Source organism: Oncorhynchus keta, chromosome 34 (assembly GCF_023373465.1).
Source record: "Oncorhynchus keta strain PuntledgeMale-10-30-2019 chromosome 34, Oket_V2, whole genome shotgun sequence".
Classification (NCBI taxonomy): Eukaryota; Metazoa; Chordata; class Actinopteri; order Salmoniformes; family Salmonidae; genus Oncorhynchus; species Oncorhynchus keta.
In genome coordinates, this window is record NC_068454.1 from 56,310,055 (window position 1) to 56,436,230 (window position 126,176).

Genomic DNA, 126,176 nt, shown 5'->3' on the forward strand with positions numbered 1-126,176 from the left:
AGGAATGGAAAACATATACCCAAACGCTGTGCAACATATCTGACCCATATACTGTACTTTTCACCAAATAAATCAAACTTGCTTTACAATTCTATGACAGTTATTACACACATGGACACATCTAATTGTTCAATAGAATACAGGATAGATTCAAGATTAGGGCAGTGACTTTTAAATATCTGAGTTTAAATTTTTTTTTTTCATTTGTCAGGAATAAAATGTCATCTTCCATCTTGAAATTGTTTAGGGTGTGGACCTGTAGACTGCATGTTGGCTTGCCGCCCATTGTCTAGTGTAACCAACCCAGGATCAGGTGAGTAGTTGGGCAATGTCGTGGCCATTACGGAATGTCTGCACGCACCAGTTATGAGATAGGTAGGCCAACACTACCAACCCACAGTCATTGCTACATACACATACACACACCTGTGAATTACTTCACATTTAATTGATTTGTTCTGTAAAAGGGGTTGTCAACGTTCTACATCATTGTACCCACGATTAAAGGTTTTTGGCAGAAGCTTTTGTTCTGAGGACAATTCTAGATGGTGGATCGAATAGCATTGTTTACTTGAGGGACCGACAGCACACACATTAAAAAAAACTATGCGCGCTCACATATTCCTTGAGTGATATAAGTGGCCACAAAGATCCCAACCCACAAAAACATCTATTTAAAGCACAAACTGAGATTGTCTACCAAATCCCCACCCAGCACACCTACTACAGTAAGTACATTTAAAGTTGCACAGTCATGTCTACAAAATGCAGTCACAGTTGTGAAATTGTACATGTCAAATGTAGCACATGCGTGAGTTGGAAGGATGTGTGTCACAGTATAATAAATATTGCACATCCAGTTAAACACAGTTATAATATTATATTGCTAATACAGAGGAAAACCTCTGAACATAAAATCATTTTATTCATATTAATTTAAATAACTAAGCTAACATAAGGAATTGTTTTAAGATGGTCACACCAAGGATCATTTAGCCATTTGAGTTAGAAATGTAAGGCCCATTTAGATATAAAAAAATAACAAATAATTACATTTGATTAAACATTGAATTTGGCCTTACTGCTTGTTAACCCATAGAACCGCATTGAATAACAGATTCATACATGGATAAACAGATAAATAATAGAAATATAATAAATCAAAAGCAAGTTTGTTTTGAAGTGTCTGTCCTATATCTGAGATATATAAAATCAAGAAATGATTATTATTGAACCCCCTTTCTTCAGACTAGTCTTGTGGGCATCCTAGAGCAAAACAACCAACGTGTTCGTGAGAGTCTCACCTTCCCATAGATGGGTCATAATAGTTAGTAGGCCAAACCATTCGGACGCTACAGAGGTTTTCGTGAGAAGACCGATTTTCAGGATGTCTCCTGGTCTGACAAATACCGCTGTAGCTCCGCCACCTTTCACCGCAGATGATGAAGGCCGGCATCAACGGATGTTGTTGATTGAGACGCAGCCCGTGCAAAAAAAAAAAAAAAGACAGATACTGTATCTCTACCTTAACAGAAAGATTTTATGGGGATTTTTGTTTTACTATGCTAGTTAAGATTTTTGCAGGGTGTGGACATCCACTCTTCACAGAAACTGAAAAGTTACCATTTCCAAGCTACGGAGTTTTGGCCAGCATTGCATAACATGTCTCACAACAAGAACACCTACTCAGACAAAGAACAAACTAATCAGAGGTGATGAGAGACAGTGCGCCCAATCCAGAGGCTTGAAAGAGGACCACACCTAAGGAGGGAGAAGAGGGAAGGCCAGGAAGAGGTGGAGAGACAGAGGGAGGCCCTGTCACTGTCAGGAGACGTAGCCAGGCAGGCTGCTTTACACTGGTCCCCATTCCGAGGCAGGAGGGCTGGTTGCAGGCATTCTCTGGGGCTGACCTTAGAAAAGCCTGTTCACCACAACAAACCATTTCTTTCACTGACACACCGAAGAAGCACTCAGTGGAATTTCATTCACTTACAAAAAATATAAATAAATAAAAGGGTTCCCTCCCACTTCCCCACAGCTAAGACCCACCCATCATTCCTCCTCCCACCTCCAGTAACCTCACAACTTTACATAAGTGAGCCATGTACCCCTGTCGCTCTGGTGGTACTGGGGTGAGTGGAAGACTGGAAGTTGGAGGAGCCACAAGGAGGCCCTGGGGAGACCAATGTCCGTCCTAGGAAAACGCCTCCCTCCTCTTCAGTCACAGTTCGCCTCCCTCACCAATCATATGGGCTCCCAATGACACAGGAAGGAGAGAGGCTCCTTTGCAAGTATCAAGAATGTTCCTGAGTAGGCAAGTCTGGATTTCACCCCCTACATGGCACCGGCCCAACTTAGGCTGACTTAAATACTTCCTGCCCTGGGCAAGGAGTCAGGCTTATTGTGGCACAGATCTTGGCACGGGCCCTACCTGGTATGAACATAATGCTCAGAGGCACAGAGATGAGTGGAGCCAAGAGGCTATAATTAAGACGGAATGCAGCAGAATGGAAAGGAGAGGGGGAAAAAAGTGGAGCGCAGGTAACAGCTTCTCTCTGTTTTGAGGGCTCCGACAGTGAGAGGTTTAACTAATGCGATACTGGCCCGCTTAATCCTATTTACAAGTTAAACACTGTCTGGATGATACAACTCTCTTTGAGGATTCTCCCATACTAGGCTGTTTCTTTGGGTGGCAGAAGATGGTATGGTGGCATAGATGTGTGTTCTGGTTGTCAAATACATGAACATGGCATTGGGGAATACGCATTGATTTCACATTTATTAGAGTCATGCAGAGGAAGTCATGCAGAGGAAGATGAGGAGAGGAAAGGTTATGCTAATGTCCATGCTCCTCTACAATGGGCATATAAGTACATTATCTGCAAGAACATCCTGACAATCCTCGATTAATACGATTCATATTTCTTAAAAAGGGTAGTCTATGAGATGCCCATAACCTTCTGCTGAGCCACAGATTGCGATACGCTTTACTACTGACTACACATGATGAGCATTACTATTGACTGTGTGCAACCCAAGAGGTCATGCTACTACATTTATCTCCTTGTCTAATCTGTTTTTTTAGGAGGGACTCTTTATTCTATTTTCTAAGAAACTGAGGCTCCCTCGCTTGGCCTCTGCATCCAACAGTGAGTTAAATCACTCACTAGCACAAGAAGAAGCCATTGCTTGGCAGGATCCACAATGGCTGAGAGGGCCCGATGCCAAGCAGCTGATTAGACTGTCTGGGCTCTCCAGGCAGTGCGGAGGAGAGGTACCCAGGGCAGGGTGGGGTGGGGGGGATCATGACCAGAGATCAGGCTACTAAACACAAGTTTAAGTGGAAAAAAGCCAGCAGAATGTGTATGATGGGCTGGACATAAACAGCCCTGGGCAAGAGGCATCTGCTTCTTTAATATATAATTCACTTTATAGGCAACAAGAAACACCAGACTCCTTAGGGCCATGACTCTGGTTTTGGTTGTTGGTCAAAGTGGCAAGAAGGGCTGTGTCTCTATCTTGTACTTTAATTGATAAATCAGCCACTATGGAATACTGTGCACAGAAAAGGGCTGTATTTGAATAATTACGAACAGACTAAATGGAAGTGGAGACAGACATGTTGTAAAGGCATGCCCTAACCTTAATGCCTAACCCTAACCTTAAATTACGGCGGAAAAGGCCATTTTTATTTTCATTCATTTTTACCAGACAATTTAGACTTTGCAGCTGGCCCATCTAGCCGAAATCTCTGTTCTGATTCATGACAATAAAACGTCAAACTGCTCACCAACCCTGACATGCCAATAACTCAAGGAGTAGACAGCCACCTGCTTCCCAAACCCTCCGTTCAGTCACCACTTCACACACAGGGTCACTTGACATTGAACTGCCTGCTCAGTTGAAGCAGGGACATGGAATACTGTGCCCTGTGAGATTTCACAATTTAGGTCATTATTCTACTTACCTACTTTTGCATTATCGGTCTCAATGGCACTGCCTGTGCGCTCACAGACACCAGAATGGGATAGATACAACTTTGCAATCTCTATACTACAACGGAGAATGAATAAGGAGGTGGATAGAATCTTATTTCTTTCGATGAGTAGAAGTAACACATTTCTAAAATATCGATGATGACAGTATGTTTAGCTTTGTAAGATTATACATGACCAACCACCCAGCTTCTGAGTAGTTAGAATGTCTATTTCCCCACAGCTGGCTACTATACCGGGAGAATTCCAGCAAATGTGCCAAAAATGGCAACCATGAGTTTGTCTGACTATGAGTAAGTAAAAAACGAAATCAAGACATCAACACTACGAAATAACACTTATGGAATTATATAGTAACCAAAAAAGTGTTCAAAATATCAAAATATATTTTAGATTCTTCAAAGTAGCCACCCGTTGCCTTGATGACAGGTTTACACACTCATGGCAATCTCTCAACCAACTTCATTAGGTCGTCACCTGGAATGCATTTAGCAGGTTTGGCTTGTTAAAAGTGGAATATCTTTCATTCTTAATGCATTTGAGCCAATCAGTCATGTTGTGACAATGTAGGGGTGGTATACAGAAGACAGCCCTATTTGGTAAAAGACCAAGTCCATATTATGGCAAGAACAGCTCAAATAAGTAAAGAGAAACGACAGTCCATCATTACCTTAAGACATGAAGGTCAGTCAATGCGAAAAATGTCAACAACTTCGATAGTTTCTTCAAGTGCAGTCGCAAAAAACATCAAGTGCTATGACGAAACTGGACCGCAACAGGAATGGAAGACCCAGAGTTACCTCTGCTGCAGAGGATACGTTTATTAGAGTAACCAGCTTCAGAAATTGCAGCCCAAATAAATGCTTCACAGAGTTCAAGTAACAGACACATCAACTGTTCAGAGGAGACTGCATGAATCAGGCCTTCATGGTCTAATTGCTGCAAAGAAACCATTACTAAAGGACACCAACAAGAAGAAGAGACTTGCTTGGCCCAAGAAACACGAGCAATGGACATTAGACACGTGGAAATCTTTCCTTTGATCTGATGAATCCAAATTTGAGATTTTTGGTTCCAACTGCAGTGAATGGATGATCTTCGCATGTGTGGTTCCCACCGTGAAACATGGAGGTGGTGTGATGGTGCTTTGCTGGTGACACGGAGTGTACAAACTTTTGACTGGTACTGTAGTATTCAGACCCTTTATTCTGTACTTTGTTTAAGCACCTTTGGCAGCGATTACAGCCTCAAGCATTTTGGGGTATGACGCTACAAGCTTGGGACACCTGTATTTGGGGAGTTTCTCCCATTCTTCTCTGCTTCTCTGCTTCTCAAGCTCTGTCAGGTTGGATGGGGAGTGTCGCTGCACAGCTATTTTCAGGTCTCTCCAGAGATGTTCAATCGGGTTCAAGTCCGGGCCACTCAAGGACATTACGGAGACTTATCCCAAAGCCACTCCTGCATTGTCTTGGCTGTGTGCTTAGGGTCGTTGTCCTGTTGGAAGGTGAACCGTTGCCCCAGATTGAGGTCCTGAGTGCTCTGGAGCAGGTTTTCATCAAGGATCTCTTTGTACATTGCTCTGTTCATCTTTCCCTTAATCCTGACTAGTCTCCCAATACCTGCCGCTGAAAATCATCCCCACAGGATGATTCTGCCACCCCCATGCACCATTGCTTCAGTGAAGCCAGGTTTCCTCCAGACGTTACGCTTAGCAATCAGGCCAAAGAGTTCAATCTTGGCTTCATAAGACCAGAGAATCTGGTTTCTCATGGTCTGAGAGTCCTTTAGGTGCCTTTTGGAAAACTCCAAGCGGGCTGTCATGTGCCTTTTACTGAGGAGTGGTTTCCGCCTGGCCACTCTACCATAAAGGTCTGAATGGTGGAGCTGCAGAGATGGTTGAGGAACTCTGAAGCTCTGTCAGAGTAACCATTAGGTTCTTGGTCACCATCTGACCAAGGCCCTTCTCCCCGATTGCTCAGTTTGGCCGGACAGCCAGCTCTAGGAAGAGTCTTGGTGGTTCTAAACTTCTTCCATTTAATAATGGAGGAGGCAACTGTGTTCTTGGGGACCTTCAATACTGAAAACATTTTTTGTACCCCTTCCCCAGATCTGTGCCTCAACACAATCCGGTCTTGGAGCTCTACGAACAATTCCTTCGTCCTCATGGCTTGGTTTTTGCTCTAACTGTGGGACCTTATATAGACAGGTGTGCCATTCCAAATCATGTCCAATCAATTGAATTTACCACAGGTGCTCAAATCAAATTGTAGAATCATCTCAAAGATGGACCTGAGCTCACTTTCAAGTCTCATAGCAAAGGGTCTGGAAACAGTGTTTTAATAAATGTACAAACATTTCTAAAAACCTGTTTTCGCTTTGTCATGCTGAGGTAGTGTGTACACTGAGGAAAAAAATAATGTAATCAGTTTTAGAATAAGGCTGTAACGTAACAAAATGTGGAAATAGTGAAGGGGTCTGAATACTTTCCGAATGCACTGTATATAGGAGGGCATCAGCGGAAAACTGATCTCTAGCCAAGAATGGAGATGATACAATGGAGACAAGACCATTTTGAAATAACTGTAGATTATACAACTGGAGGCCTCAAGTCTTGTACATACAAGAGCCTCCCTCCGCTTAGGTTGCCATTGAGGTACTAATGGGTTAAGAGAAATGAGGGGAAGGGAAATCAATGCTTTTGTGAGAAGAAGAAAGGGAAAGCTTTCACAGGTATATGTATAATTAAGCAATTGAAAAAGCTAATTAGAGTTGTGGGATGAGATGTGCAGAACTCGTGGCTAATTATTACCATGGCAACCACGGCTCCTGTGTAGATGATCGGAGGTGCAGATATAACTGGCTCTAACCAGAAAGGCCGGGTTTTTACATATAGAGTAGGAGAGCTCCCTAGTGGTAAACGATGGAAATGGCACCTGTCAACAGGGTCACATGTAGAAGACAAACTTTGGGGAGTGTTGCAGACATAATTAATAGAGCTGGAATGATGGTGCGGCAGGTATGAGAGCTGGAATGATGCGGCGGCAGGTATGGGCGTTGGGCCAGTAACCGAAAGGTAGCTGGTTTGATTTCCCGAGCCAGTTGAAAATCTGTCGATGTGTCCTTAGGCAAGGCATACCCAATTGCTTCTGTCAGTGGCTATTTTTTTTAACTACACAAGTCAGTTACAAATTCTTATTTAAAATGACGGCTTACACTGGCCAAACCCGGACAACGCTGGGCCAATTGCTGGGCCATTCATTCCAGTGTTGTGAACTGCTGCACCCGCATCTGTTGAGTGCTGCAAACCAAGAGGACACAGTTGAGTTGAGAAAAATCATGTTTAATAAACACTATAGCTGTGCATTTCTGGAAACATACCCAACACAGAACAAAGCACTATCAGCATCACACAAAACCAATGTTCAGCACTAAATAGATATTGTTATTTATTGACTCATTCAAAGCCTCATTTGTCACATCGTCCATGTTGGCTGTGTCAATCCTCTTGTGAAGTCCTTTTCAAACACTACTAACATCCTAATGGCAGATGGTGAGATATAGAGTTCCTTCACAGAGACAAAGGACTGTGGGAAAGCACTTTCTTATAGGAATCATACAAAATTAAGTCCCAAAAAATACATTTTAATAAAAACTCCACTTTGTCCATGACTGCCAATAGCCACTTATAAAATCTTAACACACCCCTTCTTACATGTGTCTCTTGGGGTCAATCTTCTCCAGGTGAACTAGGGGCTTGAGCTGCTCAGCGAAGCTGCGCATGTCCTCCGACATGGTATCCTGGCCCGCGGGAGCCAACACACTGAGCTCCACCAGGTAGGAGAGTGACAGCGGCTCAGTGTTCTCTGTATTCCCAGGGACCAGGATGCGTGACAGTTTACTCACCACCACTTTGAGCACGCCTCTACGGAAAATGTGGCCCTTGGCTACGAACTCGTGGTCCATGCGGAAGCCCATTTCGTTGAGGAAGTCGGGCAGGCTGTGCGAGGTGGCCACATCCACACAGTTGCGAACCAGCGCGTGGCGGGACTTGTCACCCACCTCCGGCTGGCCCAGGTAGCGCAGGTGCCAGGGAACTGTTGGGTGGGAGAGGGAGCGGCGGGCACGTAGCAGGAATGGGTTGCCCTGCTGGCCCTTCAGGAGGTAGACCAGCTCATGGTCGGCGAATGTCTCAGGTTCCATGTTGTCACAAAGGCCCCGGAGGCGGTGCAATAGGCTTTCGAGGGCCTGGTCCAAGACACTGCCTTGAGTGGCGACATGACAGAACAGTGTCAGCAATGTTTACATTTACAAGCGTAACTTGAAAGCAGGGTAAATTGTCATTTTGACTTTTTAGAGTGAATTGAAATGCCAATTCAAAAACATAAAAGGCCTCAATGGAAACAGACTGTACTTTTCAATTAGTGAATTGCAACTGAGTTGACCAAGTTGACCAAGCCACAGCACAGGAGCTGGTATGGGGTCTTCACCTTAACATATTGTAACGACCCTGGGTTTATAAGCGTGGATATCTACTCTGCCACTCGAGCATGCTTTTGCGACACAGTCGATAGCTCGCTGGACTTCGGACTAGAAGGTTGAAGGTTCGAGACCTGCTCCCTGCCTGTGTCATTACATTGGTGTCAGAAATGGGATCGGACCTTGCATGCATGACAGCGCGTGTGCTTGGCCAGTGAGTGCGTTCCTATAAGGCGTAGAGTCGCAAGCTAGCGTGAGGACGCACTCTTTGAAAGGAGGGTTTATAAGCGCGGATATCTACTCTGCCACTCAAGCATGCTTTTGCGACGCAGTCGATAGCTCGCTGGACTTTGGACTAGAAGGTTCGAGACCTGCTCCCTGCGTCATTACATTGGTGTCAGAAGTGCGATCGGACCTTGCATGCACGACAGTGTGTGTGCTTGGCCAGTGAGTGCGTTCCTATAAGACGTAGAGTCGCAAGCTAGCGTGAGGCCGCGTTCTTTGAAAGGAGGGAGTAGTGTAACGACCCTGGGTTTATAAGCGCGGATATTGACTCTGCCACATGAGCATGCTTTTGGGGCACAATCGATAGCGCGCTGGACTTCGGGTTAGAAGGTTGAGGGTTCGAGACCTGCTCCCTGCCTGTTTCATTGCAATATTTACACTTCAGACACCTAAATACAGAATACCAAATAGGTATGCCAGCCCTAATGGTGACGCTAGAATTTCGACCTAGGCAGACTCACCTTGCAGCAGGTACTCCATCATGTTGATTGTGCCACCCGTGATGGGCAGCACTGAGACTGGTGGGGCCTCCATCACACGTCAGTGTCAGACAGGTAACGTTAACTAGATCAATGGAAAAAATGAAAACACATCGTGTTACAGACTACCAGTGACTATAAACATGTATTTTTCGTGAATGCATCTCTAACCTATCCAACTTTCCTGACTGGCTAAGTTAGCAGGCTAGTTTAGACAGACAGTAGCTAATTTTATTCAAACAAAGTTAGCTAGCCAGTTAGCTAGCCAGCCAAATAAACTACAGCCAGAAAGTATTACAACTCACCGATAAGATAGTTACTGCGAAATAACGCTAAATGCACTAAACTTGCCTTATATATTTGTCCTTAAACTGTCGCGTATCTGCTTCTTCCTTCCCAAACTGCACTGCACCAACTCAAGCTAACTTGCAACCTAGCTAACGTTAGCTCATAGCTAAATAAGGTTAAATTGAAACTAGCTAGCTAGGAAACTCCAAACAAACGTTCAAAAGCAACCGCTACACATATGCCACTATCAGCAGTGACAGAACAGAGTTGATTGAGCCCGTGTGATAGAGGAATAGCTAGTTATTATCTAGCTCGTCACCCAGATCCGCGCATTTCGCAGCGGGTTGGAGCATGGAGCATTCAAGAACGGCAATGTTGTAGAGTGTTCTGAAAGCAACTCAGTGGCTCGATGATGAGTTCAAAATGTCACATTTCAGCAACTTGTTTAAAATTATGTCACAAATGACTTGTATAGATATCTAAATACACAGGCTTTATGCTTTTTGAGATATAGAGCAGACTTTCTTCGTTTTCTTTTTTTCTTTTTACAGTGGTTTAAAGGTTAAAAGTACAGAAGTGCTTGACACAGTGCAATACACATTTGAAGTACAAACAAAAGGTCATGCAATAATGTGATTATATAAAACCAACCATTCAAAAGCCTGCAAATAATTCCCAATAACAATAGTAGGCCTTTTTGGAATGTTGTGTGCCTGAGCACAATGGAAAAAAAACTTGATTTAGGCTATTTATTACTCCTCTCATCAAAGTAGTATCATTCTTAGTTCCTAGACCCTGATATGACTGTGCACACACTCATTGTCATTTATGATGTCATCTCTCGGTTGGAGTCTCCTGATAACCAAGGATGAATAAACAAGTGTAGGTTCTTTCTCCTGTTGAAAGGAGATGCATAGATGAATGCGCATAATACCATACTGCTGTGCAACTAATTATCATCATCATCGTTTTAACAAGAATAATAATAGTAATGTCGGCTAGATAAGATAACTTATCAAAAGTTGGTCCACTGGCCACCAAAGAGAAGCTGATTGGCAGAAGCTTAAACATTTGAACAAACAGACACACATTTATTTTTATTTTAAGTAATCCCATTAAAACAGATAGGGCCTCAAACTGCACACATCTCCAAAAAATGTTATTAATCTTCAAAGATAACAATATGGAATATTTATCCTGCCTGTAATTATTCTCCATTTGAAATGGCATCATATAAACAGTGCCAGTACAACAAAGAAAAGGCACACAGCTGCAGAGATTCCAGCGACTGTTGATGCCAGCCACTGAGTTTCTCGGTTACCTGAAGGAGTAGGCCCATTGTCTGTAAAAGAGGCAACAGTGTTGTGTAGTGTTACTACAGAAAATGCTGGTAGTGAAGTATCTGTCAATCCTGTTGAAGTTATTGAACTTGTGGAACGTCAATGAGATTGGGGTTTAAGAACTACTCAAAACTTTTGGTTCTCACCTATTCTTTTGTTGGTGGTGTTGTTCAGAGCGGAGTCAAGTGAGTAATACGTGCTGGTAATCACATTCTTTGTTACTTCATGCATAAAGCCACTGCCTGGCACAGCGGTTATTACTGGCATGTGAGATTCTAAATAAAGAGATAGATGGTTAGGGTGAGCTGTAAACAAATTTAGTGTAGACGATCAATCTGCTTGCAAATTATCTCCAATTATAATAAGCTGACTAACCTTTTTCAAGAACAACTGAAGTGGACAATCCATATGTCATCTTGTCATTTTTATACAATTCACATGAGTATATTCCTTGATCCTTCTCTGTAAAAGGGCTGATTACCAGTGAACGATTCCTTGAAACACTCTTTCTATGCCATAAATCTTTGGAAAGGCGATGTCGGCCACTTTTATCCTCATGAAAAAGCTAGGTGCGGCGCTGACCAGCATTGTTTGTACTGTAAAACCAGCTAAAAGATTCTGGATGACTTTCATTACTTATGCAGGGTATCAACAATTTTCTACCAAGCGGTGTGCGAAGAGGACTTGAAGAACCTACATCAGATTGATAAAAACAATAAGAAAGCACAATAGCATTACATGAAAGAACTGTTTATAAAGTGTGGATTGATGATTGAAATAGTTGTACATGTCTCGTATGCCTATAGAAAACAATAACAACATGTTAATACAGCTTCATAAATTGTCTAAACAAATCACTCAATGCATGTCCTATTTGAATAAACTGATTTGCATGTCCAAATATTGAAATTGAATTGAGTGAGTATTCGAAAAAAGTGAGTACTCAGTGAGTATTCGAAAAAAGTATATTTTTAAGTTTCTGTGGTACATCTGTATACTAATTGTTTGGCTGTATAACAGTGTACAATAAGGTTAAACACTGTATATATATAGCCTTGTGAATTTTCAATAAAGTCCCATACATATGTGAGAATTCTAGTATTGAGCAATATTAATGTTTTTGTAAATTTCAGACACTTACCTGATGTTGGAAATGAGGCCCAAACCATAAATACAATAATTATGGCAGAGGTAGCGATCATGATTACAATCACTGATGAGGCAGATTACTTTAGCATTGTATTTTTTTTTTAAACACAGGTAATCTGCTCTAAAATGTGTAGGCTACAGGCCTAAGCCAAAACTGCCACTTAATGTTTGTAATTTAAAGCTATAGGAAATTAAGCTGAAGTTACAAATCTAACAGTTGACTCAGTATGAAACAGAAATAAGAAATAATGCTTTACATAAACATTTACGAACACCTCCCACACAGATGTTTCCTCAGAACCAATGGCATAGGCTGTGGTGTAGGTGTCAGTGACACAAAATGGTGCCCTTGACTAAATTTGTTTGTATCTCCATTTTCCATCAGCGGGTTTGCATGCAGCTTCTTGCAAGGCGTTATCACCATGTGAGAACATGTCATTAGTCACTAGGCTTGTCAGCCTTCATTGGAAATGTTGGTTCCATTGCATTGCAATTGCTATTAGAAACTGAATGTTTCGGCCTAGATCTTGACCTTTATGTTGTTTTTCAGAGAGGGATAGCCAATCAAATCGAATCAAATCAAATCAAAATGTATTTGTCACATACACATGGTTAGCAGATGTTAGTGCGAGTGTAGCGAAATGCTTGTGCTTCTAGTTCCGACAATGCAGTAATAACCAACGAGTAATCTAGCTAACAATTCCAAAACTACTACCTTATAGACACAAGTGTAAGGGGATAAAGAATATGTACATAAAGATATATGAATGAGTGATGGTACAGAGCGGCATAGGCAAGATACAGTAGATGGTATTGAGTGCAGTATATACATATGAGATGAGTGGCATAGTTAAAGTGGCTAGTGATACATGTATTACATAAGGATGCAGTAGATGATATAGAGTACAGTATATACGTATACATATGAGATGAATAATGTAGAGTATGTAAACATTATATTAGGTAGCATTGTTTAAAGTGGCTAGTGATATATTTTACATCATGTCCCATCAATTCCCATTATTAAAGTGGCTGGAGTTGAATCAGTGTGTTGGCAGCAGCCACTCAATGTTAGTGGTGGCTGTTTAACAGTCTGATGGCCTTGGGATAGAAGCTGTTTTTCAGTCTCTCGGTCCCAGCTTTGATGCACCTGTACTGACCTCGCCTTCTGGATGATAGCGAGGTGAACAGGCAGTGGCTCGGGTGGTTGCTGTCCTTGATGATCTTTATGGCCTTCCTGTGACATCGGGTGGTGTAGGTGTCCTGGAGGGCAGGTAGTTTGCCCCCGGTGATGCGTTGTGCAGACCTCACTACCCTCTGGAGAGCCTTACGGTTGTGGGCGGAGCAGTTGCTGTACCAGGCGGTGATACAGCCCGACAGGATGCTCTCGATTGTGCATCTGTAGAAGTTTGTGAGTGCTTTTGGTGACAAGCCAAATTTTTTCAGCCTCCTGAGGTTGAAGAGGCGCTGCTGCGCCTTCTTCACGATGCTGTCTGTGTGGGTGGACCAATTGAGTTTGTCTGTGATGTGTACGCCGAGGAAATTAAAACTTACTACCCTCTCCACCACTGTTCCATCGATGTGGATAGGGGGGTGTTCCCTCTGCTGTTTCCTCAAGTCCACAATCATCTCCTTAGTTTTGTTGACGTTGAGTGTGAGGTTATTTTCCTGACACCACACTCCGAGGGCCCTCACCTCCTCCCTGTAGGCCGTCTCATCGTTGTTGGTAATCAAGCCTACCACTGTTGTGTCGTCCGCAAACTTGATGATTGAGTTGGAGGCGTGCGTCGTGGGTGAACAGGGAGTACAGGAGAGGGCTCAGAACGCACCCTTGTGGGGCCCCAGTGTTGAGGATCAGCGGGGTGGAGATGTTGTTGCCTACCCTCACCACCTGGGGGCGGCCCGTCAGGAAGTCCAGTACCCAGTGGCACAGGGCGGGGTCGGGACCCAGGGTCTCGAGCTTGATGACGAGCTTGGAGGGCACTATGGTGTTAAATGCCGAGCTGTAGTAGATGAACAGCATTCTCACATAGGTATTCCTCTTGTCCAGATGGGTTAGGTCAGTGTGCAGTGTGGTTGAGATTGCATCGTCTGTGGACCTATTTGGGCAGTAAGCAAATTGGAGTGGGTCTAGGGTGTCAGGTAGGGTGGAGGTGATATGGTCCTTGACTAGTCTCTCAAAGCACTTCATGATGACGGAAGTGAGTGCTACGGGGCAGTAGTCGTTTAGCTCAGTTACCTTAGCTTTCTTGGGAACAGGAACAATGGTGGCCCTCTTGAAGCATGTGGGAACAACAGACTGGGATAGGGATTGATTGAATATGTCCGTAAACACACCAGCCAGCTGGTCTGCGCATGTTCTGAGGGCGCGGCTGGGGATGCCGTCTGGGCCTGCAGCCTTGCGAGGGTTGACACGTTTAAATGTTTTCCTCATGTCGGCTGCAGTGAAGGAGAGTCCGCATGTTTTAGTTGCGGGCAGTGTCAGTGGCACTGTATTGTCCTAAAAGCGGGCAAAAAATTGATTTAGTCTGCCTGGGAGCAAGACATCCTGGTCCGTTACGGTGCTGGTTTTCTTTTTGTAATCCGTGATTGACTGTAGACCCTGCCACATACCTCTTGTGTCTGAGCCGTTGAATTGAGATTCTACTTTGTCTCTATACTGACGCTTAGCTTGTTTGATTGCACTGGGAATAGTTACACTGTTTGTATTCGGTCATGTTTCCAGTCACCTTGCCCTGATTAAAAGCAGTGGTTCGCGCTTTCAGTTTCACGCGAATGCTGCCATCAATCCACGGTTTCTGGTTTGGGAATGTTTTAATCGTTGCTGTGGGCACGACATCTTCAACGCACGTTCTAATGAACTCGCACGCACACCGAATCAGCGTATTCGTCAATGTTGTCGTCTGACGCAATACGGAACATATCCCAGTCCACGTGATGGAAACAGTCTTGGAGTGTGGAATCAGATTGGTCGGACCAGCGTTGAACAGACCTCAGGGCAGGAGCTTCTTGTTTTAGTTTCTGTCTGTTGGCAGGGATCAACAAAATGGAGTCAATCAAAGGGTTAACAGGAAGTCAACATGTGCTACCTGACTACAGTATATCATCTATAGTTATATTATAGTAGAGGTTGATGGCCAATGTCCAACATTTGGTTGTATTTTGTCCAGCATTGTCCTCTTCTTGGGGTTCCCCAGGGTTGTGTGTTCTGATAATATAGCGCTATAATCAGTCATAATAACTGTCAGGGGAAAAAACATGATTCTGATATATGCAGAGTTGGATATTTGAAGATATCATGTATTTAAAAATAAACAACAATTCGATACATCAAGGTAAAGAATTGGTAGACAGTGCTCCGCCCGTAAATGCGGGACTCCGCCCGTAATTGTGTCACTCACCAGACCGTCACCTTGTGTTGTAAGAGTTGTCAATGGTAGCCTCGGCAGGTAGACGTCCATTGCAATGGAGTTATTTGAAACGTTGAAAAAAGTGACGCTGGATTCCTATCGCATTCATCACTTGGTTGCAATATTTAGCTTGGTCTATGTAATTCTTAAAATCTCTAAACTTATTGTCAAAAGGAATGAATGGATTCGGGCGCTCGAGACATTCCCAGGACCACCAAAACACTGGCTTTTCGGTCATGTCCGAGAGGTAATGTTTGGTTCAAATGAGAATTTCTTTAACGTGCACATTGAGTGACTGCAAAATTGTTTCCTCCGTGTGGAACATTGTACCGTCAGCTTCAGATGCAAGTTTCGGTGTGTCATGCTCGTGCATTTGTTGCTTTATTTTATAAGTGCATGTTTTCTCTGTTTTTTTTTGCAGTTTAAAGAAGATGGGACCGATATGTATAAGGTTGTCAAATGGGGAGAGTCGTACCCCCTTGCATTTCAAATGTGGTTTGGTCCATTTGTGTCCTTCCTCAATATTCACCACCCAGATTATGTCAAAACCATCCTGGCATCAACAGGTTGGTCTCTTTGGAACGACAAGACACATTATTTAAACTAGTTGCATCTATCTATGGAATCTCACTACATGTGATAGAATACCCTGTTTCACTCTCTTTCTTAATAGAGCCCAAAGATGACCTTTTATATAGATTTCTAATTCCATGGATAGGTAAGGTTGCATTGTCTTTGCCAAAGTCACATATGCTACAAATATTGAACCAACAAAGTTAGATTCTATGTATTTAACTGCATATATTTTAAGAATAGGCATGTTCTAATATTCATCCCTTTGGGTGCAGTTCTGGTTTTCAATAACATTCTGACCCATGCCACTTAGGCAATTATACAGCTATGGTTAAAATGAATATTCTTTAGTTCTATTATTTTGCATGAACGTGCAACATATGTGTTTCTCAGGATATGCTCTCTGTCTCTCTAGGGGATGGTTTACTGGTGTCTGAAGGTCAGAAATGGTTCCGCCACAGAAGACTCTTGACCCCTGGCTTCCATTACGATGTTTTAAAGCCCTATGTCAAACTGATGGCTGATTCTGCCAAAACTATGCTGGTGCGTTTTGTTAGCTCTACCTAATTACTGTATAGATTGACAACCATAGCTTATTTGGGGGAGGGGGGGCGGGGGGGAATTTCTGGATACAAAAAAACAAATTGCATAAGAGTTAAAGTTACATATTCTGCCAACTGTATTAGAATGCTGTATAGTTTGACAACTGTATTTGGAGGTAAATTCTGCATGAACAAGCTAAAGAGGTAATTTAATAAGGGAGTGATGTACTATATGTCACTGTTCATCTTTTGCAAGTTGACTATGTCTGTCCTCTTTCTGTTCCAGGACAAATGGGAGACTCACTCAAAATCCGACGAGTCATTTGAGTTATTTGAGCATGTGAGCCTCATGACACTGGACAGCATTATGAAGTGTGCCTTCAGCTCCAACACTAACTGCCAGACAGTGCAAGGGGGAGAGAGGTCAGTCAGTTAAATGTTTTTAACCACTGCATCATCTGCCATTTACATCGGCCCATGTTGAATATCTTGTCTTGTCAGCGTAAATGTTCTATAAATTGTAAGCCCCAACCCAATACTAACGCTTTTCTTTCTTGTCCTTTAACTAGGGCCCAGGGCCCGTATTCGCTAAAGTTTCAGAGTACGACTGCCGATATAGGATCAGATTTCCCTTTTTAGATCATAATTAATACGAATATAAAGACAGGGGGGACCTGATCCTAGATCAGAACTCCTACTCAGAGACTTGTTGTGAATACGGGCCCAGAGGTTTTCGGGCCAGATCACATGACCAGGAAAAACCCAAGGCCCTGCCTATCAGCAATGATTGAGTGGAAGTAACTTATACTTTTCTGTTGATTTTCTCTCGTTTCAGTGGAACCAACGCGTACATCAAGGCTGTGTACGAGCTCAGTGATCTGGTGAATGTCCGCTTCCGGATCTTTCCCTACCACAGCGAGTGGATCTTCCAACTTAGCCCACATGGGTACAAATACAGGAAAGCATGCAATGTTGCACACAGTCATACAGGTGCGTTCTGTGAATGAAGGTTGAAATGATTATCTTAATCCCCTGCACCAGCAGGTCTCAGCCCTGAAAACATTTACATGTATGAATTTGACAAAGCAGCATGTATGCATTCACCTTGTGGAGTATGCCTGTATGCATTTTCCAAAGATTAAAAAATAATAATAATAAAATAATATGCCATTTAGCAGACGCTTTTATCCAAAGCGACTTACAGTCATGTGTGCATACATTCTACGTATGGGTGGTCCCGGGAATCGAACCCACTACCCTGGCGTTACAAGCGCCATGCTCTACCAACTGAGCTACAGAAGGACCACATTATACATATTGTATTCATGTACAGCTATAGGCTCAACCATGTTATAACCATGTCATAAGAATGCGCTATGCTGCCGCTGCTATGTCTGATGCTCTCCCATGATGTGTTTCTCGAGAGCTTTTCCCTAGCCACCATGCTTCTACATCTGCATTGCTTGCTGTTTCGGGTTTTATGCTGGGTTTCTGTATCGAACTTTGTGACATCTGTGATGTAAAAAAAAAAAAGGGGCTTTATAAAATACATTTGATGTCAAATTTGATTGATGCCCTCTGCTTGTAGAGGAAATCATACGAAAGCGAAAAGAAGCCTTGAAGGACGTAAAGGAACTGGGCAGGATACAGGCTAAGAGAAACCTGGACTTTCTGGATATCCTGCTCTGCGCACGAGTACGTCACACCTCCTCTATTACGCTACGAAACTATTATCCACCATTATGCCATTTATGCAGTCATCTAATCAGGTCATTTGGTAAAAACGGCTCCATTGGCGATGGTATAGTGTGTCATTGAATGAAGCCAATTTGAAAAGAAACTCATCGAAGCCTCAAAATCGCCAGTGTGCTGGAGTTGATTTTCTATTCATTATAATCTTTCCATGCCACTGGTAACACTATAGCCTGGGTGCCAGTTTGTTTGTGCTATCCAACTCCTTGTCAGTCATTGTCATGCCAAACACATGGCTTGGCTTGAAAATGAGCAAAAGAGCACAAACAGATCTGGAACCAGGCTCGTAACACTATAGGTGTGTGAGTTATACCTTTTCCATAAAATGAAGCCAAACAAGGAACAACAATGCAAGGTAGAGGTCGACCGATTAATCGGAATGGCCGATTAATTGGGGCCGATTTCAAGTTTTCCTAACAATCGGGAATCTGTATTTTTGGACAGCGATTTTGCCAATTTTTTTTTTTTATAAAAAAAATATATAATTACACCTTTATGTAATCTTTATTTAACTAGGCAAGTCAGTTAAGAACACATTCTTATTTTCAATGACGGCCTTGGAACGGTGGGTTAACTGCCTCGTTCAGGGGCAGAACGACAGATTTTCACCTTGTCAGCTTGGGGGACCCAATCTTGCAACCTTACAGTTAACTAGTCCAACGCAATAACGACCTGCCTCTCTCTCGTTGCACTCCACAAGGAGCCTGCCTGTTACGCGAATGCAGTAAGCCAAGGTAAGTTGCTAGCTAGTTAAACTTATCTTATAAAAAAATATCAACCAATCAATCATCATTTAACATTTAAGTCATTTAGCAGACGCTCTTATCCAGAGCGACTTACAAATTGGTGCATTCACCTTATGACATCCAGTGGAACAGCCACTTTACAATAGTGCATCTAAATCTTTTAGGGGGGGGGGGGTGAGAAGGATTACTTATCCTATCCTAGGTATTCCTTAAAGAGGTGGGGTTTCAGGTGTCTCCGGAAGGTGGTGATTGACTCCGCTGTCCTGGCGTCGTGAGGGAGTTTGTTCCACCATTAGGGGGCCAGAGCAGCGAACAGTTTTGACTGGGCTGAGCGGGAACTGTACTTCCTCAGTGGTAGGGAGGCGAGCAGGCCAGAGGTGGATGAACGCAGTGCCCTTGTTTGGGTGTAGGGCCTGATCAGAGCCTGGAGGTACTGAGGTGCCGTTCCCCTCACAGCTCATAATCACTAGTTAACTACACATGGTTGATGATATTACTAGATATTATCTAGCGTGTCCTGCGTTGCATATAGTCTGACTGAGCATACAAGTATCTAAGTATCTGACTGAGCGGTGGTAGGCAGAAGCAGGCGCGTAAACATTCATTCAAACAGCACTTTTGTGCGTTTTCCCAGCAGCTCTTTGTTGTGCGCCAAGCATAACGCTGTTTATGACTTCAAGCCTATCAACTCCCGAGATGAGGCTGTTGTCGTTCTCAACTAACATCAAGGCGGTGGCCCGTTCCTGTAGGTTCATGCTCTACAACATCCGCAGAGTACGACCCTGCCTCACACAGGAAGCGGCGCAGGTCCTAATCCAGGCACTTGTCATCTCCCGTCTGGATTACTGCAACTCGCTGTTGGCTGGGCTCCCTGCCTGTGCCATTAAACCCCTACAACTCATCCAGAACGCCGCAGCCCGTCTGGTGTTCAACCTTCCCAAGTTCTCTCACGTCACCCCGCTCCTCCGCTCTCTCCACTGGCTTCCAGTTGAAGCTCGCATCCGCTACAAGACCATGGTGCTTGCCTACGGAGCTGTGAGGGGAACGGCACCTCAGTACCTCCAGGCTTTGATCAGGCCCTACACCCAAACAATGGCACTGCGTTCATCCACCTCTGGCCTGCTCGCCTCCCTACCACTGAGGAAGTACAGTTCCCGCTCAGCCCAGTCAAAACTGTTCGCTGCTCTGGCTCCCCAATGGTGGAACAAACTCCCTCACGACGCCAGGACAGCGGAGTCAATCACCACCTTCCGGAGACACCTGAAACCCCACCTCTTTAAGGAATACCTAGGATAGGATAAAGTAATCCTTCTCACCCCCCTTAAAAGATTTAGATGCACTATTGTAAAGTGGCTGTTCCACTGGATGTCATAAGGTGAATGCACCAATTTGTAAGTCGCTCTGGATAAGAGCGTCTGCTAAATGACTTAAATGTAATGTAATGTAAATGTGTAACCAAAGTGAAATGGCTAGCAAGTTAGCGCGCGCTAATAGCGTTTCAAACGACACTCGCTCTGAGCCTTGGAGTGGTTGTTCCCCTTGCTCTGCATGGGTAACGCAGCTTCGATGGTGGCTGTTGTCGTTGTGTTGCTGGTTCGAGCCCAGGGAGGAGCGAGGAGAGGGACGGAAGCTATACTGTTACACTGGCAATACTAAAGTGCCTATAAGAACATCCAATAGTCAAAGGTTAATGAAATACATATGGTATTCCTATAATAACTACAACCTAAAACTTCTTACGTGGGAATATTGAAGACTCATGTTAAAAGGAACCACCAGCTTTCATATGTTCTCATGTTCTGAGCAAGGAACTTAATTGTTAGCTTTCTTACATAGCACATATTGCACTTTTACTTTCTTCTCCAACACTTTGTTTTTGCATTATTTAAACCAAATTGAACACGTTTCATTATTTATTTGAGGCTAAATTGATTTTATTGATGTATTATATGAAGTTAAAATAAGTGTTCATTCAGTATTGTTGTAATTGTCATTATTACAAATAAATACAATTTAAAAATCCTCTGATTAATCGGTATCGGCTTTTTTGTTCCTCCAATAATCGGTATCGGCGTTGAAAAATCATAATCAGTCGACCTCTAATGCAAGGATCTGATTGTTCCTTATGGTTTTCAATCCAGGACGAGGACCAGCAGGGCCTGTCGGATGAGGCTATTCGAGCGGAGGTGGACACCTTCATGTTCGAAGGCCACGACACCACAGCCAGTGGGATCTCCTGGACCCTGTACAGCCTGGCCTGCAACCCGGAGCACCAGCAAATCTGCAGGGATGAGGTCATCAGCGCCCTGGAGGGGAGGGACACCATGGAATGGTAGGTTCTACTGTCCAGGGCCCGTATTCATAAAGCGCCTCAGAGTAGGAATGCTGATCTAGGAATGCTGAGTAGGAATGCTGATCCCCCCCGCCCTTCTTATTCATGATGATTTAAAAGACAAAACTGATCCTAGATCAGCACTCCTACTCTGAAATTCTTTATGAATACGGGGCCTGATTTACTGTCCTAGTCATGTTGTATGTTAGATATGCATTCATTTGGCTGCAGGAGAGTGACATGGAGTGGAAGGCTGTTTTGTCCAGATTTATTGTTCAGAGATCATGCTGTGCGGTGTATGTTAGATATGCATTTAAGTTTCAAGGTTTTATTTGGTTATTTTACAGTCCGCAGCTGCCATATATATAAATGACTCTTTTGTTACTTTGGGGATCATTTACTGCCCTGGTCTAAATCATGGTCACACAGAGTGTTTCTTGGTGGTCTTAAACAAATCTACTTTGAAACAAAAGTATACACCTCACACGCATGATTATGGGCTTAAAGAAATTAAGACACCTGTACTATGTCAGATATAGAGTTGAAATGTATTACATTTTAAGTTTGCATCCCAATAACACTTTATATACGTCACAGAAGACTGAAATATAACAAACTGGTTAGACATAGAAACACCAGATTTTCTTCCTAAAGAAAATGTAATATTTATTAATTATGAAATGATGAAAAATATTAATAACATTCCACCATGAGGCCAAATAGGGTGCTTTTGGTCATTGATTGCAGCTAAGGGCTACACAACAACCAATAGGCTCCATGTTTGGAACTAGTGACCAAAGCCATTCCTTTATTTAAGATATAGATAAGAGTAAAGGAAGGAAAATCAAGTCTGTATTTCCTCTTAGATTGGAGCCACACATGTTTACTAAAAGAGAATTGATATAAAGAAAATGTTCTGTATTCTTCAGGGAAGATCTCAGTAAAATACCGTACACAACCATGTGCATAAAGGAATCCCTCCGCCTCTACCCTCCTGTACCTGGGATGTCCAGGAAGATAACCAAACCCATTACGTTCTTCGATGGGAGGACTGTGCCTGAAGGTAAATGTGTACATTTAAAAAATGTCGCATTGTGATGTACCGAAGGGGACTTTTTTTTTGTACGTTTTATTGGACTGAGGCGAGATAGTGGTAGGAGAGTGGGTCACACAGGCAGTGAGGTCGGAACCAAACCCACGCCGACACTACACCCACCACCCCAGGCCATACGGGGGACTTTTTTAATTATAGTTTTAAATGCACAATGGCTCTGTGCCTTAAAATGAGGCTGTAAGTGGTTGCAATGGAGTCCTCCGTAACCTTTGCCTCAGTCACCGGCTATAACAAATTAAATATTAACTCACGTTTGTTTGTCTCCAGAGCCAGTTCTCCGTATAGCATTGTGATTATGGCACCAACTAGTTAGTATGTAGAGACTAACTGCAACTTGTTTAATTCATCTTTTTCATAAAAAATTATATATTTCTAGTGGCAGTTTCTTTGACACACATTAAGGCTAGTCCTGGACTAAGTAAAATGTTCGTTGCAGGTCCTCCATTTAAAGTGTTTTTTAGTCCAGGACTAGGCTTAATCTCTGTCCTGGAAACAGGCCCTTAGTATTTTTCATATCAAATCAATTGGTGCTGTTGGAGCATTCTCACCATGTTCTTCTCATCGTGTTTATTACTGACAAAAACAAAAAGTCTGTCCAGATAGCAGAGGTGCGACCAAGTCATTGTCATTGCTCTTTTGGGGCGGCAGGGTAGCCTAGTGGTTCGAGTGTTGGACTAGTAACTGAAAGATCGAATCCCCGAGCTGACAAGGAAAAAATCTGTCATTCCATCCCTGAACAAGGCAGTTAACCCATTGTTCCTAGGCTGTCATTGAAAATAAGAATTTGTTCTTAACTGACCTGCCTAGTTAAATAAAGATAAAAAAAATGTTTTAATGGTTTCACAAGTCATAGGTCTCAAGTCAAGACCATCAAGTCAAGTCGCAAGTCCTAAACTTTGAGTCATAATATGCTCTTCACCAAATGTAATACCATTTCATATTTTTAACAAGAGTAATAGTTAGTATATTACATTTACGCAAATCATGAATGCTTTTAAAAATATCTATATATGTATTACTTTCCATGGAAATACATGGATAGCCCCCCCCCCCCAATAGTGATCGACTATCGAGGATCGCTATGGGGCGCAATCGGACGATGTAGGCTTGTACAGAATCGCCCAACCTTAACACACACACTCTCTCTGTGTGGTTACAGTAGGCTAACGTATGTCAAGGGTTTTAGGAACAGCAGTAACATCAGGCAGAATTTAGGTTACCAACTGCCTATCCAATTGTAGCTCAATCTTGGGTGCAATGATCACGTTCCCGCACTGACTGTGTGGAGGCTCACTGATTTAACATTACGTTAGCCTACATGACACACTAGTAAAGTAATAAAATATATAGCTGTCGGCTATATTAGCCACGACTTACCGTTCTTTGTGCAGCTTCAAATGTCGAACAAAGTTGGAAGTTGTTGTTCCTCCGTCTGTAACTTTCTTCCCGCATGTTTTGCAAGTTGCAATCCGTTTTTTGTTGATACAACATTGTCTTTATATCCGAAAATAATAATTTTGGGTATCATCTTTCCAAGGGCTCCATCTGAATTCACCCGCTGACATTTCTCTGCACTGCCAGGCACAACTTTTTCTCTGCTGGCACAATTTGATTGGCTGCGGTCCGATTCAAACTGTAATCCGTTAAATGAAGAGTTAATGCGCTTCACACTTTTTTTAATAGGATCATTTTTAATATTTGGGCTTGGGGAGGGTATCAAGTCAGGTCGAGTCATAGGGCTCACGTCCAAGTCAAGTCACGAGTCATTGGTGTTAAAGTCAAAGTCGAGTTGCAAGTCATCATATTTGTGACTCGAGTCTGACTCGAGTCCAAGTCATGACTCGAGTCCACACCTCTGCCAGATAGTGTCTCTTTCTGCCTCAGTGGATGGATCCTTTTGCAGCATGGACAATATTATCACACTTTCCATAGGAAACAAAACAGATGTCAAGCCCTAACACTGTGGAAATATAATTTCTCTCTCTTTACTCCTTCTAGGTTGTCTTGTTGGAACCAGCATTTTTGGCATTCATAGGAACGCGACCGTTTGGGAGGATCCTAACGTATGCACACCATCTTTATAAACACCATTTTCTCATGAACATTTAACTGGGTTAATATAATTAATGATTAGCAGTAGAGGAAATGCTAGCTTGAGCAGCTGAACATGCGTCATAAAATCCTGTGTTTCTGGTCACAGAGGACAAGGTCTGCAGTATTGACAGGAAACAACATGAGGCTGTTGCTGAGTTAGTTTGTAATGAAATCCTTGTGATCTAGCAGTAAGCCCATGGGTCTGATTTTGACTAATCTATCGCTATAAGATTCAGGGTATACACAATAGGGAACTGAAACCTGTTTCAAGGCCCCTTTATAAAAGCCTGGTGGCTTTTACCTGGTTTGTCTCACCAAGCCTGATTTGTTTGTGCTGTCTTGTTGACTCAAAAGGTCATGTTTGCAGTGACTATGAACAAGACAACATATTTGGGACAAGTTGTCTATGCACAGTTTTTCCCACTGTTTCAATTTACTATTCTATTTTATATTCTCGTAGGCATTCGACCCACTCCGATTTCTGCCCGAGAACTCTGCAAAAAGATCACCCCATGCCTTTGTCCCCTTCTCTGCCGGCCCGAGGTTCGTTACCACACCAGTGCCATTATTTAAGAGAGCAGCATTGGCAGCAGGGTTTGGTTCCCACATTAGTAGTCTGGGACTATGATGGAAGCATAGAGCTACTCATTTACCTGACTGGATTTTGAGCCCTTCCGTCCCTTGATGCCTGTGACCTAGATCCAACCGAACTATGTTAACCCCAATTGTTGTGTCAGAGGGGGACAAATACGTTGTCTAGCATGGTCCCAGGTCTGTTTGTACTGTCTTGTTTGGCATGACAATAAAAGTAGGAGTTAGCAAAATAGCACAAACGGATCTGGGATCAGGCTAGATCCCATCCCCCTCTGATACAACAGTAGTTATTATAGGTCTGTGGAGTAGGCACAGGCTGAACTCACTTCAAAGAGCTGTAGGTTCTGTCTGATGATATGGTAATGTTTTATTATGTAAAATAGCTATAAACCTTTGATAGTCTTACTGCATAACTTATTTATTACACAGGGTGAATGTATAGTAGTTCTACAACTAAATGCTTTCAAATGTATAGCCCACTGTGCAGGACTGGCATTGGTGAAATGTACAAATAACACTTCACTGACTCAATATGTTGTCCATGTTCGTTTCTCCCGCTATAGAAACTGCATTGGGCAGAACTTTGCCATGAATGAGATGAAAGTGGTGGTGGCACAGACACTCAAGCGATATCAGCTGACCGAGGACCCAATGAAGAAACCAAAAATGATTCCAAGGCTGGTGCTCCGCTCACTCAATGGGATCCATCTGAAAATCAAACCTGTCAATCTTGAACCATAAGGAATGTATAGTTGCACTTGTTTTATCCGGCATAGGCTACTGTTTTCTGGAATGTTCATATGAACTTTTTTTGAACACGTCAATTCGCCAGGAAATGGGAAATAAAACAAACGTTAGATTTAAGGAATATTTTTCAAATATTAACTTCTCAAAGCTGTATTCAGAATTTAAATGTAAATATCCATGTAAAGAGAATTTTATAGAATGTCTTCTACAAAGATGAAAAACACATTTATGTTACTAATATTTTGCCAGCAACTGCCTAAATGTTGTTCGTTTTTTCCTTTTGACATATAGCCTATCCCTTTGAAAAGGAATAGGCAAAGGATTGAGATTAATGTTACTCTCAGTATTTCAAATAAACGTGTGGCACAATCCATTCATTTGCATTCTCTCAGAGTGTACCTCTGTCCCTTTAAGTACAATAAGAGGTTCTTATAACATGGTTTCTCTGTTGTTGTTGCCTATATGGCTTACCTCGCAAGTTTGTATGGTGTTTCCAGCACGCTACCTCAAGTAACTTAAAACACTTCTTCCCTCGCTGTCACTTGAATCTACATAGCATAATATTTGTTTCCTTACCCTGTAAGCAGGTGTGACAACAATCCATGCTCTGGTTTAGTTTCCCTGGCACAGTTTCCACACGCGGTCCCATTCAAGTCATGGGACTGATATCAGCATTTTTCACACGTTCAAATAATCGAGAAGTGAGCTTCACGATCAATTTGAGATACTCTGACTTGGACATGAAGCATGAAAAATTTGAATATCAGTTCCATGAATGGGATTTGTGCCACAAATGCTAAAATGGTGCCAGAGAAACTCAACTGAAGCAGAAATTGCTGTCATACCTTAGACTCCATAGACTGCTTACAGGGTAATGAAACCAATGTCATTTAGCAATTGAGTAAACTATCCCTTTTACAATACTTATCATTTTGTATGGTAAATCCTACCATGTGGTGAAATTAATGTGTTCCTTCCTTGTCGTGGTGATTGGGGAACAAAACTGAAAAACAGATGGTCGGAAATGCATGGTGCCACATCGGGGGCCTGTGCAGGAGGATGTAACGTTGCAGAACGTTCAGATAGAAATGTGTTGTGTAGAACAGAAATGGTCTGAATAGGGAATCGTGCCAGCTCTTTCTGTCTGCAATAATGTGTTTTCCAATCCCTAAACACAAGATGCTATGGTACAGGGTTGGGGTCAATTCCAGTCAATTCAGGATGTACACTGAAATTCCAATTCCCTTCAATTAGGAATTTGTTTTACTTTCTGAATTGACCCCAACCCTGCTACGGTGTCACATGAGTATGTAAAGAAGTCCTAACCACCACCCAACAGTTAGCATCCATGCCACTGGGTGAAGGGTCACACTATGGGCATTTGCCAGCTGATGGATTGAGAAACACTAGGTGCAGTTTCGGCAGGCCTTCAACACATAACCGACAGACTGGCATGCTCTGGCCAACACTGATGACTGTGTTCAAAGTCCTCACAAATTAGTCTGCCTGGTCTATGTCTATGGAATATTCTGGAATAGGTTTAACACTTGGCATTCATTCATGCAACGTGCTGGTAGATACTGGTATTTAATACTAAGATGGCTACTATCCTTGGAATTAAAAATTAACTGACAAAATCCCAATTGAATCATGGTGTTTGAAGATATAAGCCTACTACCATGTAAAAACACTTCTGTAAACCGCACAAAAAAAAAATGTTTGACAAAATTCAGTTTTTATTTACAGTGTATTATGTGAATAAAAAAATCCAACATCATCCGAAAGTGGGACAAAAGGTACACGTGTCTGTCCATCTATACAAAGTTAATGCAAATAGCATGGCTTTTGCAAGTTCTCAAATACCACATAAATGTTTCATTAATCAGTGAAGGGGTCATCGTATTCTGCTGGTGTGAAAACTAACAATTGTTTGAACATCAAGACGCTATATTGACAGTTATTTTATGGGTGCTTTGATGCAGGACCATGTGTACCACATTTGAAATTTAATCATTTCAAAAGGCCTGTGAAACAATACTCAACATCAAATTGCACCAACTGAGAACCTTACAGTCTTAACTCATGTGACCAATCCATTTTATTGGTGGCTCAGATCAGGCTAATTTACATTGCGATATGTAAAATCTAGAGGACTTCAGGACTCACTAACATTCAGGCAGAGTTGCAACTTACAGGTTATACTGCAATCTTTTTTTATAATGGAAGATAGTATTTAAATATACTCTGCGCAGTCTATTAACTGTTTATTACTGAGATTGTGAATGTAAACTGAGTAAACAAATTCTCTCCTCGCTGCACTCATCTTGATAGCACTGTAAAAATATAAACCTATAGTCCTATTCAGTCTTTAGGAAAATGGACATATCTTTTTTCAGAAACTCTGATCTACTTTTGTCAATTCCTATAATAATAATATAATATATAATATAATAATATATGCCATTTAGCAGACGCTTTTATCCAAAGCGACTTACAGTCATGTGTGCATACATTCTACGTATGGGTGGTCCCGGGGATCGAACCCACTACCCTGGCGTTACAAGCGCCATGCTCTACCAACTGAGCTACAGAAGGACCACTATAATAATCCATCTTGTATAAAACAGTTCACATTACAAGTTTAACAGATTTAAAAAATAACTATACAGTCCATTCAGAAAGTTCAGACCCCTTGACTTTTTCTGCGAAAACAAGTGATTTTTGCAAATCTATATATTTAAAAAATATATAGGAATAACTTGTTTACTTAAGTATACAGACCCTTTGCAATGAGACTCAAAGTTGAGCTCAGGTACATGTTTGCATTGATCATCCTTGAGATGTTTCTACAACATGGAGTCCACCTGTGGTAAATTCAATTGATTCGACATGATTCGGACAGTGACACACCTGTCTATACAAGGTCCCACTGTTGACAGTGCAGGTCAGAGCTAAAACCAAGCCATGAGGATGAAGGAATTATCCGCAGAGCTCCGAGACAGGATTGTGCCGAAGCACAGATCTGGGGAAGAGTACCAAAAAGATTCTGCAGCATTGAAGGTCCCCAAGAACACAGTGGCCTCCATCCAGTTTGGAACCACCAAAGACTCTTCCTAGAGCTGGCCGCCTGGCCAAACTGAGCAATCGGGGGAGAAGGGCCTTGGTCAGGGAAGTGGCCAAGAACCCAATGGTCACTGAAGGAGCTCCAGAGATCCTCTGTGGAGATGGGAGAATCTTCCAAAAGGACAATCATCTCTGCAGCACTTCACCAAATCAGGCCTTTATGGTACAGTGGACAGACAGAAGCCACTAATTCACAAAAGGCACGACAGCCCGCTTAGAGTTTGCCAAAAGGCCTAAAGACTAAGACCATGAGAAACAAGATTATCTGGTCTGATGAAAACAAGATTGAACTCTTTGGCCTGAATGCCAAGCGTCACATCTGGAGGAAACCTGGCACCATCCCTACGGTGAAGCATGGCGGTGTCAGCATCATGCTGTGGGGATACCTTTTAGCAGCAGGGACTGGGAGACTAGTCAGGACCGAGGGAAAGATGAACGGAGCAAAGTACAGAGAGATCCTTAATGAAAACCTGCTCCAGAGCGCCCAGGACATGCTCCAGAGCGCCCAGGACCTCAGTCTGGGGTGAAGGTTCACCTTCCAAAAGAACAACGACCCTAAGCACACAGCCAAGACAACGCAGGAGTGGCTTCGGGACAAGTCTCTGAATGTCCTTGAGTGGCCCCGCCAGAGCCCGGACTTGAACATCTCTGGAGAGAACTGAAAATAGCCGTGTAGCAACAGTCCCCATCCAACCTGACAGAGCTTGAGAAGATCTGCAGAGAATGGGAGAAACTCCCTAAATAAAGGTCTGCCAAGCTTGTAGCGCCATACCCAAGAAGACTCGAGGCTGTAATCGCTGCCAAAGGTGCGATTATGTAAATGTGATATTTCAGCATTCTATTTTTAATAACGTGCTAAAATGTCTAAAACACTGTTTTTGCTTCGACGTGGAGTATTGTGTGCAGATGGATAAAAAAATATATATAAAAAAATTCTGCATCTATTTTAGAATAAGGCTGTTAAGTAACAAAATGTGGGGGGAAAAAAATCAAGGGGTCTGAATACTTTCCAAATGCACTGTATATGCATGTTTACAGTGGGCAAAAATACTATGTCCAAAGATAGACTTCAAACAAATATCAAGACCTTAAAGAAGGAACTGGAGATCATAATATGGAACTCACAGTGACCAACCATATAACGATTAGGCTGTGATACCAGTATCGCAATGTTTTTCCCATAGCAAAAATGGCAACACGGAGCAGGTCCTTTAAAAACCTGCTATAATATTGGGTGCTGTAGCATGGAAAATAAATCCATGTGAATCTGGATGAGAACATAATGATGTTTGTTTCCAACTTAAGGGCTGTTTTCCTAAGTTACATTCGCTTCGTGTTTGTTTCCCTGCACGATGCCTGACTATCAATTAGAGGTAAAACTCTTATCTGACCAACTGACTTGGTCTGCCAAGTACTGCCTTTTTTACATGACTTCATTTGTAAAACACATCAAACATTCATCTCCTGAAGGAGTGGGGTGCCTGTCTTCATGGAATGTACTACTGAAGACTTTCGGATAATCTTTAGGAGAACGAGGAAGTAACGTAGAAAACATTGACAAAACAGTCTTAAGAAAAATCGATCCGCCTCCAACGGGTCATGGTCCCTGATGTCTCCGCCCATACCCTGAGAGTCAGCCCTGCCTCCACCACATAGGCTCTTTCCCAATTCGGCTTTCCTGGATTTCTCATGCCTCTCTCCTCGCCTCAAAATACATTGGAGAAGGTCCAAGAGGAGAGACCTTGGATCTTCTACAATGCATGAGAGAGGAGGTAAAGAACAGAGGAAAGACGAATCCAGAAAGAGCCGTAGTGTAAGGAGAGGGTTAGATTAGTAGGGAGGGGGTGGGCTTCTTGCCTGGCCATGCCTCTTTAGCATACTTTTTCTTGCGGGGCTCGTTGAGAACCTCGGAGAGATAGGGGCCTGTAACGGGGACAGGGTTGAGCGTGACAGGTGGCTGGGGGGCGTCCGGGGCCAGGTTCACCTCTGGGGCCGGGTTGGGGAAGGGCAGAGGGAGACCCCCCAGGATAGTGGCTCCGCTCGGGGCCCCGGCGTGGTGGCCCTCGTGGCTGGTGGGTGGCAGGTCCCCGTAAAGGCCGCCGCCGAAGGTGTAGTTGTGGATGCGCCTCGTCACAACGTCGTCCATACTAAGTGAGCCGTGCCTCTCCATTTTCTGTTTCTAGAGTGGAAACGACCAAAGACTGAGTAGTAACTCCTCTATAGGCTATGTATAGTGTTTGTTTCTGGGATATCATTGCAATTATCTTAATTATAGGCTTCCTTAAACTGAAATGTGACCGTATAATAGGATCTTGACACCTCATGCAATAGATGCATTTTAGTGGCTTACCTTTATAGGGACGACAGCAGTCTGCACCATGTTTCTGAAGCGCCCCACTGAGGGATCAATGTCCTCTGTAAGATTTCAAGAAGCACTGAGTTACTGCATGCATTACATGAGTGAAGCAACAGGTTTTAGATTGGCACAAAGTTCCTTATTTTCACCCAACCTCAGTTTATATAATTACTTACAGCACCAGTCAAAAGTTTGGACACCTACTCATTTCCATGGTTTTTCTTTATTTTTTACATTGTAGAATAATAGTGAAGAAATAAAAACTACGAAATAACACAGGGAACTTTGTAGTAACCAAAAAAGAAGTGTAAAACAAATCAAAATATATACTTTAAAATTGAGACTCTTCAAATAGACCCCCTTTGCCTAAATTACAGCTTTTGGCATTCTCTCAACCAGCTTCAATAGGTAGTCACTTGGAATGCATTTCAATTAAAAGGTGTGGCTTGTTAAAAGTACATTTGTAGAATTTCTTTCCTTCTTAATGCATTTAAGTCAAACAGTTGTGTTGTTGACAAGGTAGGGGTGTATATTTTTTACCCTATTTGGTAAAAGACCAAGTCAATATTATGGCAAGAACAGCTCAAATAAGCAAAATTAAATGACAGTTTCTCATTACTTTAAGACATGAAGGTCAGTCAATGCGGAAAATATCAAGAACTTTGAAAGTTTCTTCAAGTGCAGTCGCAAAAACCATCAAGTGCTATGATGAAACTGGCTCTCATGAGGACCGCCACAGGAAAGGAAGACCCAAAGTTACCTCTGCTGCAGAGGATAAGTTCATTAGAGTTACCAGCCTCATAAATTGCAGCCCAAATAAATGCTTCAAAGTTCAAGTAACAGACATCTCAACAGCAACTGTTCAGAGGAGACTGCATGAACCATTCCTTCATGGTCGAATTGCTGTAAAGAAACTGCTACTAAAAGGACACCAATAAGAAGACTTGCTTGGGCCAAGAAACACAAGCAATGGACATTAGACAGGAGGACATATGTAATTTTGTCTGATGTGAGTCCAAATGAGAGATTTTGGGTTCCAACCACCATGTCTTTGTGAGAAGCAGAGAATGTGAACGGATTATCTCCGTATGTGTGGTTCCCACCGTGAAGCACAGAGGAGAAGGTGTGATGGCGTGGGAGTGCTTTCCTGGTGACACTGTCAGTGGTTTATTTAGAATTCTGCAGCGATACGCCATCCTATCTGTTTTGCGCTTATTTGGACTATTTGTTTTTCAACAGGACAATGACAACACACCCCCAGGCTGTGTAAGGGATATTTGACTAAGAAAGAGAGTGATAGAGTACTGCATCAGATGACCTGGCCTCCACAATCATCCAACCTCAACCCAATTGAGATGGTTTAGGATAAGTTAAACCGCAGAGTGAAGGAAAAGCAGCCAACAAGTGCTCAGCATATGTGGAAACTACGTCAAGACTGTTGGAAAAGCATTCTAGGTGAAGCTGGTTGAGAGAATGCCCTTGAATGAGTAGGTGTCCAAACTTTTGACTGGTACTGTAAATTAGGGTCCATGTTTACAAAGCATCTCAAAGTGAGAGTGTTCAACTAGGATCAATATTTTCTTTTAGATCATAATTATTATTATTTTTTATGTCTGTTAGACACTGTGAAATATGAAGACAGGCACAGAAACACTTTTTCCTCAACAACAGAGAAAGAACCAATACTTGGATACTGGTGCTAGGCCAATGGGGTTGAAGAGAGAGCTTACCCGGGTTGATGACCTCATCGTCCTCGTTGAAGGTGACTCTGGAGTTCCGCCTCTTCCTCTTGGGTCTCTGGATCTCTAGGTTGCCCTCCTCGATGGTCAGGGTGGAGATGCGCTTGTTGTGGGCCGTGTTGAACTCTGTCAGATTCTGTCACAGCCCAGACAGGGATGGATGAATGGTTGGGAAAGGAGAAACAAAGTTAATAGACACATGTGCTTAATAGGAATAGCCTTGTCTAAACACGCAGCGAGAGCTAAAAAAAACACAAAAAAAACCACTAAAAACACTGACAGAACAAAATATAACTCACTATGTCCTTTTTAACAAAGTGTATCTATAGCTACTGTGGTAATAGTACACACCCGCCTTACGAGCATGTACAAATATATACAAATGCCCTGGTAGACAACTACTGGAGACACACCTCTAACTCGGTCTCCTCCTCTGGTAATCCTAAGAGGCCCTTAGACCCCTCCTCGTCCTCTCCGGCCTTGCTGTCCCCTGTGGCGGCATTGGTTCCTTGCTGGCTCTGAGGTTTCTCCCGGATGGTGTAGGCTCGCGTGGACGCCCCAAACGACATGGTGGAGTCTATGGGGACCTGCTGAGGCTTATTGGGCTCCAGGCGGATGTGTCCCAGGAAGGTACCATGCGCTGAGAACGTAATTTACAACCTTCAAGTCCACATATCATGTAGGGATGTAGTTTATAAAAAGTGAAGAAAAGAGTCAACAAAACATAATAGTTCCATAGCCTTTATTCTACAGTGCACTCCTCTAAGGCAATGCAACTGTTACATTTTGAGTCCTTTTACTAGCTGCAGTAAGATACAGTATTTTCCAGACTAATGTTCACGACAGTTCACTTACTGCTGTTGTTATCAATAAGGAACACCCTCTTCAGGTGCTTGTGGTAGACCAGGGCAGCATGCACGCGTGAACATGACTGGTGGTCGATGGTGAAGTCACACATGTCCGGGTTCCTCCCGAATAAGTAGTACTTTTTCTCGTCAATGATCAGTTTCTACAAAGATTCACCATCATAACAAACAGATGTGAGAAAATACATGTATTGCCCTGTCACAACATCATAACCAGGTCCCATATATAATTCTGCTTTCTTGCCAACTCATCACTCATTCTCACACCAAGCTGTTTTAGCAAGACAATTCTATAAGGAGTCTGCAAGAGATCAGAAACAGACATCCAGGCTAACAACACTGATAACATTGAATGAAATCCTTTCCAGCTGTAAGAAACTGTTTAAAGCACTGTGCCTCTGAGCCATAACTCAAGAGTGCACCTTCACACTCATGAGCTTAAATATCAGGGCTGCTGTTTCTGTGGCACCTTTCTTAAAACCCAACAGTCACGGAACTCAAGACGCCAGTGTGTACTGGTGCTGAGGACAGTCGGGTCCATATCTGGTGCATGCATGTTTGATCAATTTGTTTATTTAGTTAATTACACCAGGACACCTAGCTACCTATACTGAAGTATACAGACTGAAGTAGACTATATTGTATACTATATTGAAGTAGACAGTCTAGACTATAGACATTTAAGAGTAAACTACATCACGTAGGACCCACATATGGTTCTCGATCAGAGCTTTTGATAAAGCTGGTACAGTTGGTCAGTACAGAATGTAAGTAAACCCATCAGTTGCGTTATGGATGATCTATTATGCAAGATATTAGGCATATTCTAAGGAACAATACAGAATATCTACCCTTGTTTGAGTGTGGCTAATACGGACACGCAGTTCAAATGTTTGCCCCGTGAAGCCCCAAGCTCTTACCTCGACCATTTTGTCACCTTTCATCACGTCCAAATGGAGTCCTGGAGGGGGCTTGCCTGCCCTGAAAAGAACAAGGACCAAAAGCTAAGCACACCATTCAGTGAAATGTATCAGCTAGCTAGCATGTGTTAGCTAATAAGACGTGGCTAAAAGGAATACATACGTTTCCAGCTACAACATTTTAAAAAGTAATGCTGTTTTGTGATTTTGCATGCACTTGATGTCTTTGTATAACGTAAATATCTCGAATAATTGCATTTTCTCACCATGTTGGACAATCAAAAGATGGTAAATTTGTAGCAGTTGCAATTGTCGCCATCTTGCAGCATTATCCCATTCACAAACCCGTTGAATGCTGGGTAAAATGTTCCCTTGGTTTGGGAATTGTAGTTTTGGACGGGTTAATCCGTTGACAGCCAAATCTCCCCGTCTCTGCCCAAATGGACGAAAAAAAAGTAATGCATTCCATTATCTACAATGACTTGATTCGACCCTAGAAAAAAAGGCTAACTACTGAAATGTAATGGCAACTATGAACTGTGAACACACACGCACTAACGCATACAGTTATTATGCCTATGTTTCATTGTCGCGCATTCCCTTGAATCAGATTGAATAACTTCAAGAATAGTCAATAGAATAGACCATTTTTTATGGAAAAGTCACTGAACAGAAGAACAGACTACCAGAGCAACATCCTCTTTGTTTTATATTCCATTTATAGACTGAAAATTGTAGGAAGTTGCAGTGCAACATTTAATTTTGGTGCATGTTCATGTGGCTTCCCATTTATCACACACCATACAATTTTGCAGAATGTATTTTAATTACACCTTTGGACTGCTATGGTGTAGAGTATATCATGTTTATTATTCCTGAGGGGCAGTTTGCTTTACAGCTGATAGTGAGAAATCTATTTAAAATATATATTCACATACAGAGAACATGAATAGAATAAAACATTCCACAATGCAATACTGTACTGCTAGAAATCATCAATTTCGCATAGGAAACCTGGTGAGTTGTTTCTTTTTTGATTGTAGGCAAATAATAAAATGTTTATGTCTGCATAAAACAAGCAAACAATAAAGAAGTCAAAGCCATGTTCACATATCTTTATTGGCAACACAAGCTAGTATCACAGGGCAGAGGTTAACTTTACTTGATAATATCTGGTTGCCTACTTCCTCATACAGTCGTTGCTTTCAACTGTTAGATCAGTGGCACCTCTCTTGGAAACACAGTTGAGCCTAGACAGCACAACATCGGGTTCTGCACTGCAGCGATGGCAGGCACTGAAGTAGTTATGTCCCTGCAAGAATTAATTGCATCCTTGGATCAAACTTGTCTGCCACGGACTCTACAGGTTTGCTCTGGTGTATACTTTCAAGGTAGGACTTTTTCATACTTTCTTTCATAAACCCCATGTGTGGGCAAACCTATTTTTACATTGCCTGAAATGAGACAGACAAGCTTACTGATTAACAGTCAGTGGCAGTTTTTTTTTTACTCAATTCTGACATACACAAACAGAAGTAGAACAAAAGTCTCAATTAGGCAACAGTACAGACTGTCATATTTACAACTGAGGGTATTTTCATATACATATAATTACATTTGTCCAAATAAGAAACCTTCAAATGGTGAGACTAGATACTGTAATTTCTAAACGGTAAAACAGATGTGTATTAAAGTAGTCAAAAGGTGTAGTATTTGATTAAATAGTCCTAGAATGCATTTGCAGTTTTCTTTGGTTGTGTTTCAGATTGTGTTGTGCCCAGTAGAAATTAATAGTAAGTGATGTATTGTGTCATTTGAGTCTTATTTACAATAAAAGTACCATATGTTTCTGAACACTTCTATATTAATGTGGATGCTACCATGATTATGGATCATCATGAATTAATCGTTTTGGTACTGCGAATCCAAGCCTGACATACGGCTAGGCTGATGTGAAATTAAGTGGCGAGCGCTTAACCAACGTGAGTTGAGGTGCAACCAAAAAATTTGATCATCGTAGAAAGAAAAGCTCACCATTAAAAATTCTGTTTTATTTTAGCAAAGTTAAAAGATTATATTTTGGCCTACAATTGCCTTCTTACAAACATTATCTTCCAACTTTCCTAAAATAAAACATTGAGTTTTACAGTTCTATTCAATCGCTTTGTTGCCATTTTCACAAGTACAAAACTCCAAACTGGTAACACTTGTAACACAGCCAGTCTTACACTCAAAAACATCTTTCACCACAAAAACATTCATCCAAAATATAAGTTTACTGTGAAATATCATGAAAACATTGGTTTAATCACCAAAATACAACAACTATACATTCACAATTTAGTTGTTTTAATAACCAGTTGATCCAATAGCAAAGATACACTATATATACACAAAAGTATGTGGACACCAATTCAAATGAGTGGATTTGGCTATTTCAGCCACACCCATTGCTAACAGGTGTATAAAATTGAGCACACAGCCATGCAATCAACAAAGGCAAACATTAGCAGAAGAATGGCCTTAACGAAGAGCTCTGTGACACCATTGTAGGATTCTACCTTTCCAACAAGTCAGTTTGTCAAACTTCTGCCCTGGGCAACTGTAAATGCTGTCATTGTGAAGTGGAAATGTGTATGAGCAACATCAGCTCAGCTGCAAAGTAGTAGGCCACACAAGCTCACAAAACGGGACCGCCCAGTGCTGAAGCGCATAGCGTCTGTCCTCGGACCATTGTTGATACACATGGGAAACTGTTGAGCGTGAAAAACCCAGAAGCATTGCAGTTCTTGACACAAACCGGTGTGCCTGGCACCTACTACCATACCTCATTTAAAGACAATGAATCATTTTGTCTTGCCGATTCACCCTCTGAATGGCACACATACACAATCCCAATTATCTCAAGGCTTAAAAATCCTTCTTTAACCCATCTCCTCCCCTACCAGCTACACACGAAGTGAATTTAACATCAATAAGGGATCATAGCTTTCACTTGGATTCACCTGGTCAGTCAAGATCATGGAAAGAGCAGGTGTCTTTAATGTTTTGTACACTCAGTGTATATCATACTTTTTTGTTTATATTTTACAAACATACATTGGAATTCTGTAGTTATCCAAATCTGTATATGTTTTGAAATGTATAGGTTTACAAAAAGGTTAAGTGATTATCAAATAAGAGCAGTTGGATTAAGTAATAGTGAAAGGTATATTAACAAATAAGACTACCATATTAAAAGTAATGTGAGCATTGCAAAAGGCAAATTCTTAATATGAACATGTATTTCTAGATGAAACACTGATTGAATTTTAGTGAAAAGGTGACTGATTTTGTGTTGTACCCAGTCATTTGGAAATGTGCTTTGAGTTTTGAAACTGCCTTTTTGCTAATCTGTTGTAGCAGGCTAAAGGGTGTGGGGTTTCAAAGTCACCAAGTTCAATAACACAACATGCACCAGTAGCACAAAGGGGAGATATTAGGGATTTTTGTGCACAGAGAAAGGGGGAATTCACCAATTACTTCCCAGTTCACAAGTCGGTCTGTTCTCCCGGGGGAATCCCAAAACTTAGGTCCTCAGCCAATTCGGTACACAAACGGGGTAATCTCACTGATACTGTTTTCTCTTCTCCCACTCTTCATTACACACCATTCTCTCTCTATTCTCTGCTCCTTTGTGCAGGCTGCTTCCTCCTATATCCCCAAGCACTCCCTGGCTTAACGAACTACAGCCTTGTTGGGGAAGGAAGTCCATATAAGGATTGGGGGTGGAGCCAGCAGGCTGCAATAAATCTCCCCTCAATAACCACTCCCCTCACCTCTTCCTGTCGTCTGCCACACTGTTTTGAGTTTTGTACTATGCGTTGTGGAAATGTACCACATACTTGTAAAAATTGCACCAAAGCATAACAAATTGCACCAAAAAAATGTAACAACCTGCTTACCCCATGGTAAATCCTTCTGTACCGTTAAACCCTAGAATCTTCAGACTATTAGATACTTTGAGCTCCTTTGCAGTCCTGCCCCTCAAACTGGAGAGGTCATGGGACAGGTGGATTTCTAGTGAGGGTCACTGATAGGACCTTGACAGAGTTCAGTGATAGGAGTGCGGGCTCATTGTTATGGTTTGGAATAAACGGAACGGAGTCAAACATGGTTTCCATATGCTTGATGTGTTTGACTCCATTCCATATATTCTGTTCCAGCCATTACAATGAGCCTATCCTCCTATAGCTCCTCCTACCAGTCTCCTCGGCTGTCATACAGGGTCTGTCAGTAGGGTGCATTTTCACAGTTTGGACAGGGAGGTGGTCATTACACACAGCAGTCCATGTTATAGAAGGCAGCAGTCTTGGATGTAGCATCAGGGGCATTGTATACTTCTTGCCAGGAGTGGGTTGTGATCAACTTTCTAAAACTGTCCAGGTTAGATTGTCGGATAGGGCGATGCTCTCACTTCTGGTTTGTTGGGCTTTTGGAGGCCATAGGACTGCCTGATGATCACTGAGGCCAATGATTGGTAGGATGGATGGTTTATGGTAAAGCTGGTTCATGTCTGTAATGATTACGTCCAGTATTGCATCACCTCTGATACCTTCAATGCCTCTGGTCCCCAAAACCTCAGTGAACTGCTCAGCCCCAAACCGTCACTTCGGTCAAATGATAAAAGACTACTTGCAGTCCCAAAGACACGCTTAAAAACAATGGCTGACTGAGCATTCTGTCGTCCTCCGGCTCTGGATCAAGCCCCCCCACCCCCACCTCTGCATGCCCCAGACCACAACTGCCTTTTGCCTTTAAATCTAAGCTCAATATGATCTATGTTGTGATGCCTGTTGTTGGTCATATACGTTAGTTTAGTGTTCTGTTGTTTTGTCCCTTTCGTTTGCTTTATTATTTACTGTACCTTTTATAGTACTAAACCACTTTTAATGTTTTTTTCATTTTAATGGTTGCTCTCAATGTAAAGAGCTTTGTGATTTACATCTGTAAATGAAAAGCACTCCACAAATTGAATTTATTATCCTGCACAACTTGAGTAAGCCTATTTCCTTGACAGTGTTTGTGACAACTCTATTGAAGTGTCCCAGTATGGCAAGACCACAGTTAGGATACCCATGCCTTGAGGGTATGATCTTTGTGCCTATTTGTCATTCATCATTATTCACAATTCATTCATGATTATCTGTAATCATGGTGGCATCCACATTAATGTAGAAGTGTTCAGAAACATACTATATTCTTATTTATATAAAAAAAGTGACTCCAACATGACAATATTATTTACCATTCACACCTCTTCTTTTCATATCCATACTGTCTATATCTCCCATTCACATACATACACTACCATTCAAAAGTTTGGAGCCACTTAGAAATGTCCTTGTTTTTGAAAGAGAAGCATTTTTTTGTCCATTAAAATAACATGAAATTGATCAGAAATACAGTGCAGACATTGTTGTAAATGACTATTGTAGCTGGAAAAGGCAGATTTTCTATGGAATATCTACATAGCTAGTTCTGGCAGACCAAGGGGTTTGGTCAAGATATTTACACAGATCAGACACGGACAGAGTAGGATTAGCTCGGTTTCTAGGGTGTTTATTTAAATTATAAATCAAAAAGAAAAGGATAGGTCTCCCCCATGAGACCCTCCCCGGGATACCGTCTTCTGGCCTCTGGTTCTTGCTGTATCCTGTCGGGATCAAAACTGCACTCACTCCTGTTACCTCTCTAACCGTCCCCAACTATACGGGAGTCCTTTCTTCTCCCACTCTCCCTGTGTGCTGCCTTTCTGGCAGCTTTATGGGCCTTGCACAGCTGGTGAGCAATCAGCCCTTGATTACTCACCAACTCCCAATCAGCTTCAATTAGTCCTGGCCAGAGAACCTGCCGAGACCTGGTACTTCCAGCAGATAGAGCCATCGCCTCGTGATGTATACACCATCTGTCACCAGGCCTCGACGAGTCTCCCCCTGGTGGCTGACCTGCTGTACGCCACACAGCCCCCCCTTAGCCTTATCAGGGAGGGGACTGTCATCAGTGAAACATATGTTGTCTCCTTTCTCGATAGGGCATCCGCGTTTCCATGCTTCTTCCCTGACCTGTGCACAACAGATCAAGAGCAGCATTGAAGGGACAAGAACCACCTGGTGACCCGAACATTTGTGTCCTTTCCCCTGGTCATCCAGACCAGGGGAGCATGTTCTGTGACCAGGGTGAAGTGGGTACCTAACAGGTAAGTCTTGAGAGTGTCTAGCACCCACTTCACCGCTAGACACTCTTTCTCAACAATAGAGTAGTTTTTTTTTCTCTGGAGCAGCTTTCGGCTGATGTACATGATGGGGTGCTCCTCCCCATCGTGTATCTGGGACAGAACAGCACCTAGTCCCGTATCACATGCATCTGTCTGGACCACCATCGGCACCTGGAAATCGGCGTTATGAGAATCGGATGGGAGCACAGTGCTTCCTTCAGATGTTCACTGTTTTCGGGAGGCGGGCTCTGGTTAGATCGGTGAGGGGGGAAGCTATAGCCGCAAATTTGGGGATAAACCGGCTATAGTATCCGGCCAGTCCCAAGAAGGACTTGATCTGTGTCTTGGAGCGTGGAACGGGCCAGTCATGTACCGCGTGAACCTTCCTATCCTGGGGATTGACGTTCCCCCGTCCGATCAAATACCCCAGGTACTTCACCTCCTCGAAACCTAGTTTGCATTTTGTGGGGTTCCACAGCCAGGTGTTCTTCCCAACCCTGGCTGTGGATGATGATATCATCCAGATATGCCGCTGCGTACTGCTGGTGGGGTCAAAGCACTCTGTTCATCAGTCTCTGGAAGGTGGGCGGGCCTCCATGGCGACCGAACGGGAGCACCCGGTACTGATACAAACCGTCAGATGTTGAGAACGCAGTCTTCTCCCGGGAGGAGGCTGGCAACGGTACCTGCCAACATCCTTTGGTCAGGTCAAGGATGCTGATGTACCGGGCCTTTCCCAATCGGTCGATGAGCTCGTCCACCCTTGGCATGGGGTAGGCGTCGAATAACCTTATTTCGTTCACACCCCGGAAATCAGAAGTGGAGAGAAGTGGAGGCTACCGTCCGGTTGGGGCACCAACACGATGGGGCTGCACCATGCACTGTGAGACTGTTCAACGACCACTGGTACCATTGGCATCCTGGGTCCCGACCATAACACAGCCAATGCTGTCCTTTCGTGCCACTTCTTCAACAGGTTCACGCGGTAAATCTGTTGAGGTTTCCATCTTCCCGGTTGCCGTATGCGGTAATTGACTAGGCCCAGCTTCTTGATCACCTCGTATGGCCTGTGTCGAAGAAGAAGTGTCTAGTTTGAGAAACAGATGCCTCACAAGTCCTCAGCTTGCAGCTTCATTAAATAGTACACTCCAAACACCAGTCTCAACGTCAACAATGAAGAGGCGACTCCGGGATGCTGGCCTTCTCGGCAGAGTTCCTCTGTCCAGTGTCTGTGTTCTTTTGCCCATCTTAATCTTTTCTTTTTATTGGCCAGTCTGAGATATGTCTTTTTCTTTGCAACTCTGCCTAGAAGGCCAGCATCCCGGAGTCACCTCTTCACTGTTGATGTTGAGACTGGTGTTTTGTGGGTACTATTTAATGAAGCTGCCAGTTGATTGCTTGTGAGGCATCTGTTTCTCAAACTTGATACTCTGATGTACTTGTCTTGCTCATTTGTGCACCGGGGCCTCCCACTCCTCTTTCTATTCTGGTTAGAACCAGTTTGCGCTGTTCTGTGAAGGGGGTAGTACACAGCGTTGTACGAGATCTTCAGTTTCTTGGCAATTTCTCGTATAGAATAGCCTTCATTTCTCAGAAAAATAATAGACTAACGAGTTTTAGAAGAAAGTCATTTGTTTCTAGCCATTTTGAGCCTGTAATCGAACACACAAATGCTGATGCTCCAGATACTAGTCTAAAGAAGACCAGGTTTATTGCTTCTTTAATCAGAACAACAGTTTTCAGTTGTGCTAACATAATTGCAAGAGGATTTTCTAATGATCAACGTGCCATTGGAACACAGGAGTGATGGTTGCTGGTAATGGGTCTCTGTACGCCTATGTAGATATTCCATTAAAAATCTGCTGTTTCCAGCCACAATTGTCATTTACAACATTACCAATGTCTACACTTGTATTTCTGATTAATTTGATGCTATTTTAAATGGACAAAAAAGTGCTTTTCTTTCAAAAACAATTATATTTCTAAGTGACCCCAAACTTTTGAACGATGGTGTATATATTTATATTCCGGACTCTGAAAACTGCTCTGATGTCTTAATTCCTTGTCATTTTATTTTGCTTTCTGATTATGTGTGTATTGTTATTGTATTGCTTGATATTGCTGCACTGTTTCACTGCACCTGCAATAACATCTGGAAAACTGTGTAGGTGACCAATAAACTTTCATTTGACTTCTATTGGGCACAACATTATCTGAAACACAGCGAAAAGAAACGGCAAATGCATCCAACAAGTTTGTAGAGTCACAAGCTTGATGTAGTTATTGCGTGCTAGGAATATGGGATTAAAATACCACATGTTTGAGTACTTCAATACTCATATAAGTGAATGTCTAAATACTGTATGACACCTTCAAAATGGGAGGACTAGATATATAAAGTGCTTTCCTTTCTAAACAGTAAAACAGATATGTATGAAAATACCCTCAAACAAAAGGTGACACTGTACTGTCACCTCATGAAACATTTTGCTTCAGTCTAAATAAATACTTAGAGGAGTGTATGTAATATCACATGTTCATAGGTTAATAGATCATATGCTTGGTTATATGGATGGACGGTCAGTCAATAGACTACCTTGAAATGTTGCAGCAGACAAATAAGGAAATGGGGGAAAAAAACGAGTGTACAAAGTCTCATGTTCCTAGTACAGAGAAGTTAATACTGTGTACTGCATATATTAAGATCTTTTCCCATCAGTTCAGGAATGCTTTGTAATTGGACAGTATTATTGAGTAATCACCTCTGATAAAAAATATATATATAAATCAACAAGTACTGTACATGTATGTTGCTGCAAATATGCATTGTCATCAGAGCTGAAATTGTGGTGTGTTGATGCTTTATAGGGTCTGTTTATGAGCTGTCGGGAAACGAGGTGTGCCTATCCACTGGGGACCTGGTGAAGGTCATCGACATCGAGCTCCTGTCTGTCAGCTGTGAGGACATCAGCAACAATGAGAAGTTTCAGCTGCCCCTCAACCATGCAGGTGAGGCTTACGGTTTTCAACAAATGCACTTAGCCAGGGCTAGAAATAGAAAAACCTTTGGTCCACCAAGCAAAGATGATCGACTCTACCAAGAATAGCAGTTCTAGTAATTCTATGTAAGTGAACCCCCCAATTCTCTATTAACCACGGTAATATGTTCAATCAATTCTAATAAAGTCCCTTGATCAATGCTGTGTTATTCATGGGCTCATTGCAGACTCTCCCTCTCAGATCTGTTCAAGCTGGTTCCAGAGGAGATGCCATACAACACAGTGGAGGAGATGGTGAGTCTGAGGCCTGTAGGCCTGGACACCTACTTTCCCTTCACCTTCACCAGCCGATGTGAGCTGACTTTTGAGAATTTCACCCTCGGTGCCGGGATGGCCGTGACCATGCTGTACATAAAGCAGCAAGACGGGGGTGAGGAGAGCTGCGTCCGCTGTCAACTCAGAGGCCAGCAGGGGGCGTTGGCTGAAGTGCTTGTCCCCTTCTCCTGCCGTGGGGAGTTCTATGAGTGTGAGAGTGACCAGACCTACACTCTCCAGGAGATCATATCCTCGCCCCACCTCTGTAGCCGGCGCTTTCGCTTCAGCAAGAAGACCAAGCACGGGGGATCACTAGTGTTCAGCCCCATATACCAGGTCCAGGCCATCATGCACTGTGAGTAGAACCTGGTTCTGAGTCAACCAACGGCATACTTCCTTAGCTAATGAAAAAACACTGCGATATCATGTTATAATCTAGAAGTGAGAGATGTGTTGGCTGAGGAGCACATCATTAAAGCTATTGGCAAGCTGTAGCCTGCATTTCTTTTTCACAAATCATTGCACTACAGGATTGTACCTTTTGAACATACAGCTTAGTTTTTGTGTTCTGCTCATCATCAAATGTAGTACTTTACTGTGTGGGTCTACACCCTTCAACATCATTTCTCAAATTTTCTCACAGTGAGGAAGAACATAGTCAAGTTCCCCTCCAGCTTGGAGGTGGATGTAGTCGACGTGACGACGCAATCCCAAGACTTGACATTTGTGACCCCACTCACTCTGCCCGAGGTATTTGCCCAGCCAGATGAGGCCTTCCCCACCACGGCTGAAATACTGGAGCACCATGAGGGCCAGCCTCTGTTCCGCTGTACCTGGCTGGCTGAACTACACAAAGGCCATCATCTAGTCCTTCACAAGCGTGGTTCCTCAGCCATGGTTCTAATTTCGGGTATCAAGGGGCGCAATGCCCGCCAGTACTTCCTAGTGTCGCAGTGCTACGGGGGACGCCTGAGACGGAGGCCGCGGGAGTTTGAGTCAGTGTACGAGCTGTACGCCGCCTCGACCCGGGCACTGTTTCTCAAGGTCAGGGTGACACAGCACAGTGAGAAGCTGGATGAGGAGGGTTTTCTGGCGCTCAGTGTGGGCGAGCAGCTGGAGGTGCTGCGCTGCGAGAAGGTGAAGCTGCCCAGTCGAAGAACTAGCCAGGAGAAGAATAACCAGACCATGGAGGTCCTTGTATGTAGACATCTCCAAGAAGTGGACGATGACGAGGAGGAGGATGAAGAGGAGGAGAGCAAGGTGGTCCACTTGCCCCTGTGCATGCAGAGCCACTTTGTGGAGAAGCTCCCGGACAACAAGAAGTACAGCCTGATGGACTTGTGCAAGGCCTTCGCTCTGCCGTTGGACGTTAAGGTGGCGAGCCGTGACGCAGAGCTGGAGACAGATCCTCTGGTGGGGTTCTCATCCCTGAGGCTGGAGGCTACTACTATACAGCCCATGATACAGGCCAGCCTTCCAGGAAATCCAGAGAGGTGCTTTGAGATACCCACTCACTGGCTTAACATGTCTTTGTCCTTTACTAATGACCCCTTGCCTTTGGCCCAAGAATATCACCTGGAGACAGTTACAGAGGTGACAGACTCATTTTATTGCGAATTTCAAAAGCTCACCGCATCAGATGAGCCCCCACCACCACGTCCACCAAAGCCATCGTCAAGATCAAAGTCTTCAAAGGCAACCCCTTCATCCTCACAACCAGACACCCCCTGCCATCCACCCAAAAGTGGCACCCTTTCCCTGTTGAGTGGTCTAAGTCTTGATAGCAAAAAGACTCTCAGGCCCCCTGCTCCTCTGCCTCCGGTAAGCTCTTCCTTTCAGACCTTACAGTGCCTTGCGAAAGTATTCGGCCCCCTTGAACTTTGCGACCTTTTGCCACATTTCAGGCTTCAAACATAAAGATATAAAACTGTATTTTTTTGTGAAGAATCAACAACAAGTGGGACACAATCATGAAGTGGAACGACATTTATTGGATATTTCAAACTTTAACAAATCAAAAACTGAAAAATTGGGCGTGCAAAATTATTCAGCCCCCTTAAGTTAATACTTTGTAGCGCCACCTTTTGCTGCGATTTCAACTGTAAGTCGGTTGGGGTATGTCTCTATCAGTTTTGCACATCGAGAGACTGCATTTTTTTCCCATTCCACCTTGCAAAACACCTCGAGCTCAGTGAGGTTGGATGGAGAGCATTTGTGAACAGCAGTTTTCAGTTCTTTCCACAGATTCTCAATTGGATTCAGGTCTGGACTTTGACTTGGCCATTCTAACACCTGGATATGTTTATTTTTGAACCATTCCATTGTAGATTTTGCTTTATGTTTTGCATCATTGTCTTGTTGGAAGACAAATCTCCATCCCAGTCTCAGGTCTTTTGCAGACTCCATCAGGTTTTCTTCCAGAATGGTCCTGTATTTGGCTCCATCCATCTTCCCATCAATTTTAACCATCTTCCCTGTCCCTGCTGAAGAAAAGCAGGCCCAAACCATGATGCTGCCACCACCATGTTTGACAGTGGGGATGGTGTGTTCAGGGTGATGAGCTGTGTTGCTTTTACGCCAAACATAACGTTTTGCATTGTTGCCGAAAAGTTCAATTTTGGTTTCATCTGACCAGAGCACATTCTTCCACATGTTTGGTGTGTCTCCCAGGTGGCTTGTGGCAAACTTTAAACGACACTTTTTATGGATATCTTTAAGAAATGGCTTTCTTCTTGCCACTCTTCCATAAAGGCCAGATTTGTGCAATATACGACTGATTGTTGTCCTATGGACAGAGTCTCCCATCTCAGCTGTAGATCTCTGCAGTTCATCCAGAGTGATCATGGGCCTCTTGGCTGCATCTCTGATCAGTCTTCTCCTTGTATGAGCTGAAAGTTTAGAGGGACGGCCAGGTCTTGGTAGATTTGCAGTGGTCTGATACTCCTTCCATTTCAATATTATCGCTTGCACAGTGCTCCTTGGGATGTTTAAATCTTGGGAGATCTTTTTGTATCCAAATCCGGCTTTAAACTTCTTCACAACAGAATCTCGGACCTGCCTGGTGTGTTCCTTGTTCTTCATGATGCTCTCTGCGCTTTTAACGGACCTCTGAGATTATCACAGTGCAGGTGCATTTATACGGAGACTTGATTACACACAGGTGGATTGTATTTATCATCATTAGTCATTTAGGTCAACATTGGATCATTCAGAGATCCTCACTGAACTTCTGGAGAGAGTCTGCTGCACTGAAAGTAAAGGGGCTGAATAATTTTGCACGCCCAATTTTTCAGTTTTTGATTTGTTAAAAAAGTTTGAAATATCCAATAAATGTCGTTCCACTTCATTATTGTGTCCCACTTCTTGTTGATTCTTCACAAAAAAATACAGTTTTATATCTTTATGTTTGAAGCCTGAAATGTGGCAAAAGGTCGCAAAGTTCAAGGGGGACGAATACTTTCGCAAGGCACTGTATGTACTTTCTAGGCAGGATATAGCGCTGCTCATTTCCTGCTGTCACTCCTGTCTTGCTGGACTCGTTTACTGTCCTACATGTCCTGCCTACTGTCTTGCATCCCATGTATTGCCCTTGTAGTCTGCCTTGGAGCCCCCACATTCCTAGTCTGTGCTGTGAAATTGTCTCGTTTTTTTTGTGTCACTGTACTGTCTCTATGTCTGCTGTTTCTGTTTTAACTTTTTTTTTTTTAAGTATCTGTAAAGTGTTGTTACCTACGCCTCTTGGAGGGAACGCAACACCCCAAAAAAGTACGTGATCGTAGGTGTGGGGAAGGGTGACAGAAGCAGAGAAAGATACAGTTTACATGGAATTTATTACTCCTACACACGGTAAGGTGAGGAAAAGGGTCTGGATGGAACCAAAGCAAAGAAAGTAAAAGTTAGTCCCCTCTTCTACCTAACCTTCAGCACCACCTGGCGCGCTAACCAAAATACAGGGGGTGGTCCGCCCAGGTCTTACCTAGTGTGCATAGACAGATTCAATACTACGGGTTATGTATGCCCGCAGGCCTCTTGCCTAAACACTCCCAAGGTGCGTTGCCCTCCCCCAGGGACAATTACTATTACTAATACTTAGTGAACAATTTCAAAAATCAAAAACACTAAATCCTATTGGCATACATACCTCGGAAGGAGCGGCTACAAAATAATATCCACAAAACTTTTACTGACTGCCACTACAATCAACATAAAACATAAAAAGCTCTCTCCTAACAAAGCAACACTTGATTTTATCAAGCTGGAGAAGGAGTTGGTCATTTCAGAGACAGCTGTATCCCCTGACGAGAGGGAGGGGTCAGAGCTCAAATCTGTGATGGGGTCGACCAATCAGCTGCTTAGAATCCAGGAAGCTATTTCCTGAAATACACACACATAGAAACCCACAACAACACAGAACCTGGCGAAATGTGTGTTATGTGTTGAGATATTGTGAAATACACTTTAAATAAGTAGAATAAGTTGTGACTTCATTTAATTAGGACTAGAATGCTGCCTTATATAATAGGGTCTTGGGTTGTTCAATCAATGTCTTATATAACATATGTTACTGTAGTCTCATCAGTTATCATGTAAAGATGTTATTTGATTATGCAGACACCTCGCCCCATGCAAGTATGTGGTTCCTGTTTTTTCAACATAGCATGTACACCTCCTAATAGAACGGTAGTTTCATTTTTCCTGTTGTCGTGAAGGCTATCATCGATGCCCCTCCGCTGAATCCAAGAAAGCCTATGACCGGTGTCAAGTCTGGAAAGGCTCAGCCAAACACTTACGTCACATCTATAAGTCACAAGCCCAACAATAAAGGTACAGTATGGCCTACATTAGAAATTACTTGTGAGCTATGACATCAGGGAAGTAAAAGTCAACACCAAAAACTGTCCCATTCATCGTTCTGCATTTGGTGTAGATTTTTAATAAACATTTTACTGTTATCTGTAGTTTTATTCTTTGTTTAGATAAATGTTTTTGCGCTGGGTGACCACTTCACACAAAACCTAGATTATACGGTAAACCTAAAATGAACTTTTCTTTCAACAGCACCGAAATATGAAGTGCAAGCAGATGAGTGCAGCGACCATGATTATGAGCAAGTGGACGACATGTTGAAAACGGCACAGGACAGTTTTTTACTTTACTGAACCAGCCAGAGGAACTACTATTAAAAGGCCAACTATTCAAGTAACCAAGTCTCATTGCATAAAATAGACTAGACTATGGGGTGCAAGACAACTGAATGTCAGAACTATGCAGACTGATAGCCAGCCACTGTAAATGTGAATACTTTGAGATGGGACTATGCAAAAACAGGATACATGTCTTATTGTACCAAGATTTTGTTACTTGGTTTTCATTTTCTCTACGTTGCTGCAATCACAAGCAACACTTGCCAACCGATTATCAGAAATGCTTATGATAATAGCCCATTGGTGTTTATGGTCCAGTTACATTTCATAATGTAGCAGTGTATTTTGTAACTAAATTTCCCCCCTAATTTTAAAACTAAATGATGCTAGACTGGCAGTGTCAGTGACCTTCCTGTTAGAAGAGTGGAGGTCAATATCAGAAAGCCGGAGTGATAACAGTGGGGATCTTCATTCGCAATACAAAGCTTTACTGGTGCATATGTATCATTGCTTTGGTTATCAATACTGTATGATGTTATATCTCTGAATTCTAAGGTTACACACATTGTAAGAGATCATTTATATAGTCAATTGGGAAGTAATAGTAATATCTGGAACAAATATCCGGAGAACATTTTTCTGAAAATATATGTTTACTAGAGACAAAAACAAAACAGAGACATAAAAAAATCTGAATAGGAATTGCATTCTGTTCAACATTTTTAAATGACAACTACCAATACCAATGATTCAGGAACTAGTCAGTCACAGATTGCATTCACTGTGAGAAAAACCATTGGCCTGTGATGCACCCACTCTTACTGTAATATAATTAACAGAACGGAAGTTGAAACAGGATGTGTCCGTCTAACCAAGGCCTAATTTCACAGAAACCCTCAGGATTATATAGACATCCCATGATGTTACTCAGTATAAATCATGGTTCAATGAATGACTACTGGTTCTATTTTCAGAGTGTTGAGATCTTAAAATTCTAAGAGGGTTTTGGGCGTTATATTCTTATATACACACAATTGTCCGCTCATAGCGCACACTGTGTTGAGAATGGTCCCAAGTCTATGATCATGTTCTTAGTGCTAACAGGGAATGGAGAGATGCTTTAGTCGTCATTGTCCGTAGACTTGAAGTGATCCTCGTCGATGGTGGAGAAGATGTGTCCTTCGTTGCTGAGGAACTCCACTGCTTGCCTATGATTAGACAAAAGACAGTAAGACTGGTGCCAATGCAAAATTATTAATTATGCAGTCTACTCTGTTATGCCTCGCACATGAGAGTGCACTGGGCCACATTCAGTAGACAAATGTTGAACATTGCAGATAGAAATGCAATGAATAGAGCTGATATTACTTATTCAACATCCCAGAAAAGCATATTTGTTCTATAAAATATTTGTATCTTAACAATGACCACTGTTGTGGTCAAACAGGACACATTCAAGCATATCATATCATATCATATTGACTTCAGAGCCTGATTTGAGGATAGAGGGAAGGGAATGTCTTACTTGATGACAGCCAAGCTCATGCCGCTGAGACTCTGCTTCAAGTTCTGTGTGCTGATACCCTGTGCGTCTGGACAGCTCCTTATCAAGCTCAGCACCTTATGAGAGGACATGAGAATAACAAACATTCATATAGAATATTGTGCCAATCAGAACAACTTGAAGACTTCCCAATTGTTCTGTCAGTCCTATAGATGGCAGTATGGTATGTTTGGTAAGGCATTTTCAATAAATAGAAAAACTGATGAGACCCAATAAATGTTTTGGATTTTTAAAATAAAAGTACACTTTTTTCCTCCATTCACCTGGTAACAGGTAAGGTGTGCTGGTTTACTTTCTAATTGGTATGGTAGGTGAGTTTAGGCTACCTATTGTTTATCCTACCAACTATTTAAAGTTTCCAGCACTTTTCTTCAGTCCATTACAGACTCACCTGGTTCTGGCTTGGGCTCAGGCCGTTAGTGGACATGTCGTTAGCACCCGAGTATCCACCTCCCATGTTGCCACCCATTCCCGGCCGTGACATGGGCACCATGCTAGTGTTCATTCCCCCTCCTCCGCCCATCTAAAAAGGGAACCAAAACTGTGCGTGAGTGGTGCCACACAGGAATACTCAAAACAAAACTTCAGGTGATTGTGGCATTACTGAACTTGAACGGCCTTATTCAAAGCTAAGTTTAATGATTAATTAATCTCCATTTAAATATGTGGCAGTTGGGCCAAGGCCAACTCATATAACAGTAGTCACAGAATGGACAGTTGGGAAATAGTCAGATATTCAGGCATAGTGTTGCTTTTCAGGGCCTAAAATGTACTTTTTGGTCTCCCACACTACATTTTTTTTACCAGACAAAATATCCCCCCAGCCTATAATTACATCAACAAAACACACTAAAAAGATGAGCATACTTTGTAATGTTGCTAAAACTAAAAATGTATTACTAGTAAGAAGTAATGTGGTATATTGTTTAATTTAATATTTTTTGTGACCTGTGTTAACCAAAATATCACAGATGTTAACCAAAATATCACAGATGTTCACCTACCCCTTTAAGGGCAATAGGTTACCGTGGTAAAGCGATGCGAGTCACGTGTCTGAGATTCAGTCTGACTAATTGCAGAATTGTCTACTCTGCCCTACTAGTTGAAACTCAAACATTGAAAAACAAACTAGCTTGCAAACAAAACAAAGTAAATTGCCAAGAAACTCGAGGACAAAGTCTCACATAAATAAACTTCCGATTCAAGTAAATTAGACAAATGTTTATACCTGTGCACAGCGGTTCTAAAAAAACATTTTTCACTTAGCTCTTCATGGACGTACAGCCCCTAGACAGGCAGTGTTGCAGCTCAAGGTGGGATAGGCTATAGGATTTGTAGTTTAACTTTGTGCGATTAATTTACCAGCTATGAAACAAAATGGCAGAAATACTTTGAAAACAGCTACTGCTTCATTTATTTTGCTATAAATGTGATCATACTTGACTCTTTATTAACAAATGCGAGTGAAACGCTCAAAGTGTGGAGCCCTGACCACCTGCAAACGTGGCTGGTGAAATAGGCATCTTTAGCTACCAATGTCAAAATCTACCCACATTTGGCAGGTGGCGGTTGTTTTTTTAGGCCCTGGTGCTCTTTGTCATGTGTGAAGGAAGTTCTCACCATAATAGTCTGTGGTTTGCTGAGCAGCATGTGTGCCTGCACCACCTCCAGCATGTGGGAGGTGATCTCGTTCATGTCCTGAAGGGGCCGGACGTTGAACGCCACCACGGACCTGTGGTTCTATTGAAGACAGGAAGTTACACACAAACACCCACAGTTATATATATATGCGTGTGTGTGAGGATTTTTTGTCTGCATCACTTTACATCTTTATTACTAGACAGGAAGTTATGTTTAGAGAGGAGGAAACTCCACCCAAATTGGGGCAAATATAAATATATAGGGCCTTTGCTGTTGTTCTGGGATTGATTTGCACTTTTTGCACCAAAGTACGTTCATCTCTAAGAGACAGAACGCGTCTCCTTCCTGAGCGGTATGACGGCTGCGGGGTCCCATGGTGTTTATACTTGTGTACTATTGTTTGTACAGATGAACGTGGTACATTCAGGCGTTTGGAAATGGTTCCCAAGGATGAACCAGACTTGTGGAGATCTACAATTTATTTTCTGAGGTCTTGGCTGATTTCTTTTGATTTTCCCATGATGTCAAGCAAAGAGGCACTGAGTTTGAAGGTAGGCCTTGAAATACATCCACAGGTACACCTCCAATTGACTCAAATTATGTCAATCAGAAGCTTCTAAAGCCATGACATCATTTTCTGGAATTTTCCAAACTTGTTAAAGGCACAGTCAACTTAGTGGTTTTTTAAAATGTTTTTTTTTATTTTTTATTTCACCTTTATTTAACCAGGTAGGCTAGTTGAGAACAAGTTCTCATTTGCACCTGGCCAAGATAAAGCATAGCAGTGTGAACAGAAAACACAGAGCTACACATGGAGTAAACAATTGACAAGTCAATAACACAGTAGGGGAAAAAAAAGAGTCTATATACATTGTGTGCAAAAGGCATGAGGAGGTAGGCGAATAATTACAATTTTGCAGATTAACAATGGAGTGACAAATGATCAGATGGTCATGTACAGGTAGAGATATTGGTGTGCAAAAGAGCAGAAAAGTAAATAAATAAAAACAGTATGGGGATGAGGTAGGTAAAAATGGGCGGGCTATTTACCAATAGACTATGTACAGCTGCAGCGATCGGTTAGCTACTCAGATAGCAGATGTTTGAAGTTGGTGAGGGAGATAAAAGTCTCCAACTTCAGCGATTTTTGCAATTCGTTCCAGTCACAGGCAGCAGAGAACTGGAACGAAAGGCGGCCAAATGAGGTGTTGGCTTTAGGGATGATCAGTGAGATACACCTGCTGGAGCGCATGCTACAGGTGGGTGTTGCCATCGTGACCAGTGAACTGAGATAAGGCTGAGCTTTACCTAGCATGGACTTGTAGATGACCTGGAGCCAGTGGGTCTGGCGACGAATATGTAGCGAGGGCCAGCCGACTAGAGCATACAGGTCGCAGTGGTGGGTGGTATAAGGTGCTTTAATGACAAAACGGATGGCACTGTGATAAACTGCATCCAGTTTGCTGAGTAGAGTGTTGGAAGCGATTTTGTAGATGACATCGCCGAAGTCGAAGATCGGTAGGATAGTCAGTTTTACTAGGGTAAGTTTGGCGGCGTGAGTGAAGGAGGCTTTGTTGCGGAATAGAAAGCCGACTCTAGATTTGATTTTCGATTGGAGATGTTTGATATGAGTCTGGAAGGAGAGTTTACAGTCTAGCCAGACACCTAGGTACTTGTAGATGTCCACATATTCAAGGTCGGAACCATCCAGGGTGGTGATGCTAGTCAGGCGTGCGGGTGCAGGCAGCGAGTGGTTGAAAAGCATGCATTTGGTTTTACTAGCGTTTAAGAGCAGTTGGAGTGTATGTAAACCTCTGACCCACTGGAATTGTGATACAGTATATTATAAGTGAAATAATCTGTCTGTAAACAATTGTTGGTTAAATTACATGTGTCATGCACAAAGTAGATGTCCTAACCGACTTTCCAAAACTATAGTTTATTAACTTCTCTAGGGTAGGGGGCAGCATTCGGAATTTTGGATGAAAAGCGTTCCCAAATTAAACTGCCTGCTACTCAAGCCCAAAAGACAGGATATGCATATAATTAGTAGATTTGGATAGAAAACACTCTAAAGTTTCCAAAACTGTTAAAATAATGTCTGAGTGTAACAGAACTGATATCTCAGGCGAAAACCCGAGGAAAATCCAACCAGGAAGGACTATTATTTTTGAAAGGTTGTTTTTCCATTGAAAGCCTATCCACCATACAAAGACTTAGGACCCAGTTCACGAGCTCTGTGCCTTCCTCTACATGTGGCCCATCTTTAGGCATTGCTTCAGGCTTTTACTCTGAGAAATGAGGGAGATACAGCACTTTCAAATCAGTGGCCAGTGGAAATGTCCATTCATCAGCCATGCTTCTGATCGTAAATGCGCCTTTCGTGTTTCTCCTTTCCTATTGACGAAGCTTTTGTCCGGTCGAAATATTATTGATTATTTATGACAAAAAACAAGCGGAGGATTGATTTTAAACATTGTTTGGCATGTTTCTACTAACCTTTATTGTACTTAAAAAAAACTTTTAGTCTGGAATTAGTGCACGCGCCTTCTGCATTCGGATTACTGGACAAAACGTGCAAACAAAAAAATGACCTTTTTGGTCATAAAGAGGGACATTATCGAACAAAACAAACATTTATTGTCTAACATGGAGACCTGGGAGTGCCACCAGATGAAGATCATGAAAGGTAAGTGATTAATTTTAATGCTATTTCTGACACCTCTCCTTGTTTGGAAAATGGCTCTATGGGTTTCTGTGGCTAGGAGCTGACCTAACATAATCGCAAAGTGCTTTCGCCGTAAAGCAGTTTTGAAATCTGGCTCAGCGGTTGCATTAAGGAGAAGTTGATCTATAATTCCATGCTTAACACTTGTATCGTTTATCAATGTTTATGATGAGTATTTCTGTTATTTGATGTGGCTCTCTAGACTTTCACCGGATGTTTGTTTGAGACAATGCATTTCTGACCATAACACACCAATGTAAACATATTTTTGGATATAAATATGAACTTTATCAAACAAAATATACATGTATTGTGTAACATGAAGTCCTATGAGTGCCATCTGATGAAGATCAAAGGTTAGTAATTAATTTTATCTTTATTTCTGTTTTTTGTGACTCCTCTCTTTGGCTGGAAAAATGGCTGTGTTTTTCTGTGACTAGGTACTGACATAATCGTTTGGTGTGTTTTCGCAGTAAAGCCTTTTTGAAATCGGACACTGTGGTTGGATTTACAAGAAGTTGATCTTTAAAATGGTGGATAATACTTGTATGTTTGAGGAATTTTAATTTTGGGATTTCTGTTGTTTTGAATTTGTCGCCCTGCAATTTCACTGGATGTTGTCGAGGTGGGGCACTAGCGAGAGGTTAACAAGAAATTTGTGGAGTGGTTGAAAAACAAGTTTAATGACTCCAACCTAAATGTATTTGTCTTATGCAGCTGTATGACCCAATGGGTATATAAATTTGGTTTAAGCTTTACTAATCGTCCGTGATTTGGCGCTGCGAGCAGGGTCCGTCACGATTTACAGTTGAACTAGAGATTCTGAATCAGTGAACAGGAGCCAGCACCAGATACAACGTAGGCACAGTTCCTCCACCGGTTATCACTAATTCTGAAATCTTGGGGAGGTGAGAGTCATAGGCTGAACCCATTATAGGATACGGATCTAGAAAGCCTGAGCTTATTCAGTAGTCCAATTGTATTACGACCGGTCGTAGCTTTATGGTATAGGGTAAGTCCCGGAAGGTAAGCCGGAGCAGGTTGGTACTAGAGGTTGACCGATTAAAATCGGAATGACCGATTAATTAGGGCAGATTTCAAGTTTTCATAACAATCGGAAATCTGTATTTTTTTTACACCTTTATTTAACTAGGCAAGTCAGTTAAGAACACATTCTTATTTTCAATGACGGCCTAGTGGTGGGTTAACTGCCTCGTTCAGGGGCAGAACGACAGATTTTCACCTTGTCAGCTCAGGGGATCCAAACTTGCAACCTTTCAGTTAACTAGTCCAACGCAATAACGACCTGCCTCTTGTTGCACTCCACAAGGACACTGCCTGTTACGCGAATGCAGTAAGGCAAGATAAGTTGCTAGCTAGCATTAAACTTATCTTATAAAAAACAATCAATCATAATCACTAGTTAACTACACATGGTTGATGATATTCCTAGATATTATCTAGCGTGTCATGCGTTAAGTATAATCTGACTGAGCATACAAGTATCTAAGTATCTGACTGAGCGGTGGTTGGCAGAAGCAGGCGCGTAAACATTCACTCAAACAGCACTTTCGTGCGTTTTGCCAGCAGCTCCTCGTTGTGCGTCAAGCATTGAGCTGTTTATTTCTTCAAGCATATCAACTCCCGAGATGAGGCTGGTGTAACCGAAGTGAAATGGCTGGCTAGTTAGTGCGCGCTAATAACGTTTCAAACGTCACTCGCTCACTCTGAGCCTTGGAGTGGTTGTTTCCCTTGCTCTGCATGGGTAACGTTGCTTCGAGGGTGGCTGTTGTCGTTGTGTTGCTGGTTCGAGCCCAGGGAGCTTTTAATTTACGTGTCAAATTAAAAGCTTCAAATAGTGTTATTTGACATGCATCTTTTTTGACAAGCAAAGACCCAAACTGCGTTCCATAGTATGTCGTGAAGCTATTATTGTGTAACTCTGGTAGGGCAACATCTGATAAATAGCGCACGTCGTAGTGTGTACAGGTGTTCGACCAGTCGCGAAAGCCAACATCATCAAGCCTGTGGTTTGGAAGCCTGTGGTCTGAAAGGGAAGACTGGGTGAAAGCATTAGGTTTTTTAGGGCCTTCATTTTTGTGGAACCCAGCACAAAAGTATCCTGAAGGCATAGAGTCAACAGTCGTGAGAGTGGGAATTGTCATGTTATTAAACGTTATTTTTTCCCGTGCATATTTAATTATGCATATCTTAACACATTATTAAGTGTTATGTTGTGTGTTTCGTTTTGCTTTTAAAGTCTTGTGCTATCACTCTCTCAGGAACCAGAAGATGAAATCAAAAGCTACAGATGAAATGTCAGGAAGCCAACAGCTCCAGCTAGAATGTCATTCTGTTGCCCGACAAGGAATGGAAATAAGAGCGTGCATAGTGTGATTATAGAACAAAGGCCATAAGTCTCAGAGTTGCAAACTTAATCATTAACTGTGAAGGTTAATCACGTTTTATTTGTTTTGTTCATGTTTTATTATTATTTATAAGTCATTTCCAAGTGTATGTAATGTTGAATAGTATGGATTTAAATGTTCAAAACAGGGTACTGATGGGTTCCTACTCCTAAACTTTAAATGTTGTTTAATATCAGGTAACTATCATATTGAAATATTGAGTGCCATAGCCTGGTTTCTTCAACAGAAGTTAATGGTTATATGTAGGAGTGTATATGGTGGAGGCAATTAAGCTTGGAATGTACTGAGTAAAGGAAAGGCAATCACATGTTGACAGGCACTGATGGAGAGTTGTGGTTTTGTGAGGAATGGAGGGCTGAGGTCAGGCCACATTAAGGGAGAAGGAACAGTTTGTTGCCCACATCACTTAACTACCTGCCTAGTAATAAAGATGTAATGTTTAGAGAGGAAATTCCACCCAAATTGGGTCAATAAGGGATAATAGCTTTCACCTGTATTCACCTGGTCAGTCTGTCGTCGAAAGATCAGGGGTTCATAAAGTTTTGTACAATTTCGATATATTTTTTAATTCTCAGTTTACCTTTCACTTACTTAGCTAATGCAGCAGATTTAGTCTACATAAGAACATGACAGAGAAATGCAATTTATGTTGGCTAGGTGGCTAAGGCTATCCAACACTTCAACTCTTCCAAGTCAAGGTGAGCTTTCTGTTTTATTAATTTATCGCCACACGGGCCTGCCAGTGTAAATGTTAAACTGACTGCTGTACACTGTACTGTGTGATTGTACACAGGGATTGATTGTGGCTTTAATAGTTCTACTTTGGTGACTATGACATTAGCTAATATGGTGACAACGATGTAGGCTGTGTGGCAGTTGTAGTATGAAGGTTTGGCTTGAGGAGATTGTTGCACCTGGTCATCAAAGCGATGATGCTGTATGTGGCTGCTATGAAAGTGAACCGTGTGTGTGAGTGATCAGCGGTACATTCACTCCGCCAATTCTGTTAGAAAATGTCTCTTAAACGGAACTAAACGGGGATGACCTACCCAAATTTGTCCTATAGAAACTTGTTTTAGTTGCAAAACTAAAAATTGTATAACTGTTTAGACAAATGATTACACACCAGATCAGCTAGATGCAGGCAAGAGTGTGCAAGGCAGTATTTAATGTGTCACGGTCTCACCTTGATTACTCCAATTTCTCTCAACCTGTGTGCCTACACTATAAACGTCCATTTGTAGGTTAGGTTGTAGCAACCTCATGGGTATAGGGCAAATTTGTGTATTATGCAATAGCCTAAACCGATCGTGATACATTGAGCTGGGTGAATAGAATACGAATGACAGTCATCCAAAATTCTGTAATAGAAATATGGCCAGCCTCATAAAAATATGACTCGTACACCCTAATCTTAAACGTCACCTATCACCACTGGCATGGGTGGTTTACATTTGTGAATCAAAATGCCAAAGAGACAACTCCCTGCCCTAGATGCATATAAAATAAAACATCTCAGGTTACACATAGCTCTCCATTGTTTGAAAACCATGTGGTCAGGGCTGTGATATGACCTATAGATAAAGGTATGTAGTTGTATGGGAATGATGACCTCACCTGGAAGGAGCGCAAATTGCCAGAGACCTTGACGTAAGTGCCTGGGGGGATGACAGTGCTGTCTACACTGGGATCCTATAAGTGAGGAGAGACAGCAGGGCAGAACCATAGGAGGGCAGAACCATAGGTGAGCAGATTAGCAGTTGAACTCCCATTTGAGTGTAGCATGATGTCACAAAATATCTGTTAATTTAACATTTAGAAATTATACTGCAAGTGTTGACTGTACTGTATATCCTTGCTGATCCTAGTACTTAGCAGCCTCAGTTGCCCTGATGAGGATTACCTCTGTATCTACCCACTGTTTCACGTCCATAGGGGCCCCTGTCATGTCATCAACTTTGTACTGGATGTTGGTCATGGATTTGTCAGTGGTTCTGATGATGCCCACAATTGTAACCTAGCACACAAAAAGAGAATACTGTCATGGGATACCAAGGCACTCCTCACACATTTTATTTGTACATGGAAGATTACAATTCTGTACAGTCTATGAGTCACTGTATCACAATGCACCACCATCCTCATATTTACAGATGTAATTTGGGTTACCTGGGCAACCTCTACCTCTCCCACTTTGAAGACATCCTCCGCTTGGGCAGCAGACATGAGCTGGGACACTGTGCAGGGGACAATCTGTTGGGCACGTTGTCTCTGTAAACATACATACATAGTAAGTCTGAGTAATTCACATTGAGCCAACTTTATCCTACAACAAAAAATAAAACAATGGCAGACAACAGTGCATGGGGATGTTTACTGTCTGTCTAGCTATGATTTAACTGTTGCCCATAGGTTATGCTACTAATATTACGATGACAGACCTTTTCCACTTGCTGCTCACTGTGTAATATATGGAGTTGGTGAGTGACAAATACAGACCCCTTTCTTCTCTCCTCCCTGGGAGGCAGCAGGTGATGCGAATCCTCCCGGGGACTGAGTGTATCCACCTCCCATGTTTGATTCACCGTATGATCCCCCTACATGAAATGGCAGTGTTTTTTAAATTTAACTAGGCAAGTCAGTTAGGAACAAATTATCATTTACAATTACGTCCTACACCGGCCAAACCCAGACGACGCTGGACCAATTGGGAGTCCCATAATACTGCGCACAATCACTGCCGGTTGTGACAATGAGACAACTGCAGCAATAATCCACTCTCTGACTAAAACCATGTAAACAAGCTTGCATTACTAGCTAACGACGTTAGGTAGTTTATTGATGGAGACTACACACAACGTTAACAAGCGAGCCACATACGTTAAGGTTAGTTAGCTGACAAAAGCACTACAGTAACTAGTTAGTTAGAGTCAACGTTACCTAGCTAACGTTTGCTACGGTTGTTTCTCGTTACTGTACGACACAATGCTCGGTGCCTTTTGGTTTACAGAAGAAATACAGCCAAGCCAGCTACGGTAGCTAGCTAGGCACCCAAACTTTGCACAACAAAACAGAGAGCTGGCTACAGTAACTAGCTCGCAAGCTAACGTTATTTACAACAACTAGACAGCGCTTTTGAGCTATTGTTGACAGCCATAGAAAACATTGATACAAATACAAACTCACCTTGGTTCCACATGGTGCCGTTAGTTTATGTTATAGGATAAAATAATGTTTAAACAGGTGGCAAGACAATAACGTATCAAAAGTCTTCACAACGATTCCCTCCCCTGTACAATTCCGCGCGTTGACAGTATAGAACGCATGCGCCCTACAGAAATGCCGCGAAATCCATTGTCCAATGAGATTCTCTGACGAGATTTGGTTGCTACACTAACGAACATGCGAGATTGCTAGACGTACTAGCTAGCATACCCAGAGATACCCTTGTAGTGTATGTGGACACCCATCTACTTCCATGACCCAAGTCTTTTCTTGCAAAAATACCTTTAGCTAACGATTTTATGTTTTCAATGAGAGTAGTAATCTTTAAGAAGTGTGTTGTTTAATTTCCAGTATCCTCGAGTACCTTCTGATTTTTTTGTAGCTTGTAAATGCAGGGAAATCAAGTGATGATCAGAAAAGGGAGCCAACTGATGATCTACATCTATAACAAATTATAACAGAGGAAATTATGAATACATCTATTCTAGATTTACGTGACATAGTTTTGTTGGTCCAGGTATAACCCTTTGCATCTGGATTGAAATAACGCCAGGCATCCTCAACAAGAGATCCTTAACACAGAGATCCTTGCATAATGTAGTGATAACATTGCTATTTTGAGGGTTTTGACTCGTTCTAGGAGGAAAACGATCAGCAGATGCACCAGGTGTTTCATTAAAATCCCCTGAAATAATTAGAAAAGCCTCTGAGTATTTACATTTACATTACATTTAAGTCATTTAGCAGACGCTCTTATCCAGAGCGACTTACAAATTGGTGCATTCACCTTATGACATCCAGTGGAACAGTCACTTTACAATAGTGCATCTAAATCTTAAAAGGGGGGGGGGGGGTACTGTGAACCATCAGATCCTCCTCTCCACCCTCTCCGAGTTGGGCATCTCCGGCGCGGCCCACGCTTGGATTGCGTCCTACCTGACAGGTCGCTCCTACCAGGTGGCGTGGTGAGAATCTGTCTCCTCACCACGCGCTCTCACCACTGGTGTCCCCCAGGGCTCTGTTCTAGGCCCTCTCCTATTCTCGCTATACACCAAGTCACTTGGCTCTGTCATAACCTCACATGGTCTCTCCTATCATTGCTATGCAGACGACACACAATTAATCTTCTCCTTTCCCCCTTCTGATGACCAGGTGGCGAATCGCATCTCTGCATGTCTGGCAGACATATCAGTGTGGATGACGGATCACCACCTCAAGCTGAACCTCGGCAAGACGGAGCTGCTCTTCCTCCCGGGGAAGGACTGCCCGTTCCATGATCTCGCCATCACGGTTGACAACTCCATTGTGTCCTCCTACCAGAGCGCTAAGAACCTTGGCGTGATCCTGGACAACACCCTGTCGTTCTCAACTAACATCAAGGCGGTGGCCCGTTCCTGTAGGTTCATGCTCTACAACATCCGCAGAGTACGACCCTGCCTCACACAGGAAGCGGCGCAGGTCCTAATCCAGGCACTTGTCATCTCCCGTCTGGATTACTGCAACTCACTGTTGGCTGGGCTCCCTGCCTGTGCCATTAAACCCCTACAACTCATCCAGAACGCCGCAGCCCGTCTGGTGTTCAACCTTCCCAAGTTCTCTCACGTCACCCCGCTCCTCCGCTCTCTCCACTGGCTTCCAGTTGAAGCTCACATCCGCTACAAGACAAACTCCCTCACGACGCCAGGACAGCGGAGTCAATCACCACCTTCCGGAGACACCTGAAACCCCACCTCTTTAAGGAATACCTAGGATAGGATAAAGTAATCCTTCTCACCCCCCTTAAAAGATTTAGATGCACTATTGTAAAGTGGCTGTTCCACTGGATGTCATAAGGTGAATGCACCAATTTGTAAGTCGCTCTGGATAAGAGCGTCTGCTAAATGACTTAAATGTAAATGTAAAATGTGGGTGAGAAGGATTACTTATCCTATCCTAGGTATTCCTTAAAGAGGTGGGGTTTCAGGTGTCTCCGGAAGGTGGTGATTGACTCCGCTGTCCTGGCGTCGTGAGGGAGTTTGTTCCACCATTGGGGGGCCAGAGCAGCGAACAGTTTTGACTGGGCTGAGCGGGAACTGTACTTCCTCAGTGGTAGGGAGGCGAGCAGGCCAGAGGTGGATGAACGCAGTGCCCTTGTTTGGGTGTAGGGCCTGATCAGAGCCTGGAGGTACTGAGGTGCCGTTCCCCTCACAGCTCCGTAGGCAAGCACCATGGTCTTGTAGCGGATGCGAGCTTCAACTGGAAGCCAGTGGAGAGAGCGGAGGAGCGGGGTGACGTGAGAGAACTTGGGAAGGTTGAACACCAGACGGGCTGCGGCGTTCTGGATGAGTTGTAGGGGTTTAATGGCACAGGCAGGGAGCCCAGCCAACAGCGAGTTGCAGTAGTCCAGACGGGAGATGACAAGTGCCTGGATTATTATTTGTTACTTAAATCCTGTTCTTTCCTGGTAAATTGGGTAAAAAGGGTCTTATTAGGAGCATGTGAGTTATGTCCATATGCATTACAAATTATGAAAAAAGCATTGTCAAGTGTAACAGTTACTATGACCCATCTCCCGTTTTGTGAAGATGTGGATTCTAGAACGTCACCTTTAAACTTGTCAATTAGTCTCAAAACACCAGCAGAATTATTTGATCCATGGCTGAAACAAGCCATATCTCCCCATTGTGCTTTCCAAAAATTCGAATCACTTTCACCCGAATGAGTTTCCTGAAGGACAAAAATCTGCGTTACTGCGTTAACAATATAAAAATAAAGCTTTCCTTTTTGTAAGATTTCTCAAACTCCTAGCATTCAGACTAACGAAGTCAGAGTGGTAGCCATTAAACACGCCAAAGAGCTGATGCAATTGAAGAACCTTAAAGAAAAAGAGATGATGAGCAAGCTTGACAGTTTTCTAAAGAAAGATAATCTATCTGAAGAAGAGGAGTCTGTATTCAAATCTTTACAACTAGAATTAGAACAGGTTAACACGGATCTGGCAAAAGATGCCTTTGTAAAGTCAAGAGCAAAATGGGGGAAAGAAACACTAGTTACTTTTTTGCACTTGAAAAGAGAAACTACAAAAGAAAATCTATAACTGCACTCAAAAGTAACGATGTTTAATGCAAAGATTCCATTACAATATCATCATTTGTCAATTCCTTTTATGAAACCCTTTACAGCAATTTCAGGAAGATGATTGTGAAAGCTACATTTGCCACATTCAGAATTTTGTCCCTGTGATTGAGGATGATTTCCAACCAGTTTGCGATTCACCTGTGTCAATTGAAGAAATTAGAGAGGTTCTGAATTCAATGAAAAATGGGAAATCACCTGGCCCTGATGGCCTGTCAGTTGAATTCTATAGACACTTTTGGGAGTTACTAGAAAACCCGATTTTTAATATGTTTCAATATTGCATTAAAAGTAGGGAAATGGTCTCCACTATGAAACAGGGCCTTATTTCATTGATTCCTGAAGCCCGATAAAGACCCTTCTCTCATTGACAATTGGGGGTGCCAAAAGATTGAAGAAAGGAATAGATACCATTATAACTCAAACATGATTTACGAAGGGCCATCTCATAAACTCTAACATTCGTTTAGTCTTGGACCTTATAGATTATTCAGATGCAATTGACTCAGATGCGATTGTCTTATTTTTGGACATCTGTAAAGCCTTTGACACAATTGAACATTAATTTCTCTTTAGGCCTCTTAAACTTTTTGGATTTGGTGAACATTTTATCAAAGTAATTCGCAAAGATATTTACAATGATATAAATAATTATGTTACTAAACCTTACTACTTCCAAAATATTCAGTATTAACAGAAGTGTATGACAGGGATGCCCAATTTCGCCATTTATATTCATTTTGGTTGTGCAACTTCTATCTCGAGATATTCTGAATAATGCAAATTTGGATGGCTTAACCATTTTTAACAAAGAAATCAACATTTCCCAACTGGCTGATGATGCAACTCTTTTCTTAAGAGACAAAGACCAGGTCGACCCATGCCCTTAATGCTATAACTGCATTTTATGTTGCATCAGGATTAATGCTGAATGTTTCTAAATGTGAAATCTTATGTTTATTTGACTCTGATGATAAAGAAATAGAAAATATGCCCGTAAAGGACTGTGTTAAATATTTAGGAATACTTCTGCCAAAAAAACACTTAGTCAGACAACATTTGAATTTCTCTCCTAAAATAAGAAAACCAAAAAATATATTCAATAATTGGCTACAAAGAGATCTTTCTATACTTGGGAGAGTACTTCTGTCCAAGGCAGAGGGACTGTCTCGTTTTGTGTACCCCTCATTATCGTTATGTGTAAATCCTGCTACTTTAAAGAGATCAATAAGACCTTTCTTGACTTCATCTGGAAAAATAAATCTCACAAACTAAAAACATCTGTCCTTTCTAACAAAAGAGCTGAAGGTGGTCTAGAAGTGTTGGATTTTGTTGACATAAATAAACTTTCAAGATAAACTGGTTGGAAAGATGTTTGATCAATACTGATTCAATATGGTATTTCATTCCAAATAATATGTTTAATAAATTGGGAGGTCTTCAATTTTTACTGAAATGTAATTGTATTCCTGAAAGACTACCTGCTAAATTGGCTAGGTTTCACCAACAAGCTTTAATGGCATGGAAAATGTTTCCTGCACAATTTTTCCCCACATAAAGCTCTTTTGTGGAATAATTCAGACATAACTGTAAGGAATAAGTCAGTGTTCTACCCCAGCTGGCATGAGAGGAATATTGACTTTGTTCTTGATGTTTTCGACAACAAGGGAAATGTTCTCACATATGAACAATTTATAACATTAACATTGAAAGAATTTCCAATACCTTTCAGAGAGTTTATTTCTGTGATCAAAGCCTTTCCCAGTGGTCTAACTACACTAATGAAAACTCATCTTAGCTTTGGTAATGATCACAAAGTTGATCCAGAACTGGGATTGGAAGGCGTGGGCTTACTTGAGATATCTTGTTGTAATAAATATATCAGACAAATTCTTCATTCACAAAACCAACTTACACCGAGAGGAAAGTTTTTCTGGAACATGCTATTCCTGACATTGTCTGGAAAAATGCATGGTTAATATTGTATACCAAACAAAGTTAAGGAAGTAAAAATTTACATAAGATATATCCATGTAATTCTATGATATCCAAATGTGTGGCTATTGATGATATGTGCATTTTCTGTGAAAAAGAAGGTGAGAATCTGTCTCACTTGTTCTTTAAATGTAAATTTGTGTCAGAATTTTGGGAAAACCTTGAAAAATACTTATTTACCATTATGAACACTGCCTATGTTTTTAACATGAAACATATATGTTACTATTGCAATAACAAAACCACTGATATGATTGTGATTTTTTAAATTCTTGTTGCCAAATACTTCATACAAAATCAAAAATTTCAAAATTCTATACCAAAATTACACATTTCTTTGATTGAATGTAATTTTTTTATTAAAACATTAACCCTAGTGAACAATAACAAGAATAAAATGTTCCTAAATAATTACAATAATATTTTGTCAGAGTGATTACAATTGCACTAGAATTTTTTTGTTTTTGTTTTTTTTTGTTCCAGAATTCTCTTGTTAATACCTGCGTTCTGTTTTGTATGATATAAGAATGTAAATTGTTGATCTGTATTTTGAATAAAAATAAATAAATAAAATGATTATGTGGACACCTGCTCGTAAAACATCTCATTCCAAAATCATAGGCATTAACAAAGGCGACCCGTCATTCAGGGCAGGTGGGCAGAGCTCGACCTGTTTTGAGCCCCACCTGTTTAGCTACAAAAATATATATACAGTATATATGGTTTTTTTTTGTGCCTGTTTCGCATGTTATTTTGGCATTCATTCATGTCACATATCAGTTTGCAAACAATGTAAAATATAAATAATAACCTTTGAGTTAATAAAGCTGCATACAAACATGGTCTCTTTTTTGCTTTCTTGAGTAAGGCAGCTCCAAAATGCAGGTGTTTCAGCCTAGCTCAGTGCTTTCTGTGGTGGAGGGGCGGCCAGCTGAATTACACGGAGTGTAGGGGTTGGAAATCTCTAGGGGAGAGCTTGAAAATTCATGCCCCTTGAGTGCTGCCATAGGGTTACATTAGAAGTGCCCATCCGAGAAGGCTCAAGGTCATAGGCCAAAGATAAAATGATGTCAAATCGCGTTATATCTACCGTAGCTTTGGTTGGACTGATGTCAACATACTTTCAAAATCTTAGCTAGCAAGCTAGCAGTCATCATCATGAAGTAGACAATCTACTGGCAAATCCTTTCCAATCCTTGTCATATGAAGAGACATTTTAGATAAAACGGCCATTGGATATAATCGGCCATCGGCCATTGGATATAAAAATTACACATCAAGTTGTAAATCGCAAATTCAACATTGAGTGGTTTGAAAGGAATCAGTGGCTAACTGCAAGCATTTGCAAAGCAATCACTAGCCTGCTATTCAGTGGAGTGGGTGTGTGGTCCAAGTTGGGTTTAAGGGTTTCTTTTCCAAGCTTAAAAGGACAAACATTCAACATTTGCCATGCTGTCAATCCAGCATGACTTCTGCCGCGTTCAAAACCACTGGAAACTCGGAACTGGGAAATCTCAGACTTCAGTGAGTTCAAGACAACTGAACGGTCATCCAACTCGGAATTCCAAGTCGGGAACTCAGGCATCTTTCTAGAGCTCCGACCTGAAGATAACTGACATCATAATTCAACCTTGTTTTTCCCTCCCAGAGTTCCCAGATGTCTTGAAAGCACCATAAATCCAGAGAATGCCAGACTTTGATCAAATTTTCAAATTTTATTTATATAGCCCTTCGTACATCAGCTGATATCTCAAAGTGCTGTACAGAAACCCAGCCTAAAACCCCAAACAGCAAGCAATGCAGGTGTAGAAGCACGGTGGCTAGGAAAAACTCCCTAGAAAGGCCAAAACCTAGGAAGAAACCTAGAGAGGAACCAGGCTATGTGGGGTGGCCAGTCCTCTTCTGGCTGTGCCGGGTGGAGATTATAACAGAACATGGCCAAGATGTTCAAATGTTGATGACAAAGTTTGATGACAGAATTTTCCCACAAAGGACCGCCACGCCACCTTCCTGTTGAAGTGGGCACAGAACAACAAGGTGAGTCCAAAAATGTCTTGTATGCTGCTACATAAATTATGTAATATGCCAGGGAGATACAGTGCCTTGCGAAAGTATTCGGCCCCCTTGAACTTTGCGACCTTTTGCCACATTTCAGGCTTCAAACATAAATATATAAAACTGTATTTTGTGAAGAATCAACAACAAGTGCGACACAATCATGAATTGGAACGACATTTATTGGATATTTCAAACTTTTTTAACAAATCAAAAACTGAAAAATTGGGCGTGCAAAATTATTCAGCCCCTTTACTTTCAGTGCAGCAAACTCTCTCCAGAAGTTCAGTGAGGATCTCTGAATGATCCAATGTTGACCTAAATGACTAATGATGATAAATACAATCCACCTGTGTGTAATCAATTCTCTGTATAAATGCACCTGCACTGTGATAGTCTCAGAGGTCCGTTAAAAGCGCAGAGAGCATCATGAAGAACAAGGAACACACCAGGCAGGTCCGAGATACTGTTGTGAAGAAGTTTAAAGCCGGATTTGGATACAAAAAGATTTCCCAAGCTTTAAACATCCCAAGGAGCACTGTGCAAGCGATAATATTGAAATGGAAGGAGTATCAGACCACTGCAAATCTACCAAGACCTGGCCGTCCCTCTAAACTTTCAGCTCATATAAGGAGAAGACTGATCAGAGATGCAGCCAAGAGGCCCATGATCACTCTGGATGAACTGCAGAGATCTACAGCTGAGGTGGGAGACTCTGTCCATAGGACAACAATCAGTCGTATATTGCACAAATCTGGCCTTTATGGAAGAGTGGCAAGAAGAAAGCCATTTCTTAAAGATATCCATAAAAAGTGTTGTTTAAAGTTTGCCACAAGCCACCTGGGAGACACACCAAACATGTGGAAGAAGGTGCTCTGGTCAGATGAAACCAAAATTGAACTTTTTGGCAACAATTCAAAACGTTATGTTTGGCGTAAAAGAAATGCAGCTCATCGACCTGAACACACCATCCCCACTGTCAAACATGGTGGTGGCAGGATCATGGTTTGGGCCTGCTTTTCTTCAGCAGGGACAGGAAAGATGGTTCAAATTGATGGGAAGATGGATGGAGCCAAATACAGGACCATTCTGGAAGAAAACCTGATGGAGTCTGCAAAAGACCTGAGACTGGGACGGAGATTTGTCTTCCAACAAGACAATGATCCAAAACATAAAGCAAAATCTACAATGGAATGGTTCAAAAATAAACATATCCAGGTGTTAGAATGGCCAAGTCAAAGTCCAGACCTGAATCCAATCGAGAATCTGTGGAAAGAACTGAAAACTGCTGTTCACAAATGCTCTCCATCCAACCTCACTGAGCTCGAGCTGTTTTGCAAGGAGGAATGGGAAAAAATTTCAGTCTCTCGATGTGCAAAACTGATAGAGACATACCCCAAGCGACTTACAGCTGTAATCGCAGCAAAAGGTGGCACTACAAAGTATTAACTTAAGGGGGCTGAATAATTTTGCACGCCCAAGTTTTCAGTTTTTGATTTGTTAAAAAAGTATGAAATATCCAATAAATGTCGTTCCACTTCATGATTGTGTCCCACTTGTTGTTGATTATTCACAAAAAAATACAGTTTTATATCTTTATGTTTGAAGCCTGAAATGTGGCAAAAGGTCGCAAAGTTCAAGGGGGCCGAATACTTTCGCAAGGCACTGTATGTGTACTGTAGCTAAGAAAGTAATACTAAGTGTACATTGTGTGGTAAGCTGTGCCTCACCCTAATAATTTGGTCCCTTTTCCCCTCATAACTTAGAATACACTGTTCTGACTTGGTGGTGCACATGTAGCCTATAGCCTGTTTCAGAGAAATGTCATCATCGAATATTGTAAGAGCTTTCATTGTCTGTGCTGTGGTGGGGAGGATTTCCGCAAGATCAAACCTATTTTAAATGTGGTCACCCTAGGCAGGATAGGAGAACTTATGCAGCAGGTTAGGAGACCAAGTTTAAGTTTAGGAAAGGGTTAGGGATAGCAACATTGAAGGGGAATCTTTCCCTTTCATTGGTCAACTATCACATTTACAGCTACCCCACGCCCTTTGCTTGACAGCAAAACAATTCACATCTCTTGTCCCCATTAGTTTAACACGGAGCGCCTGCTCTCTCTGACCAGCAGAAACACAATTCTCACAAGACCATTTCTGGTTAACTTCACCAATTCCACAGCACCCATCTCTGTTTTCACCCACTATGAAACCACAAATGGATCAGCCAAAAGGCAAGGGTCCCCTTTTTCCAAAAACTTCACTCCTAGTGTCAGTCTTATCTTTATCCTGACCCTCGGTGCAAGCCTCTGGCTCTGAGAACTTCACCACACCTACCACCTCCGATACTTCACCCTCATTCACTTCCATTTCTCCTCCTGTCTTCAGCGCACTCTGCTTACACTTTCTACCATTCTTCTTTAGCAAACCATCTCCATTTCTTCCAGCCATTTTTCACAGATTAAAGCTCACCACCTTCCTCCCTCTCTCAGACCTCCTCTGCCTCTCTTTCCCCCTCCGTATTCCAAGTATACATCTCCTTATGATAATACTGCACTTCTCCTGACATATATCTTGTTCTTGCTTTCTCAAGGGACGCCATTTAATTTAACCGGCTGTCACAATCTGTGTACTATCAGCACGAACCCCACGGTATGTAGCGCTAAACAGTGCATCCCACTTATAATGCAGTTGCTTTGTCTTGATGTTATTTTTCATCAAAAGCTACCGCAACACTTTTCAATTTCTAACAAGAGAGCTCTCTGCCTTCCTTCTCCCTTGCCGGTCAAATGACAAAACCGGACGCTGTCCTAACCTACTACGAAAGTCACTTTTTATCGAATTGGCGTGAAAAGGGTGTGTCCCTGTTGCAGAGGACATGTTCTACTGCTGGGTCATCACACTCTCCATTTTATTGGAACCAAATTGCAAAAGAAAACATTACATTTGGTTGTTGATTAGTGTTACTAATTGTATTTGCTACAGGTCACAATAAATTTAAGTTTATAGCCTATTTTGACAAATATTTTGAACCATATATGCAGTCTATTAGTAGGCATAATATAATATAGAGATGAATAAGTTGAACTTAAACCAGACCAGCCCTTAAACACAGCTGTTTCTTATCTTTCATTTTAGAGACTAGGCTATTCAACTAGGGACATGAGTCATGACTTCATAGATTACGGCGTGCAACGTCTGTCCAGTGAGTCTACCTTCCCCATGACAGTCACTATGGCTGCGATGCGGACAATCCTCCTGTCCTGTCTTCTTTTCACATGCGGGAAAGTTCTGGGGCTGTCAGGTGAGTGCATAAAATGGCCTAACAATATACATTCAACAATGTAAATAATGTATTTAATATAGCCTGATCAACAATAGAAAACAATGCAGCTATGTGTTGTTAGTTGTTAGAAAGCCATTCGATAAGGCTGTAGTCGATCTATCTGCGTGTCATCAGCACTTATTCTTCCAGGAAACTTTTGGCACATCACGGATATTCACTGGGACCCAACCTATAAACACACCGAAAATCCTGAGCTTGTGTGTGCTTCTAGTGGAAAACGTCCTGTGCCCAGTGCGGGACAATTTGGAGACTACCTCTGCGATGCGCCATGGGACCTTATTAACTCCACAGTGTATGCAATGAAATACATTCTGCCAGATCCGGATTTCATCGTCTGGACAGGGTACAACAAACTAACATTTATTTTATGTAGTGTGGTGTGTGTGTGTGTGTGTGTGTGTGTGTGTGTGTGTGTGTGTGTGTGTGTGTGTGTGTGTGTGTGTGTGTGTGTGTGTGTGTGTGTGTGTGTGTGTGTGTGTGTGTAAATGTAACTACTTGTCCATTTAAACTTCTTAAAATCAAATGTTCCATTGAAGAACATTGAGAATTGCTCCCATGTACTGTATATAAAACTACACATGTGATTGACTTTATCTAAAAGAGGCCCCTTACAACAACCTGACATTTGCCCCACAGAGATGACACGCCGCATGTCCCGAATGAGGATCTGGGAGAAGAGGAGGTTCTCTCCATTATCAGCAACCTCACCCACATCATAAAGCTTGTTTTTCCAAGTTTGTCTAACCTCCATTGCTTTTGAGGGGGAAGTCACTCTGGGCCAAACTGAAATATATTTTGTTTTCCTTTTGGATATATTTGTGAAAGCCATATGATCAACTCATGTTACCTTTCAGGTACTAAAGTGTACTCAGCCCTGGGGAATCATGACTACCATCCGAAGAGCCAGCTACCCCCAGTCCAGAACAACATCTATGAACAGACAGCAGAGCTGTGGCAGGGCTGGTTGGAACCAGAGTCTCAAACAACCTTCCGCACAGGTAAGCTACAACAGATCCTGCCTAGGCCTGGTCATGTAAAGTCAAAAATATATATTGGTCACATGCCCTGAATACAACAAGTGTAGATTTTACAGTGAAACGCTTTCTTATGAGCCATTCCCAACAGTTTAGAGTTAAAAGGTAACACATATTTGCTAAATAAAAAAAGGAAATAGTAATAAAATAAAAACTAATATATATACAAGGAATATCAGTACTGAGTCAATGTGCAGGGGTACGAGGTAGTTGAGGTAATACAGTATGTGCATATGGGTAGGGGTATACCACTTGGGGCCAGTTTCCGGGGCACAGATTAAGCCTTCTGGATTAAAAAGCATGCTTAATTGAAATAATGAATTAAAACAACGTTTTAGTTCAGGGCTAGTGTTAATCTGTGTCTGGAAAACCAGTTCATGGAGTCTGGAATGGAATTAGTCAACTCCAGTCCAAACAGTTGTATTGTCTTTCCCTTTTATTCTTTATAGGTGGATACTATACAGAGAACCTGCTGAACCGACCAGGTTACAGGGTTGTAGTCCTCAACACTAACCTATACTATGACCAGAACAAGGTCACAGAAAACATTGACGATCCAGCCGGCCAGTTCAACTGGGCAGACCAAGTTCTTACAGACGCTGCCAACAACAAAGAAAAGGTCTTACCACGCTCTCTATGTTGCAAGAAATAGCAAGAGAAGATAAGTGCCTAGTAAATCTGCCAGTAAAAGCCAAGCATCTGTTAGACATATAGAGATAACGTACCCCTGTTTTCTTCGTATTTAGTGGAGGTGATTTGGAATCAAGCTCTCATGAAGAGGTAGACTTGTAAAAGCAGATGTTGCGTACAGACTTTGAGGATATCCTTTTATGATTTAATCGCAATCCCACACCAATTTCTCTCTTAGGTTTACATCATTGGCCACGTTCCACCAGGGTTCTTTGAGAAGAAGCGGAATAAGCCTTGGTTTCGACCCAACTTCAACAAACGTTACCTAGAACTGATCCAGAAGCATCACTCTCTAATTAGCGGACAGTTCTTCGGCCATCATCACACTGACAGCTTCCGCATGTTCTACAGCTCGGAAGGTGCAGTGTCATTTAACAGATGCACATACTACAAACTTTGTTCCACCATCTCAAGACATTCATCATTAGGAAGAGCCATCTGTTTCTGCTCTTTTGCCAACATTGCAATAGAGTTTGCAAGAGCACAAACATATCTGGGACCAGGCTAATTCAACATTTGAACATGATTGTTCAAACATTGGATGCAGAGAAAAAATGTATGTGTGCTGCCAATTTATAGTACTTGTTCCTCTAATCTATAGTATCTCACCAACTGTCTTTCCCCAGGTTCCCCCATCAGTACCATGTTCCTTACCCCTGGTGTCACTCCCTGGAAGACCACCTTACCAGGGGTAATAGACGGAGCCAACAACCCTGGGATCCGCGTCTTTGAATATGACACCCAAACTCTTCTAGTCAAAGTAAGAGCCGTTGGACTCTTCTTAAAAGCCCCACAAATCTGTCAATTTAATGGTTGCTCAGAAATCAAAATCTTACCACTCTGCCTCCTCCATTATTGCGTGATTAACACTGTAGGGCCGAACCAAACCATACTGTGCTGGCTCAGATAGTTTCTTTTCACATTGCTCTTTCCTGTCTACCTCTCTAGCAGCACACATGTGGTCGACAACTGTGCTGGATGTGCTACCCTGCTGCTACCAGCTTTGTGGAGTATTTTCTGCTTTAGTAATAATAATTTCTTAAACTTCTACAGTGCTTTTCATAAAATAAAATAAAATGTCAAGGTGCTTCAAAAGCAAAAACAAAATGGAGAAGGTCAGTTCATGGCTTGATCAGATGACATTTGTCAGGGAGATGGAGATGGAGTCTGGTGATTGTCTTGTAGAGGACATGTAGCCACTGGAGTTCTCCTTCACAATGTGTGGCACCCACAACGAGCCGTCGGTCACAGCACTGACTGCATTCCCCCACTGCATCTCCTATTCCTCTCAAGATTAAGGTGACTACTCAATTGATGTTTTCAAAAGCAGCCAGGTGCAACAAAAAAGCTGGTAGTGTCCAGATGCATCATTCAAGTAAAAACAATTGGCAGCTAGCAGGGGGTGGCAGGCAGCCTAGCGGTTAGAGCGTTAGGCCAGTAACGAAAGAACCCTGGTTTGAATCCCAGAGGTGAAGAATCCGTCCATGTGCACTTGAGTACCGTTAAGTCGCTCTGGATAAAAGTGTCTACTAAAATTGAATGACTAAAATGTAGCTGGCCAAGCCAAAAAGAGTTGACCTGCCAGTCCATCTGCAAAATGTGTGGGTAAAAACCATCAGATATAAGCAATAAACACACAATGTTAGCCAAAACAGCTGATTAAAATGACTACACATTTACAGCAGCTCTGTGCTTAGGCTGCTACTATGGTGCTGTGGATTCTCTCTTTTCCACATGGTTCCCCTTACTTCAATGCTGTTGCCTATTGCTATTTTTAATGATGTAATGTGTGTTGTGAGTGACCCATGTAAAACACACTTTAAATCAATTCGGACTTGACTTCACTAAACTAGACTCAGTAGTGTGAAAAAGGTATTACTGTCTCCAATCTGTCTCTCAACCCACAGGACATGGTGACCTACTACCTGAACCTGACCCATGCCAACGTGGCCCAGGCACGCTGGGAGAAAGAGTACCGCTTCACTGAGAGCTTTCGTGTGCCTGATGCCTCCCCGGCCTCCATGCACCAGGCCATAGAGCGCATGGCCAGCGACCGCTGCTACCTGCAGAAGTACTACGAGTTCAACTCAGTCAACTACGACCTGACAGAATGCAACAGTGACTGCCGAGTTGACCATGTGTGTGCTGCTAGAGAGGTAGACTTTGAGAGGTACGAGCATTGTCTGGAGAAAGAGGGGGCATCATCGACTGGTGTTGCCATGTTGTCAGTTCTCTCTGTGGTGATCAGTATAGTCTGGGCAAGCTGTTAATGATCTCAATGTGCACCAAAAATATGGACCCATTACTACTGGTTGCCCACAATGAAAGGACTGAACGGCTGCTCCAATCTATGGAGTCCTTCTCCCAAATGTTGCGATTAAGGACATTTACCTTGAATGATTTAATCAGATAGATGAATGTATCCTTTTCTAACATCAGATCTGTCAAGAATGCCTCTTTTTGAATATAGCAATCACAATTCACAGATTGACTGCATGCGGCATTTTCCAGTCTGTGCATCTCAATTTCAGCCATGTAACACGCTTGTTAAAGTACGTTATGCTACAAAAATGTAGAAGAAAATGGTTTAATAGGAAGACCTTTGATTTCAAAACTCTTTTTGTGATTTATTTTAACTTGTGTTAATCGGTGTAATTTCTACCACCTGAAAATCTTTTTTGATACTCTAGAGAGGCCCATCCTTTGTGGTAGACTGTAGCGAGAATGATCAATGGTTTCATTTGAATTTCTTTCTATATAGTCCCTATTTGAATAAATCACTTAATAATCTTTTGAAGATCGAGTTGGACCTAGGGCTGTGGCGGTCATGAAATTGTCAGCCGGTGATAGTCAAGCAAATAACTGCCGTCTCACGCTAACTGACCATTAATTAACATAAATGGGTTTATCTCCTGGCTTCCAGGCATAGCCTACAAGCCACTGATGCAGACCTTTGGAACATCTACACAAGTCAATTAAATCTATATATATATATATATAGCCTACACCATCACAATAAATCCATTATTTATTCTAGTCTAAAGAAGCATGATATGAAGAAAATGTAGTCTATTTTGTCCTTATGTTTGGCACTAATAAGGCTGTAGTTCATTTAGCAGACAAGATGTTCTTAGAATTTCGTGGCCTTATGTTTTATTATTTTCTAGTATGAAGAATACAATTGAACATGGCGGAATAAAATAGAAAGGATATTTTCTCAAATATTTCCAAGGAAGTCCGCAAATGCAGCTATTCTGTCGAGCGGTTAATAAACATGTCCTCCTATATGCGTAACTCTAAATTATTTATGCAACTTTAGTTGTTACAAACCTTGGGCTATATGTTTAGATTAATACATTCTAAGGCTGCATGATGCGACTAATGATGATTTGAAAAAAAGTTACATGAAAGGCATGATTTGTTTCTTGTGCAGGCTGTACACACTTCTTCAAGCTCTCATTCACTCACCATGCCTCAAGTTTCTCGGCGGCATCCCCCCTGTGTCACCATAACGCCCTCTAAAAAAAATCCATGCCTTTTGCAGCCAAAGTGGCCATTGTGCCCTTGGGCTGAATATAATAATTATAATTCCCTCCTCCCGGCTGCAGTGCCCCCGAAGCCACTTTCACTCACATGGCTCTCTCATATCTAAAATCTTATTAGCCAATGCCCGTCACGTGATCTTGCCCTTCTCACAGGCATCTCAGCTAATAAGTGGGCTACAAGTGAAGACAGATACATCAGGCATGCAACTGCATGCTTCCCTTTTATTGAATTCCGAGGCGCATATTGAAGACGTTAGAAGAACTGTCCACATTTAGCCTAATTTGTCAGCCAACAAAATGAGTAGGTCTAACAAACAGAAAAAGCACTAGCCTATAGTGCATTCGGAAAGTACTCAGACCCCTTCCCTTTTTCCACATTGTTACGTTAAAAGCCTTATTAAAAAATGCACAATCTGCACACAATACCCCATAATGACAAAGAGAAAACAGGTTTAGACATTTTTGCAAAAATAATATATACCTTATGTACATACAGTACCAGTCAAAAGTTTGGACACATCTACGCATTCAAGGGTTTTTCTTTATCATTTTCTTTATCATGTAGTAACCCAAATATATTTTATATTAGATTCTTCGAAGTAGCCACCCTTTGTCTTGATGACAGCTTTGCATTCTCTCAACCAGCTTCATGAGGTAGTCACCTGGAATGCATTTCAATTAATAGGTGTGCCTTGTTAAAAGTTAATTGGTGGAATTTCTTTCCTTCTTAATGCGTTTGAGCCAATCAATTGTGTTATGACAAGGTAGGGGTGGTATACAGAAGATATCCCTATTTGGTAAAAGACCAAATCCATATTATGGCAAGAACAGCTCAAATAAGCAAAGAGAAATGACAGTACATCATTATTTGAAGATGTGAAGGTCAGTCAATCTGGAAAATTTGAACGTTTCTTCAAGTGCAGTTGCAAAAACAAACAAGAGCTATGATGAAACTAGCTCTCATGAGGACCACCACAGGAAAGGAAGACCCAGAGTTATCTCTGCTGCAGAGGATAAGTTCATTAGTTACCAGCCTCAGAAATTGCAGCCCAAATAAATGCTTTACAGAATTCAAGTTTACTTCAAGTAAACTCAACATCAACTGTTCAGAGGAGACTGTGTGAACCAGGCCTTCATGGTCGAATTGCTGCTAAGAAACCATTACAAAAGGACACTAATAAAAAGAGACTTGCTTGGGCCAAGAAGCACAAGCAATGAACATTAGACCGGTGGAAATCTGTCCTTTGTTCTGATGAGTCCAAATTTGAGATTTTTGGTTCCAACTGCCGTGTCTTTGAGACGTAGAGTAGGTGAACAGATTATATCCACAGGTATGGTTCCCACCGCGAAGCATGGAGGTGGTGGTGTGATGGTGCTTTGCTGGTGACACTGATTTATTTACACTTAACCAGCATGGCTACCACAGCATTCTGCAGTGATACGCCATCCCATCTGGTTTGCGCTAAGAGGGACTATAATTTGTTTTTAAACAGGACAATGGCCCAACTCACATCCAGGCTGTGTAAGGGCTATTTGACCAAGAAGGAGAGTGATGGAGTACGGCTTCAGATGACCTGGCCTCCACAATCACCCGACCTCAACCCAATTGAGATGGCTTGGGATGAGTTGGACCACAGAGTGAAGGAAAAGCAGCCAACAAGTGCTCAGCATATGTGGGATCTCCTTCAAGACTGTTGAAAACCATTCCAGGTGAAGCTGGTTGAGAGAATGCCAATAGTGTGCGAAGCTTTCCTCAAGGCAAAGGGTGGCTACTTTGAAGATTCTCAAATGGAACACTTTTTTTGGTTACGACATGATTCCATATGTGCTATTTGGCCTCCAATAGTAAAAATAAAGAAAAACCCTTGCATGAGTAGATGTGTCCAAACTTTTGACTGGTACTGTAAGTATTCAGACCCCAAAATTGAGCTCATATGCATCCTGTTTCCATTGATCATCCTTAATATGTTTCTACAACATGATTGGAGTCAACCTGTGGTAAATTCAATTGACTTGACATGATTTGGAAAGGCACACACCTGTCTATATAAAAGTCCCACAGTTGACAGTGCATATCAGAGCAAAGACAAAGCCACGAGGTTGATGGAATTGTCCATAGAGCTTAGAGACAGGATTGTGTCGAGGCACAGATCTGGGGAAGGATATCAAAAAATGTCTGCAGCATTGAAGGTCCCCAAAAACCCAGTGGCATCCATCATTCATAAATGTAAGAAGTTTGGAACCACCAAGACTATTCTTAATGCTGGCCACCCGGCCAAACTGAGCAATCGGAGGAGAAGGGCCTTTGTCAGGGAGGTGACCAAGAACCCAATGGTAACTCTGACAGAGCTCAAGAGTTCCTCTGTGGAGATGGTTGTCCTTCTGGAAGGTTCTCCCATCTCTGCAGCACTCCACCGTTCAGACCTTTATGGTAGTGGCCAGACGGAAGCAACTCCTCAGTAAAAGGCACCTAAAGACTCTCAGACCATAAGAAACAAGATTCTCTGGTCTGATGAAACCAAGATTGAACTCTTTGGCCTAAATGCCAAGTGACACGTCTGGAGGAAACCTGCCACCATCCCTACGATGAAGCATGGTGGTGGCAACATCATGCTGTGGGGATGTTTTCAGCGTCAGGGACTGGGAGACTAGTCATGATCAAGGGAAAAATGAACAGAGCAAAGTACAGAGAGATCCTTGATGAAAACCTACTCCAGAGCACTCAGGATCTCAAACTGGCGCGAAGGTTAACCTTTCAACAGGACCACAACTCTAAGCACACAGCCAAGACAACACAAGAGGGGCTTCGGGACAAGTCTTTGAATGTCCTTGAGTGGCCCAGCCAGAGCCCGGACCTATTCTATTGGTCAACTTGTCCTTCTGCTCAATAAATAAATGTTCCAAACTTAGCCTACTCTGGGACAGTCGTAGGATGCAATAGAGCCCAAATTCATACAACCCCTCACATCAAAAAAACGTTTAAAAGCAATGAGGCTTATGCAACAGGTTAGAACGCTTAGCTTAAAATGTTGATAAACTATTAGGCTATTTCTTCACATTATAAGCGCAGCAATGCACACATGGCAGTAGGCTATAAGCGCAAATGTTCCTAAATGCAGTCAATCAATGCGATTGTGTGTAATGCTTTAATGGTGAAAATGATCTTCCACAAACTTGAAACTCACACGCCATCTACGTATGTATGCCAGCTTTACAACTACACCGGTTGTAAAGCAAATTAAGGTGCTTAATATTAAGAAGTTATTTGGCCACTTTAGTTGTGATACAAACCTTGTAAAAACACATAGGCCTATGGGCTAGGCTACATGAGGCGTGCAACTATTATTTGAAAAAAAGTTGCAAAAAAAAGGCATGTGCTGTTTCTTGCCTTACTGCACATTCTGGGCATCATTCACAATTGATAATACATAATGCACAAGTGATAAGCTAATATTGTCACCCATCAGATTATTCTTCATTTAATGTTGTCTTTACACATACTAAATAATGTGTTAAATTACTTTTGATTTACACCGAACAAAAATATAAAACACAATGTGTGAAGTGTTAGTCCCATGATTAATTTGCTGAAATGAAAGATCCCAGAAATGTTCCATGTGCCAAGATAATCCATCCACCTGACAGATGTGGCATATCAAGAAGCTGATTAAACAGCAGGATCATTACACAGGTACACCTTGTGCTGGGGACAATGTAAGGCCACTCTAAAATGTGCAGTTGTCACACAACACAATGCCAAAGATGTCTCAAGTGTTGAGGGAGTGTGCAATTGGCATGCTGTGACTGCAGGAATGTCCACTGGAGCTATTGTCTGAAAAAGTCACGTTAATGTCTCTACAATAAGCCACCTCCAATATCATTTAAGAGAATTTGGCAGTAGGTCCAACCGGCCGACCGCAGACCACTCGTAACCACGTCAGCCCAGGACCTCCACTTCCGGCTTCTTCACCTGCGGAATCGTCTGGAATTTGTTCACGTGGAACTTGACTGCAGTCATGACTCGTGACTGCCGGTGGTGGTAACATGGTCAGTGTAACAGCTCTAGTAGGACCCTGCAGTATTGTTTTTAAAGTAATAAACATGTCTAATACGCGTCATGATAATATTTGCTCGTGTCCATACAACAAGTATTGGGAACTCTATAAAATAGCTTAATCTTTCCCAAATGTGTATTAGTGTTTTACCAGAACACCATCTGTTGCATAACCACGTTAGCCTGGTCCCAGATCTATTTGTGCTGTCTTGCATAGCAATAACCATAGGAGTTGCCAAGATAGCACAAACCAATCTGGGACCAGGATATAACAATGTTACCATGCAGGAGAAATAAACATGTAGACAATACATAATGTTGTCAAGGAATCCATGACCATTCTGAAATTTTTTCCATGAACTGTTGTCAGGAAAGATTACTTAAAGTGGTGCTAATAACATATACAGTGGGCTCCAAAATTACTGGCACCACTGACTGGCAATGCACAAATAACGCTTAAACAAATATAAACAATATAATTGTAGAGATAAACTCAAAATACCAACATGTGAGAAATATGATACTTTATTCATGTTTCAATGGAAACAACCAAAATAATTTATTGATTTAATTAAAAATCAATGTCCTCCAAATCAAGGTTTCACAATTAATGGCACCCTTAAAGATTATTGTAATTAACATCTACCAAAAATAAACCACAAATTAAATACCACTTATTTAAGTTGATCTAAGCCTTAAGGAACTATATAGAGCATATCCATCACTTCATGTTTCACTAGGGTATAAAAATGAGGTAACACACATGCAATATCCCACTGTCATCCAACACCATGAAGAAAACAAAATAACTGGCAGTTCAAAAGAGACAGATGGTCGTAGACCTTCATAAATCTGGTAATGTTTACAAGAAGATCCACAAACGATTGAATATACCACTGAGCACTGTCAGGGCAATTATTAAAAAATGCAAAAGATATGGAATAGTTGAAAACCTCAAAACGCAAATGCATTTTGCCCCCCAGGATAGGGAGGAGGATGGTGAGAGAAGCAACAAAATCCCCAAGAATCACTGTGAAAGAATTGCAGGCCTTAGTGGCGTCTTGTGGTCACCAGGTTTCAAAAATCACCATCAGACGGCTCCTCCACAACCACAGGCTCTTTGGAAGGGTTGCCAGAAGAAAGCCCTTTCTGACCACAAGACACAGACACAAGTGCTTGGAGTTTGCCAAACATAATTTAAATTATGACTGGAAGAAGGTGCTCTGGTCAGATGAGACCAAAATCAAAAGGTTTGGTCAGATACAGCATCGGCATGTTTGGCGTCGAAACAGAGATGCATACAAGGAGAGGCACCTCATACCCACGGTGAAATATGGTGGTGGATTAGTGATGTTTTAGGGCTGTTTTAATTCCAGAGGTCCAGGGGCACTGGTTAAGATTGATGGCATAATGAATTCCACCAAGTATCAGCTCATTTTGGCTGACGATCTGGTTGCCTCTGCCAGAAGGCTGGGACTTGGCCGTAGGTGGACTTTCCAACAAGACAATGGCCCGAAACATACCTTAAGATTCACACAGAAAGGGTTCTGTGACAACAAAATCGATGTTCTGCCATGGCCATCTCAGTCGCCGGATCTCAATCCAAATGAAAACCTGTGGGCTGAGTGGAAGAGGGCAGTTGATAAGCACAAACCCAAGAATGTGAAGGATCTTGAAAGGATCTGCATAGAGGAATGGTCCAAAATCCCTCCAAATGTGTTCCTTAACCTTGTCAAACATTACAGGAAAAGACTCCATGCTGTTATCCTTGCCAGAGGTGGCTGCACTAAGTACTAAATGAGGAGTGCCAATAATTATGAAACCTTGATTTTGGTTCAATTTATTTTGTTTTAAATAATTGTATGATTTTGGTTGGTTCCATTGAAACATTAATAAAGTACAGTATTTCTCACATGTTGGTATTTTGAGTTTCTCTCTATAATTATATTGTTTATAGTATTGTTTGTGCATTGCCAGTCGGGGGTGCCAGTCATTTTGGAGCTGTATAGTGGATTTTGATCCTCTACGGAAAATATGTGTGCTTGAGCAATGTTTTTCCGACAATGGTGAAGCAGCAGCCTTGGGGCTGCAACCGTTGAATGTGCCGGGACTTCGTTTTGTATGCAGGGTCGTATTCATTTGGGCACCCAGTGCAAAAGACTGTTTCTTATTAGACCAGGTAGTCCCTTCCTGTTTCAGTCCATTTTCTTCTGTTTGGTGCCTAATGAACATGACCCTGAGAACAGCTGGGGCTGGTCAAAAGAGGGGTCACACGATCAGGACCTGTTTGGCTGAGGTGAACGGCTGCATGGCAGTGTCCAGTGCTTGCCGGAAGTCTTGGAGGCCTACCTCGGAACAGGCAGATGCGGTCAGTTTTCCCTGGCGGATCAGGAAGCAGACCTCATCCAGCAGTCCCTGTAAGAACCCCTCATCTGGAGAGACAGAAAGATACATAGAGACGTAACATAAACTCAGAAAAAAAGACATAACAAGATTCAACAACTGAGACATAAACTGAACAAGTTCCACAGACACGTGACTAACAGAAATGGAATAATGTGTCCCTGGACAAAGGGAGGGGGGGTGGGTCAAAATCAAAAGTAACAGTGAGTATCTGGTGTGGCCATCAGCTGCATTAAGTACTGCAGTGCATCTCCTCCTCATGGACTGCACCAGATTTGACAGTTCTTGCTGTGAGATGTTACTCGACTCTTCCACCAAGGCACCTGCAAGTTCCTGGACATTTCTGGGGGGAATGGCCCCAGCCCTCACCCTCCGATCCAACAGGTCCCAGACGTGCTCAGTAGGATTGAGATCCGGGCTACTTGCTGGCCATGGCAGAACACTGACATTCCTGTCTTGCAGGAAATCACGCACAGTAGGAGCAATATGGCTGGTGGCATTGTCATGCTGGAGGGTCCAGCCTCTCTCAGTCCAGCCTCTCCACGCCTATTGCGGACAGTGATGAGCACTGATGGAGGGATTGTGCATTCCTGGTGTAACTCGGGCAGTTGTTGTTGCATCCTGTACCTGTCCCACATGTATAATGTTTGGATGTACCGATCCTGTGCAGGTATTGTGACATGGTCTGCCACTGTGAGGACGATCAGCTGTCCGTCCTGTCTTAGGCGTCTCACAGTACGAACATTACAATTTATTGCAATGGCCACGTCAGCAGTCCTCATGCCTCCTTGCAGCATGCCTAAGGCACGTTTACGTAGATGAGCAGGGACCATGGGCATCATTCTTTTTGGTGTTTTTCAGATGCAGTAGAAAGGCCTCTTCAGTGTCCTAAGTTTTCATAACTGTGACCTTAATTGCCTACCGTCTGTAAGTTGTTGGTGTCTTAACAACCGTTCCACAGGTGCATGTTAATTGATTGTTTTTTGTTCATTAAACAAACATGGTAAACAGTGTTTAAACCCTTTACAATACAATGAAGATCTGTGAAGTTATTTGGATTTGTAGGAATTGTCTTTGAAAGACAGGGTCCTGAAAACAGGACGTTTCTTTTTTGCTGAGTTTATTAAAAGCCATATTATAAAAGACATTATAGAAACTCATCCATATAACAGGTTATAAAGCATCATACCGGCAGGCTATTGAAAGTAATGTTTGATACTGGACATTCAGAGGGACAAAATTAAAAGTATTATGTGTCTCACTCATAGCTTGGACCCACCATAATGGAATGTGAAGAATGCAGAGCAAAGACCTGTCTCTCCAGACTCCTACATATTTTGTGTGTGTGTGTATTATATCTAAATACTCCTGGCTCACCCCGAGAGTGGGTTATCTTCCATTGGGTGACCCAGAACCCTTGCACATTTTTGAAGATCAGGGCGCTCTAGGAAGAGGACAGACAATATATTATTTGTAAGTACGTACAACACAAGTGGTTTCCATAGGTATTCACATTTAAAGATATCACCATGTCTGTGAGAGGGAGAGAGAAAACCGTCTGTTGAAATAGTTCCTAGAGGAACGTGGTAGAAAAGGGTAGTATTACAGGAAGTAGCAGTCTTACCACAGGAACAGTGATTGGCTGCTTGGCCATCCCTCCATACATCACCACCGACCCTCCAACTCTGAAAAAGATATAAATTCCGCCTCAGGGTCTCCTCTTTGATCACGTGACTGGCGCCCATGGCCTTCAGCCTGTCAGTAAGCTGTGTGAGGTCTGGCCTGTGAAAAGGGACACACAAGTACATGCCGTTCTTCAACACGGGCCTTCTTGAATACGCAACCTTGCTTGAAATAATCACTGCTCTCTAAGGAAGTTTCTATAGCAGTCTCTCTCACACATAGACATCACTTTATTAGGGTAATGGGCTATATTATGACAGTGGGTTACTTACAACAGTGGGCTACCCCCCTTCAGCTGCTGAAAGGTCACATTCTTAATCAGTCACTAACTCAGATGTTCTCTTTTAGAAATGTAGCTTAGTGCAGTATGCATTGGTTCTATTCATTCGGCACCAAAGAAATCAGACTGAAACGGGGAGGGAGTCGAGGGACTAAGATTTTCGAACTGGCCATTTGGATTTACCTGTCTCTGACCACGTTGATGGTTTGGATCTCCCTTGCAGCAGCAATCTCATATGACAGCCTGATCCACACATCTGTTGGCTGCATTCTGGATCACTGTGTCACCTGGAATGAACTCACATACAAAGAGCAGTGCAATACACATATTATATAGTGTACTGTGATGAAGGAAGGTTAGGTTCTGTATAAAAGATTGAAGCTCACTTATATCCTTTATCCTTTTCACACTATTGGGCCAACCAGAACCTACTTTGCTGGCTCTGACATTTGACTTTCATGTTCCTTTTGATAGGTTTGGAATTATGAACTTTAAATTCGTATGAATCATTAGTTGTAATAGAGTGAGTGGTGCCATAACCATTAACCTCTGGTGTTAATAGCCCCTTGGCCAACTGAAGGAGGAAAGTATATGGTGGGGGCAATTAAGCTTGGAATGTACTGAGGGTAGTTAAAGCGATCACATGTGGCAGGCATTGATAAGGGGAGAGAGCCATGGATTAGTTATGAAGGGGGAGGGGGGGGGTTGAGATCAGGCTGCGTTAAGGGAGAAATAAAAGTTTATGGCCCGTATCACAGTGTAGGCAGGAGATACACAATGTTTGTACAGATATGTAGGAGACTCGGAGGAAGGGTTAAATACCAGTGCTTGTGTGAAAAGGTTTTTGTCTATTGCAACTGTATTGATCCGCTGGGAAGCTTTTATAGTGTCTGTTGAGTTTTTACTCTGAAAATCAGAACCTAACACTTTTCAGCAACTTAAGTGGATGTATAACAAGGCCAGAATCCTATAGCACTGCTTGGCTTAGACGCAGTAGTGTGAAAAAGGTATTGGATAAGAGTACAATGGGCAAAAATGGGTAACAGCTAGCTTAGCATCTACATGTTGAAATGGTGAACTTAGCACACCTGGTTTCAGCTCCTCAAAGTCAGAGAGCATCCTAAAGGCAGTGCAGGGGTTAACACCCAGTGTGGCTGCAGAGAACAGGGGGATGTCATTGGGCAGCGAGATCACATCGTCTTCAGCTATAACCGCTGCTGTCCTCCACGTCCCTGCTCAGAGTGAGGGAGAAAAGGACGGGGTCGTATTCATTAGGCACCAAATAGAAGAAAAAGGACTAAAACAGGGAGGGACCACCTAAACTTGTCCAAGTACTTGTTTTTGTTTTCCGTTGCAAAACGTTTGAATACTCTGTACCCCACCCTAATGAATAAGGCCCTGGGGCCTCATTTATAAACATTGTGTGGGCACAGAATATGTCCCAAAACATAAGTATGCCAGTTCATGTAAAAGTTGGCATTTATAAAAACTGGACTTCACACAAGAATATCCTCCTGCAAACTTTAGACCATGGATACTTCTAGTGGTTGAAGTATTGCATTGCAAGAAGGCATGAGTAGCCTCGTAGTAGCCTTGTGCAAGTGCATATTATGATGACGCTCTTATTCGTAACAAAAAAAAAAACAGGTGGCGAAATATAGTCACAAGATGCAATCATTTGCGGTTAGTGAGAAGAGCGTAAACCCAATTTAAATCTTTGCATGCTAAAATAATTAGAAATAGGCTTATACTGTGTATCCTATTATTTAATTTTCATGATCAGTGCAGAATAAATTCCTCACATTTTCTGACTGTGATGGTTTCATAGGCTACTAGGCCTACAACAAGTTAGGAGAGATGACCATTTGTCCCATCATTTAACTGGACACACTTCACAGTAGTAAATAGTATGATAAACTGAGCTTCAGATTGTAATGGTAGAACAGACGGTTCACCTTTTCTAAAGGCGTTTGTAGGCTAGCCTTTGAACTGTAATGTGAAATGTATTGAGGAGACAATTTCATATAACATAAATCATACACCATATATACAAAAGTATGTGGACACCCCTTCAAATTAGTGGATTCGGCCATTTCAGCGACACCGGTTGCTGACAGGTGTATAAAATCTAGCACACAGCCATGCAATCGCCATATAAAAATATTGATAGTAGAAGGGCCTTACTGAAGAGCTCAACAAGTCAGCTGGCCAAATTTCTGCCCTGCTAGAGCTGCCCTGGTCAACTGTAAGTGCTGTTATTGTGAAGTGGAAACGTCTAGGAGCAACAACGGCACCATTGAACACCTTTGAGATGAAAGGTGTTAAATGGAGTTGAGCCAGGCCTAATTGCCTAACATCAGTGCCCAACCTCACAAATGCTATTATGGCTGAATGGAAGTAAGTCCCTGCAGCAATGTGGATGCTGTTATAGCAGCAAAGGGGGGACCAACTCCATATTAATGCCCATCATTTTTTAATGAGATATTCGAAGAGCAGGTGTCCTAATACTTTTGGTCATGATATGTATATCATAACATTTTAAGAATAAATTCCTCACCTTTTCTGGGCATGATGAGTTTATATTTCCTGTAGTATCCATACACCAAATTACCCTGCACATCTCTCATTTAATTGTGACTATTAGTTAGGCTATTATAATTTCAAGTTTTTTGCTCCATGCACCTAAAGGAAATAGCAATAGCAAACTTGATCAAATCTCTTCATAGGTGATGGCAGAATGTTAAACTTTTGCAGTGACATTTACTGTAGGCCTAGGCTATCTGACAGACAAAATGTTTATGAAAGACAACAACAATTGCAAATTGCTGCGGATCTGTAACAGACCGTCTGAATTTAACAGGGACCAATGTTTTGGATTTACTTATTCTCAAACCTATGCTGCTCTGCCCGAATTCTGAAACATGATCTACTCATGGTGGTAGCCATACACACATCAATGCAAAAGATCAACTCTCTGTTCACCTGTTCAATTCTACTGTATGTTTATAAACCAGCTTCCTTTCTGATACATAGAGCAAAATACAACTATGGTTAGGATCAATTTGATCTCGATCCAATTCATTCATGACAGGAACTAAACAATAAATGTAATTGTGTGTTTCACCAGTGTGTGTTGTTTTTTTCTTTCCTTATTTTTTTTTTATACCTTGGATCATGTTTATGTGAGAAGGATTTGACGGGGGCTGCCAACAACTTTACAAGGACACTCTTAGCACCAACAGAGCTCCATGCTCTCCAACCTGTAAAACACACAAGACACATTTGAAGTCTTCTGGATTCTCTCTTCCGATACATCTGTAACTATGACAGTACGTCACGGCAGCATTGCATTTACATCCAGACTCAATGGTACATAGTACTCAATATTTTAACATAGCTAACATTCTTACTGAACAACTTGGTTTCTGTAGAATAGGGCCATACAAGCATTTACATTTACATTTACATTTACATTTAAGTCATTTAGCAGACGCTCTTATCCAGAGCGACTTACAAATTGGTGCATACACCTTATGACATCCAGTGGAACAGCCACTTACAATAGTGCATCTAAATCTTTTTAGGGGGGTGAGAAGGATTACTTACCCTATCCTAGGTATTCCTTGAAGAGGTGGGGTTTCAGATGTCTCCGGAAGGTGGTGATTGACTCCGCTGTCCTGGCGTCGTGAGGGAGTTTTTCCACCATTGGGGGCCAGAGCAGCGAACAGTTTTGACTGGGCTGAGCGGGAACTGTACTTCCTCAGTGGTAGGGAGGCGAGCAGGCCAGAGGTGGATGAACGCAGTGCCCTTGTTTGGGTGTAGGGCCTGATCAGAGCCTGGAGGTACTGAGGTGCCGTTCCCCTCACAGCTCCGTAGGCAAGCACCATGGTCTTGTAGCGGATGCGAGCTTCAACTGGAAGCCAGTGGAGAGAGCGGAGGAGCGGGGTGACGTGAGAGAACTTGGGAAGGTTGAACACCAGACGGGCTGTGGCGTTCTGGATGAGTTGTAGGGGTTTAATGGCACAGGCAGGGAGCCCAGCCAACAGCGAGTTGCAGTAATCAAGACGGGAGATGACAAGTGCCTGGATTAGGACCTGCGCCGCTTCCTGTGTGAGGCAGGGTCGTACTCTGCGGATGTTGTAGAGCATGAACCTACAGGAACGGGACACCGCCTTGATGTTAGTTGAGAACGACAGGGTGTTGTCCAGGATCACGCCAAGGTTCTTAGCGCTCTGGGAGGAGGACACAATGGAGTTGTCAACCGTGATGGCGAGATCATGGAACGGGCAGTCCTTCCCCGGGAGGAAGAGGAGCTCCGTCTTGCTGAGGTTCAGCTTGAGGTGGTGATCCGTCATCCACACTGATATGTCTGCCAGACATGCAGAGATGCGATTCGCCACCTGGTCATCAGAAGGGGGAAAGGAGAAGATTAATTGTGTGTCGTCTGCATAGCAATGATAGGAGAGACCATGTGAGGTTATGAGGTTATGAGCATTGATCGAAGATTCAGTTGAATCCCTACAAATACTACCCCTTGCGCTTGATAGCTGTTGTTGTTGAGTGGTGGATCCACTGGTGAAGGTTCTACATACTGTATGCCTCATCAACTCGGTTATTTTACATAATAACCATGCGATACTTGACACCTTCATTTTAAATCATAAAAAGCATAAACCCTGGCCATCTTGGATTAACCCTTGGCATGTCAGAGTCAAGTAGGCGTTCCACCACTTCCAAATTCGCCAGAGAGAGTTCCGCCCCCCCCATTAATTTCCAACAGGAGCACGCAGAGCAATGCGCAGGAGTGGTGCTCTGCTGTACTTTATGCAAATTGCACGTTGCCACCACTGCGGTTAACCAAGTAGGTGAGTAGTAGAAGATTGCTCATGAAACACAGTTCAGCCTGTCATTAGTTCTGAGCAACAAAAAAGATGGAGGAAAGCAAATCATTGCTATGTCATTGCTATGTCTGGTTTTCCAATTCTATATGATTTTGCTTTGCTAAACTCAGCAAAAAAAGAAATGTCCTCTCACTGTTAACTGCGTTTATTTTAAGCAAACTTAACATGTGTAAATATTTGTATGAACATGATTCAACAACCGAGACATAAGCTGAACAAGTTCCACAGACATGTGACTAACAGAAATAGAATAATGTGTGCCTGAACAAAGGGGGAGGTCAAAATCAAAAGTAACAGTCAGTATCTGGTGTGGCCACCAGCTGCATTAACTACTGCAGTGCATCTTCTCCTCATGGACTGCACCAGATTTGCCCGTTCTTGCTGTGAGATGTTACCCCACTCTTCCACCAAGGCACCTGCAAGTTCGCTGACATTTCTGGGGGGAATGGCCCTAGCCCTCACCCTCCGATCCAACAGGTCCCAGACGTGCTCAATGGCATTGAGATCCGGGCTCGTCGCTGGCCATGGCAGAACACTGACATTGTCTTGCAGGAAATCACACACAGAATGAGCAGTATGGCTGGTGCCATTGTCATGCTGGAGGGTCATGTTAGGATGAGCCTACAGGAAGTGTACCATGTGAGGGAGGACGGTGTCTTCCCTGTAGCGTACAGCGTTGAGATTACCTGCAATGACAACAAGCTCAGTCCGATGATGCTGTGACACACCGCCCCAGGCCATGGCGGACCCTCCACCTCCAAATCAATCCCACTCCAGAGTACAGGCCTTGGTGTAACGCTCATTCCTTTGACGATAAATGCAAATCTGACTGTCACCCCTGGTGAGACAAAACCGCGACTCATCAATGAAGAGCACTTTTTGCCAGTCCTGTCTGGTTCAGCGATGGTAGGTTTGTGCCCCTAGGCGACGTTGTTGCCAGTGATGACTGGTGAGGACCTGCCTTACAACAGGCCAACAAGCAATCAGTCCAGCCTGTCTCAGCCTATTGAGGACAGTCTGAGCACTGATGGAGGGATTGTTCGTTCCTGGTGTAACTTGGTCAGTTGTTGTTGCCATCCTGTACCTGTTCCACAGGTGTGATGTTCGGATGTACCGATCCCGTGCAGGTGTTGTTACACATGTGGTCTGCCACTACGAGGTCGATCAGCTGTCCGTCCTGTCTCCTTGTCTTCCTGTCTTAGGCGTCTCACAGTATGTACATTGCAATCTATTGCCCTGGCCAGATCTGCAGTCCTCATGCCTCCTTGCAGCATGCCTAAGGCACGTTCACGCTGATGAGCAGGGACCCTGGGCACCTTTCTTTTTGTGTTTTTCAGAGTCAGTAGAAAGGCCTCTTTAGTGTCCTAAGTTTTCATAACTGTGACTTTAATTGCCTACTGTCTGTAAGCTGTTAGTGTCTTAATGACCGTTACCAGGGGCATGTTCATTATTTTTTTATGGTTCATTGAACAAGCATGGTAAACAGTATTTAAACCCTTGATAATGAATATCTGTAAAGTTATTTGGATTTTTACAAAATATCTATGAAAGACAGGGTCCTGAAAAGGGCCGTTTCTTTTTTTTGGCTGAGTTTAGAATACAGAGACAAAATTTATTTCACCTTTATTTAACCAGGTAGGCAAGTTGAGAACAAGTTCTCATTTACAATTGCGACCTGGCCAAGATAAAGCAAAGCAGTTCGACAGATACAACGACACAGAGTTACACATGGAGTAAAACAAACATACAGTCAATAGTACAGTATAAACAAGTCTATATACAATGTGAGCAAATTAGATGGTAAATTCAATGGCATGGAGAAGGATTGCAGTGACTGTTGGTGTTGATGCTGGGTGAAGCGGGATTTGCAGATTGTTTGCTTGTGCTGCTAGCTACATCAAGCTACATCAAGCTACCTTAACCTCAAAACTGTGATCAAAGCCACCATTTGTGAATGTGTTGAGTAAATTAAATTGTGAAATGTGCCCACCAAAGGACGGAAATCACCAGTAACACACATTATAACATTGTAAATGATAGAGAAAGCATGAATTTACCATGTAATATGCTATCAATTGGATTATGGTATCTTAACATTAGGATTCTCATATATTTTAGCTAATTGCTCTTTCATTATACTCGTGTCATGACTGATTGTTATATCACTTCCTGTAAAATACATAGGCCTACATGTACATGAATGGGTACTTTGGGTAAAGGAAATTGTGGCTTTGCAAATATATCTTTACCCACCATCAACACCAATATCTCTGCAATCCTCCTTTATGTCACTGACCTGCTTTTAAATGTACGAACTTTAAAAAACAGCCTTCAATTTATTAAAATTAGACAGCCCTATTATCTCTCCGTCTTTGTAGTTTTCCCTTCTAGAGACTACAACTGAAGAATATGTTCATGCCATCCCACAACCTGCCCTATCTAACTACTATACCTACTCAATGGCGACTCGTAATTCACTGCAGGTGGGGCAAATACCCACCTGTTTTGAGTCCAAAATGTTTCTTGTTGCCTGTTTTGCATGTTATTTTGGCATTAATACATGTCACGTATCAGTTTGCAAACAAGGTAAAAAAAGAAAATCATTGAGTTGATAAAGCCGATTACAAACTTGGTTTATTTTTTTGCTTTCTTGAGTACGCCATGTCCAAAATGCAGGTGTTTCAGTCTAGCTCAGTGCTTTCTGCAGTGGTGGGACAGCAAGCAGAAAATAAGGAGCATAGGGGTTGGTCATGTTCTCTAGTGACGTCATGATTGGTTCATCGTTCTGTCAGTCATGGGGATACTACATCACCACAAAATCTACGGGGAGAGCAAAAACATTCAAGCCCCTTGGCTGCTGCCACAGAGTTATATTAGAAGTACCCATCCAAAAAAGGCCCAAGGTCATTGGCCACAGATTAAATTATTTACTGTAGCTTTGATTGGACACATCATACTTTCAAAATCTTAGCTAGAAAGCTAGACAAGCAGTCATCATCATGAATCACGTCGACAATCTCTGGCAAAACCTTTCAATCCTTGTGATGTCAACAGAAATTGTAGATAAAACGTATCGGTGTTCATCGGCCATTGGACATAAACGTTACACAAGTAGGAAATCACAAATTCAACAATGAGTGGTATGGAGGGAATCAGTGGCTAACTGCAAGCGTTACAAAGCTTCTGACCTGCAATTCAGTGGAGAGGGTGTGTGGTCCAAATCTGGGTTTACAGGTCTCTTTTTCAAGCTTAAAAGGATAAACATTAACATGCCATGGGCCAGGAAAGTTTTGATATATTGGTTGTGTTCAAAACAACTGGAAACTCAGAACTGGGAAATATCAGACTTTAGTGAGTTCAAGACAACTGGGAACTCTGAGAAAAAACAAGCTCTGACTGGGAAAATACATTTTAAATTGTCATCCAACTCGGAATTCCAAGTCGGGAACTCTGGCCTCCTAGAGCGCCGACCTGAATATCACTGATGTAATGATTCAACCTTGTATTTTTCCCCCCGAGTTCCCAGTTGTCTTGAAAGCACCATAAATCCAGAGAATGCCAGACTTGATGACAAAATTTGCCCACAAGAAATTTGCTACTTTCCTGTTCAAATGAGCACAGCACATGCTTTGTATGCTGCTGCATAAATTATGTAATATGCCAGGGAGATACAGTGCCTTGCGAAAGTATTCGGCCCCATTGAACTTTGCGACCTTTTGCCACATTTCAGGCTTCAAACATAAAGATATAAAACTGTATTTTTTTGTGAAGAATCAACAACAAGTGGGACACAATCATGAAGTGGAACGACATTTATTGGATATTTCAAACTTTTTTAACAAATCAAAAACTGAAAAATTGGGCGTGCAAAATTATTCAGCCCCTTTCCTTTCAGTGCAGCAAACTCTCTCCAGAAGTTCAGTGAGGATCTCTGAATGATCCAATGTTGACCTAAATGACTAATGATGATAAATACAATCCACCTGTGTGTAATCAAGTATCCGTATAAATGCACCTGCACTATGATAGTCTCAGAGGTCCGTTAAAAGCGCAGAGAGCATCATGAAGAACAAGGAACACACCAGGCAGGTCCGAGATACTGTTGTGAAGAAGTTTAAAGCCGGATTTGGATACAAAAAGATTTCCCAAGCTTTAAACATCCCAAGGAGCACTGTGCAAGCGATAATATTGAAATGGAAGGAGTATCAGACCACTGCAAATCTACCAAGACCTGGCCGTCCCTCTAAACTTTCAGCTCATACAAGGAGAAGACTGATCAGAGATGCAGCCAAGAGGCCCATGATCACTCTGGATGAACTGCAGAGATCTACAGCTGAGGTGGGAGACTCTGTCCATAGGACAACAATCAGTCGTATATTGCACAAATCTGGCCTTTATGGAAGAGTGGCAAGAAGAAAGCCATTTCTTAAAGATATCCATAAAAAGTGTTGTTTAAAGTTTGCCACAAGCCACCTGGGAGAAACACCAAACATGTGGAAGAAGGTGCTCTGGTCAGATGAAACCAAAATTGAACTTTTTGGCAACAATGCAAAACGTTATGTTTGGCGTAAAAGCAACACAGCTCATCACCCTGAACACACCATCCCCACTGTCAAACATGGTGGTGGCAGCATCATTGTTTGGGCCTGCTTTTCTTCAGCAGGGACAGGGAAGATGGTTAACATTGATGGGAAGATGGATGGAGCCATATACAGGACCATTCTGGAAGAAAACCTGATGGAGTCTGCAAAAGACCTGAGACTGGAACGGAGATTTGTCTTCCAACAAGACAATGATCCAAAACATAAAGCAAAATCTACAATGGAATGGTTCAAAAATAAACATAGCCAGGTGTTAGAATGGCCAAGTCAAAGTCCAGACCTGAATCCAATCGAGAATCTGTGTAAAGAACTGAAAACTGCTGTTCACAAATTCTCTCCATCCAACCTCACTGAGCTCGAGCTGTTTTGCAAGGAGGAATGGGAAAAAATGTCAGTCTCTCGATGTGCAAAAGTGATAGAATTATCAATTAAACAAGCTGAGGTTCAATACGTGGCAGGGATTGAAAAGTATTACATACAACAAAGGGAAACACAGCCGCGAGCTGCCCAGTGACGCGAGACTACCAGACAAGCTCAATGCCTTTTATGCTCGCTTCGAGGCAAGCAACACTGAAGCATGCATGAGAGCACCAGCTGTTCCGGACGACTGTGTGATAACGCTCTCGGTAGCCGATGTGAGCAAGACCTTTAAACAGGTTAACACAAAACCGCGGGGCCAGACGGATTACCAGGATGAGTAATCAAAGCACGCGTGGACCAACTGGCAAGTTTCTTCACTGACATTTTCAACCTCTCCCTGACCGAGTCTGTAATACCTACATGTTTCAAGCAGGCCACCATAGTCCATGTGCCCAAGAAAGGTAAGGTAACCTGCCTAAATGATTACCGCCCCATCGCACTTACGTCGGTAGCCATGAAGTGCTTTGAAAGGCTGGTCATGGCTCACTTCAACAGCATCATCCCGGATACCCTAGACCCACTCCAATTCGCATACCGCCCCAACAGATCCACAGATGACACAATCTCAATCGCACTGCCCTTTCCCACCTGGACAAAAGGAACACCTACATGTATGTGGGGAATGCTGTTAATTGACTACAGCACAGTGTTCAACATAGTGCCCACAAAGCTCATCACTAAGCTAAGGACCCTGGAACTAAACACCTCCCTCTGCAACTGGAACCTGGACTTCCTGACGGGCCGCCCGCAACACGCTGATCCTCAACACTGGGGCCCCTCAGGGGTGTGTGCTTAGTCCCCTCCTGTACTCCCTGTTCACCTACGACTGCGTGGCCAAGCACGACTCCAAAACCATCATTAAGTTTGCTGACGACACAACAGTGGTAGGCCTGATTACCGACAATTATGTGAGCCTATAGGGAGGAGGTCAGAGACCTGGAAGTGTGGTGCCAGAACAACAACCTCTCCCTCAATGTCAACAAGACAAAGGAGCTGATCGTGGACTACAGGAAAAGGCGGGCCGAACAGGCCGCCATTAACATTGACGAGGCTGTAGTGGAGCGGGTCGAGAGTTTCAAGTTCCTTGATATCCACATCACCAACAAACTATCATGGTCCAAACACCACACCAGTTTCCCTCTGGAGACTGAAAATATTTACATTGGTCCCCAAATCCTCAAAAACTTCTACAGCTGCACAATCGAGAATATCCTGAGCAGTTGCATCACTGCCTGGTATGGAAACTGCTCGGCATCCGGTGTCAGAGGAAAGCCCAAAACATTGTCAAAGACTCCAGTCACCCAAGTCATAGATTGTTCTCTCTGCAGGCGGTACGGGAGGCACCAAGTCTAGGACCAAAAGGCTCAAAAACAGTTTCTAAGACTGCTGAACAATTTATCAAATGGCTACCTGGACTATTTACACTGCTGCTACTCGTTGTTTATTATCTATGCATAGTCATTTTACCCATACTTACATGTACAAATTACCTTGACTAATCTGTACCCCTGCACCGGTACCCCCTGTATATTGCCAAGTTATTGTTATATTTTATTGTGTTACTTTTTAGTGTTTTTTTTTACTTTAGTTTATATGGTAAATATTTTCTTAATTCTTTCTTGAACTGCATTGTTAAGGGCTTGTAAATAAGCATTTCACAGTAAGGTCTACTACACCTGTTATATTCGGCACATGTGTCAAATAAAATTAGATTTGATTTACTAACACAGCGTTTTTTAACATTTAACATTAACATTTACTTAGCCTATTTACTAGAATAGGTTCACGCCTAGTTGAGCAGTCTGAAATCCTGGCACTCTGTGTTCTTTCCAACGGCTCTGCTAAAAAACACTGTGCTCACATGAAAAAATACTGCCACTCCAAATTCGCTACATTCATAAAAATCACAATTTAACCAACACCCATCTATTTTTTTAATACCATTTCATTTTGAAGTATTGAAACCAAACCATATGATTTGAATGAAAAGTATTTTAATAAACTTTTTTGGGGATAGGGGGCTGTATTCGGATGTTTGGATGAGGTGCCCAAAGTAAACTGCCTGTTACTCAGGCCCAAAAGCTAGGATATGCATATAATTGGTAGATTCGGAAAGAAAACACTCTAATGTTTCCAAAACTGTTACAATAATGTCTGTGAGTATAACATAACTGATATGGCAGGCGAAACCTGAGGAAAATCCATCCAGGAAGTGGGATTTTTTTTGATGTGGGTACTTTTCAATTGAATGCCTATACAGTATGTAATGGGTTTAAGACCCAGATTGCAGTTCATATGGCTTCCACTAGATGTCAACAGTCTTTAGACATTGTTTCAGGCTTGTTTTCTGAAAAATTAGGAAGAATGAGACCATTTTGTCAGTGGATTGTAGAATGAAGCAGAGCTGGTTTGCGCACGTGACCGATTGTGCGCCCTTCGTCGTTTTTCCTTTCTATTGAATACGCTATTGTCCAGGTTAAATATTACCGATTATTTAGACAATAGACAACCTGATGATTAATTATAAACATCGTTTGACATGTTTCGACAAACTTTACCGGTTACTATTAGGATGTATTCGTCTGCATTTTGTGACCGCCTTTGAGCTAGTGGATTACTGAACAAAACGCACCAACAAAACAGAGTTTTTGGGATATAAAGAGGGACAAAACTAACATTTATTGTGTAACAGGGACTCTTGTGACTGCAACCAGATGAAAATCATCAAAGGTAAGTGATTAATTTTATCGCTATTTCTGATTTTCTTGACTCCTCTACTTGGCTTGAAAATGTTTGTATGCTTTTGTGAGCGGGCCGCTGTCCTCAGATAATCACATGGTATGCTTTCGCCGTAAAGGCTTTTTGAAATCTGACACAGCGGCTGGATTAACAAGTTAATCTTTAAACCAATGTATAACACTTGTATCTTTTATTAATGTTTATTATGAGTATTTCTGTATTTTGAATTTGGCGCTCTGCAATTTCACCGGATGTTGTCGAAATGGGTCGCTAGCGGAACGCCTATCCCTAATTAATAAACATGAAAAGGTGAACATAAGAAGCGCTCATCATTTCAAATAGGCTACATGCAGGGTTGGGTCGGTTACTTTCTAAATGTAATCCATTACAGTTACTAGTTAGCTGTCCAGAATTGTAATCAATAACGTAACATTTGGACAGGGTTGGGGAGTAACAGATTACATAAAAAATGATAACTGTAATATGTTACATTACCAGTAAAAATATTGTAATCAGATGACAGATACTTTTGAAAAACTAGATGATTACTTATGTTTGTAGACTGCAATTTGACCACAAGAACATATACTATTTTACTAATCATAATAATTTCAAACCGTGCTTACATTTGTATATGATCACTATGGTGTGTGGGAATACTTTGGAGTAGTTTTCCAAAATAAAAATCACTTGGAGCTGATTTGCTGATGTTTTTAGTCGTTTATGACCAACAACAAACATTTTAAAAACATTTTAGTATTATTTATTGCTCATAAAACTTGGATGGCCAGATAAAATCACCCACGGGGGGGGGGACAAAATGGCGCCGTAGAGAGAACACAGTGTTTCAGCGAGCTCTCGTGGCATTCGTAAATTTATATTCTTACATTAATCTCCTAGCTTGAAAAAGTGGTAGAATTGGCTAAATAAATTACCATATAATGAGTCTTGACGACTATTTTGCAAAAATCTCCGACAACATGCCCAATAGAACTACTAAGAAGTCGACCAAAACCACCACCCCTGTGGATGTGCATGAGGAGCTAGCTAACGTTAGCGAAGCTAACACTATTGCGGATCCAGGCACAATGGACCTGATAATTCAAAAGATGACTGATAACATTACTAAAGTGATCGATGCTAAGATAAGAACGGTCTTGGAAGCAATAGCAGGCCATTCAGCTGAAATACAGAGCGTTGTGAAACGTGTTGTTGAGGCGGAAGGAAGAATTGCTGCAGTGGAAACGTCAACTACATCTATGGACGCTAAGATAAAAGCACTTGAGAAACAGGTGCGCGAAATGGCGGAGCACATTGACGACTTGGATAATCGAGGACGCAGATGCAATATTCGTGTTGTGGGACTCCCGGAAAATTCTGAAGGGACACGTTCAGTAAAATTCTTTGAGGAATGGATCCCTTACTACCTACAAATGGACACTAAGGCTGGTCGTGTGAAGCTGGACAGAGCCCATCGCTCTCAAGCACCGATACCCGGCCCCAATCAACGCCCACGTCCAGTGGTTATAAAGTTCCACAACTTCACCGACAAGCAGCGCGTCATGGATGCGGCTAGAAACATCGGCTCTGATGGTAGTCAACATAAAGGTCCAAAGGTAATATAATAATAATAATAATAATAATAATAATATATGCCATTTAGCTGACGCTTTTATCCAAAGCGACTTACAGTCATGTGTGCATACATTCTACGTATGGGTGGTCCCGGGAATCGAACCCACTACCCTGGCGTTACAAGCGCCATGCTCTACCAACTGAGCCACAGAAGGTCACAGGTCTCATTCTTCAATGATTATTCCACAGCGGTTGTACGAAGACGCAAAGCGTTTGATGAGGCGAAGGCTCGACTCAGGAGAATGAAGATGGACTACGCACTGTTGTACCTGGCCACATTGAAGATTATGGTCAACGGATCACCTAAAAAGCTCTACACACCTGAAGAGGCTGCTGCGTTTATTGACTCTCTCGGGTAAATAACTTTAAGCTGCACCTCCACAGCATTGAATAACTTTGCTTATTTTTGGTTGAATCTGATCATGAAACAGTGGTGTGAGTCCTCACGTACTCCGGCTCAGTAATATTCGTATCTTTATTATTTTTCTTGCTAAAGTAATAGTCGCTATAGCTCAGGCTGAGATATGTGTGAATCCATATTGGTGCCCAGGCTTGGTTTTAGGTGGAAGAGCCTCAATCTTCTTCTATTGATTTTCTTTTCCATATATATAAAGGATGAGGCTATTGAGCGGCAATGCGGACTTAAGAGTCTACATTGGAGAGTTGAAATCCCCTGCATGTTAGCTAGTGGGAAAACCCCCTTTTGGATTTTTACATGTTTCATTTTTGGGTTTAGGATAGTTCGAGTTCAGGGTTCATATTTTTTGTTTATGCTCAGTGAGATAGAGGAGAGTTCAACACATGGAAAAAGGTACCACTCCACTTTTACAGTAGGATCCAGTCTGAATATTGAATGGTCAGGATACAATGGAAGATAACAGACTGCGTGTATGTACGTGGAACATTAGAGGGAGCCATAACCCCATTAAGAGGAAGAAAGTATTGTCTTTTTTGAAAAAAGAAAATATTGATATTGCCCTGTTGCAAGAAACCCATTTGGATGATAAGGAACACCTGAAAATACAACAAGGAGGGTTTGGTCAAGTGTTTTTCTCATCATTTACATCCAGAAGTAGAGGTGTAGCAATTCTGGTGAAAAAGAACTTACCACTTAAGGTCTTGAATTGTGTGAAAGATAAATTTGGTCGCTTTGTTATAATTAATGGTACTTTACAAGGGCAGAACATTTCCATAATGAATATTTACTTCCCCCCTGCTCACCCCCCTGATTTCCTCACTAAGGCATTTCTAGACTTTTCAGAATTAAACTCAGACACTGCAGTGGTTGGAGGAGATTTTAACTGCTTGTTGAACCCCCTTATTGATAAGTTTCCCAGTGGTATAGCTTCACTCTCTCCTCAAGCTAAGTCACTTAAAGTTATTTGTGATGATCTGGGGTATGCGGATGTCTGGAGAGCTTTCCATCCCTCCAACAGAGAGTTCACTTTTTTCTCTGCACCTCATGGATGTCAGACTAGAATAGATTTTTTTTTATGCCCAAGACGTCTTTGCAGTCTGTTTTATCTGCTAGGATAGGAAGCATAGTCATATCTGATCATGCTGAGATGATCCTGGACATAAAACTCAACGGGGCATTCAATCGGTCAAGACATTGGAGGTTGAACACAACCATTCTTAAAGATCATACATTCACATCATATTTTATAACAGAGTTTAAAGCATTTTTCTCTATTAACTCTCAATCAACAGATAACCCCTCGCTCCTTTGGGAGACCTGTAAAGTGGATGCCAGGGGTCTGATTGTGTCATACACAGCTACTAAGAGACGGAAAAAGCGGGAAAAGCAAAAAATGTTAGAGGGTGAATTAGGAACTAAATCAAATCAAATCAAATCAAATCAAATTTTATTTGTCACATACACATGGTTAGCAGATGTTAAATGCGAGTGTAGCGAAATGCTTGTGCTTCTAGTTCCGACAATGCAGTGATAACCAACAAGTAATCTAACTAACAATTCCAAAACTACTGTCTTATACACAGTGTAAGGGGATAAGGAATATGTACATAAGGATATATGAATGAGTGATGGTACAGAGCAGCATACAGTAGATGGTATCGAGTACAGTATATACATATGAGATGAGTGTGTAGACAAAGTAAACAAAGTGGCATAGTTAAAGTGGCTAGTGATACATGTGTTACATAAGGATGCAGTCGATGATGTAGAGTACAGTATATACATATGCATATGAGATGAATAATGTAGGGTAAGTAACATTATATAAGGTAGCATTGTTTAAAGTGGCTAGTGATATATTTACATAATTCCCATCAATTCCCATTATTAAAATGGCTGGAGTTGGGTCAGTGTCAATGACAGTGTGTTGGCAGCAGCCACTCACTGTTAGTGGTGGCTGTTTAACAGTCTGATGGCCTTGAGATAGAAGCTGTTTTTCAGTCTCTCGGTCCCAGCTTTGATGCACCTGTACTGACCTCGCCTTCTGGATGATAGCGGGGTGAACAGGCAGTGGTTCGGGTGGTTGATGTCCTTGATGATCTTTATGGCCTTCCTGTAACAACGGGTGGTGTAGGTGTCCTGGAGGGCAGGTAGTTTGCCCCGGTGATGCGTTGTGCAGTCCTCACTACCCTCTGGAGAGCCTTACGGTTGAGGGCGGAGCAGTTGCCGTACCAGGCGGTGATACAGCCCGCCAGGATGCTCTCGATTGTGCATCTGTAGAAGTTTGTGAGTGCTTTTGGTGACAAGCCGAATTTCTTCAGCCTCCTGAGGTTGAATAGGCGCTGCTGCGCCTTCTTCACGACGCTGTCAGTGTGAGTGGACCAATTCAGTTTGTCTGTGATGTGTATGCCGAGGAACTTAAAACTAGCTACCCTCTCCACTACTGTTCCATCGATGTGGATAGGGGGGTGTTCCCTCTGCTGTTTCCTGAAGTCCACAATCATCTCCTTAGTTTTGTTGACGTTGAGTGTGAGGTTATTTTCCTGACACCACACTCCGAGGGCCCTCACCTCCTCCCTGTAGGCCGTCTCGTCGTTGTTGGTAATCAAGCCTACCACTGTTGTGTCGTCCGCAAACTTGATGATTGAGTTGGAGGCGTGCGTGGCCACGCAGTCGTGGGTGAACAGGGAGTACAGGAGAGGGCTCAGAACGCACCCTTGTGGGGCCCCGTGTTGAGGATCAGCGGGGAGGAGATGTTGTTGCCTACCCTCACCACCTGGGGGCGGCCCGTCAGGAAGTCCAGTACCCAGTTGCACAGGGCGGGGTCGAGACCCAGGGTCTCGAGCTTGATGACGAGCTTGGAGGGTACTATGGTGTTGAATGCCGAGCTGTAGTCGATGAACAGCATTCTCACATAGGTATTCCTCTTGTCCAGGTGGGTTAGGGCAGTGTGCAGTGTGGTTGAGATTGCATCGTCTGTGGACCTATTTGGGCGGTAAGCAAATTGGAGTGGGTCTAGGGTGTCAGGTAGGGTGGAGGTGATATGGTCCTTGACTAGTCTCTCAAAGCACTTCATGATGACGGAAGTGAGTGCTACGGGGCGGTAGTCGTTTAGCTCAGTTACCTTAGCTTTCTTGGGAACAGGAACAATGGTGGCCCTCTTGAAGCATGTGGGAACAGCAGACTGGTATAGGGATTGATTGAATATGTCCGTAAACACACCGGCCAGCTGGTCTGCGCATGCTCTGAGGGCGCGGCTGGGGATGCCGTCTGGGCCTGCAGCCTTGCGAGGGTTAACACGTTTAAATGTCTTACTCACCTCGGCTGCAGTGAAGGAGAGACCGCATGGTTCCGTTGCAGGCCGTGTCAGTGGCACTGTATTGTCCTCAAAGCGGGCAAAAAGTTATTTAGTCTGCCTGGGAGCAAGACATCCTGGTCCGTGACTGGGCTGGATTTCATCTTGTAGTCCGTGATTGACTGTAGACCCTGCCACATGCCTCTTGTGTCTGAGCCGTTGAATTGAGATTCCACTTTGTCTCTGTACTGACGCTTAGCTTGTTTAATAGCCTTGCGGAGGGAATAGCTGCACTGTTTGTATTCAGTCATGTTGCCAGACACCTTGCCCTGATTAAAAGCAGTGGTTCGCGCTTTCAGTTTCACGCGAATGCTGCCATCAATCCACGGTTTCTGGTTAGGGAATGTTTTTATCGTTGCTATGGGAACGACATCTTCGACGCACGTTCTAATGAACTCGCACACCGAATCAGCGTATTCGTCAATATTCCCATCTGACGCAATACGAAACATGTCCCAGTCCACGTGATGGAAGCAGTCTTGGAGTGTAGAGTCAGCTTGGTCTGACCAGCGTTGGACAGACCTCAGCGTGGGAGCCTCTTGTTTTAATTTCTGCCTGTAGGCAGGGATCAGCAAAATGGAGTCGTGGTCAGCTTTTCCGAAAGGGGGCGGGGCAGGGCCTTATATGCGTCGCGGAAGTTAGAGTAACAATGATCCAAGGTTTTACCACCCCTGGTTGCGCAATCGATATGCTGATAAAATTTAGGGAGTCTTGTTTTCAGATTGGCTTTGTTAAAATCCCCAGCTACAATGAATGCAGCCTCCGGATAAATGTTTTCCAGTTTGCAAAGAGTTAAATAAAGTTCGTTCAGAGCCATCGATGTGTCTGCTTGGGGGGGATATATACGGCTGTGATTATAATCGAAGAGAATTCTCTTGGAAGATAATGCGGTCTACATTTGATTGTGAGGAATTCTAAATCAGGTGAACAGAAGGATTTGAGTTCCTGTATGTTTCCTTCATCACACCATGTCCCGTTAGTCATGAGGCATACGCCCCCGCCACTCTTCTTACCAGAGAGATGTTTGTTTCTGTCCGCGCGATGCGTGGAGAAACCCGTTGGCTGCTAAAGAGCTACTAAAGAGAAGGAGGACTACATTAAAACGCCCACTCCTGCCCTATTAAAGGAAATATCAGTCATTAGATCAACGTTAGACTCTCTCCTAACACAGGACGCTGAAAAGAAAATGAGATTTGTCAGGCAAAAGCTATATGAACATGGCGATAAGCCAGGAAAGTACTTGGCATACCTAGCTAAAAAGAGGGCTGACTCTCAGTCAATTGCTACTATTACTGATTCTGATGGTAATCTTTTATATGAAAATAAATTGATAAGTGACTCATTTAAGAAATTTTATACAAACCTTTATGCCTCAGAACTGCCAAAGGATGCACCCAAATTAATGGAGAACTTCTTTGGTAAGATTGAGCTCCCTACTATCTCCGAAGAACAGAGGTCCCTCCTTAATGCCCCTATTACCAAGGAAGAGATAATGTTCGCAATTAAGAATCTGCAAAATGGTAAGGCCAAAAGGACCAGACGGGTTTTGTAGTGAGTTCTATAAAGAGTTCCATGGCCTGATCCTTGAGCCATTGCGTGATATGTTTAACCACTCATTTTCAAATGACCAACTCCCTCAAATGCTGAGAAGCCAACATTTCACTTATTCTCAAAAAGGGAAAATGTCCAGAGTCTTGTTCCTCGTACAGACCAATTTCCCTTCTGAATGTGGATAGAAAATTGCTTTCTAAAATTCTAGCCACAAGATTAGAGGACTCACTGCCACTAATTGTGAAAGGAGACCAAACTGGCTTCATTAGGGGCCGTAAGTCATGCAACAACGTCAGGCGGCTTCTTAATGTAATTCAAGCCTACCAACAAAGTGCTGTGGATGGTCTTGTGCTCTCCCTAGATGCTGAGAAAGCATTTGATCGTGTGGAGTGGTCTTACCTATTATTTGCTCTAAATAAATTTGGTCTGGGGGACAACTTTATAAAATGGGTGAAAGTTTTATATGATGATCCTCAGGCTGCTGTCCTTACTAATGGGCTAAGGTCAAATAGCTTCTCTATACACAGAGGTACCAGACAGGGCTGTCCTTTATCCCCCCTCCTCTTTGCACTCGTTATGGAACCACTGGCCGAGGCCATCAGGGTAACGCCTGCTATACAGGGACTGCTCATTGGTGATGTTCACCATAAAATAAGCTTGTATGCTGATGATGTCCTGATATTCATCTCTAGTCCCGAGACTTCAATTACATCTCTGATTAATATTATTGAATTATTCAGCGGATTCCCAGGCTACAAGATTAACCTTACTAAGTCAGAGGCTATGCCACTTGGTAGCCTGCACTCTGTACCTAATACTTCTCCCCCCTTCCCTTTTAAATGGTCTCCCTCAGGTTTCATGTATCTGGGTATATTTGTAACTCCTAAATTCCAGCTAATGTACAAAGCCAATTTTGTTCCCTTGTTTGATACAATAAGACAGGATCTGGAGCGCTGGAACTCTCTCCCGATTTCTTGGTTGGGTAGAATATCCCTCTTGAAAATGAACGTTTTACCTAGACTACTTTACCCAATCCAAATGATCCCAGTATTACTCTCCAATAAGGTAATAAAGGATGTAAATGGATGGCTAAGTTCCTTTGTATGGAGTAAACGCAAGCCAAGACTTAAGATGGCAATATTGCAGCTGCCAAGTTCTATGGGCGGCTTGGACCTGCCCAATATCAAGTTCTATCAATGGTGTGCCCACCTTTGTTATATTTCTGACTGAATCACAAATGATGACTCCTCTATTTGGTTAGACATTGAGACTTCTCTTTCAAAATACCCCTTACAGGATCTTTTATTTGTCAGAAGTTTCAAGTCTATAGAAGAACACTGCAATAATCCCGTTACACTTAACACACTCAAAGTATGGAGGTCAGTGCAACGCTTCCTGGGAAGGTCCAAACTAACCTCTGCTCTTACCCCAATTCTTAACAACCCAGATTTCAGTCCAGGATTGCTGGATGCTCGCTTTAACTTATGGCTTAATAAGGGCATACGCAGGCTAAACGACTTATTTTCTGATAAGATTTTGTGGTCATTTGAGCAGATGGTCGAGAAATATCGACTCCCAAAGCAGGACTTTTTCCGCTTCCTACAAGTAAGACATTATATTCTGGAGAGCACCACCTTAGTTGGTAACCCTGATGTGTCTGTCATTGAAAGAATGCTTTTTTTCCCACAAAGGAAAATGTCTGTAAGTCTTTTTTATGATACTTTAAGGTCCTTTTCTGCTGTCAACACACAGAGGGTGAAACAAGTGTGGGAGAAAGAATTGTCTGTTACTATTGACGAAGAGATGTGGGAGGACATTTGGAGATATGCAAAAACAATATCTATATGTAACCGTACTAGAGCAATCCAATTAAGAATAATACACAGATCGCATATATCCCCAAATCGCAGACATGCTTTCAGCCCCACTTCCTCTTCCCCTCAGTGTCTTAAATGCAAAACTGATACAGGCACCCTAACACATTGTTTATGGTCATGTACCAAAATACAAAGATACTGGTCTGGTGTCCTGCAAGAAATTGAAAAGATCCTAGGGGTTGATCTAGAATTGGACCCAGTTTCTTTACTGTTAGGTCTCCCTAGTAGGCATGTTACTTCTGTCTGTAAAAGGAGGCTTTACATCCTTACCTTCGCAGCGAGGAAAAACATCCTTTTACAGTGGATTAGTGATAAGGTTCCTTCTATTAAAGACTGGCATAAGATACTATTTGAATGGGTGCCTCTGGAATATCTGACATGTACATTACATTCTAAAACAGACCAGTTCTACAAAGTATGGGAACCTTATCTAAATTACCTAGAACCTGAGGTATCAGCTATTATGCTGCAAGGATTCTCTTAGAATGGCGGGGATCTATGTATTTCAGAACTACACTGTACGTTCCATGTGTGGAACCTAACCTCTTGGTTTAAACTGAGCTTTTTTGTTTAATTTCTGTTTGTAAGTTTGTTTAAAATGTATGTATTAAGAGACGCAATGATGGTGATGGGGTGAGAAGCACCGAGCGGGAAGAGGAAAATGGTGTACGTATGTATGGGTGTGTATATGTGTGTGTGTGCGTGCGTGTATGTATGCATATGTATGTGTATATGCATGGGTATATGTATATGTGTGTATGTATGTGTATGTATGTATGTGTATATATATGCACATAGATATGGGTAAGTGGGGGCTGTTTTTCTTGTTTTTGTTCTGTGTGCTTTGTCTCTGTTGTTGTATCTCTTAATATGGGTGAAAATGGTGAAATTTCAATAAAAATACTGTTACAAAAAATCACCCACGGGCCGAATTCGTCCATTTGGGGAATCCGTCTCTGTTTTCTCAATGACATTCAAATCAGCATTGAAAAAAGACGCAAATTTAAGTTTGTTCCACCGAAGCAAGTCTGACCACAAATCAGAGCCCACTATGATGACACACCAAATGTGTTTGATCGATCGCGGGAAAAGAGCAGGAATAGGCTTTTGTAAGTCTACAGTCCAAGGTATGTCTTCCAATGGTGCGACTGCTGTCGGCATGCAAAGATTATCCAACTTGAATAAACGCTTGGAGGTAAGGACGACAGTAGAGGTGTAGTCTACGGTGATATGGATATCACTTATTATTGATATCTACATAGCGCATTGATGTGAATCACATACTAATAAACATACTTTATGAATTTAAAAGTAATCCTCTAAGTAGTCATCTAGTTGTCTAAAAGTATCTGTAATCTGATTACAATATTTTTCCTGGTAAGGTAACGGATTACAGTTACTGTTATTTGTAATCCCTTACATGTAATGGATTACATGTAATACATTACTTCACAACCCTGGCTACATGTCATATTACACAGAATATATTCACTCTAAATAGGTTAGGAGCCAGACAGGGAGCCTAAGAGGAATGGAAATGAATTATTTAGGCTATATTATTTCTATTAGTTCAAGGCTTTCGCCTACAAATAAGTACATTGTGAAGGATTTTCAAGTGGGACACACTAGGCTGGTGGGGAGTCATGGACATTAAGCGCTCAGCATTTAAACAACATTTCATTGTATTAAATCATTAGGCCTGTAGTCTATAAATTGGCATATAGGCTGTGACTTACTTAGAATGAAATACAAATTAAATGAAAAAGGCATTATTAGGCTCAGTCTACGGCAGTGTATGTGAGCAGGGGTTGAGTGGTCGGAAATCCCGCTCATCATATATGGATGGAGTGGTGTTTATGCACGACTCGCCACATTCTTTCCAAGCGCTCTGCTAAAAACAGCTCCACTCACAGGAAAACAACAACTGTGTCACCAAATTCGTTCCATTCATTAAAATCACAATTTAACCAACACCTATCTATTTTTGTGACTACCTGGACCTACCATTTGGTTTTGAACTATTGAAACCAAACTATATGATTGGAATGAAAAGTATTTTAATAAACATGAAAAGGGGAATGTAAGAAGCTCTCATCATTTCAAATAGGCTACATGTTATATTAAACTGCATATAAACACTCTAAATAGGTCAGGGGCCAGACAGGGAGCCTAAGAAGGAACGGGAACGGAAATGAATTATTTAGGCTATATTATTTCAATTATTTCAAGGCTATAGCCTACAAAGAAATACATTGTGAAGAATTTGCGAGTGAGACACTAGACTGGTAGGGAGTCAGTGACATTAAGCACTCAGCATTTAAAAAAACATTTCATTGTATTAAATCAGCATAGTAAATTGCGCATATAGGCTGACTTACTTACAATTAAATACAAATTATGCGAAACTCTGCAGCACCAGCTGTGCCATCAGAGGCTCTGGGTTCCGCCCAGGCTCTGTCGTAACCGGCCGCGACCGGGGGTCTGTGGGCGAAGCACAATTGGCCTAGCGTAGTCCGGGTTAGGGAGGGCTTGGCGGGTAGGGATATCCTTGTCTCATCGCGAACTAGCGATTCCTGTGGAGGCCGGGCACAGTGCGCGCTAACCAAGGTTGCCAGGTGCACGGTGTTTGGATACCACGAAATTGGGGAGAAAAGGGGCTAAACATTTTTTTGTTGTTGTTGAATTTTTACCCCTTTTTCTCCCCAATTTCGTGGTATCCAAATGTTGTAGTAGCTACTATCTTGTCTCATCGCTACAACTCCCGTACGGGCTCGGGAGAGACGAAGGTTGAAAGTCATGCGTCCTCCGATACACAACACAACCTAGCCGCACTGCTTCTTAACACGCCGCGCATCCAACCCGGATTTTACAGGAAGTGATATAACAATCAGTAATGACACAAGTATAATGAATGAGCAATAACCTAAAATATATAATAATCCTAATGTTAAGATACCATGTTCCAATTGGTAGCATATTACATGGGAAATTGATGGTTAGTGTTTAATTTACAATGTTATAATGTGTGTTACTGGTGATTTCTGTCCTTTGGTGGGCACATTCCACAATTTAATTTACTCAACACATTCACAAATGGTGGCTTTGATCACCGTTTTGAGATTAAGGTTGCTTGATGTTCATAGCTAGCTAGCAGCACAAGCAAATATTGTTGTGCAAATTTCTCTTCACACACCATCCACACCAACAATCTCTGCAATCCTCCTCCATGCCATTGACCTTATGATTTTGTCTCTGTATTCTAGTAAAGCAAAATCATATGGAATTGGAAAACCAGACACAGCAATGACTAGTGGGCTCCCGAGTGGCGCATCAGTCTAAGCCACTGCATCTCAGTGCGAGAGGTGTCACTACAGACACCCTGGTTTGAATCCAGGCTGTATCACAACTGGCTGTGATTGGCAGTCCCATAGGGCGGTGCACAATAGGCTCAGCATTGTCCGGTGTAGGCCATCATTGTAAATAAGAATTTGTTCTTAACTGGGGTGGCAGGTATCCTAGTGGTTAGAGTGTTGTGCCAGTAACCAAAAGGTTGCTGGATCAAATCCCTGAACTGACAATGTAAAAAAATCTGTCATTCTGCCCCTGAACAAGGCAGTTAACCCACTGTAGGCTGTCATTGCAAATAAGAATTTGTTCTTAACTGATTAAATAAAGGTTCAAAACTGACTTGTCTAGTTATATTTTTAAAATGACTGGCTGTCCTCCATCTTTTCTGATTTTGCTTGCCCGGAACTAATGACAGGCGGAACTATGTTTCATGAAAGGAAGATTTTCAAGCAAACATCTGCTCCTCACCTGATTGGTTAACGGCAGCTGTGGCGTGTAATTTGCATAAAGTATAGCAGAGCTGACCTTTTTCTATCGCTCGGCTAGCAGGGTTCACACCGCTCATCTTCCCGCAATCCCCTGCACTCTGCGTGCTCCCGTTGAAAATTATTGGGTGCGGAACTTCGTTTGTCGAATTTGGAAGTGGTGGGAACCATCAGCCGCTATCATCTGGCCGCCACTCAAGAAAGAAGACGACTAAAAAACCTATGGAAAGCGTTATTGAACAGTTTTGTGAAAGGAAAAAATGCAATCTGTGGTCATAAAGAGAGAAAGTAGTATTCAACATCTAGTGAGTGCGCTAAATGGACCAGAAATAATTGGTCTCGTCGCAACGCTCCAGCTGCGCTCTGCTCACATACTCTGGTCAGAGTATAAACAAGACTGCCCCTGCCTCTGGCGGATGAATGCGGAACAGTTTCCGACCATTTAATGCAAATTATAAGTATGAGCAGCATTGTGCATATTGTTGCATTGGGAGAAAAAACTACACCAGGAAACACATTGGCAAATGTTTTTTATTAACTAGTAGGAAAATTGTATCTTCACAAATCAGTAAACTGTTAGTCACAGTTTTTTTTGAATGCATGCTTTACACCATTTAACGAAATGAGGAAGTGAATAACAAATCCAACGAATCATCCCAGTATCCTGAGGTGCTTGAGATACCTGAGCATAAGATTATATGGTTCAAGAGCCAAAGGTTTATGGCAGTAAACATTGATACATTCCTCAGTATAATAAATGCACATTCTTTGGAAATGACAGGCAACATCCCCCATAGATACCACACAACTGCATCAAATGGCCCATGATCACAAATGATGTAATAGCACAAAAAGCATAAACATGACACAAGAGTCACTTGTGTATGCAGTAGCCTATATGTTTTTCTGTGGTTTCCATGTAACCCTGAGGACATGATAATATACTCAGTCCTTTGCCTTTTAAGATAAATCTAACCCATCTAACAATCAACAATCAAATCACAATGTGACAAAAACACATCAATGGGGAGTCAAAATAGGTTGAGGTAAAACAGTTTTGCTCAAACACACATGGTTCAAAAACAACTTTAGCTGTGCCATACAAGATACCAATTTAGCAAATATAGTTATTGAGGTACAACAGCTTTGTTTATGTTATATTCATTCAGTTTGGCACTTGCTTATTTCTACTAGTCCAGAACAGTGAAACAGCGTTATGATCTAAGCAATGACCTCTGCAGAAATGAGTAATATTACTTTTCATCAGTCCACAGTGGAGAATTTGAGAGATAGTAGTTGTTTCACATTGTGACACAACTCTGATGTAATTTAACCATCAGAGGGCTTTTTACTATCCAGAGATGAGCAAAATACACGTGAGTTGTGCATCTCTTTGTTAATGGGAAGGGTCATCAGTGGCAATCAGGCTTTCCCTTCATTGACATTCATACGGCAACATTTTCTAAACCCGGCAAGTACACATGTTCATTTAAAAAAACTTGAATCTTATTATACACATGAGTTCTATGTGCGATATAGTCCCCCACATGACTGAATCAATGGACATGGGCTTTGAACACATTTCTTTGCATGACAAAATCCTGTGTTCAAACATGTATCACTTCCTTAAACCTGTACGACTTGGGAAATAATATATCCCATTGCCCAATAACAACAATCTGGGCAATTCACCTATTGAGACGAGACAACCCCAATATGTCTAATACTACTAACCCAATCCCTTCATTTGGTAACAATATTCTCATAAACTCCCCATCAACAACGATTATAGAGGGAAAAATACAACAATAGAGGAATAGTATAGGCCTGTCATGACATATTATTATGTAGGGCAAAATAATAGAGAACATCAGCAGATGTGGTATTAGATATGTTGACAAAGTATAAGTATTTAATATAGTGTGTAATAACTCATATCGTCTCACATGTCAAAACATTTTAAGACTAGTTTTAAGGACACGCTATGAATTTGTTTTATTCTTCATGATTAACTGCCATTTTAAACCATTTTGTGCGGATTAGAGAAAAAGAGAGTTTTACTGTTATGCCGAGACATTCAAAACTGGACCCAGAGGTCCTCTACCATTTTATTGTCATGCACTTTGATTTGGCACCAGAACACTCCCTTGTCTGTCACTGCACACATACAACTAATATAGACAAACATTGCACCCCAATCCCAACCCTCCTCCATCGCCCCTTCCAAGCCTTCGAAAAAAAATCAGAAGTAATTCCCTGAGTTGTCAGATTTGTGATTCCTGAGAGACGAGCCTGAGTGGAGGTTATGTATACGTTTCGTTCACCACCTACATACCATACGTATCTTGTAAATCAAAATATAAAATATGGAACACATATTCATAAGATTAAACTGAATAGAATACAACAATGCATCTCCTACATGATTAGTGCAAGAGTGACATTTGCATTGGTTTTGGCATAGATAAAAAGAGAAGATTCACAACACTGGAACGCTAATTGTGTGTAGCAGTAAATCATACAAGGCAAAGTAAAGAGAACAACATAATTATTAAAGGGGTCATTATAAACTTTGTGAGATGTTTTTAGATGACAAAAGTAGTCTTATGTCAATATGAATCCACATTCTATGCCATTGGTGGTGTAGATTCAGCTATATGCCTCAACTCCAAATGAATGGAAAAGATAAGCACTGCAATTCCATTTTGGATTATGGCATAGCTGGATACAAAACTAGCCTGGGACATGAATTTATCTCAACAGGAGACCCCTTTGAGGTATCTGACAAACTTAGATTTGAGGTGTTACGTCCCTTTAAACTAAAACAGCATTGAACAAGATAAAGTCAGACATGAATGGCTAAGATATCTGATGTCTAGTATGTCTAGTATGGGATGGAAAACCCACCACAGTTAACCTGGTCCTAGATCTGTTTTTGTTTGGCGTAACAATGACCATAGGAGTTGGCAAGACAGCACAAACAGAGCTGGGACCAGGCAATCACGGAGTGACCTTAACCTGAATATGAGGAGAGGCTGCAGCGCAATTTAGATACAAATAAATAACAAGGACTATTTTTAAAAGGCTTCATAATAATTCTAAATATATATTACTTGGATGTTAGAGGTCTGTCTTTCAGCTTCTCCTGTAAAACAGGAGTAAAGGCTGATTGGCTTAGCTAGTTCTACATGCACCTCCATGCAGGGCTGGGTCGATATTCATTAGTGCACGCCGTAGCAGAAACGATTCGCAAAAAACGAAAACAAGCGTTTCTTATTGGACAAATTCTGGTAGTCCCTCCCTGTTTCAGTCCGTTTTCTTCCGTTTGGTGCCTTGTGAATACGACTGTGGTGTTCCTGTGTAGTCCTCACAAGCAGCTTTGGAGGCAATGTCTTAAATAGGTACCTAGTAATTGACGACACTGAATAAAAATGTGTTGCTCCCGCTTTTACTCTTGAAAAAATGTGTTCTCAAAGGGGTTCTTTGTGGTGGGAAAGGGTTCTACATGCAGCCTTTTTCTTTCGAAGAACCCTTATGGTTCTAAGCAGCACCTTTTTTTCTAAGACAGTAGACAAAGCCTGATGCTGCTGCTGCTTCGACTGTCAAGTATAAACAGGACAAGTATGATTATGTAGATATATGAATCAACCTCAGTAATCCATTAAAACCTTGCATCTGATTTCTACGTGATAAATGACTTATGTTTGATACATTTCACAGGTATTGGTGTGATTTCTGGAGTCAGTGATTAAATTCCAAATACTGATGTATGTAGTCTAATCAGAGGATGATGAAGTTGATTATAGAGATGTAAGATCTTAATTTAAGGCAGTTTGCTACTGCAGGAAAATAAATCTACAGCAACAGGAAATGTGAATTATCATGTGGAATATAATGAATTGACTTTTTTTTATAAGGATTGATACATATTTCTTTGGGGAAAATCAAGTCTTGACATTTTCAAGTGGAAATCACAAACTTTAGAAGTCTTGGATACACTACAAGTTGCATTTCCTAATGTGCGGGAAAATTCTCAGCAACAAAAAAGAGTGATCAAATTAAGATCCTACACCTGTAGGGTTCTCGAGTATGGTTGTAATGTATAGCAGCAGCAGATCAGACATGTAACAGAAATGACGCAACCACAACAACAACCGAAAGCTGGCCATAAATGCCATACTTTTTGGTTTGACATTCATTTGTCCCCAGGACATCTGCATGGTCACCAACAGTATTGGTAGCCGCCAATACATTTCCTATAGCTATTACCCCGTCCCGTTGGTTCGGATGTGCCCGCCCATTACCACCCATGAGACTAACATTCATTGCAGAGGTGTAGTGTCACAACTCTGTCTTTGTCGGATATAGTGGGGTGTAACAATCAGGAAAGTCAAGAAGTTGTAAGGCAGCAAAAGTGTTTAGCTATACTTGACACAGTGATTTTAAGCTTCCTGGTGAGTTTAGTATAGTAGCATACTAATGTGAGTGGCATGGTTTCTCATGATCTGCTCAGTGAAAAATAAACAACTTTCTATTCTATAAAGATATCAAAATAATATGTGATGTGCCATAACTAATTACAAGTTTAAACCCCTCAATAGCGGTTCCATACATTTTTACAAATATTTCCTGAGTGCTATAATAATACAGCTTGATTTGTGAGTGTTACACCACAAAATATTAACTTCAGTAACATTCTTTCTTCATGATCGTTTTGTTTACAAAAACCTGAGGTAGTTCCAAAAGCGTCTTATACAGTTGAAAGGAAACTTAGCTGCCATCTATCCAGTAAAGCTTCCCCAAGCTTCCTTCCTGCGTCTCCTCGTTCAATCGGAGCTCACGGGGGGAGGGGCCGAGTGGCCGTGTTCCTCCTCGTCCCCTTTCAAGGAGGAGGGCTTTCCCTGAGAACGTGGCGAGGACTGCTGTGCTTTGATTGGGCAGTTGGCGACCATGTGGGAAATGCTCTGGCAGAAATGGCACTTCTTGGGCTGGGGCGGCAACTTGCACTCCTTGGCATGGTGGTCCAGGCCTCCGCAGTTGTAGCACCTAAAAAACAAGACAAAGTGTGCGTTTGAGCTTGAAGACACTGCACAGAATCATGATCTACAAATCCCCTCTCAAATAACTACTTGTTATGTGATGAAGATTAGCGATTCTGCACCTCGCCTTGCTCAAACTGATCCACTGAACCAGGCTGATAAATGTAGGACTGGGCCATATGTATCAAGCGTTTCAGAGTAGGGGTGCTGATTTAGGATCAGCCTTTATATCACAATGAATAGGATTGTATGGCCAGTGAGGCCCTGATTCTACAGATGTAGGATCTTAATTTGATCACCCAGTTGCAGGAGAACTTTCCAGCGATGCAAAAAACTTGTAGTGTATTTGAGATATAAAAAGGCTTCTGAAGTTCGTCATTTCCACTTAGAAATTTCAGACTTGATTTTCCCTATAGAAAATGTATCTCAACACCTACAAAAATGTCCAGTAATTGTAATCCACAAAATAATTTACATTTCTTATTGCTGCAGGATTATTTTCCTGCTTTAGCAAACTGGCTCAAATTAAGAACCTACATTTGATAGGAGTGTTGGGCCAGTAACCGAAAAGGTGGATCGAATCCCCGAGCCAACAAGGTAAAAATCTGCCATTCTGCCTCTGAGCAAGGCAGTTAACCCCCAACAACAACTGCTCCCTGGGTACCGATGACGTGGATATAGATGGGAGCCCCCCCGCACCTCTTTGATTCAGAAGGGTTGAGTTAAATGTGTTCGACACATTTCAGTAGAATGCATTCAGTTGTACAACTGACTGACCTTCCCTACATATGGCCCCTGATCTCGTATTGAGTGAGACGCGCTGTCACCTGCAATCCACAAGAGGGCAGCATATGCCAGTTAGGCTAGTGCTGCAGCAGAGCAAACCAAGAAATCTGTCCAGTTCCATGCTGTGGCCTATTTATTAATTTTATTTAATCTTTATTTAACTAGGCAAGTCAGTTTAGAACAAATTCTTATTTACGGCCTAACCCGGATGACCCGGATGACGCTGTGCCAATTGTGAGCCGATCTATGTGACTCCCAATCACGTCTGTTTATGTCACAGCCTGGAATCAAACCAGGGTCTGTAGTGACGCCTCTAGCACTGCATATGACCAACCTTTTTTATGAGAATAGGATGATTAAAAGTGGGTTAAAAAGTGCAAATGATCTTTGTTCTACCTCACGTGCAAATGCAAATTGAATACAGGATGTACGCTATTTATAAAAGCATGTTTTTTCTGTATGTAGGCTATTTGTTACTTTGAATGGCCTCCCATCTACAAATTAACCACCCTTTTCATTCTTTATCCACAGTACTTTGCTGCAATGAGGTCTTTTTAGCTACATCAATTATATTCCTTCTCCATAGAACGTACACAAGGTATCACAGTCCTTGTAGAAGGGTTAGGGTCAATGGTAGCCATAAGAGTAGCCTTCCTTTGATAGCTTCAGTTTAAACTGGACCTATAAAATAGCCACGCGTCCAGGGGCGGCTGACAGATGGGGAGTGGGGCTGTCACCGCTGCTGTGCCACTGAGGAGCTATTGAAGACCTCCTTCCCCCAATGATGCAGATGAGGCTTGGTCAGGGGAGGCTCAGGGGGGTCAGTTGCTTATACTTGTACCACATTTGCTTGTACCACTGGCCGTTGGATTGGTGTCAAGGTGTGCTAACACAGAAGCTCTGGCCTGGCCCAACTGTCTCAACATCGATCAGGGAGCGCGAGCAGGAAAAGGGAAATGGTCCTTTGTCTAAACAGCTGCAGCAATGATCTCCCAACTCTGACCTCCTCAGTCCTCTCTAACCCCCGCAACCCCAACCCCCTACATTTTAGTCATATGCGGTTGCCATGGTTACAGTGACCTCTAACCCCCTCCCGGGCTCCTACATCTGTTATCAATTAAATGGACAGGGTTTTTTTCCCTTCCCTTCATCATATTTACCTACTGAAGGCGTCAGCATGCTTCAGTTCGGATGCCAACTAGCCGATGTCGGCTTGGCAAACCAACCGCGTGTGATTGCATACTCCCTTGAAATACCTTCACTTGAAGAAGAAAAAAGTCGCAATAGTACTGTTTGTCCATTTTGAGTCGCCGTAGCCAGTACACTTCCTCAACATAGTCTGAATTAATTTAAGATAATGCAAGATATCTGTCATTAATTTTGACGTTTTTGCAGAGGAGATCTTAAGTCACGCAATTTTACATCTAACTAAGATGTTTGGTGCAGTATTTCTCAATAACAAAATGTGCATGAAAACGAGTCGTCTCTCGTTGAATGACAACAAAGGCTTTACTGATGAACCCTTATTGTTGACCAATCACCAACAAACGGGCGTAGACTTAGGCTACCGACTTCAGCTTGTCTCAAGAAAACATTTAGTGTGGCCGAACAACCGAAAAAGCCCTTAACGAAGTCCAAAATGAACAAAAACATCACGAAATGTCATCATAATATATGCACAAACTGATCCGAACTGTTTCAGCACGGAAGAATATGGACACCTTAAGGTGGAATCAGAAAATAAAGTGTGGCTGACTACGGCCATATTAGAGTCCAGACAACACACGTTAGAAACAGGGCCCTCTGTTTCTAATCCCATGCAAACACCGCCACCTAATAAAGAATATTGAATATGCCATTGACAAAAATATTTTATTATCTTAGACCTATGTACTGACTAATATTAAAGACATACTATAAAACAGTTGATCTTATTCTCCATTGAAAATGTTGGAGCTGGCCCCATATGATTCCTCTTATAAGTACCAGCATAGTCTGGGGAGAGTGAATCGTGCGCCACAGGCCTCCCAGGACTCGTTGAGGCCGTAACCATCTCAATTCTCACCCTGACTACACTCTGGGCATAATCACAACTGACAGGAGGCCACATTGATACCCCTCTCTAACCCATCACAATCTCCACAACGGACAAAGGACCCACAATGCTGGCCCGCCTCTCACCTTTACTTTATGGTGAGAAAAAGCGAAGGGATTTGTGGATTTTAAAAGGAATGCATTATGCAAGTAGTGGGGTATGGAACCTTTTTCATGCAAAAGGGTTCTTCGGAACCTTCTCAATGGAAAATAGACTTCTAGAAGGGTTCTTTATAGATAAAATGGTTCTACCAAGAACCATTAAGAGCTATTTTAAAGGGACAAGCCCAAATAACTCTCAGGTTATTATAACTAACATGAGTAATATTTCATATTTTACTACTTCTAAACTGTAATTGCAGGATAATTATAATCCACATCTACAGTGATTCAGAAACATTCATGTTACCAGTTCAGGTTACCACCACAAAAACACATTTTGTGGAAGAGGTTTGGAAAAGGTTTTTCAAGAGAGAACCTCTGGGGGTATATCCACAAGGGACGTCCAGAATTAAACAGCTATTGATCCAGGTCACACGCCAAGCCTGCCTGTGTGACCCTAACCACCGCCAGGGGTGGGGGTCAAGGAAAAGAAGAACAGGACAGAACAGGATAAAACAACCTTTTGCATCATGTCCAAAATGGATGGACTATTGCAGATGTGAGATCCAACCAAGATAAATACTTTGGCCCACTATCTTTGAGTATGTTAGACCCCTACTATGGTGTACATAGTGGTATGTGTGTGAGATTAACAAGTACATTGTTGCTTATCTGATAAGGCATTTTCTGTCCATTTTCATTTTGTGAACCACCTCTTTTTCACCTAACATTCGTGTTATATAGCTTTTTTGAATATTTGCAGGAATTACTTTCTGTTTCAGTGTATACAGTTTAGTGTTTTCCTTGCCCCCGTTCGATGTACAAACAGAGTGGGAATAACACTTACCTATCTCCCTTGGAGTGCCGTTTCTGGACGCTCTTGCCTTTGGGTCTCTTCTCGCTGCCCACACAGTGTGTGCCCTCTGGCCCAGTGACTCTCTGGGACTCCAGGCCTTTGGCTGACTTCTTGAAGGTGAACTCGACCGCCTCGCCCTCCTTCAAGCTGCGGAAGCCCTCCATGTGCAGCTTACTCTGGAGGGGAGAGAAAGACAGTTGAAGGAAACATCAGAATACTATTAGAAGTATTCATCTCAGAGTAGGAGTGCTGATCGAGGATCAGCTCCCGCTCTCCATATCATTCTAGTCATTATGATCTAAAGGGAAAGGCGTATCCTTTAATAGCACTCCGAATTTGAGACTCTTGTGAATATGGCCCCGTAACCCTTTAGAGGTCATATCAAACACCCCATTTTGAACATAGAGATGGACTTTCCAAGGGGCATTTCAAACATACCTTGGAGGATTGTTTGGTCGTTACACATCCTTACGAGCAGATCTTAAGTCTAGCTGCATGATGTGCTCCAAATCAATGGCGACGCAATCACAAAGGCCTTGCAGCATCAGCTAACAAATCAACTAATAGTCGGCCAAGGGAGACGCCGAGGAGTGACCCTCTGTGAACACTATGCTATCTTCAAAACTTTTCTAACAGAGATAGGCGCTATCTGGCGTCTGTCCTAAGTCTCCTGACTGTTGATCATTCTGTCTCGCCTCATAAATAAACAACAACTACAAAGCCTCTTATTGTCAGACGGACTATTTGTCCTCCCTCCCTAGTCTGCATTGGTCTGTTGCCCAACACTGGCCACAGTGGCCTGTGAGTCTCTTGTGTTTGAGTGGTAAACCTGATGTGATAACCTTCACCCATCCCCCTCTGCCAAAGGACCTGCATTCCGCACTACAATGTCCCCTACCCCCCAACCTCTCTTCCCAACTACATCACAAAGAACCACTAACACACTAACCACCACTGCAGGATTCTTGCTGGGAGGGATAGGGTTGGGGGTGGGGTGGGGTAGGGGGGGGGGGTGTTCAGGAAAACATTCCTTGGATGGTTGTCTGGCAGAGAGACACGCAGATAAGTTGAGAATCAACACATCGTCACTCCAAATGATAGGTACCCGCATGCTTTGAGTTAATAATCGATTGATTGTTTTACTCAAATGTGACACATTAAGCATGGAATCAATATCAACTCAAAGCCTGAAAGCATTCAACAGCCCAAGAGTATGGACACAATCAACACCATGATCCTTAGATTAACGCTAAAGACTAGGCTAACATCAAACCAGGTTTGTGTTCATATGGGCACACAACGTTTGAAACGTTATGAAGCGCAAAACTAAAATAGTCCCACCCTGTTTTATTGGTGTCAAATGAATATGACCCAGTACTTTAAGATACAGTATCCTACAGATTTCGGATCAAATTCTGCTGCCTTCACCCCAGTTGACCCAGGCAGCGCTGTTCAGCAGAGAGACATTCAGCCATGAGATAAAAAACAGCCTTGGAGGAGGGGAAAATGAGGGAGGGAGGAAAGGGGAGGCTATGAAAAAGGGGAATGGGCTGTGCATTAAGGGGTATAATGCCAGAGGCAGCCTGGGTAAAACAAGAACCCCCCCCAAAAGAGCTGTTGAATTGGTGGTAGGGTATATCTGCAACCAGGCAGCAGATATCATTGATTTTGACATGATTAGCAATGAAACCTGGTGTTTCCTATCAGAAGTTTCAACTGACCTTTGAGAATTTCACCATTAGAGGGTGATCAATATTTAGCTGCGAACAGAACTCCACAAGTGTAGAGCCAAAAAAAACAATATTTCTCGCATGCTCAGGTCAGTGCCAGGACAAGACTGATGGCTATGCCACCTCATTTAGGTATTTCCTAGGCACCAAGACCCATTTGTCTGAGTTCATGGACCCACTTTAGGAGAGGAAAGACATCAGCCATGCTCACCACAGAGGATTTCCTCTCCAGAACTGTCAATGGCTGCCATTGTCAGGCTGGGATGATCTTATATTATTTGAGGCAATCTTAAGGGTATATTTAAACGACTAGGGGGTGAATTCCCAGACCCAGATTTAGTCTAGCCCTTGACATAAAAAGCCAGCTCAATCCATTGAAGATGCCTTTTAGTCCAGGACTAGGACTAATCTGTGAATGGGAAACGGCCACAATCTGATTTATCCTTCTTTGACAGCCTTCTCTGCATATTGCTTCAAATATCAACAACAACGTGTGTGTAACTGTGCAGTTGCTTTGAGGGGAAGCATAAAAAAATCATGTGCCATAGATCACATTTTAACCAGGACACAAATTCAAATACAAGCCACATGGCCTACAAAGAACTGCATCTATTGTGTAACGAAAACTAGCAATGCAATAGCATCTGTAGGAGGAGAATTACAGTAAAGTGAACCGTTCCTTAATACTGTAATGGTCACTGATGAGCATCTGCGGTGAAGTTACAAGCAGATCTGGGACAAACAATGGGTCCTCCATAATTCCATTTGGGTGACAGAAGTGCCCCCTTGAAAAGCTGCTCCATTGTGCGTTGGCTCCAGTGACTGTTAACCCACTTCCCATCACACGTGTGACCTCCCCTGCTCCACAGGAGTGGGTAGGTTCATCCATACACACCCCCAACACAGAGAACATACCATGTAGAATGAGAAAGGAGACTTCTAATATGGCCTTAAACCCTACCAAACTGGTGAAGTGTATTGGAGGGCGATATGAAGCTCTACTGTAGGCTATGTCCATACTAGCTTGAATAAAACAGAGCAGGGTAGATGAATGAAGACATAGGATGAGAGAGAGAGAGAGAGAGGGAGCTGACAACGGGAAGGGATTGCTGCTAGGACAAAGAGTGGCTGAGGGGCTCGGTCACGGCCGAGAGGAGCATGCTTCATTGGGATTCGTGGTCTTATTGTTCACCTGCACACAAAGGCCAGCAGGCCCCATGACTTCATGTTCTCTACCTGACACGCAGAGACTCATTTCGGGGCCAAAGCCTCATTGCCATAATACACCGTAGCCATAGCTCCCATCCGTCCATCATGGATGAACATTGGACACACATGTTCTCGCCTTCCTAACAATGGCTAGCAAGGTTGGGGTCACTACCATTTAAATTCAAGAAGTTAACTGTCATTCCAATTCTGAATTTTTCAAGCATTGAGTTTGCTTCCTGAATTCAAATGAAATGTAATTGACCTGAACCCTGATGGCAAGGGGAGGAAATCAGTGGAGAAGTCACCACTTAAGATGTCAAAGGACAGGGTTCAGGAGGCCATTGTCCCAGTTACATCGTTAACAGATACTGTTCACTTATTGAAACATAATCTTTAAAAGGCTTGGAATCTAGAATGGCAGCACCAGAAGAGAGATGTCCGCATTCTGGGAAGAATGAAATAAGTATTTAGTCATACAAATTACTTACTGAGAAATAGATTTGTATTAAAGGAAGGTTTTAAGGAAGAAATCATTCATTTGGGGCGTGATTGTAGTCCTGGCCATTTTAACAGGTTAAAAGTTCAAATAGCTGAAATAAATGGTCTAAAAAGCAGCGGTCTGAAAGTAATGGCTCAGATACACCAATACCGTTTGCTGGAGTACTCCACACTTCTGAACGTAATTTGCGAAGCGAGCGTGCACTGATTTTACATGTAGAATCGGATGAAAGATGGTGTCGGTCAGAGATCTACAATTGGTGGTTCCTAAAACACTGCGTGCTAAATGATCGGCAGACAAAAGGTGGATCCACTTTCGGTGCAATGTGTGTGAGGCTTAGGGCTCTACACAGTCTTATGTATTAAGAATTAAAAACAGAAATAACTTGCATAAATATTCAGACCGTTTGCTATGAGACAGCTCAGGTGCATCCTGTTTCCATGAATCATCCCTGAGATGTTTCGACATCTTGATTGGAGTCCACCTGTAAATTCAATTAACTGGACATTATTTGGAAAGGCACACACCTGTCTATTTTTAAAAATGTACCTTCATTTAACTAGGCAAGTCAGTGAAGAACAAATTCTTATTTTCAATGACGGCCTAGGAACAGTGGGTTAACTGCCAGAACAACAGATTTCTCCCTTTGTCCGCTCTGGGATTCGATCTTGCAACCTTTTGGTTACTCTGGCTAAAACCACTAGGCTACCTGCCGCCCCACTAAATAAGGTCCCACAGTTGACAGTGCATGTTAGATCAAAAACCAAGCCATTCGGTCTACAGAATAGTCCGTAAAGATCCAAGACAGGATTGTGTAGATCTGGGGAAGGCTACCAAAAAAATGTCTGCAGCATTGAAAGTCCCCAAGAACACATTGGCCTCCGCCATTCTTAAATGGAAGAAGTTTGGAACCAACAAGACTCTTCCTAGAGCTGGCCCCCCGACCAAACTGAGCAATTGGGGGAGAAGAGTCTTGGTCGGGGAGGTGACCAAGAACCTGATGGTCCCTCTGACAGAGCTCAACAGTTCCTCTGTGGAGATTGGAGAACTTTCCAGAAGGACAACCATCTCTGCAGCACTCCATCAATCAGGCCTTTATGGTAGAGTGGCCAGAGGGAAGCCACTTCTCAATAAAAGGCACATAATAGCCCACTTGGGACCTGGCCAAAAAGAAAAAGAAAGAAAGAAAAATGCCATTTCGCAGACGCTTTTATCCAAAGCGACTTACAGTCATGTGTGCATACATTCTACGTATGGGTGGTCCCGGGAATTGAACCCACTACCCTGGCGTTACAAGCACCATGCTCTACCAACTGAGCTACAGAACCACTTATTTGCAATACACCAAAAGGCACCTAAAGACTCTCAGACCATCAGAAATACGATTCTCTGGTCTGATAAAACCAAGCCTGAATGCCAAGAGTCACTTCTGGAGGAAACCTAGCACCATCCCTACGGCGAAGCATGGTGGTGGCAGCATCATGCTATGGGGATGTTTTTCAGCCGCAGGGACTGGGAGACTAGTCAGGATCGAGGGAAAGATGAACGGAGCAAGGTACAGAGAGTTCCTTGATGAACCTGCTCCAAAGCAATCAGGACCTCAGAGTGGGGCAACAGTTAACCTTCCAACAGGACAGCGACCCTAATCACACAGCCAAGACAACGCATGGTTGGCTTCGGGACATGTCTCTGAATGTCCTTGAGTGGCCCAGCCAGAGCCCGGATTTGAACCCAAATTAAAATCTCAGAAGAGACCTGAAAATAGCTGTGCAGCGACGCTCGCCATCCAACCTGACAGAGCTTCAGAGGATCTGCAGGGCAGAATGGGAAAAACTCCCCAAATACAGGTGTGCCAAGCTTGCAACGTCATACCCAAGAAGACTCAAGGCTGTAATCGCTCCCAAAGGTGCTTCAACAATGTACTGAGTAAAGGGTCTGAATACTTATGCAAATGTGATATTTCAGTTTCTTATTTGCAATACATTTTCTACATTTTCTAAAAAGCTGTTTTTGCTTTGCCATTATGGGGTATTGTGTGCAGATTGATGATGGGGAAAAGCAATTGAATCAATTTTAGAATATGGCTGTAACGTAACAAAATGTGGAAAATGTCAAAGGGTCTGAATTCTTTCCGAATGCATTGTAGAACCACAGTATGTAGAGAACGGCGCAAACGGACCTCCTTTCGGCTCCGTTTGGGTAGACTGTGTAGACCCCTTTAAGGAGCATTTATTCCTGGCTATCGTAACATATCAAATTAACACTTGCCTAGTTAAATAAAGGTTCAATAAAGTAAATAAATAACAGATTAGTTAAAAAAGCTTATTTCTCTCAAATTTTGTTCACAAAATTGCTTAAATCCCTGTTAGTGAGCATTTCTCCTTTCGCCAAGATAATCCATCCATCTGACAGGTGTGGCATATCAAGAAGCAGATTAAACAGCATGATCATTACACAGGTGCACCTTGTGTGGGGACAATAAAAGGCCACTCTAAAAGCCGCCTCCAATGTCAATTTAGATAATCTGGCAGTCCGTCCAACCTGCCTTCACAACCGCAGACCAGGTGTAACCATGCCAGCCAATTACCTCCACATCCGGCTTCTTCACCTGCGGGATTGTCTAAGACCAGCCACCCGGACAGTTGGTGAAACTGTGTGTTTGCACAACTGAAGAACTTCCGCAAACTGTCAGAAATCATCTCAGGGAAGCTCATCTGCATGCTATTCATCCTCACCAGGGTCCTGACCTGACTGCAGGTTGGCGTCGTAACCGGCTTCAGTGGGCAAATGCTCACCTTCAATGGCCACTGGCACACTGGAAAAGTACACTTCACAGATGAATGTCGGTTTCAACAGTACCGGGCAGAAGGCAGACAGCGTGTGTGGTGTAGTTTGGGCAAGCGGTTTGCTGATGTCAGCGTTGTGAACAGAGTGCACCATGGTGACTTTGGGGTTATAGTAAACCTCAAATCTCTCTCCCTCCTTTACCATTAACATAGACTTGGTAGAGAGAAGACAGGAGCACGGAGGCTTTAATCACTTAGATTTCAGGAATCTGAAGTGAATGAACAGCTAAAGTGGACTTCTCTCAATGCTAGAGCCGTCACTGTGGGGG

At 42.3% G+C, this 126,176-nt stretch overlaps 8 protein-coding genes and 1 non-coding gene across 11 annotated transcripts in view; 3 read left to right on the forward strand and 6 right to left on the reverse strand.

Moving 5' to 3' along the window:
* Positions 1-7,319: 7,319 nt before the first annotated feature.
* Positions 7,320-12,164, reverse strand: LOC118367329 (mediator of RNA polymerase II transcription subunit 18-like). Of its 2 annotated transcripts, XM_035750680.2 has the most exons (6): positions 12,005-12,164; positions 11,239-11,556; positions 11,010-11,138; positions 9,541-10,865; positions 9,218-9,320; positions 7,320-8,257 (listed from the first exon to the last, which is right to left on the reverse strand). In XM_035750680.2, exons 5-6 carry the CDS (start codon positions 9,288-9,290, stop codon positions 7,704-7,706), a joined length of 627 nt encoding a protein of 208 aa, XP_035606573.1. In that variant the 5' UTR covers positions 9,291-9,320; positions 9,541-10,865; positions 11,010-11,138; positions 11,239-11,556; positions 12,005-12,164; the 3' UTR covers positions 7,320-7,703. The 2 variants fall into 2 exon arrangements, with proteins under 2 accessions (XP_035606573.1, XP_035606572.1); XM_035750679.2 differs by lacking the exons at positions 11,010-11,138; positions 11,239-11,556; positions 12,005-12,164 and having other exon boundaries at positions 9,587-10,051.
* A 3,230-nt stretch (positions 12,165-15,394) lies between these two features.
* Positions 15,395-26,287, forward strand: LOC118367580 (cytochrome P450 4B1). Its single transcript, XM_052494129.1, has 12 exons — positions 15,395-15,669; positions 15,844-15,988; positions 16,096-16,140; positions 16,411-16,538; positions 16,824-16,960; positions 17,373-17,527; positions 18,126-18,232; positions 21,177-21,367; positions 22,297-22,430; positions 24,480-24,544; positions 25,036-25,118; positions 25,733-26,287. Exons 1-12 carry the CDS (start codon positions 15,478-15,480, stop codon positions 25,908-25,910), a joined length of 1,560 nt encoding a protein of 519 aa, XP_052350089.1. The 5' UTR covers positions 15,395-15,477; the 3' UTR covers positions 25,911-26,287.
* A 1,345-nt stretch (positions 26,288-27,632) lies between these two features.
* Positions 27,633-38,953, reverse strand: ppp1r8b (protein phosphatase 1, regulatory subunit 8b). The gene is made up of 8 exons (XM_035750683.2): positions 38,865-38,953; positions 35,187-35,352; positions 34,921-34,981; positions 33,990-34,143; positions 33,548-33,774; positions 33,126-33,270; positions 31,390-31,454; positions 27,633-31,218 (listed from the first exon to the last, which is right to left on the reverse strand). Exons 2-8 carry the CDS (start codon positions 35,237-35,239, stop codon positions 30,865-30,867), a joined length of 1,059 nt encoding a protein of 352 aa, XP_035606576.1. The 5' UTR covers positions 35,240-35,352; positions 38,865-38,953; the 3' UTR covers positions 27,633-30,864.
* On the reverse strand, positions 34,389-34,552 carry LOC118367958 (small Cajal body-specific RNA 1). The gene has a single exon (XR_004822222.1). It is a non-coding gene; the product is annotated as a small Cajal body-specific RNA 1 (non-coding RNA).
* Positions 36,109-51,456, forward strand: LOC118367330 (protein THEMIS2-like). Of its 2 annotated transcripts, none has more exons than XM_035750682.2 (6): positions 36,109-36,311; positions 44,045-44,185; positions 44,403-44,845; positions 45,134-46,311; positions 49,200-49,314; positions 49,549-51,456. In XM_035750682.2, the coding sequence occupies exons 3-6, from the start codon at positions 44,443-44,445 to the stop codon at positions 49,647-49,649; spliced, it is 1,797 nt and encodes a 598-aa protein (XP_035606575.1). In that variant the 5' UTR covers positions 36,109-36,311; positions 44,045-44,185; positions 44,403-44,442; the 3' UTR covers positions 49,650-51,456. The 2 variants fall into 2 exon arrangements, with proteins under 2 accessions (XP_035606575.1, XP_035606574.1); XM_035750681.2 differs by having other exon boundaries at positions 36,110-36,311; positions 44,417-44,845.
* LOC118367332 (replication protein A 32 kDa subunit-like) lies at positions 50,269-61,383 on the reverse strand. Its single transcript, XM_035750685.2, has 9 exons — positions 61,183-61,383; positions 60,496-60,593; positions 60,166-60,267; positions 59,900-60,013; positions 59,614-59,688; positions 52,819-52,938; positions 51,590-51,721; positions 51,160-51,254; positions 50,269-50,842 (listed from the first exon to the last, which is right to left on the reverse strand). Exons 1-9 carry the CDS (start codon positions 61,193-61,195, stop codon positions 50,755-50,757), a joined length of 837 nt encoding a protein of 278 aa, XP_035606578.1. The 5' UTR covers positions 61,196-61,383; the 3' UTR covers positions 50,269-50,754.
* A 10,138-nt stretch (positions 61,384-71,521) lies between these two features.
* Positions 71,522-76,738, forward strand: smpdl3b (sphingomyelin phosphodiesterase acid like 3B). Its single transcript, XM_035750686.2, has 8 exons — positions 71,522-71,685; positions 71,857-72,070; positions 72,364-72,461; positions 72,582-72,725; positions 73,211-73,380; positions 73,630-73,810; positions 74,078-74,211; positions 75,359-76,738. The coding sequence occupies exons 1-8, from the start codon at positions 71,544-71,546 to the stop codon at positions 75,719-75,721; spliced, it is 1,446 nt and encodes a 481-aa protein (XP_035606579.1). The 5' UTR covers positions 71,522-71,543; the 3' UTR covers positions 75,722-76,738.
* Positions 76,739-76,956: 218 nt separating this feature from the next.
* mecr (mitochondrial trans-2-enoyl-CoA reductase) lies at positions 76,957-89,113 on the reverse strand. The gene is given in 9 exon segments (XM_035750687.2): positions 76,957-83,482; positions 84,831-84,897; positions 85,078-85,135; positions 85,137-85,235; positions 85,600-85,649; positions 85,651-85,703; positions 86,505-86,648; positions 88,583-88,676; positions 89,023-89,113. Coding segments are annotated over 8 exon segments (645 nt in total). The 5' UTR covers positions 88,593-88,676; positions 89,023-89,113; the 3' UTR covers positions 76,957-83,318.
* A 23,866-nt stretch (positions 89,114-112,979) lies between these two features.
* The window catches only part of lin28aa (lin-28 homolog Aa), a 15,991-nt gene continuing 2,794 nt past the window's right edge, over positions 112,980-126,176 (reverse strand). Inside the window, exons 3-4 of the mRNA XM_035749148.2 lie at positions 119,615-119,799; positions 112,980-115,792 (exon numbers count right to left, since the gene is read on the reverse strand). Of these exons, the coding sequence (XP_035605041.1) occupies positions 115,573-115,792; positions 119,615-119,799 (405 nt within the window). The 3' untranslated portion in view covers positions 112,980-115,572. The remainder of the gene's footprint in view (positions 115,793-119,614; positions 119,800-126,176) is intronic.

Coding starts and splice junctions, on each gene's coding strand:
- LOC118367329 (XM_035750680.2), bottom strand. CDS start 9,290: ATGGAGGCCCCACCAGTCTCAGTGCTGCCCATCACGGGTGGCACAATC. Junction 8,258..9,217: donor GATGGAGTACCTGCTGCAAG/GTGAGTCTGCCT, acceptor TCGCCACTCAAG/GCAGTGTCTTGGACCAGGCC.
- LOC118367580 (XM_052494129.1), top strand. CDS start 15,478: ATGGAGTTATTTGAAACGTTGAAAAAAGTGACGCTGGATTCCTATCGC. Junction 22,431..24,479: donor TGGGAGGACTGTGCCTGAAG/GTAAATGTGTAC, acceptor TACTCCTTCTAG/GTTGTCTTGTTGGAACCAGC. Junction 24,545..25,035: donor CCGTTTGGGAGGATCCTAAC/GTATGCACACCA, acceptor ATATTCTCGTAG/GCATTCGACCCACTCCGATT.
- ppp1r8b (XM_035750683.2), bottom strand. CDS start 35,239: ATGGCGACAATTGCAACTGCTACAAATTTACCATCTTTTGATTGTCCA. Junction 33,775..33,989: donor CCTTATTGATAACAACAGCA/GTAAGTGAACTG, acceptor TTACGTTCTCAG/CGCATGGTACCTTCCTGGGA. Junction 31,219..31,389: donor CTGCTGTCGTCCCTATAAAG/GTAAGCCACTAA, acceptor TTTCCACTCTAG/AAACAGAAAATGGAGAGGCA.
- LOC118367330 (XM_035750681.2), top strand. CDS start 36,206: ATGGCAGGCACTGAAGTAGTTATGTCCCTGCAAGAATTAATTGCATCC. Junction 36,312..44,044: donor CTCTGGTGTATACTTTCAAG/GTAGGACTTTTT, acceptor GATGCTTTATAG/GGTCTGTTTATGAGCTGTCG. Junction 49,315..49,548: donor TCACAAGCCCAACAATAAAG/GTACAGTATGGC, acceptor TTCTTTCAACAG/CACCGAAATATGAAGTGCAA.
- LOC118367332 (XM_035750685.2), bottom strand. Junction 60,268..60,495: donor AGGGAGGAGAGAAGAAAGGG/GTCTGTATTTGT, acceptor GTATGTTTACAG/AGACAACGTGCCCAACAGAT. Junction 51,722..52,818: donor GCAAACCACAGACTATTATG/GTGAGAACTTCC, acceptor TTCCCTTTTTAG/ATGGGCGGAGGAGGGGGAAT.
- smpdl3b (XM_035750686.2), top strand. CDS start 71,544: ATGAGTCATGACTTCATAGATTACGGCGTGCAACGTCTGTCCAGTGAG. Junction 73,381..73,629: donor CTGCCAACAACAAAGAAAAG/GTCTTACCACGC, acceptor TTTCTCTCTTAG/GTTTACATCATTGGCCACGT. Junction 74,212..75,358: donor CCCAAACTCTTCTAGTCAAA/GTAAGAGCCGTT, acceptor CTCAACCCACAG/GACATGGTGACCTACTACCT.